The sequence below is a fragment of the Phoca vitulina genome, unplaced genomic scaffold (genome assembly GCF_004348235.1).
Source record: "Phoca vitulina isolate PV1807 unplaced genomic scaffold, GSC_HSeal_1.0 scaffold3, whole genome shotgun sequence".
Classification (NCBI taxonomy): domain Eukaryota; kingdom Metazoa; phylum Chordata; class Mammalia; order Carnivora; family Phocidae; genus Phoca; species Phoca vitulina.
Genome location: NW_022589706.1, coordinates 79,520,937 through 79,655,187, shown reverse-complemented (window position 1 = coordinate 79,655,187; position 134,251 = coordinate 79,520,937). Strand labels below are relative to the sequence as shown.

Here is a 134,251-nt window from a genome sequence, read left to right as displayed (position 1 = left end):
CACCCCATCCCTCCCACCCCACCCCCCACTCCAGCAACCCTCAGTTTGTTTCCTGAGATTAAGAATTCCTCATATCATTGAGGTCATATGATACATGTCTTTCTCTGTTTGACTTATTTCGCTCAGCATAATACCCTCCAGTTCCATCCACGTCGTTGCAAATGGCAAGATCTTATTCCTTTTGATGGCTGCATAATATTCCATTGTATATATATACCACATCTTCTTTATCCATTCATCTGTTGATGGACATCTTGGCTCTTTCCATAGTTTGGCTATTGTGGACATTGCTGCTATGAACATTGGGGTGCATATGGCCCTTCTTTTCACTACACCTGTGTCTTTGGGGTAAATACCCAGTAGTGCAATTGCTGGGTCATAGGGTAGCTCTATTTTTTTATTTTTTGTGGTACCTCCACACTGTTTTCCAAAGTGGCTGTACCAACTTGCATTCCCACCAACAGTGTAAGAGAGTTCCCCTTTCTCCACAGCCTCTCCAACATTTGTTGTTTCTTTCCCTGTCCATTTTTGCCATTCTAACTGGTGTAAGGTGGTATCTCAGTGTGGTTTTAATTTGAATTTCCCTGATGGCTAATGATGATGAACACTTTTTCATGTGTCTGTTAGCCATTTGTATGTCTTCTTTGGAGAAGTGTCTGTTCATGTCTTCTGCTCATGTTTTGACTTGATTATTTGTTTTTTGGGTGTTGAGTTTGAGAAGTTCTTTATAGATCTTGGAAATCAGTGCTTTGTCTGTAGTGTCATTTGCAAATATCTTCTCCCATTCTGTGGGTTGCCTCTTTGTTTTGTTGACTGTTCCCTTTGCTGTGCAGAAGCTTTTATCTTGATGAAGTCCCAAAAGTTATTTTTTGCTTTTCCTTCACTAGCTTTTGGAGATATATCTTGAAAGAAGCTGTTGTGGCCAATGTTGAAGAGGTTACCGCATATGTTCTCCTCTAGGATTTTGATGGATTCCTGTCACACATTGAGGTCTTTCATCCATTTTGAGTTTATCTTTGTTTATGGTGTAAGAGAATGGTCAAGTTTCATTCTTCTGTATATAGCTGTCCAATTTTCCCAGCACCATTTATTGAAGAGACTGTCTTTTTGCCATTGCATATTTTTTCCTGCTTTGTCAAAGATTATTTGACCATAGAATTGAGGGTCCATATCTGGGCTCTCTATTCTGTTCCATTGGTCTATATGTCTGTTTTTGTGCCAGTACCATGCTGTCTTAGTGATCACTTCTTTGTGATATAGCTTGAAATCAGGCAACGTGATGCCCCAGCTTTGTTTTTCTTTTTCAACATTTCCTTGGCAATTCGGGGTCTTTTCTGATTCCATACAAATTTTAGGATTGTTTGTTCCAGCACTTTGAAAAATGTCATTGGAATTTTGATCAGGATGGCATTGAAGGTATAGATTGGTCTGGATAGCATAGACATTTTAACAATGTTTATTCTTCCGATCCATGAGCATGGAATATTTTTCCATCTTTTTGTGTCTTCTTCAATTACTTTCATGAGTGTTCTGTAGTTCTTAGAGTATAGTATATATATTTTTTTATTTATATATTATTTATATTTATATATTATAAATATATATATTTATATACTATGTTTAGATTATATATAAATATATATATTTAGCTAACACTGAGTCCTAAATGTGTGTCAAGCAGAAGATTTATGTGAAATAAATATAGTATCTTCTCAAAAACAATAATCTTAAAAGGCAGGTAACAGTAATGTCTCCTTTATACAGATTAAGAAATTGAAGCAAAAGGAGATTGCAATTTACCCAGAGGTATACAGCTGTGAAAAGTTCAGAAATAAAAGAAGTAAAATCAATGAATTACTGAAATAGTAATTAGTAAAGGTTTATTGGGCACATGCCAAAAAGACAGTTTACAAACCTGGAGCACTCAAACCCAAACATTGGATGAGGCTGGGGCTATAGTGTTGTATATAGTGAGACAACAGTGACTGTTCTTCACAGTGATTTGTTATATATTAGAATTTTCCTAAATGATAAGGAATTGGTCAGGGTTACTTCATATCAACCCTGGGAAACAGTGTAAGCTTTGCTTATGATTTCCAGAGGCATAAGCAAGAAATGACCCAGGTCAAGTTAGTCTTGCAAAATAAACTAAATTAAGCTTTGTATGACTAAACTGGTTTTGTCAACTCAGGGAATTTTCAAGACTGGTCTCCATTTATTTTTTAGTTCAACACACCTAATAAATAAGAATATCAAAATTAGGGGTGCCTAGGTGGCTCAGTTGGTTAAAGGCCTAATTCTTAGTTTCGGCTCAGGTCATGATCTCAAGGTCATGATCTCAGAGTCATGAGATCGAGCCCTAAAACCGGCTTTACACTCAGCACAGTCTGCTTGTCCCACTCCTTCTGCTCCTCCCCCTCCAACTCCCACTGGCATTCTCTCTCTCTCTCTCTCTCTCTCAAATAAATAAATAAATAAATACAATCTTCTAAAATGAATATCAAAATATAACTGATAAGATTATATCAAAGACTTGCACCTCTAAATTATTGTAGAAAAATGCTACTGTTGTTATTTGTTTTCTCAATTTTTAAAAATATTTTATTTATTTATTTGAGAAAGAGAGAGAGCAAGAGCACAAGCAGGAGGAGCAGCAGAGGGAGAGGTAGAAGCAGGCTCCTTGCTGAGCAGGGAGCCCAACTTGGGGCTCAATCCCAGGACTCCAGGATCATGGCCTGAGTGGAAGGCAGGCTTAACCAACTGAGCCACCCAGGCACCCCATCAATGGTCCTTTTTTTTTTTTTAAGATTTTATTTATTTATTTGAGAGAGAGAGAGAGGGAGAGAATGAGTGAAGGGAGGGGCAGAGGGACAAGCAAAATCCCCACTGAGCAGGGAGCCCGATATGGGGCTCCCATGGGGCTCTTATGGGGTTCCGTATGGGACTGGATCCCCACCTGAGATCATGACCTGAGCTGAAATCAGATGTTAACCAACCGAGCCACCCAGGTGCCCTGTTTTCTCAATAGTTTTTCAATCTGTTCCCTACACACTGTTTCCAACACTTTCCAACCACAGCCATTTTCAGAGTTCAGTGCCCAGTGCTTCTCATTCAGATTTACAGTAACCTGTCATCAGCCCTCCTCACTCATCACAACCTCAAAAAATAAAAATAAAAATAAATTGAATTTATAAATATGATAAAAACACTTGCATAAAGATGTTTAGTTCTTTAAAAAAAAGATTTTATTTATGTATTTATTTATTTGAGAGAGAGAGGATGAGTGCACAAGGGCAGGGAGGGAGAGGGACAAGCAGACTCCACGCTGAGTGCAAAGGCTGATGCTGGGCTCAATCTCGTGAACCTGAGATCTTGACCTGAGCTGAAATCAAGAGTCAGATGCTTAAACGACTGCACCATTAGGTGCCCCAAAAAATGTTTAGTTCTAATCTACCAAATGTAATGGCTTTCAAGATTTCATTCATTTCAACAATAATTATTTAAAGAATAAACTATAGCTTTTCATCTTTTAATAATTTAATGCTCAGTTATCTTGGTTCCTGGCTCACATATTTAAAAAACTAATGATTTTATATGGTACAAAAGGGACACAAATCTAATTGCCTAATGACCACATTACCTCTGAACACAACCATTGTTCTATAAAATGGTTAAATATTGTCTTTCTCTTTTATAAATTATACTTTGTTTCTTTTGAAAGAAATAAGTGCAGTAGAGGAGAATATTATTGTCATATTTCATTAGGCAATTCGGAAATAACCATTCTGTGGTGGGTTGTTGTTTTTTGTTTGTTTGTTTTGTTTTTTTGGTTGAATATAGCTGTTGTCATGCTTTATCATATCTCTCCAAAAACTACTGAGTAGTCATTAAATAACGCCTACCTCAAGTCATGCTCCCAAGGAATCAATTTTATGATGAAGTAAATTGAAAATTGTCTGAATATAAGAAATATTTTTAAAAAAAGAAATAATCGTTTTTTAAACAATGTGTTTTTAAAAGAATACCTCTATGTGAATGGAAGAATTAAACAATCATATATTTTTCTTTTTGTGTGCATTTGAGCATCAATTGATCATGGTTGCCTAAATTAAATATTATATTGTGACTACAAAATGATGATTTCTCTAACCATGTCATTCCTTATATATGTATTTGTTGGCATTTTTCTGTAAAGAAAAGTCTTCTGTCCCACACCACTTCTTTTAGTATTAAACTTATGATTTCATTGTATTCAATACAGTGTATGCATTATATTTTTATGCTGATTTGGTGCAATTTGACCATTAGATGCCCCTTCGAGCTGGTTCTCTGTCCTTTTGCTATGATTCTATTAATTTTTTAGCACCTCCTTGCTTTCTCCATAATAAGACTGAATGATTTTATCTTGCACTTTCCCTACCTTAGTTCTGAAAGCTGCTAATTCCCTAATAATTTGTGGTTTCTTTTAGTGGACAACAGTATTTAGAAACCAAGAGTTAACCTCTAGTTGTGCATATTGATAGTGGGATGTCATTGTTTCTAGGCTCCTTCTGTGAGCAGAAGGGAAGTTAAGTCAAGGGTTCACACTAAGTCAAGATACCACCAATTCAAATCCAACATTCTGAGTCTTCCCTATCTCTCTATCATTCAATATTTGTGTCTCCCATCTCCCATTATGAGAACCTTAGTTACAAATATATTTAATACTTATGGATTTTCTCTATCTTACAGTGCCTTTAGAATATAGGTTCATAATTACACAACTAATACCACTTACTAAGAGCAAATCTACTATGTAAAGTTCAAAATTCCCTTGCAGTTCTTTCTGTCCTTATAGTTTATCTCATTAATGGTTTACGGTCAGAGTCCAATACTTTGAATCTTTATTAATATTGATTCAAAGTTATTGGAATGAAACAAAGGGAAAAATTTGATGGAGTGTATTTATTATGGCAGCAAAATCTGGAACATTTAGAACAGATCTCATTTTGCTCATCTCTGAATCTCACCTCAAGCATTTCTATTAATGTGTGAACCCAGTAACCTTCCAAAACAAACAAACCAAAAATTTTGCCTAAGTTAGAAAGAATTGGTTTTGTTGCCATCAAAGAATCTGATTCAATACAAATGAGGTACCCACAGCAGGACTAGTTAATATTCCCTAACCACATACATGCTTTTTTGTTGTCCTGCTCACTTACACTATCCCCTCCATCATAAATTTTTTTCTCCCAGTATCCAGAGAGTTAAATGTATGGTTACTGGAGCCAGACTCCTGAGTTTGGATCCTTCTTCATCCACTTAAATAGCTGCAAGTTATGTCACCTTAACTTCTTTTAAACTGAATTTTTCACCAGCCTGAATTTCACCATTATAAAATGATGATAATAAAAGCACTTAATTTATAAGGTTGTTATGATGATAGTAAGTTAATAAGTGTAATACTATCTGACACATTTATGAATGTCACAAAGTGATTATAAGCAACCTAAATGCACGACTTTCTACTTCTCTGATTCCTATTGTGACTTCTGTTAACATATAATATATTTGGTCTTTTAATATTATATTTCCTAACAGTGCTAGACACAGAGTAGATGTTTCAAAAATACATGTTAAAATGAATTAATTTTACATTTGTTGACATAGTATTTAATTTTACTTCCCATAAGGACAAATTCTGTGCAATACGCATAATCATTTTCAATAATACTTGTTAAATTTAACTTAATAGAGACACAAAAGTGCTATATATCACTCTGGTGAAATAAAACTTTGACCCCATATAAATAGAAAAGGGTCTCATTTAACCAAAATCTGGGAGTAAATTGCTTACGTTATTTAGTCCATTCTAGGCCTGAAAATTTTTACTGTGATAATCAGATAAGTTTCATCCAGTTTGATATCTGATAGACTCTTTTTATGGAAAGGATTAAAAAAAGTACAGTATTTGTTGAGAATTACTGAGCCAAATTATAGTTTTTGAGCTATATATGATCTCTTATATGTGCATATAAAATTATCAGTGGGTTCTAATATACAGCCTTTTTCTAGTCTCAGAAAGAAACAGATAATAACCCACTACCAATATGTCCTTTTCATTCCTAATGTAATCAATATAAAATTATTGAGATATTTTAACTATTTTCATAGTAGGTGCTTGAAGTCTAATGTGTATATTATAGCCACTGCCCATCTTAATTCGGACTGACGATATTTCAAGGGCTCACTCATCACAAGTAACTAGTGGCTACTATGTTGGACATGGAAGACTTAGTGTCTTAACATTTGTTTATGTTCTTGCTCAAAATAAAGCCTTTGCACACTGTTTTTTGTCTGTTTCCTTGTTCTCCCTATTGATATCTACTGAAGTTTTGCTTTAGACTAGGAAACTATCCAATTCAAGATGGTTAACTGCTATTCAGTTCATGAAATCATTTTTGTTCTGCTGAATTTCTCTGTCTTATATCTGTGCTACTCCAGTAGATGTTGTATTCTTGGCAATTGCTTTTTATCTACATGCTTTAAAAAGAAATAATGTAAATAATTTTTAGTGGAAAAAAGAATGGCCCAAATCTGTAATAATCCTATGAAGCACTTCTAAATAACACTATTAAATATCCTCCTAGAAGAAAGTTAAGTGACATTATCTTATAATCACTTCCCAGGAAGAATAAATTTGATGCGATTTGAGCTCATCCAACTCTCCAAAATGTAAATTAATAATTTAGCTTTCTAGAATATTTAAAACAATTAATGTGTACTTCTGACCAGCAGGTTTTGTTACTTACTCAGCCCAATTTGAATAGTCTCTTACTGAAATTGGTCACCATGACCTCTCTCATTTGAGATTAACAGACCCTCTCAAATACTGTTTTTAAACTTTAGAATGGTAGAATTTTTTTAAATAAAATATTTAAAGATAAAATCTAATCTTTGAAGAGAGAAAACAGGACTTCAATTCTCTTTCTCTTATTAATTCCCTCTGAGGCTTCAGAGAAACTCTCTATGGCATCCCCGTGGTGATGCAAAATACAGTGAGAAAATAAATAGTTTAGAGCAGTTAAGAATAAAATCACATTCAAATTTTGAATTAGGTTTCTCTCTTACTTCTTCAATCTTAGAAATTCATGTACACAAAGAGAAAATCTCCATTTTACTCCAAATCCCCCACGAGCAGTTGTAACTACATATGATATCCAAAACCAGATCCTATCCAGTTAAATATAATCTGCAGAGCTATACTTATGTATACTAACTATAATAGGAGCCATCACACAAAATTTTTTTTTAAAAAAATACTGTACAAAGTGGGGAAATAAAGTTGGCTATAACTAATGCCAATAATAACATGCGTTCTGAAATCAAAAACTCTACTTTTAAGAGATTTATTGCTATTAATTTTCTTCACTATTTGATAAATGACTCCCTTCGGTAGAGCTATCCTAGTAAGTTAGTGGAAATATGATTTTGTTCAAAATACTATTTAGTTTCAATTCCATGGATCAAAAAAAAATCTTTAAAGAAATGTCAGATTTGTTAAAAAATAATTCAAATTAGTAAAAGATTTTTATAAATATTCAGTTCATGTTTCTAGGAAAATATTAAAGACTATTTCTTTTTATTCACATTATTATAGGAATGTAAACATACAAAAATACACTTAAAATATAATTTTTCATGTGTTTTTCTATCGTACTTTGAAGCAAAACGTCAGAATACAAAAACTATGTGTAAATAGTTGTTTATATGTACAGGTTTCTTTGAAATTGTTAACTTCTCATAAAAAAGAAAAGCAAAAATTAAAGGGATATACATTAAATGAGGAAAAAATCTGTTTCAGGTAGCAGAGGCTTAATAAATAATTTTTTAAAATGATGAAACATAGAATGATCTTCGTAAGTACTGTTTTGAAATACTGGCCTCTACAATCAATATTTATTTAGTTCTTAACATTGTATGCTGTGTATCTCCTACTGAAGAGGCAAAAAAAAAAAAAAGGTATAAAGCTTATTCTCAGTCCTCAGGAAGATTATAAGCATATTCTTGAATTTATATTTACTTTCATATGGTGGTACTATTGAGGAAGATGTAAAGGGATTCTGAGAACAAAACTAAAAGCAGGCCTTCCTCCCTCCCTGCTTCCTCTCCACTCTATATTTCTCTCTTGAACCAAATGGCTTCTGAGGCTGTCAGAGTGAATGATTCAGGAGTTCTGGTGTCTGTTGGAGTCTCTATTGAGAACAAGTGCACTATTCACTTGTGGGAGAGGGGTGTGTTTGGAGACCACTCTGGGAGAGACACTATATTGCAAAGCCACGATTCACTGTCTGGACATGAATTTATTCCTAGAGATCTGCAGATGCCCTTAGGAATAGAATAATATCAGGCGGTTCAACCATGCCTAGTTTTTCTGACTCTAAAAAGGTAGTTAAGAATTGGAAGGAGTTACTATGTTGTTTCTGCTTCTTAAAATGGAAAGGTAGAAGGAAATAGGTTTTTGCCTAGTACCTCAGTCAGCTGCCAAGGGAGAGATGAGACAGAAGAATATTCAGCAAAGTAGAGCTGATGGAAGAGGCGGAAACTTTAACTTAAAAATGAGGATGATGATGATGATGATGATGACAACGACAGGAACTGAGAAAATTTTCCTGTGGCTTGAAAGTCTTTTTGAATCCAAAACCAACACAAAACAAAAAAACATGATTTGCCAGCTAAACAAGTCAGTGGATGAATTGAATGAGGAGATGGAAACAGTTGTAACTTAAGTTAATGGCTTGGAAAATGAAGTTTAAAAATATCTAAATCACAGAGCAAAATTGTAAAAAAATAAACATAACAAAAAAAAGATGAGGAGATTGGAGAATATATTAATGTCACTTAAAGTACAAATAATAGTAGTTTTAAAAAAGCACAGATGCAAAAGGATGGAAATTAAGCCAAGAATATAAGAAAATGTCCTCAAGATGAAAAGAAACATAGGTTTGAAAATTGAAATGACTCAGGCTGCATTCATGAAAAAAACCCACAACTTGTCCTGTCATTTCTGAATTTTAAAAACTTCGAAACTTAAGAATAAAAAAAAACATACAAGTTTACAAATATAAATAAAAAGCTTATCTATAAACATTAACCCCCCAAGTCAAATTTATATTGGAATTTTCATTTATAATACTAGCAGCTGAAAAATAATAGAATAGTATCTACAGACTACTGTGAAAGTGGAATACAATCCATGAGACCTGATAAGGGAAGAGTAAGAAAAAATAGTGATGACAAATGAATTTTGCAATATATATCAAATATATATCAGATATAAATATTCAAAGATACATAAGATGTATTGAAATTGATAATTAGTTTTCTGAAAACAGCTATATACATCAGGGGATATTAAAATAAAATTAAAGATCCAAATTACTAAACTATTTCATCAAAGAAGTTGAAACAATGCTGAAGAGGGGAGAGTATAGAAAGGGTGCAGAGACAGAGACTGAGTCACACTTACTGCCCCAGTTTGACAGCCATGTAGCTTCTCCATAGCTTCCTAGATGATGGACAAATGATGACAGATACATGAACAAATAATATTACTACATGTTATGAAACATAATAAATACTATGTATATAGTATATATATATTATATATATAGTACTATATATCACATGTAGTTTATCTTATATATTTATATAACCATAAAACATTTTTATATATTTAAAATGTACATACATATAGTTTTGTATACGTGCATTTACTATAAACAGGAAATTGCCTCACAGAAGAGAAAAAATCATTTTATTCTATCATAGGTATGCTTAAATAAAGCAAAATATATGAATATTAATGAATATCTGTCTGCATAGACATAGTCTGATATGAAAGCCAAATTAATTTAAGCCAAGTTATCCCTGTTGTCATGCCATAAATGTTATCTTTGGAAATTGCAAGACAGACAAAAATTTCTCATATGTAAGGTGTGATCTGTTGAATTGTGAAATAATATCATATTTAAGGACTTCTGTCAAAATGGCTATTATTAATGAGGCATTTTTTGTTATTATGGTATTCAAGGCACAATAGGTATTTCATTCTCTAAATGTTTGTCACCTTTGGTACCAAACTCAGAGTGATGATCACTGACTTTAACAAAATTTTAATTCTCCACAGTAATAAAAATTCTCCTACAACATACAGTTAAAGACAAGGAATAAGAGAGATCTAAAATTTCCATTTGATGAACTGATGAAGGAAAAATAAAATGAGGGAAGGGAGAAGGAGATAAGATAAAAGGGGAAAAAGAGGAAAAGGAAAGGTAAAGAAATAGTGGTGAAGTTCAGGAAAGAACCTGAAGCATTCAACATTTAGAGTCCATGAATAAGGAGAAGGTACATATAAAGATATAATGTCTCAAACTCTTAAGCGTACAAAGGTTGTTGTTTACCAAAAAACCTCACACATATGCATAACTTTTGCTGTGATGATATACATTCATTAGGAAAGAGATTAAAAAGTTAATATCTTTCAAAAAAAGTTAACATCCTTCATTTCTGTATATTAGATGGCATTATAATAATGTCATTGCCAAATATTATAGATACCATAGAATACATGTGTTTATTCATTTTTGGGTATCACCATTAAATTTAATAATTATGAGATCATAAGCTTGTTTTTTGGGTTTGTCCTTTTTTTTTAGGGTCATAAAAGCAGTTTATTTCTATATCAGATTTATTCCAAAGAAGCATAAGCCTCATGTTAGACATTGTACATCAAACACAAGTTTGCCTTGAATCAAGTTGTTTATGTCATCTCTATATACAAGTAACACAGGTTGTCTTTGCATCCAATTTATTTTTTTATTATGTTATGTTAATCACCATAAATTACATCATTAGTTTTTGATGTAGTGTTCCATGATTCATTGTTTGCGTATAACACCCAGTGCTCCATGCAGTACATGCCCTCTTTAATATTCATCACCAGGCTAACCCAACCCCCTAACCCCCTCCCCTCTAGAACCCTCAGTTTGTTTCTCAGAGTCCATAGTCTCTCATGGTTTGTCTCTCCCTCCGATTTCCCCCCCTTCATTTTTCCCTTCCTACTATCTTCTTTTTTTTTTTTTTTAACATATAATGTATTATTTGTTTCAGAGGCACAGGCCTGTGATTCAACAGTCTCACACAATTCACAGCGCTCACCATAGCACATACCTTCCCCAATGTCTATCACCCAGCCACCCTATCCTTCCCACCCCTCACCACTCCAGCAACCCTCAGTTTGTTTCCTGAGATTAAGAATTCCTTTTATCAGTGAGGTCATATGACACATGTCTTTCTCTGATTGACTTACTTCGCTCAGCATAATACCCTCCAGTTCCATCCACGTCATTGTGAATGGCAAGATTTCATTCCTTTTGATGGCTGCATAACATTCCACATTGTGTGTGTGTGTGTGTGTGTGTGTGTGTGTGTGTGTGTATACACATATATATATATATACACATATATATATATATATATATATATACACACACCACATCTTCTATATCCATTCATCTGTGGATGGACATCTTGGCTTTTTCCATAGTTTGGCTATTGTGGACATTGCTTCTATAAACATTGGGGCGCACATACCCCTTCAGATCCCTACATTTGTATCTTTGGGGTAAATACACAGTAGTGCAATTGCTGGGTCATAGGGTAGCTCTATTTTCAACTTTTTGAGGAACCTCCATACTGTTTTCCAGAATGGCTGCACCAGCTTGCATTCCCACCAACAGTGTAGGAGGGTTCCCCTTTCTCCTCATCCCTGCCAACATCTGTTGTTTCCTGACTTGTTAATTTTAGCCATTCTGACTGGTGTGAGGTGGTATCTCATTGAGGTTTTGATTTGGATTTCCCTGATGCTGAGTGATGTTGAGCATTTTTTCATGTGTCTATTGGCCATTTGGATGTCTTCTTTGGAAAAATGTCTGTTCATGTCTTCTGCCCATTTCTTGATTGGATCATTTGTTCTTTGGGTGTTGAGTTTAAGAAGTTCTTTATAGATTTTGGATACTAGCCCTTTGTTTTTTTATTATTATTACATTTCAATATCCCAAATAGTGTCTGGCTAATAGCAGTCCCCAACAAATTTTGTGAATAAAAAAAATGAACATATGACATAAAAATTCTCCTGCAAAACTCGTTTTCTGGCCTATTGTGTAAAAACACCAGAGTTACAAAAGAATGAGTAATTGTGATAAACTATTCCCTTATCAGACCAAATTGATTTTAGTGTTTTTGAAATCAAGTGCTTGTTCACTTTTTTCCTTGTATCATAAGGGTCTGTGTGTGAAACAGTAATGACGATGGAGCTATCTTTTAGAAAGTATCAGTATTATCTCCCTTTTTTTTTTCCTTTAGCAGAGCATAATGAAATAAATATTTAAAATACTCCCTTTTGGGGGAATAAGCAGACTGCTCCTTGGAAATTTATATTTATTTTTTAAAATGTATTTTTTTTTATTTCAAAAGAGAGATGTTGTAGTATTTGTAAAGAATGAATTTATGTTCCCTAAACTTGACAAAATGAGACTATTCATTTTTCTATTATTCAGAATAAATATTATGGGTATTAAATATTTACATATATAGAAAATCCCAAACATATGTCATTTAACCAGTAGATTCTTCAAGATATATCTCTGGGGGCACCTGGGTGGCTCAGTCGTTAAGCGTCTGCCTTCGGCTCAGGTCATGATCCCAGGGTCCTGGAATCGAGCCCCGCATCGGGCTCTCTGTTCAGCGGGGAGCCTGCTTCTCCCTCTCCCGCTCTGCTTGCTTGTGTTCCCTCTCTCACTGTCTCTCTCTGTCAAATAAATAAATAAAATCTTTAAAAAAAAAAAAAAAAAAGATATATCTCTGGCACGGACTTTTAAAAAATACCACAACCATGCTACCATCACACATAGTAAAATTAACAATTATTTAATTAGATAATATTAATAATATCCAGCCCTATCCATACCAATTGTCTCAAACATGACTTAATTTCAAGATTCAAACAAGTCCACACATTGCACATGGTTGTTATGCTTCTGAAGTTTCTCTTATTGTCTATTAGTTATTTCATTTCCTTCCCCTCAACCACCTCTTTAATTCACCTGATTGTTGGAGAACTCAAATGACCAAAAGACACAGGAAAAGATGTTCAGCATCACTCATCATCAGGGAAATACACATCAAAACTATAATGAGATACCACCTCGCACCTGTCAGAATGGCTAAAATCAACAACACAAGAAACAAGTGTTGTCAAGGATGTGGAGAAAGGAGAAACCTCTTACACTGTTAGTAGGAATGCAAACTGGTGCAGCCACTTTGGCAAACAGTATGGAGGTTCCTTAAAAAGTTAAAAATAGAACTACTCAAGGATCTAGCAATTGCACTACTAGGTATTTACACAAGGGATACAAATAAACTGATTGTAGGGGTTTTATGCACCCCAATGTTTAGAGCAGCACTATGAACAACAGCCAAAATATGGAAAGAGCCCACATGTCCATTGACTCATGAATGGATAAAAAAGAGGTAGTATACATATACAATGGAATATTACTCAGCCATCTAAAGAATGAAATCTTGCCAGTTGCAGTGACATGGATGGAGTTAGAGTGTATTATGCTAAGCAAAATAAGTCAGTCAGAGAAAGACAAATACCATATGATTTCACCCATGTGGAATTTAAGAAACAAAACAGATGAACATATGGGAAGGGGGGAAAAAAGAGAGTGAGGGAAACAAATCATAGGTGACTCTTTAAGACAGGACAAACTGAGGGTTGATGGAGGGAGGTGGGTAGCGGATGGGTTAAATCATTGTCATGATGAGCAATGGGTGTTGTATGTAAGTGTTGAATTTCTAAATTGCATACCTGAAATTAATATTACACTGTATATTAACTAACTGGAATTTAAATAAAAACTTAAAAAAATAAAAAATAAAAACATACTTAAAAAAGACCCATATTCTAGAACTTTAGCACTAAAAAATATTTTTCTTGTCTAGATTGTTATTTTGTCTAACATCAAAATTATGACACTTAACTTTTATATTTTGTATCATTAATTTTGCATGTGCCTTGTTTATTTCATGGCTTTTGCCTTATTAGACAATCTGAATACTTTTACATTTTAATACATTGAGTTAGAGTCATTTATACTTATTGATATGACCAAATATTTGTTCTCAATTCTGTCACATTGTTTTATTTTATTTAAAGCCTACATCACATGGTATACTTTTTTTTATTTTGTCGTATCTCTTATTATGTAGATAAATTTATATTTTTGTTTTAATTATTGGCTTTATACTACTACTACTAATAATATATAATATTCTAGGTCTTCTCCTTTTGGCATACTATTTTATGATTCCTACTATCCACAATAATTAATTAGGCTAATAAAATCATCCCCTTCTCTCCGTGTTCTCCAGTATCTAATTAAAATCATATTATTTTAATTTTTATTGCCTATAAAATACAACTAGTAAACTTATTTTACTTCCATATACTCTCTCTCTCCTCTGCCAATTTTTGATGCTTCTATTATATCTACGATGTCAAAGCATATACATTTATAATTTTCTCATCATCATCCTAAACACTTAGCTTGGTTGCACAGTTGAATATACTTTATGCTTATCACCATATCTAATAATAAAACTTCTTTATGATTGTTTAGATGCCTGAAGTAATTATCTAGAAGATTATTCATAAATAGTTGATGGGAACCATATTAGTCAATTACTCTCATGTTCGTAATTGTCCGTGACCTTTATATTTTGGCTGGATATAAAATCCTTGCTTCCTTGAATATCTTCAATAAGTTGCTCCACTGTATTCTATTATGAAATATTATGTTCTAGAAGTCTTGTACCTATTTGGTTTTTTCCCCTTATAAGTAAATTAATTTTTTTCCTGGTTTCCAAATGCCTTTTCTTAAAGATATTTCACATTCAGTAATTTTAATAGGTTATATCTTGGTGTTGATCATTCTCAATTGAAAGTCACATATAATATTGAAGTCTCCCAGTACATAGGTTTAAGTATCATTGTATTCCATAAATAGTTTCCTTAATGATAATTATTAGTATTTGTTCTAGTCCATTTCCTTGTTTTTCACTTTGGCGATGCTAATCACAGTATGTTGGATCATCTTTGCATGTCTAATTTTCTCTTGAAGAGTTTTTTTTTTATTTTTTAACTCTTAATTTCATTTTCCTTTAGAGATATTGTTATGAATCATATTTAAAAATCATTTCTTCCCCTGGAATTCATAAATGCAATCCAAGTTCCACACTATAGAATCAGGGACAGAAGGAAAAAAAATATTAGAACTGAGACAGACATTAATGCTATGTGCTTGTACTATCCCTCATTCCCTCTTCTCTATTTTCTGCACAATGTCTTAACAACCTGTCCAATCATGAATCCCCTTTATATTCACATATATTAAGTTTTAACACACATTTATTCAATTTTGCAAGCCTTACTTATAACCTCCCAATGTAGTAAGTAGCTGTTTCAATTGCCCATTCAAGTTTTTAACTTTTGAATATTTTGTGGATGGTAAGATGTGATGTTTCTCAGTGCATTGTTCCACTGCACCTGCAATAAAATGAGTTCCTTCATCAAATGCTATATAAGCAGAAGGTCCAAACTGAAATGTCTCCAGCTCTAGGCATTTAACAGTGTTAGAAGTATTTTCTTCAGTTGATGGATATGTAAATCTAAATTGATAACAAGTGTCTACACTGGTCAAGGCCCTTTGGTATCTACCCAGCTTTATGAATAATATGTCAATGTAATCTATAAACTATGGACCTGCCTAGATCTACTCAAAATGCAACCATGGCTTCTTTTAGTCTCTAATGTTCCTGTTGACAAAAAAGCAAATACTGTAAGCTTCTAAGATAGTAGGACACATAGTTTTTCTATGTCAGTCAGTGTATTTCTTGGTAAACCCCCCCATGCCAACTCATCTCATGTGTCCAAGAGACCACTTTCCAGAACCATCAAGAGTATCTACTGGTTGGTTCCAGCCCCCTTCTGAATTTGAATGGCATTCTCTTGGTGGGTATCAATATGACCCACTTTCATTTCCCCCTCCTAAATCCATAACATTCTCCATAACATAGCACCCACTGAGATTCCTTTTGTCTTCCAATTATCTATGTCTCATTTTCTAGATATATTGCTGGTTCATTAGCTATTGCCCTATAAATGTTAAAAATCTATATCATATTATCAGTCAGTGCAAATGCTTTCCAGATTGTTAACCTTCCACTCTTGAGACATCTGCAAACCATGTTGCATTTTTAGCACCTTCAGATAACTGATCATTGGTAGGGGCCCATTTAGCCAGAATGTTAGGTAATTCCTCAGGAAGATTTAATGTGGGACCCAAAGAATTGCTGCTGTGTGTTCATTTATGTAGCTGGTACCCTCAGTGGTTTCTCCTGTTGTATTTTCTTGAATATTTCCAAGAACCAAGAATATTTCCACTTACACTTGCTGAGGAATGTCTCTGTGCAATTCCCATCCTGCTGGGATGATGATCTGATAGAACAGACCAAAATAGGTATTTCAGGTCTCAAAATAACTACATGCCATTCAACAATAGAAGCTTAAATTAAAACCCAAGAAGTACTTAGCAATTGCTAACTGAGTAATGGCAGTACACTGAGCACCAGTGTCCACTAATCCTAATAAAGTTTCTTCTTACCCCAAGCCATTTTACTTATACAAAAGCAAACGACTTCTCAACTCCTGGTGACTTAATTGCTCTACCTCTAAGGTATTTGAATTAAGTGATCTCTACAGTCCCTCTAACATAAGAGACCTTTGAATACTTAATTTTTCTCTCCTTTTCTTTCTTCTAAGCCCAGGGAGAACAGTTGGGTCTATAAACTTTTGTCTGAAGAGTCAGTTCTATAAATAAACTGCATTTTTCATAAGTTTGCTCTCTAAGATTTCAGAAACACAGTCTTAATTACAGCTCAGTAGGTAATACTTTTTATCATCAACAAATTGTAGCAACCAAAAAAGTACAGTCGTAATCACTGCAAAGGCTAAGATCAGAGTTTCCCCATTTTAAGAACGATTCATTCAGCCATTTTTCCTACCAAAATTATTACACCTGATTTCCCCTAATGCAATAAACCAAGAAAAAGTCAATAAATCTATTAGTTTAGTATTTCTAGAGAAATAATTTTAAATCTTTGGATAAAAGATTCATACCAGCTGAATAGAATGCAAGACATCAGGATTGGATTAAGGGTCTACCACAGAGTGGAAATTATAAGCATAATTTCCTAAGGTTAAAAAAATCTTTGCAGTAACCTTACTTTTCACACTACCACTAGGACTCAGGAAGGTGGCACAAACAAGAGAAAAAAGTGTAGATCTCTGTCGCGCCAGCCTCTTTGTGTCCTCCTACTCTAAGCCAACGGGGGGAAATCCTCCAGAGACCAAAAGCAATGCATCTTCTCTGTGGCTGGAGAATGCAGTGGCAGTGGGAGAAGAGACAGGAAAGGGAAGTATAGCATTAAAATCTTTTATAACAGATTTTCACTAATTAAAAATCAGTGAACACAGGGCATGCATGCATACACGTGATCATTACTGTATAATTTATACCTTTGTTCTACTATACTAATATATTAGGTACATTTTAAAATAAATACCAATAGCATAAAACAGTTAAAGGATAAGATAAAGAATAAAAATCATAAAAGTTCTAATATATCCCCCCACATCTTAATGTATCTTCTCTAGCACTACATGCAGTATATGCACCTCACTTGGACACCAATGGTATAAGGAAGAGATGCTAGGGTTAGAATCATTTATATTCATTTAGATGAAATAATGCCTCCCTTTTAATTGTTTTATAAATGTTATTTCTAGAGAATTTTAAATGTTACTTTCTGTCTTTTCAGATTTTCACACTACTTTATTTTATATAAACAATATATTTTCAAAATCCTATAAAAAATTTGAAAATAAAGATTAAACTACCTTGGAAATTTTGCTTTGCCATAGAAAACAATAAAGATAATAAGATTATGAGGGTTGTTTCTGAAATATATTGTGGGTTCATTTCCACACCACCACAAGAAAGTGAGTATCACAATAAGGGGAGACAAATACATTTTTTGGTTTCCTCGTGTATATAAAAGTTATGTTTACACTACACTGTAGCCTATTAAGTAAGTGTGCAATAGTATTATTTCAAAAAAAAGTGTACACACTTTAAAAATATTTTATTGCTAAAAAGTGCAACAACAATGAGTTGTAATCTTTTGCTGGTGGAATGTCTTGCTTCAGTGTTGATAGCTGCTGACTGATAGGGTGGTGGCTGCTGAAGGTTAGGATGGCTACGACAATTTCCTAAAATAAGACAACAAAAAGTTTGCTGCATCAACTGACTTATTTTCACAAAAAAAAAATTCTCTGTAGCATGCGATGCTGTTTGATAGCATTTCACCTACAGTAGAATTTCTTTCAAAATTCTCAAACTCTGCCACTGCTTTATCAACTAAGGTTATATAATATTCTAAATTCTTTGTTGTCATTTCAACAATTTTCACAGTATCACAGAAGCAGATTCCATCTCAAGAAACTACTTTCTTTGCTCATTCATAAGAAGCAACTCATCTGTTAAAGTGTCATCATAAAATCGCAGTAATTCAGTAACATCTTCAGGCTCTACTTCTAATTCTGGCTCTCTTGCTATTTTCATCACATAGTTACTTCCTCCACTGAAGTCTTGAACCCTTCAAAGTCATCCATGAGAAATGGGATTAAATTCTTCTAAACTCCAGTTCATGTTGATATTTTGACTTCTTCCCATGAATCACGAACTTTGTTAATGGTATGTAGAATGGTGAATCCTTCCTAGAAGGTTTTCAATTTACTTTGCCAAAATCCATCGGAGGAATCATTATCTATGGCAGCTTGATTCATGGATCAAGAAATCATTTCAACACTCAAGTCTTATTGAAAAAATACATTTTATAGCAGCATTATCAACAATAACCAAACTATGGAGAGAGCCCAAATGTCCATCAACTAATGAATGGATAAAGATGTGGTATATGCATACAATGGACTATTACCAGCCATCAAAAGAATGAAATCTTGCCATTTGCAAGGAGATGGATGGAGCTAGAGGGTATTAGGCTAAGCAAAATAAGTCAGTCAAAGACAAATACCATATGATTTCACTCATGTGGAATTTAAAAAACAAAACAGATGAACATCTGGGAAGGAGAAAAAAAGACAGAGGAAAACAAACCATAAGAGACTCTTTAAGACAGAGGACAAACTGAGGGTAGATCGAGGGAGGTGGGTGGGTGATGGGTATTAAGGAGTGCACTTGTGATGAGCACTGGGTGTTAAATGTAAGTGATGAATCACTAAATTCTACTCCTTACACTATATGTTAACTAACTAGAATTTAAATAAAAATTTGGGGGAAAAAAAGAAATTGCAATGATCTGAACTTGACTTTGCAAACACAAAATCTTTAGAAGTTTCTCCAAATTTTTTCCACAAGTGGATTGATTCTGATTTATTCTGCACTGTTTCTGTTGCAAGAACCCTCTGGAGAGGTCTGTCTACCTGTCAGGTAGAGCATTTTGACTCATGAATGAATTCTCCTTCTAGAGCAAGGATAACATTAACAAATAGAAGAAAAACCTTATTGTGAAGAGAAACTTGAATTTCAATTTAAATTAAATTGTAAGAACAGGCAAAAAAAAAAAAACTATCAAGTAAAATGTCCTCATAGGTCCTTTGTCTCTATGAGAAATTGATAAGAACTAATTTCCATTCAAAAAATCCAACCAGTATGGTAATATAAATTAAATATAACCTGAAATATAAATAATTATAAAATACGCTCCCCTTTGCTTTCCCTTTATTTTGTTGACTTTTAAGGAATGCTGATGTATTGTTTTTTTCATTTCACCCTGCGTATTACATTCTGTGTGATGATTTAACATAAAAAAACACATTAGCCTCTTCCAATTATTTTCCAATTAAACTGAGACCAAAGAGTGGTTGATTAAGGCTGTGGGGGTTGCTTTTGAAACATCTGGATTTGAATGCTGGCCCTGTCAGTTAAGTTTCAAATTACTTCTCTGTTAGTTTCCTCACTCATAAAATAGAGATGTTAACAATTCTGGCACTACATTTCTATATACATTTTTGGACTATATACATGTCTATAGTTGACCCTTGAACAATGCATGGCTTAGGGGCACTGACCCCCTACACAATCAAAAATCCAAACTTTTGACTCTCCCAAAACTTAACTTAATAACCTATTGTCTACCAGAAGCCTTACCAATAACAAAAGCAGTCAATTAACACATATTTTGTATGTTACATATATTATGTACTGTATTTCTACAATAAAGTCAGCAAGAGAAAAGAAAATGTTAAGAAAATAATAAGGAAGAGAAAACACATTTACAGTACTGTACTGTATTTATCCAAAATCATCTGCATATAAGTAGACCCATGCAGTTCAAACCCTTGTTGTTCAAAGGTCAACTGTACAATAATGTCTTATAGATGTACCTGAAAGACTTATATTCAGGGAAAATAAATAGTTACATTTTTTTAAAAATCAGTGTATATGGGGAGAAAAGGATCAGGAACATTTCTCAAAATTTATACAGTTTAGTTACAAGAGCACTATCGAAACATACAATCAGTTCTGGGGGAGAGACTTTGGACTATTGAAACAAGCTGGTCAATATGACTGGAGGCAGCCTCAGCAGATATTAAAAATGCACCAACAGGGGGCACATGGGTGGCCAGTCAGCTAAGTGTATGACTCTTAATTTCAGCTCAGGTCATGATCACAGGGTTGTGAGACTGAGCCCCACATCGGACTCTGCTCTAGGCGTGGAGCCTGCTTGGGATTCTCTCTCTCCCTCTCCCTCTGTGCCTGAACCCTCTCTCAAAAAAAAAAAAAAAAAAATGAACCAACTTCCTAAATAGAGTTATCATTCCCTCATTTGTCAACCCCATGCAAACTAGCATCTACAGGTACTTCAGTATGGAGTGTTATATTTTTAATTGTTGGGATACCGAGGAACTCCAAGTGTTCCCAGGAAAGAGGATAAAACTTCCTAAGAAGAAAAAAGGAAAATATGTGTGTTTCAACCAATTAGGAAGTATATCAATACTATAAAAGTTAGGACAGCCATTTCTGGACACACCTGTTGACTCCCAACTGTGTAGGCAGCCATGGAATTAGTGGGGTTGCTAATAACTTCTGTACAGGTTGTGTGAGGGGAGTACCTATGCAACATTAGTAATATCATTTCAAATTAATTACAGGAGAATTTTCATATCGATCACCAAATCTACTTTATGTGAATGAAGATTACATACTGAGATCCTACCTGTATGTTTAAAAACTGTTGTCAATGGCTTCATCTTTCTTTATCATTAATATCTTAAATGTATATAATACATTAATGCAATAATGCAATATATAAAATTTGTGCATAAATACATATATATTGATGCTTTCTTTTCAGCTCTTGATCAACAGCTGAATACTACACTAGTCAGTATATAATAGTACAAAGATTAGAAGGTAATTTGTACCTCAGAGTGTTAGCTATATTTGATTTTTTAATCTAAACCAGATTTAGATTAAACCATATAAAATGCTGGTTTGATTATGGATTATGTTCTTAGAAATCTTCTTAGAACTCTAAGAACATTTTGGAATAAATGTGTATCCAGAAAATTTTGTGCACTATTTTTTTTAAAGATTTTATTTATTTATTTGACAGAGAGAAACACAGCGAGAGAGGGAACACAAGCAGGGGTAGTGGGAGAGGGAGAAGCAGGTTTCCTGCCGAACAGGGAGCCCGAAGTGAGGCTCAATCCCAGGATCCTGAGATCATGACCTGAGCCGAAGGCAGACCGCTTGATGACTGAGCCACCCAGGCGCCCCAATGTTGTGCACTATTATGAACAAATTTTACCTATTTTCTTTTTAATATATTTCCATTCTTGTGGAGTTTATGCAGTGATCATATTTGAAATGAAAAATTATACTAAGCAAAATGAAGCATACATAAATAAAGATATCAGCTTTTCCTATACACACTAATTTCTGATTCCTCCTTTAAATGATAGTAAATGAATATGTAGCACAGAAATTATATACCAATCATGGAATCCTATAATTTTACTGATTAACTTTGATTTAATTAACAGATAGGAGTTCGCCAAGGAGCTCTTAATTTGAGAGCTAGAAAATGCTGAATTATCCAACTACCCCTACTTACACACACATTTAGCAGTTTTTAATCTAGAGTAATAGATACTTTAATGAGTTTTGAAAGATTAATTATTCTCTTAATTATGTCACCTGTATCTTTTGAATCAACATGGGAAATGCCAGTGTTTGTAGATAACCAACAGCTATCTGACCTACTACCCTATACTTACTTGAGTAGAACACTTTCTCCTCTTAGACAAAAAATAAATAAACAAATCTTGATGTTATTAGAATTCTTTTAATGAATTTGTATGAATATGTTTTTGTTTTTTTGGAAATTGTATCCAAATTACTTGAGGGTATAAATGCAGGTGGCAAAATTATCATCACTCTATAATTCTATGGAATTATATTATACATGCCTTTCATATTCTAAAATTCCAATAAATATACTTAGGAAATAAACAAGGAAAGAGGTAGGGAGAAAACAAGGAAGGAGAGAAATAATTTACATTTTCAGGTAATGCTCTCCCCATTTTCTTGATTTAGCATAGTCCCAGTGAGAAGAGGAGATGGGAGAAATGAATCTTCAACTCAGTCATTCTCACCTCTCATTGTGTAAAAGTTCTGCACAAATAAATATGATTCTAGTGTTTAAAATGTGCATTTTGTACCATCTGGACTCTGAATACAATCTAATGCTTTATTTTTCACTAAACTGAAGAAGCAGCAATAGATTCCAGTTTGAAGACTAGCTATTTTGTTCCTTAGGAAATATGGTGTATGCACATATCATACTTTATAGGTGATATGGAGGATTCTCAAGGGCCACTTTGATAATGTGATTTTCTCTTGCATACAAACTGTAGTAGCTTCTCCTCATGTAATCTGTGACTATGTTGTGCACACATATGTTTAGAAACACTGGTAGTGAGGATACTGATCACCTCAAAGTCCTCACTGTGGCTCAGACCCAACTCTGGTCCATGGCTCCAGTCTTAACTGATAGCTACTCCAGTCCACTTTTGTTGGCTGGGTTTTAGTTACAAAGAGATTATCTCTCTGTTTGGTTGCTTGCTTGTTGTTTGGTTTGTTGGAGTATTGTTTGTGTTCTACAAAACACTCAGCAGTGTTATATCTGAGTCCCTGCATGTTTGAAAATGTCTTTCTGTTATCTGTATATTTGAAAAAGGGCTTACTTAATGGGATAAATTTCTTGGAACACATTTTTCTTTCCCGAAGGATTTTTAAGAATTCCTTAACACTCTTCCAGCAGGTAATGTGTAAAATTTCAAGACCAAATTGATTTATTAAACTTACAGGTGATTTGACTATCTTTGCCTGTTGCATATAACATTATCTCCTTATCTATGAGTCCAGGGGTCTGGTAACTTCACTTGAATATGTCTTGACTTGATTTTTTTGTATAAAGCTTGATTGAGGCATGATGAATACTTCTGAATTCTTAGTTCTTTGGTCTTTTTAGGAACTGTTTCCTGTTTTAGGTAAAATTTACATAACACAAATTCCACCATTTTAATCATTTTAAAGTGTACAATTCAATAGCTTTTAGTACATTCACAGTGTTGTGCAACCAACCCTTCTATCTAATTTTAGAACATTTAAAACATGCTCTTCAAATGATAGGATAAAAGCCCATCTTTGAAGATACTAGGATACAGTTTTTGGACATGCCAAAATTATTTTATGTTTATGCCTTTTACATCTTTGATCTCATAATATAACTCCAAAATACATCCTTGTACATAAATTTTTGTCTGAATTTCTGATTACTTCCTTGGATCAAATCACTAGGATTGAAATTATTGGACTTGAAGAGTGAGATTATTATCAAGATTCTTGATATATATACTTTATATCATATCATTTTTTCACTGCCATAGTAATTCATACACTGCATTGAGGGCTATTAACAACACTTAGTATTGAAGGGGGAGGGATTCATGGTTATCTCTACTCATAGCCTCTCTATTCATTGCTTCCTACCCAGCACTTGATTTACAAAATCTATATACAACAGATGAGCTCTCAGTTTCCAATTTAAAACCTTCCTTAAATATGACCCTCACTATTGTGTCCCTCTACTTCCCTCCACCAAATAAATTTAGTTCTTAACTCCCAGTACCTGTGAATATGACCTTATTTGGAAATAGAGTCTTTGCTGATGTAATCAAGTTAAGATGAGGTATACTAGTTTGGGGTTGACCCTAATGCAATGACTGATCTCATTATAAGAAGAGGTTAATTTGAACCCAGAGAAGGTAATGTAAAGACACACAGGAAGAACGTCGTATGATGACAGGGACAGAATTAGAGTGATGCATCTAGAAGCCCAGGAACACCAAAGATCGCCAGGACCAACAGAAACTAGGAAGGAGGCATGGAATAGATTCTCCCTCAGAATCTCCAGAAAGAACCAACCTTGCCCACATCCTGACTTTAGGCGTCTAGCCCCCTAAACTGTGAAAGAATAAATTTCTGTTGTTTTAAGCCACTCAGTTTGTGGTAATTTGTTATGACAACCCTAGGAAACTGATATAAATGTCAAATGCTAATGCTACAGAGAGGTCAAGGGAGTTAAGGACAGAAAATGACAGTTTAATTTAATACGCAGTCAGTTGATAGGACAATGCATTGACAGAAGAGTATTAAATATTTAATACTTAAGAATATTATTGTGAGTGCGGAAGTGAAAATAATGAGTTTAGATATTTTGTTAAAGAAGCTCATGTGGGAATAGAAGGAGAGAGAGAAAAGTGGTAACTAAAAGGGAATGTGGTCAGAAAAGAGTTATTTTAATGTAGATTCTTAGATGTGTTTCAATCCTAAAGACAAAAAAAGAGATGCTGAAGAGAGAGAGAAAAGAGGAGTTGTTGAAAGAACAGGTAGCACAGATAAAAGAATGTTTTAGGAGAAGATAAACCACTTTCATCAAGATGATAACAAATAATGAAAAGATGGATGAAATGCACAGAAATGTGAAATTCATGGCCGATGTTCTTTTTTTTAAGATTTTATTTATTTATTTATAGAGCTGGGGGAAGGGCAGAAGGAGAAGGGGAGAGAGCAGCATCTCAAGCAGACTCCATGCTAAGCCCCAGTGCAGGGCTCCATCTCATGACCCTGAGATCATGACCTGAACCAAAATCAAGAGTTCGTCACTTAACCAACTGAGCCACCCAGGTGCTCCAATTTGGCTGATGTTCTGAATTTTTTTCAGATAAATTGGAAATAACTTGCTGAGCAGAAGAAGGATGATGGAGAAAGAAGAAAGTTGAAGGAAATTTGGGATTTGGGGAAATGGAAACTGATAGATCCACATGAAAAGGGTGTCTGGCAGAAAACAAGTATTTTCAAGGCACTTGTCTACACAATTGAGTGGAGTTGTATCAATTGCGGATTATTGATTGATTGCCAGCAATACTTAGTAGCCTGATTTTGTGGAAATGACGCAATGTAATTGCAAAGCAGTACGATGAAATAACAAAGGAAAAAAGTGCAAAGCAAGAGTCAAAGTGTGGACTATCAGATCTGAAATTCGTAAGAAAGAAAAATAAATCTCAACACAGTGGAAACACTGACCATATCGAAACAAACTGTCAAAGAGAAGTTTGTTGTCAGAGAAATCTGGAATTTTGACAAACTTTTTCTGAAAATAACTCCTCCACTAGCCAGCACCAACACCTGAAATTCTACCCTATTATTTTTAAGAGGACTGTTAAAATAAAAATACAAGTGTGAAATATGCCATATGGTTTCATTGAGTTGTAAGGGAGAAAAAAAAGAGGAGGAGAAGGGGGGGGCAGAGCATGTCATCAGTATCCATTCTATTATTATAAATTGTTAGCAAATTACTGGGGCACATTACCAATATGTATTCTAAGCAAAAATATGGAGGACAAATAAAACTTGAAAGAAGTGTAATCTATATACATAATAAAATAGATAAACTTTTCTTTGTCATTAGGAATAAATAACAAACATTCACATAAAAATCATAATTTGGGGGCCCCTGAGTGGCTCAGTCTGTTAAGTGTCTACCTTCAGCTCAGGTCATGATCCCGGGGTCCTGGATCGAGCCCCACATCAGGTTCCCTGCTCAGTGGGAGTCTGCTTCTCCCTCTCCCTCTGTCCCTCCCCCTATGCTCATGCTCTGTGTCCCACTTTCTCTCTCTCTCAAGTAGATGAATAAAGTCTTTTAAAAAAATCATAATTTGTATTAATATTTATGCAGTCAAACCAAGATTTAATCACTATTCTGTAAAACCTATTAACATCTCCTATGATACCATGCTTGGCTTATTTCCTAGCAGCCTCATGCTTTTGCATAGGTTTTAAATGTGCTCAAACACATTCCCCAGGGTTTTTTTCCTTACTATATTAGTCTCTTTTTCTTTTGGTAATGTCATTGAGTTAACTACTACTTTTGTACGTGATGAAATGTATTAGGAGTCACTTCAAATGTTGGCACCACTATGAGCATGGTCTTTCCCTTTACTTGAACTCAGAATTAAGAGTTTTCGTTCTTGTTTTTTTCTATTCCAGTCCCAGAAGAAGTTTTCACTGTAGAAGTTATCTGTAGGCAGTCTTACACTTTCTAGCAGCAGTCCACAACCAGGCCCTAACTTCTCCAGGACGCTACACAGGATCGACTTAATTATGTATTAAGCTAAGAGACATTCTCTCAAATGAGTTTAAATGCATTTTATCTTTAGCTAACCTACATGATATGTAAAAAAATATGCCTTAAAAACAATGCTTCTGCTCCAAATAAATCAAGGTCAAAATAAATGAAGAGCTCAAGATGACATCAGGCCCATTTGTCTAAGTCCTGGTGTTGTGTGGATGAAGAGCAGCAGCTAGTTATGACAATAGGTGATGCATCCAAAGTAATGGCCAAATTCCTTAACATTTTTCCATTTCTAAACCGTCCTTAAAGAAACTCATATATAGGGTCACACCATTCTCACGGTAGTCCAGCAGAGCAACCATGCCATCTGGATTTGTGTTTTCCCTAAAAAGAACTGGTAATTTTTGAAGTTAGCTAGGATTTCATAGCTTCATTTGTTCTTCAGCTCCTATCATAAAAGATTTTACTCTTTCTGGCCTCTGTTCTTTCAGTTTGCCTTTGATTGATTTCATGTAATCTTTGATGTACTTCTTGTAGGCTTCTTTTGTGAAGCTGGTTTCCTGAAAGTGATGGTCCATGACAATAGCAACATCAGTGATTACCGTGCTTCCAGTACCTTTGCCCTCAGGGACTTCAGTGGAAGCATTTCCACCATTAGTGAATCATCAATGTTACCCTCTGTCCTCCTGACCACCTTCCCCTCCACCTCCAGGCACAGCCCATCTATGATCTCCCAAATCTTATAGATGTCGGAAAACATCTTATCATGGCTGAGGAAGTCCTGGTAGATGATCATGAGGGCAGCTGGAGAGAGACCACTGCGGAGCTAATTTAGCCGGAGCCTAGAGCTCTGAGCTAGTGATACAGCCTGAGCAGCACTGGCGGGCAGGACGGAGTGGGCAGAAAAGCCACACTCCCAAGTTTTAAATGTAAGAGGATAGGATCCTTCTCCAAGAGTCACCTTCTGGTATGTTACCATTTCCTCTGCCTGTCCTCCTTCCCTCGAGAGTCCAAGACTAAGACTTTGGAGTTCTTATAGTAATAGAAAGAGGAATTAGGAAACCAGCAGAGTGGACTCAGATAAGGGCAGGATTCAGATTCTGGAGCTACAATGAGTAAATTATTCACCAAATTCTCTTAGGAAGAAGTCTAAGGAAGCTTCTTTCTTAGCCATTATCTTCTAAACCTTCCCATTTTTCAAGGCATAATCTTCTGACAAGTCTATTTTTTGGCAATTCATTTCATCCTTACAAATAAATTTTTGTTAATTGAAGTAGAGTCAAACATAATGTTACGTTAATTTCAGATGTACAACATAGTGATTCCACAACTCTATATGTTATGCTATGCTCACCACAAGTGTGGCTACCATCTGTCACCCTACTTCACTATTACAATACCACTGACTATATTCCCTATGCTCTACCTTTCATCCCTGTGACTTACTTATTCCATAACTGGAAGCCTGTATTTACCACTCTCCTTCTCCCATTTTGCCCATCCTCCCTTTTCCCGCTGGCAACCATTAGCTTGCTCCCTATATTTATGGGTCTGTTTCTGCTTTTTTTTGTTGTTGTTGGTTTCTTTTGTTTTTTAGATTCCACATATAAGTAAAATCATATGGTGTTTGTCTTTCTCTGACTCATTTCACTTATTATAATATGCTCTAGGTCCAACCATGTTGTCACAAATGGCAAGAGCTCATTTTTTATGGCTGAATAACATTCCATTGTGTGTATATATATATACACACACACTACACCTTCTTTATCCATTCTTCTATCAATGGACACTTAGGTTGCTTCCATATCTTGACAATTGTAAATAAAACTGCAATAAACAGAGAGGTGCATATATCTTTTCCTTACAAAGAAATTATGTGAAGTTGACAGAATCCAGAATCCAGTGAACACAACATCCTCCTGTTCAGTTGATCACTCCCATTTTTCTCTTTACTTTCCTATTCCACCATCCATAATACTTGCTCTAATATCAAAAATATTTCTAGACTGCAGGCTCAGTGAGGACAGGATTCACATCTGGCTTATATCTGTAGTTTCACTGCTCCATCCTAGTACCTGGCACAGCTCCTGGAAGGAAGTATACTCAGTACTGATGGGAGGAATGACTGAAGCAATGAATAAACAATAAATCCTCTACTGGGATACACAGACATTCTCTCTGTGGAAGGCAGATCTAAAAGGAAAGCCATGACCTGGATCCCTCTCTTCCTCTGAAAGGAAAGAACTAACTCATTAAATCCTTTTCACTGGTGGCCTGGGTGGCTTAGTGGGTTGAGCATCTGCCTTCGGCTCTGGTCATGATCCCAGAGTCCTGAGATAGAGTCCGGCATCCGGCTCCCTGCTCAGCGAGGAGTCTGCTTCTCCCTCTGCCCAACCCCCGACCTGCTCTCTCTCTTAAAAAATAAAAATAAAAAATCATTTTTTTAAATATACCCCTTTCATTGTAAGTACTTCTAATTCTATCACTATCACTTTTTTTTCATATCATTTCCACTCAGGGAAAAATCCAATGAAGGCAGAATTACAGACCTGATACTCTATGGATAAGTAAAGCACAGAGTAAACTGAATGGATTTCTACACAACTAGGTAATTTTACAACGTTAAATATTTGATCAAAATATGCATAATTGCCAAGCGACCACATGACTTATTTGATGACTGATGAATGTCGTACAAATTTTTTTTAAAATTCTTCCTTGATTTCCTTATGGAAGAAAGAGATTTTCATTTGCAACTCAAGTAATTTCTAAGTGGTGAATTGTCAGAAAGAAATAATCTGCCTTTCAAAAGAAAATGGTTTAGTTTAGAATTAGTAAACAGGACATGTGGAATCTCATTAAATTCATTTATGATTTATCACATATTTTCACAGGCCTTTCTGAGAAGAAATAGTAAATAATAACTTTTGATAATTATTATTTTCAGCATGCATTTATTTTGAAGCAGGGTTGTATCAATATATTTATTATCAGGTTGCCTCAAAGTTATTTCTATACACTACCTTGTGTGTCATAAAAACTACAAGAAAGAAAACATTATTCATTACCAGACATCCAGGTCTACTTGTAGAATAATCACTGCAGAGTTTTGGAGAAATATATTCTACACCAGGAAACTAAAGAATACAAAATGTTCACAAATCACATGCTACCTTTTCTTGAAGCTAATAAAACTTTCTGTGCCAGTCTATTTTACCTGAAAATGTTTAGATGAAAAAAACAATGATAACAAGAAGAAAGGATGCTAACAAGTATTGAGGTCTCCCTCTTGCCTCCTGTTGTTGAAAGTCTGTTGAAACTACTTGCCCCCTAATTATTCTGTAAATTAGATTTTTTTAATATTCACTTTCAAATGAGGAAACTTGGGTTCAAAGAAGTCAATGTTTTGGGGAGGTTGCTAAAATATGTTTAACTCCAAATCCCGTTATTCCTGCCCCCAAGAAACTAATAAAGAGTTTCCTCTCTAGAACATACTGATAAATTGCCCGTAACATCCATCTCCAGCTTGCACTCCACAAACACTGCTGCTCACCTGCTCCCAGCCAAGCTCAGAAGTCAGACCCTCCGGGTCTGCACAGGAAACAGGTTACTGTCACTCACCCTTATCAGAGTGTCCTCATGGTCAGCCCGAAAACTAAGGCACCAAATGTCCAAAGCCATATACCAAATGAACGTGTTTAGATTGCTTGCAAGATATGTTCACACCAGAGAAATGAAGAGATTCAAGTCTTGTCATCGTATTTCAAAAAAAATCTGCATCTCGGGTTTCTGATTTACCCTCAGTGTGTTATGGCATTCCAACGTGAGCAGAATCCTCCAGGAGAAACCAGAGTCTCTGCCCGGGAGGAAGGCGGAGACTGATTTCTGGTGACAGAGATTAGAAGAGGACAAATGGGTAGACTTCGGAAGTGTGTGAGGAAAAGGGATCTGAGAAGTGAGAACACACACACAAGCAGAAAGTGGAGCGAAATTCCAAAAGCCAGCGACACCTACCAAGTACGCGTCTAGCTGTACCCGCAGCCTGCAGCAGGTTACACACACACACACACACACACACACACACACACACACGCTCTTGACGACAAATCTTCTGGGATCCTGCCTCTGCTTTGGGGGTGAATGGTTTAATTGGTTTAGAAAAGAACAGCCCATAAGAAATGTCTGAGAGCAGGGACCTCAGCAAAATATCTTGAAGTTAAAAAAGGAAAAATCAATCACGTACAGATTTTATTTTATTTTTTAAGATTTTATTTATTCATTTGAGACAGATACGGAGAGAGAGAGCATGAGAGGGGGAGAGGCAGAGGGAGAAGCAGCCTCCCAGCCAAGCCAGGAGCCAGACGTGGGGCTCGATCCCAGGACCCTGGGATCATGACCTGAGCCAAAGACAGACGCCCAACCATCTGAGCCACCCAGGCGCCCCTCATGTACAGATTTTAATTACAACTGAGGAAGTGCAGCCCTTCCTGAGCGTCTCAACCCGCCACGCTCCCGCTGCGTGGCTACAAGTAGCGAATGAATGAAATGCGAAGGGCGCGACGGAGGAAAGGAGCGCAATAGTAGCCCGCGAAGGGGTTCGTCAGCTCCGCGGCCCCCACAACGTCACCAAAGCATGGCACTGTACGAGACTATAAAGCCAGCTGCAGCGCCTGAACCTCAGTGCTCCAGCCAGGGCCCGGGAACCAGAGCAGAGGCAACCCCGGAGTTCTCTGCTGGTGACAGCTCCTAACGTCTCCCTTCCCTCCCATCTCATTCTTCCTGCCTGCTCGAGTCGGAAACTCCTCCGAGAAAGTGACTCCCCTGCTACCCATCACCTGCTGGCTCCAAGCATCTCATAACCAGCAAGGGCTGCGGTAGCTTCTCCACCTTGCTTCCAGGCAGGGCTGAGGTCCGCCCAGCAGCAAAGGGACCGGGAAGCGGAGAATAACTTCGAGGGAGTCGGCTCCGGCTGGCGGCGGTGAGTGGGGAGATCCGGGGCTGCAGACCCGTGGCGATGGGCACTCTCCCCGCAGCCGCCAACTGGACGGACGGTGCGGGCACCGCGGGCGCGGACGCCGGGAACCTGAGTGCGGCGCTCGCGGCAGGGTCGGCTGAGGCTGAGTGGCTGCATCTGCTGGTCCAAGCCGGCAACCTCTCGGCCTCCTCCTCCGCGCCGGGACTGCCTGCGGCCTCCCCCGCACCTACGCAGCCCCGGGCCAACCTCACCAACCAGTTCGTGCAGCCGTCCTGGCGCATCGCCCTCTGGTCCCTAGCATACGGCGTGGTGGTGGCCGTGGCGGTCTTCGGGAATCTCATCGTCATCTGGATCATCCTGGCCCACAAGCGCATGAGGACCGTCACCAACTACTTCCTCGTGAACCTGGCTTTCTCCGACGCCTCCATGGCTGCCTTCAACACCTTAATCAACTTCATCTATGCGCTTCACAGCGAGTGGTACTTCGGCGCCAACTACTGTCGCTTCCAGAACTTCTTCCCTATCACGGCGGTGTTCGCCAGCATCTACTCTATGACGGCCATTGCGGTGGACAGGTGAGGAGAGAATAGGGAGGAATGGGGGGAAAGGGAGAGAGGAGAGCTGGGCAGTGGGATAAGGTTACCAAGGACATGGTGACAAGATGGATTTGATGAAAGGAAAGGGCCTAGGAAAGAGTTCTTGGAGAAAGGAGGTCACTAACACATGGGTAGTGCTCCAACTGGCTGAACCAGTTTCTGCTTCTATGGCCTCCCTCACTCTCCCCAACCCCTGATCCCACTAAGGGCATCTAGAGGGACTGAGAAGACCAATGAGGGAGATGGGGAAAATCTGTCATTCCAAGAGGGACAAACTCAGCTAGAAACAATACTAGCAAGCTTTCCCAAATGGCTTCAAACAATTGCTACAAAACTTATGTTCTCTGTAAAGGGTGCTTTTTGGTCTTCCTTCTCTCTGTTAGTCACTATTCTGTCAGAGAAATGGACGATGAGTCACCCTCCACCCTTCCCCCCCTCTCTCTGGTCTGCTGGTCCTCAACCCCACCCACCCTATTCCCTATCCTTGCTCCAAAGCCAATATTGGCTTGGCCTCCCAGTCATGGAACATCCAATAGAGGTAACGATGTCCCTCCAAAAGACTGCTTTATGCTGAAAGTTTCCACAGTGACTTGGGTTAGATTTCACTTTCAATAATCTGAGGAGGCTATGAGCTGGGTACACCTTGTTCCTGGAAGATTACATTCAGCCAAATGTTTCAGACGATGGGGGGAAAATCCTAAATAATGAGATGTACCACTTTATAGCTATTTAAGATGATGTTTTAGAATGTTCCCCCATCTACAGTGGGGATTCTGAGATTCTTAAAACAATTAAAAGAAGCCTGATAGACTGCCAATATTTGTTCTCATATTTAAGTTTTTAAAATTTCTGTTTGCATTTGCTTTCTCCTATGGAACATTATGAAATATGCATAATTGTGTTAAGACAATGGTAAACCCCTACTTATTACTGAAAGCTGGTTACACTAATTCAGTATTATTCTAAAACCCAACACCACCAGTTGATTCGTGTCTATTCTGTGACTGACAGCTGCATGGGGGATGTAGGGGGGTGATGTGACTTTAACTTCAAGCCTCAATGTTCTTAACCGTGAAAAGAAAAGAGCACTTTTTTTCTATATTAACAACCTGTTTCAAAATGAAATTTTGACTTAATATTCTTACTACATTAGCATTTTTAGAAGGCCTCTAAAACTAATCTTCCCTTTATCTCTGATCTTCCACATGTATCTCTTCCTTCACTTTTGTAGGAACAGGAGTGAGTGCAAAGAAGGAACAAAATCAGCTCCAAGTTGAGGAATAGGTGAAATTGCCTCTAATTTTCTCCACCAAGATAGAAACAAATGTTCCTTTAGCTTGAGCATCTTCCCTTTTGTTTTGTTTTGGTTTCCTTTTCCTTCTTTTTTTAAATTACTTATAAACATGTGATTTTCAATGGGATCAGGAAGGGAATTAGTGTATCGTGTTATAAAATTCTTGCCATCTTCTTGAAATATTAATAATTCCTAATGAGATTTGATGAAATTTTAGTGTTGTGAAATTGGTATTTCAAGTCTGAGGGGCAAAAAGTTATTTTCCAGTTATTTTCTGCCAACAGTTAGACAAAATCTGAAGTGGTCTTGGAGTTATTTTAAGATAATGCTATTTCATCACAGTCACTGATTTGAAATTAATGAATACTTTACTTCTTCTTTACTATTTCTTTAGTAGAAAACATTATTTAATCAGCAAAACAATACAAAATTTATCGAGCATGCAATTTGCAACAAAATTTGAAGCATGCTCAGCTTAGATACTGAAAATCTTTTTAAAAACTGTTATTTAAAGTAATACTTTGTGCACAGAATTGATGAAAAGAAATACAGACATATAGAAAAACCTGTTTAAGATAATTTTTAGAATCAAAGATCATTCAAATATAACAGTTATTAGAATTTTCAATAGTTTACCATCCTGTGGAATCTTTCTGCACTTGTGTGTTATCAAACATGAACTGGAAAAGCTAGTCCTGTGGTATTTGCCATTACTTTATAGATTCAAGTTTGCAAGGTTTACCCTCTCTGAGAAATTTCAGGTGAGTCATGGTGCCTTTGGTTATGGTTGCATGGACTCTCCACCCCATATAGGATATAGGCAATAGTATGTGCTCACAGAAATTATATTTTCCTGTATAATTAATGCTTTATTGAAATAATCATAAAGGTTATTAGTTCCCTAATTAGTTCTTATTGATAAAGGAATACATCATTTAGACTGTGATGTGAATACTTGTCTTATTGAATTGTGTTTTCTATCCTCATTTAATATAAACTGAATTGTATTCTTCCAGCCTAAATAGAAAACATATTTAACTCACTCTGTCCCTCTGCATAAAATCAAAAAGATCCTCTGAGCTTGAAAACTACTTTAGCTTTGACTCAGACACAAATGGCTTTTCTTCAGCTAGAGCAAAATGGTTGCAATCTCCTATGAACTTGGAAATTTTAGACCTGACTATAGATATTCCCTTAATGAACACATGTATTTTACAAATGGAGAACCTCAAGCTAACTGTCACACATTTTGTTTTGTTTTGTTTTTGTATAATTCTAGTAATTCTACCAAATATGTGCATGTGAGGTCACAGGTTCTGGTCTTATCCTGATACGTGTTACCTTTTGTTTTGTTAAAAATTTCTGCAAAACTCTTTTTTATTGGCTCAGAAACCATCTTTCAGTTCTACACAGTTCCCTCTTGCCTGGAAGTCTACTTCAGCATCCCTACCCATCAATACACACACACACACACACACACACACACACACACACACACACACACTGGAATTATTTGCCAATCAGGTCACTGTTTCTCTTCACCATCCTTCCCAAATTTACCATTTTGAACTTTAACATTTAAACATAACATTTATTCAAAAGATGCTAAACTTTCCCAAGATCATGCAGTAGAGCCAAGATTCAAACCACTGTAACCCACTCAAGGGTCTGTGCTATTCTCAGCCTCTATGTTAGTAAAATGGCTCCTAAGGAATTCTGATGGTTGTAGAGTTTAATTAGACAAATTATTACCTTCATTTAAATTAGAATTTAGTGCTTGTTTATACTATATAAACTATATATCTATATATTATATATCTTAAATGTACATTTAACACATCTTACGTATATAGTACCTTTATTGTAATTGAGAATGTAGATAATAGAAAATTATTAATATAATACAAATATTGTCATTTTATTCATTTATGGCCATATACCACTTGATATGTGGGAATATATTAAGAAACAGAAAATATTTTCTTCCGTTTTCTAAGCACATTTTTGAGATTAAGTTAGAAACTCTAGGAAGGGTTTATTAATATATAGTAAAGGAAAATTTCAGAACTCATACTCCAGTATTGATTGTAATATTTAATTAGAGAATTTTTAAAATGACATTCACTCTTTCTTACCTGGAAACCTTAAGGAACCATTTCAGTATGTCTTATTTAATAGTCCTAAAACATTAACAAAGACAGCAAAAAATACTTTATATTCTTCAAATCCAGGGACACACCCCCAGCATGAATAATTGTAAAAGAAGTATTTTATCTAACTGAACTGTTTTATTTTTCATCCAAATAGATAAAAGTTGATCTTATATGCTACTCTTCATTTTTTTTTTAATTTCTTTAGGAAGATCCTTTTTCATAAAGCTGTTATGCAGAGTATTCATAGAACATCTATTTCTTTTGAAGTTTATTATGGACAAATAAAAAATATGTAGTTATAAAAAATCATGAGACCTCGGGGCGCCTGGGTGGCTCAGTCATTAAGCGTCTGCCTTCGGCTCAGGTCATGATCCCAGGGTCCTGGGATCGAGCCCTACATCGGGCTCCCTGTTCCGCAGGAAGCCTGCTTCTCCCTCTCCCACTCCCCCTGCTTGTGTTTCCTCTCTCGCTGTGTCTCTCTCTGTCAAATAAATAAATAAAATCTTAAAAAAAAAATCATGAGGCCTCAATGTGATAAAAATTACCTAAATGTACTGTGGTTACTTTTACATCACTGTTATGAATATTATGGATATAAACACTTCAGTAAATTTTTAAAAACTCCCTCATCAGTCTTTAATTCTGGTGCCCTGAGCCAAACTCCTCATTCCTCTCTATTTTAGGGACAGCTACTATCCATGCAGGTAATATTCTTTATTAGTGTTATGGTAAGACTTGATTCAATATTTAACCCAGATGATGAATTGGATGAGTTTAGCCTAAGATTAATTGCTCTATCTTTGCTTTATTTACAAAATAGTAACTAAAACTATGTTTGGGGAAAGATTGTTTTTAGGGTATTTACTGTGAATCTTCAGCTCTTTCTACAATTTATAGTTGTTATCTAAGGATTTTAAAACATCCCATTTATATCTACTAAAATTACTGCTGTAGTGAGCTGTGAACATTCTGTTAAAATTATAGTGCAAATTCTTATAAAATTAATCATGAGCACATAGTGAAAGCAATAAATATACATTAATTGAATGGGTGAAACATACGATCATTATAGTATAAGATATAATCACAAGTGGCTCTTCTATAGCTAGCAGAACTCTAGTTGATATCAAGGTTACATTCACCACAATGGGAAAGACGATGTTGAAAAAAAGTTTGCAGCATATTTAACAAACCTAGTGTAAAGACAAAACCTTAAAATATAACACATTCTTACACACTAATAAGAAGATACAGCATTAATATAAAAAGAACAAAAGACATAAACAGAGAGTTCATAGAAGAAAAAAATGTCTAACAAACATAAAATTATGGGCTGCTTACATTCCATATCTCCATTTCTTCACCTGCTCTTTGCTCCTCAAGCTACTCAAATCTGAATTCGTCTCCCAAAACTCTTATCTGAAGATAGGTTGTGAAACCCAGTGGGCATTTCACTCCTTAACTTCCTTGATTTTTCAGTAGTATTCCTATCAGGTAGCTCACTGCTTCTTGGCTTCCAACTTCCCAGGTCCCATCCTTCATCCTTGGTCTGTCTTCCATGCTTACATTTCTGATTCTCTGCCTCTATCTAGTGATTAAATACATAGGTTCCTCAATGCTAAATCCTGGGCCTGAGTTTGTCCTAACTTTATTCTCTCTCCCCAAGTAAGCTCATCCAAGCCCATCACCTTATTTTTCACTTTTGAATAAAGAGCTCCCATTTTTTTCTATTATCTAATTGGTTTTCTTCTGGATTATAAAGATACATAACAATCTGTGCAGTAGACAAATATAAATGAATGAAAAATTAAGACTGGAGAAAATACTAAAAAATCAGGGTGAAGTTATAACATAGATATTTAAGGTAAAGAGTTCTAATCATTAATGAAAAGTTGAGCTTCAGATATGTCTGCAACTCTTGATATACATGCAAAAAAACACAATTAGTAATATAGCTTACACCGTCCATAAAAACAATACATACACATTCATTAAGGGCTAAGGAATTTCTGGTATTGAGTTTTAAGAAATTCTTTGTATGGGTAATAAAGAGGACACTGTCCTAACCCACACTGTCACCAATGTTTGTTAAGTGTTCCTCTGGGTGAGCTAAAGGCAGATGCCAAAGCAGAATTCAGTGAATGAAATCCTCAGGGTACCAATTCTCTATTTCAATAGTTTCCAGATGTTCAGGTTTGATGCATTGAAGAAATTACAAGAAGGTATAAAGTACATTTCCCCCAGAAGTATTTCTCTCACCTGAACTTTGGATATAGTTTGAGAAGCAGAGAACTCAAAGTTGTAAGTTATGGCTAAAGCCCTCTAAATCATCTTCCTTCCAGGCCCCAATCCCTGATCCTTATCTATCCTCTATACCAGTCTTTTAGTCCAATGTATTATTTCAATCATTCATTTTAAGAGGCACATATGCACAGTGTAAAAAATACAAAAATATATCTAACAATGAATCATGGATCACTACATCAAAAGCTAATGAAGTACTGTATGGTGACTAACATAACATAATAAAAAAAATAAAAATAAATAAATTTACATATGCTTATCCTACTCCTCACATATAGCCAGCCTATGATCTTCATATTCATATTTCAACTCTCATTTCTGTGATATATTTATATAATCTCACATTATATGTATGACATATATACACATCTCTCGTGCACAGTACATTATATACATGCATAAATACAGATGTCTTTCCTTTAACTACTAAAATAATGTCACATTATTGTCATTTTTAATTTAATAAACTGTTATTAAACTTTTATTGAACAAATTATAAATCTTGGACATTATTTGATATGAGAATATAGAGATTTATCTTGTTCTATAATATTCTTTAAATTTTTAATAGACAATACATATATTTTGTTTAAAACTCAGTAAATGGCTCACAATTTAAAATCCTATATCTAAACCTTCTTCGAGCTCTGGTTATGTATATTCAATTATCTACTTGACATTTCCACTTGGATGTATAAAAAGCCCCTTAAACTCCACCAAATGCATTACCTTACCTCTAAACCTTTTCCTTTTCCAGTGTTCCCCATTTCAACAAACAGTACAAGCATCCATTCAGTTGTTCAAATAGCTCCCAAATCTATTACCTTTTTTCTGTCTCTACCTCAGTTTCCCAAGTCCAAGCTACCATCATGGTCACACAAAGAATGTTGCTTTCAAAATATATGTAAGAACATGATTCTGCACCCCTGCTTAAAACCCCACATGTTTGCTCATTGCTCTTATGAGAAAAAGAATATTCTTTTTTTTTTTTAATTTTTCCTCTCATACCATAACTCAACTGACCTAATCTCTGTTCCGCACGCTCCTATCTTCTTTCAAGTCCCTGAACGTATGATGCTCTATTTTTGCCACAAAGCTTTTTTTTTATGTTATGTTAATCACCATATATTACATCATTAGTTTTTGATGTAGTGTTCCATGACTCATTGTTTGCGTATAACACCCAGTGCTCCATGCATTACGTGCCCTCTTTAATACCCATCACCAGGCTAACCCATCCCCCTACCCCCATCCCCTCTAGAACCCTCAGTTTGTTTCTCAGAGTCCATAGTCTCTTGTGGTTCATCTCCCCCTCCGATTTCCCCCCTTCATTTTTCCCTTCCTACTATCTTCTTCTTTTTTTTAACATATAATGTATTATTTGTTTCAGAGGTACAAGTCTGTGATTCAACAGTTACACAATTCATAGTGCTCACCAAGCACATACCCTCCCCAATGTCTATCACCCAGCCAGCCCATCCCTCCCACCCCCCACCACGCCAGCAACCCTCAGTTTGTTTCCTGAGATTAACAATTTCTCATATCAGTGAGGTCATATGATAAATGTCTTTCTCTGATTGACTTATTTCACTCAGCATAATACCCTACAGTTCCATCCATGTCATTGCAAATGGCAAGATTTCATTCCTTTGATGGCTGCATAATATTCCATAGTATATATATATACCACATCTTCTTTATCCATGCATCTGCCGATGGACATCTTGGCTCTTTCCACAGTTTGGCTATGGTGGACATTGCTGCTGTAAACATCAGGGTGCACGTACCCCTTCCGATCCCTACATTTGTATCTTTGGGGTAAATATCCAGTAGTGCAAATGCTGGATCATACGGTAGCTCATTTTCAACTTTTTGAGGAACCTCCATACTGTTTTCCAGAATGGCTGCACCAGCTTGCATTCCCACCAACAGTGTAGGAGGGTTCCCCTTTCTCTGCATCCCCACCAACATCTGTCCTTTCCTGACTTGTTAATTTTAGCCATTCTGACTGGTGTGAGGTGGTATCTCATTGAGGTTTTGATTTGGATTTCCCTGATGCCGAGTGATGTTGAGCACTTTTTCCTGTGTCTGTTGGCCATTTGGATGTCTTCTTTGGAAAAATGTCTGTTCATGTCTTCTGCCCACTTCTTGATTGGATCATTTGTTCTTTGGGTGTTGAGTTTAAGAAGTTCTTTATAGATTTTGGATACTAGCCCTTTATCTGATATGTCATTTGCAAATATCTTCTCCCATTCTGTCAGTTGTCTTTTGGTTTTGTGGACTGTTTCTTTTGCTGTGCAAAAGCTTTTTATCTTGATGAAGTCCCAATAGTTCATTTTTGCCCTTGCTTCCCTTGCCTTTGGCGATGTTTCTAGGAAGCAGTTGCTGCAGCTGAGGTCAAAGAGGTTGCTGCCTGTGTTCTCCTCTAGGATTTTGATGGACTCCTGTCTCACATTGAGGTCTTTCAACCATTTGGAGTCTATTTTTGTGTGTGGTGTAAGGAAATGGTCCAGTTTCATTCTTCTCCATGTGGCTGTCCAATTTTCCCAACACCATTTGTTGAAGAAACTGTCTTTTTTCCATTGGACATTCTTTCCTGCTTTGTCAAAGATTAGTGGACCATAGAGTTGAGGGTCCACTTCTGGGCTCTCTGTTCTGTTCCATTGATCTATGTGTCTGTTTTTGTGCCAATACCATACTGTCTTGATGATGACAGCTTTGTAATAGAGCTTGAAGTCCGGAATTGTGATGCCACCAGCTTTGCTCTTCTTTTTCAACATTCCTCTGGCTATTCAGGGTCTTTTCTTGTTCCATACAAATTTTAGGATTATTTGTTCCATTTCTTTGAAAAAAGTGGATGGTATTTTGATAGGGATTGCATTGAATGTGTAGATTGCTCTAGGTAGCATTGACATCTTCACAATATTTGTTCTTCCAATCCATGACCATGGAACGTTTTCCCATTTCTTTGTGTCTTCCTCAATTTCTGTCATGAGTATTTTATAGTTTTCTGAGTACAGATCCTTTGCCTCTTTGGTTAGATTTATTCCTAGGTATCTTATGGTTTTGGGTGCAATTGTAAATGGGATCGACTCCTTAATTTCTCTTTCTTCTGTCTTGTTGTTGGTGTATAGGAATGCCACTGACTTCTGTGCATTGATTTTATATCCTGCCACTTTACTGAATTTCTGTATGAGTTCTAGCAGTTTTGGGGTGGAGTCTTTTGGGTTTTCCACATAAAGTATCATATCCTCTGCAAAGAGGGAGAGTTTCACTTCTTCTTTGCCGTTTCAGTGCCTTTTATTTCTTTTTGTTGTCTGATTGCTGTGGCTAGGACTTCTAATACTATGTTGCATAGCAGTGGTGATAGTGGACATCCCTGCTGTGTTTCTGACCTTAGGGGGAAAGCTCTCAGTTTTTCCCCATTGAGAATGATATTCGCTGTGGGTTTTTCATAGATGGTTTTTATGAGATTGAGGTATATACCCTCTATCTCTACACTCTGAAGAGTTTTGATCAAGAAAGGATGCTGTACTTCGTCAAGTGATTTTTCTGCATCTACTGAGAGGATCATATGGTTCTCGTTCTTTCTTTTATTAATGTATTGTATCACACTGATTGATTTGCAGATGTTGAACCAAACTTGCAGCCCAAGAATAAATCCCACTTGGTCGTGGTGAATAATCCTTTTAATGTACTGTTGGATCCTACTGGTTAGTATTTTGGTGAGAATTTTTGCATCCATGTTCATCAGGGATATTGGTCTATAATTCTTTTTGTTGGGGTCTTTGTCTGGTTTTGGGATCAAGGTAATGTGGGCCTCATAGAATGAGTTTGGACGTTTTCCTTCCATTTCTATTTTTTGGAACAGTTTCAGAAGAATAGGTATTAATTCTTCTTTAAAAATTTGTAGAATTCCCCTTGGAAACCATCTGGCCCTGGGCTCTTGTTTGTTGGGATATTTTTGATTACTGCTTCAATTTCCTTAGTGGTTATGGGTCTGTTCAGGTTTTCTATTTCTTCCTGGTTCAGTTTTGATAGTTTATACATCTCTAGGAATGCACCCATTTCTTCCAGATTATCTAATTTGCTGGCATATAGTTGCTCATAATATGTTCTCAGCACATCTCAGTCATGGCATTTCTCATATATTAAATTTCATATTTATACTTAAGAATATTTGATTAATAATTTCCTCTAATAGACTTGTAAATTCCATAAAGACAGGTTCAATTCTGATCTTAGTGCTTTTTGTATCCTTATGCTTATCATAGTGGTTTGCACATGGTAAGGACACAATCCGGACTGCTGAATAAATGAATCATAAGAGTAATTAAACAAATGAAAATTAAAGTAATGAGATACAACTCTTTATTAAAATTGGCAGAAATTGGTAAGTATGTAATGAACAGAGCATTTTTACATATAGTTTTAGATTGAGCCATATGCAATTGCCATTTTTTATAGTTTATTTTTTTAAGACTTTATTTATTTATTTCAGGGAGGGAGCACAAAGGGAGAAGCAGACTCCCTGCTGAGCAGGAAGCCCAATGTGGGGCTCAATCCCAGGACCCTGAGATCATGACCTGAGCTGAAGGCAGATGCTTAACCGACTGAGCCACCCAGGCACCCTGCCATTTTTTATAGTTTAAAATGTCATATTTTATATGGTTTAGCCTAACAGTTGGATATATTTTGTCAAAACCTTTCAGGAGTTCAATTTGCCAATATATTCGGGAATATTTTTCTTTCCTCTTTCTCTCTTTTTTTTCTTTTTTTAGAGAGAAAGAGAGAGAGGTTGTACACAGGAGAGAGCAGGGGGCGGGCAGAGGGAGAGGGAGAAAGAAAATCCTAAGCAGGAGCCCATCACAGGGCTCAATCTCAGGACCCTAAGATTGTGATCTGAGCCAAAATCAAGAGTCAGACCCTTAACCGACTGAGCCGTGTAGGTGCCCCTCAAGGATGTTTTTCAAACCAAAATTAACTGAAAACATTAAAAATCCCTAAAAAAAGCAAATGACCAAATAAATGATGGGGTATCTATGAGGCCAAAATGAAATTTAAAAGTCATATGTTTGAATATATAACATCAGTCCTCTCAAGTCTCCAGGCACACATGTATAAATGTGGTAACATTAGCATAAATATCTAAATTTTTTTAGCTCATAACCTTTACTTATAAACTACTTCTTGCCAGTCTCCAATAATTTCAGAATCCCTAGGGAGGTCTGATAACAGTTCATCAGTAGTCCTCTTTAGCACTTCTAATCTCCCCATCCCGCCCTAGGGGAAAAAGAGAAGAAAAAGCAGTGTCTTCACATTGGTACAGAGCATGACAGTTTCTCTGGAGGAGGAAGCCATGTCCTTCTCCAGATTGTTGTTTGGGGCACATTGCATCCAAATCTGCGAAACTCATAAGTTACAAACTTTATCCTTTGCTTGAAATTTTTGTGATGACTATTTGTGTTGAGAGAGAATTTAGAAGAATGATCTTGTCCCTAATCTTTCTTCCATTAACAATTTCCTAATGACCAATAGTCCTTCATCTTCTACTTGCAACTCTCTCTCCTTGGGGCTCAGCCATAAATGGTATGTCCAGGATAGGGAATTGTCCATACCTCCTCTTCCCCATGCCTCATCACTCTGAGCATAAATCATTTTTATTGAGGCTTGCTCACTTGTACATTAAATAAATGCTGCAAAATAGACAATTGGGGTTTGCAGCCCTACCACTTCATTAGACACAGTCAGAGTCTGAATCCCATTTTAGACTCAGCAGAATCTCTAACACATGAGGGATTTTTAGACTATGGATTTAACAGTCTGATATAATTCCATATGTACAGCAAGGTTGATTTGCTCTGAATGGTGAGACTTTGGGGAATTTTATTTTGTTTTGTACTTTTCTTTTTAAATTATTTACAACATGCACTTCTTTTATATGAAACAAATTATTAATTAATTAAAGTTCTATAGATAGTGGTGAAGGAACGTACATGTGAATGTACGTAATACCTGAACTGTACACTTAAAAATAGTTAAAATGGTAAATTTCATGTATGTTTTACCACAGTACAAATTTTTAAAATATTGAGTATTTTTTAAAGAACCAATAGTGACTGAGGATATATGCCAAACAAGTTGGGACTCCAGAACAGAACAACTTGATTAAGCTTTGTATAGACATTCTTGTGGTAGATGTTTTATGGCAACATTTTTAAACACATTTTCTAGGCTGAATTCAAATTTATGAAGAAATCTCTGGCAAAAGAGTACTGTTAACCTTATAACAGATTATTCTGTAGGCTGTGAAATCTTTTTCCCAAGCATTGTATAATAATATCTCAGATGTGTGGATAATATAAAAGCCTGGCTAAATATACAAGGATAAACTTAGTTTGGTATGTGACATAGGTTTTTAAATATTTGCTTAAATCCCCCATTTTGAGCTTTTATTATCACTTATGAGATTTTTTTCCTTCCTATCTGCCCAACTATCAGGCTTATTTAAAAGTCTTTTTTTTATGCACACCTGTTAGTAAGGAAAATATGTATATGATTTTTTGGGGGGGAGAGAAGATAGTGTCATTTTATTTTATTTTAAAACATTAAAGAAATTTTAATTAAAAAAAATTTTAAGTTCCAGTACAGTTAACATACAGTGTTATATTAGTTTCAGGTGTAGAGTGTAGTGATTCAGCACTTCCATACAACACCCAGAGCTCATCACGACAAGTGCACTCCTTAATCCCCATCGCCTATTTCACCCATCTCCCGACCGACCTCCAAGATAGTATTATTTTAAGCCAGCATTTAAGATCATAGATTAAATAATAAAAGAATAGGAAGGAATGGGAAAGTGGATTGAAAGAAGTCAAAAATCATTAAATAAGTATATGATTATATCACTAAACAAGAGCGGGCTTAGTTTTGTGCTGGAGCTGCTTTATACCGGTTAAAGGGAATCAATCGCACACATTTCTTCCCAACTCTGCATTTAGTGATGTTACTTTGGTAGCCTGAAACCATGGTAGGAGTTTACACCACGAAAATCTGCAAACACTAGAAATCAGAGTTTTGTTTTCAGTTTGGTTTTTTTCTGCAGAGTGCTTGTAGTTAAACATTTACCAGCACACAACTCATTATATTTGTAGTCACTCAACAGGTATTTCGTGAGTACCTTCTAAGTACTAAACATGGTATAGGAATGGTACACATTGGGATAAACGAGGTAGATATGGCTCATACACTAATGAAACCAATTAATATATCTAGCTTGAACCCCTCAACTCTATTCCAGAATCTTAAATCCAACAACTTATTCAACTTTACCATTGAGATGTCTAACAGGCATCTCAGACTTTACTGAGATTGAGGTGTCTCCAGACTTTACTGAGTTCCGATATTCCTCCAAACTTACTCCTCCTGCAGTCTTCTGAGGTCAAAATCTGAGCCTCAGATCAAAACTTTTAGACATATTCTTGACTCATCTCTTCTTTCATATTCCATATCCAACCCATCAGCAAATCTAACACCTCTATTTTCAGAATATATGTAGAACCTAATCACTTCTTAAGGTGTCTACTGTTGCCTCCCTAGTCTTGGTCAATCCATTTCTCACCTCACCTGTTTTCCTACTCCTACTCTTGCTCCTTTTTGATTTGTTCTAAATGAAACCACCAGAGTGATCCTGTTAATAATGAATCTGGTCATTTTCCCCTCAGCAAAGTCTCCAATAGCTCCCCAGTTCTCTCAGGGTAGAAATCAAAGTTCTTACAATGGTCTGTAAGAATCTGTAGTAACTGGTCCTTTGTTACTCTCTGATCTTATCTCCTGCTACTCACCACTCCACCACTCTGCTCCACCATCATTAGTCTCCTCTGTTTCAGCAATATACTAGTCATATTTCCACTTCAGGTTCTTACGTTCTGTGTGAAACATGCTTTCTCCAGATAGCCACATTTCTCATTCCCTGTACTACTTCTGAACCATGACTACTCTACTTAAAATTGCTTAAAAAAAAAATTGCTTTATTCTTTATCACACGTATCACCTTCTGAAATACTATATAATTAGTTCATCTTTATTGCTTATTGTTTTTTGTCTATCTGTCCTACTGAGTTATAAGTTCCATGAGGACCAGACTAGACCTGTATTTCAATTAAATGAATGAAAAATAAAGTTCATGATAACTGTAAGAACACCTAGTAGGGGAAAGCACATGTGGAGTGTTAGAACAGAAAAAGACAGAAATTGTAGAAGCATCTTTAAAGTTCATTGTACAGAGGAATAGAAAATATCTCCTAATAAATTAACTATGAGTAGTTAATATTTAAATAAAAATAAAACATCTTAAATACTCTATTCAGCCTAAAGCATGATTATATTATTCAGCTGAATTATATATAAAGAAAAAGACTTGGAGATTTTCAAAGCATAAGGAACAATTCTGAAAAGGCAAAATACTCATAAAATTGAGTGTTTATGTTGAGTAAGAACTATTAATCACAATTCAGAATTCCCAGATGAATAAACCTATTAAGTTTAAAAGATGGCACAGCACCATGTATATTGATTTTTATACCTTCAAATTGAATAGATATATGTAGGTAGCTTTTTCCAGTAAGCTAACTACATAGTATAAAATAAATTCAAAATTCTTAAACTATGCATCATGTTTTCATTAGCTTAAAATATTTTACTCCTTAAATCAGAATATTTTCAATATCTCAACAGAGACTTACATAATCCTAATTTCATGGTGAAATATTTCAGAATCAAACAAAATGAGGATAATCCAATATTATTGTTTTAAAAAATAATAGATTAAAATATCTTTCCTATACTATACTATATTATTACTGGCAATCTTCATTCACCAGTCACAGAACCATTGCTGATAAATATCTCTAATGAACAGGAATGAAACAGAGAAACATATAAAATGATACCAATTTTATAGCTTTAGCAGCTCACAAACAGAACACCGTATGCTGAAGATTAAATAAATAAATAGATGAATAAATATTTGTGTGAACAGATTGCCAGTTTTATACATGCACTTCTCACTCGGCACAAATTTCAGTTACCAGATTTAGTTATATATCAGTCCTCTCAAGAACATGGCTAAAATTTTAGTTACCAAGTCATATTAACTGTAATGTGGTGGTGAGGTGTGAAGAAAGGGCACGTGTTCTTGATTCCTGTGATTAGGTCTAGTCATTTACTGAGCACATGTCTCTGGCCTGTGAACTTCTGAAGTGTTTTTCTTTTTCTTCCCCCTTAGATGGCACAGGATGCCTAGAGTGGGCTGGGGTGGGATACCTCCCTTCTACTTGGAAGGCCATCCGGGGCTGGATTTGGCTATAACTTTCCCCCAGGACAGTTAGACTCTGGTAATACCCTATCTGATTAGGCTCTGGCTAACTAGTTCCCCTGCAGGCAGACCTTATTAAGAACAGTCTTTGATGTGTTTCACTTGGTTCCTCTTCCTCTCTCCTTGCCAGAGCATGAGGGGCTGTTTCTCCTGATAGTTACCATGGTAACATGGTCAAGTTCCTGGAGATAAATCTGATAATATTGTGGGGGCTCCGTTATGATTGGGTCTCCCTGAAGTCTTTAACGCTCAGATATGTCCACTCGGAGCCTCCAGCAATTCACATACTACAGCTCAGGTACCAGTTCTGATGAAATTTTTGCTTGTGAGCCTCTGCTCAGATATTTGCCTGTCTGCCTAATCTTAGGTGCAGTGGTTTTCCCTGCATCCTACCCTGTCTTCCAGATCTGAGAAAAGTTGTTGATTTTTCAGTCTGTGCAACTTTTTACTTGTTAGGATGGAGTAGCAACTTCCAAGCTCCCTACATGCACAACCAGAAACCAGAAGTCCCATGATACTTTCTTTTACAAAAAAAAAAACAACACTTATTTTTTAACATTTCTAATGTTTAAAATTACACTGTATGAAATATTAGTTTTACTATTTTTTCATTTCCTTATGTATACATAACTGAAAGTAAGATTTTTAAAATTTTTGACAGATTTTTAAAGGTCCCAGAAAATCTGTCATTTGTCTCATTGATTTTTTTTTAAAGATTTTATTTATTTATTTGACAGAGAGAGACAGCGAGAGAGGGAACACAAGCAAGGGGAGTGGGAGAGGGAGAAGCTGGCTCTCCGCTGAGCAGGGAGCCCGATGCGGGGCTCAATCCCAGGACCCTGGGATCATGACCTGAGCCGAAGGCAGACACTTAATGACTGAGCCACCCAGGCGCCCTTCTCATTGATTATTAAGATTATTTTGCACAGTTTCAACTTACATGGTCATTTTGATGTTCCCATAATACTTGGCAAAGTGAGAACTGCTGGCATGGCAAGTATCACAACCTAATTGCCTAAGTTTGGTAATAAATAAATACTTTTGTCTCAGGCATTTACACACTATATAGATAGTACATATAGACCATTCTATTCGCCAAACATAATTATCATATTATTCAAGAATAAATCTTGCCATTTGCAATGATGTGGATGGAGCTAGAAAGTATAATAATTAGCAAAATAAATCAGTCAGAGAAAGACAAATACCATATGATTTCACTCATATGTGGAATTTAAGAAATAAAACAAATATGCAAAGGGGAAATAAAGAAGGGGGGGGCAAACCAAGAAACAGACTCTTAACTATAGACAACAAACTGATGGTTACCAAAGGAGAAGTGAGGGGGGCGATGGGTGAAACAGGTGATGGGGTTAAGGAGGGCACTTGTGATGAGCACCGGGTGATGTATGGAAGTGTTGAATCACTATATTGTACACCTGAAACTAATATTACACTGTATGTTAACTAACTGGAATTTAAATAAAAACTAAAGGGGATAGTAAAAAGGGAAAAATGAAGGGGGGGAAATCAGAGGGGGAGACGAACCATGAGAGACTATGGACTCTGAGAAACAAACTGAGGGTTCTAGAGGGGAGGGGGTGGGGGGATGGGTTAGCCCGGTGATGGGTATTAAGGAGGGTACATATTGCATGGAGGACTGGGTGTTATACGCAAACAATGAATCATGGAACACTACATCAAAAACTAATGATGTAATGTATGGTGACTAACATAATAAAATAAAATTATTTAATAAAAAAATAAAAATAAAATAAATAAAAACTAAAAAAAAGTACCTTTGTCAGAGATACAAATTATATAGCTGTGCAAAGAGAATTTAAAAGGAAAATGAGAGAAAGGAAGGATCCAGTAGGAAAGACAACCCAGAGAAATAGAAATTGGCTGAATACCAGAAACTATTAATATATATTGTCAAAAATAAGCAAATGATCATCTAAATGAATTTTGAAATGCATCCAAGATAACTCAATACACATTCCTAACAGAATTCTTGGTGAATTACAATATATGGTACTTTCTTAACATGATAAACAAATATTTATCCCCAAACACAATATGTGAGAACTATATGAAATAAACTTTACACACACACACACACACACACACACACACACACACACACAGGCTTGAAAATGAAGACATATAGTAAAAAAACTAAACCGTAAAAATGTAATCGTTGTCTTAAGGCTCAATGTAATTCTAGTAAAACCACAGTGGAAGTTGAATAGAATCTAAAATAGTCTACTACAGTTTTTCTGACAGTAAGTTGGTGGGACTAACCAAGAAATGTTTGTTAATAATAAAAATAATAATAAAGGGAATTGCTAATGAGAATGAGAAAGTATTATAAGTTATAATAAATGAAAAAATTTGGAACTGTTGAACAAGAACCAAGTCAGGTTGATAATATATGTAATGAAATTCCTACACGTATGAGATTATACAAAGAAAATATCACAAGCCAATAAAAGCATAATTAGTCAAAATAAGAAATTTGGAATTTATCTAATTATTTTGGAAAAACACAAGTAAGTTAGAGTCTCACTTTACACCATGTGCTAATAGAAATATCAGATAGACTAAATAGTTAAAATATAACAATTAAACCATGAAGAATAAAATAGAAAAACTTATTAAATAATCTTAGGTGGGAAAAAAATTTCTAAGCATCAGGACAGCAAAAGAATACAGAGAAAGCTATTAGTTGATTTGACTGTAAGAAACTATATAACCAAAACTTTATATAGTTTAACCACAAAATCAAAAGTATTAAAGCATAATTAAATAGCAAGCAAACTGTTTTAGTTATTTTCAATGTAAGTGATAGACACAAGGTTAATAACTTTAACTTATAATGAGCTCCTATAAATCAATAAGAAAATATTAATGCAAAAATGCAAAATGACAGTTTTTAAAGGAATAAAACTACTACATAAATAAATGAAAAAATATTTATCTTAACAATAACCAAAGAAATATACATTCATTTAAAAATATTTTATGTTAATACAGTGCTAATGAAAGTTAGGAAAGCAGGCATTCTAATTTTTTGCTGGTGGAAACAAATCAGAACATTTTGAGAAATCAATTTGGTAATGTATATATTAAAATTGCTCATTCCATTAGACACAGCAATTCTAACTCCAGGTATCTATCCATAAAAAATAAGGTTGCAAAGAATGACTTTATTGGGGGCCTGGGTGGCTCAGTTGGTTAAGCGACTGCCTTCGGCTCAGGTCATGATCCTGGAGTCCCTGGATTGAGTCCCGCATCGGGCTCGCTGCTCGGCAGGGGCTCTGCTTCTCCCTCTGACCCTCCCCCCTCTGATGTGCTCTCTCTCATTTCTCTCTCTCTCAAATAAATAAATAAAATCTTAAAAAAAAAAAAGAATGACTTTATTGTTTGCAGTTTTTTCACATCATAAAAGGTCAGAAATAGACATTCTTATGCACGTTTTAGGATATTATGTAGTAATTAAGAATAGTATTTTGATAATATTTATATTCAAAGAGCATGCAATCAAATATTAATTATAGAGAATGTAGATAATTATAAACAGGTACAAGATATAATTATATAATGATACATGCATAAGTATGCATATGCATAAATAAAATAGTAAAAAGGAAATGAAAAATGAACCAAGATATATAGCAATATTGTCCCTTAGTGGCGGGATTATGGGGAATTTGTATTTTCTTTTTTTTAATTTTATTTATTTATTTGAGAGAGAGAGAGAGAGAGCAAGGGAGAGAGAGAGAAAGAGAATGAGCACAGGGAGGGGCAGAGGGAGAGGGAGAAGCGGGCTCCCCACTCAGGGAAGGATTCCAGGACCCTGGGATCATGACCTGAGCTGAAGGCAGACGTTTAACCAACTGATCGACCCAGAAGCCCGTGCATTTTCTTAATATACCCTAGTATCCTCGGTTTAATAATCTGAGGGCAAAATGTAACTTTCTATAAAGCGGGATAAGATTATTTTTCCACAATTTCATTTTGTAGAAAGACCTGAATGTTCATATGCTTTCTCATTACTCTGTTACTTTGCTAGAAGCCTGGACAATGGTTTTGCCTTTGCTGTAACCTGTTCCTTAGAACTCATCCTGAGGTTCTTTACATGTACCTGTGCCCGCAAAGCTCTGGAGTTATATAATAGGGGATATTTAATGACCCTTTGTACAATATTTTCCATTCATCTGCTATTTGGATATGGTTCCAGCATTTGTTAATTTTTAGGGAAAATCACTCTGATAGGTTGTTTTAAAAAATCCTACAAGCACCACATATATAAAGTTTCAAAATAAATCAAGAGAAGTGTTGACATTGTCTGATGTGATGAACTCTCCTGAGTACATCAAGTTCATTAATCATGTTCACATCTTCATCTTTTCTAGGTTTTGTTATTGTTGTTTTGCTTTCTGTTCTATCAGTTACTGAGAGAATTATGTGATAGTCCAACTGTGATTGGAATGTATTTTTTATTTTAGTTCTGTCCATTTTGTTTTGCATATTTTAAAGCAGTGTTAATACAAATCTAGGATTTGTTATGCTTTCCTGTTGAACTTACTCTTTTTATCATTATGAAATGTCCATCTTTATATTTAGTATCACTTCATGCCTTCAAGTCTAAAGTTTGTGAAACATATGGTCAATCTTTTTTTTCTTTTTTTAAAGATTTTATTTATTTGACGGAGCACAAGCAGAGGGAGAGAGAGGGAGAAGCAGGCTCCCTGCTGAGCAAGGAGCCCGATGTGGGACTCGATCCCAGGACCCTGGGATCATGACCCGGGCCAAAGGCAGCTGCTTAAATGACTTAGCCACCCAGGCGTCCCTTATATAGTCAATCTTTTGGGGGAGGGGGAGTTAGTGTTTACATGATAACCCTTTTCACACAAATATTTTAATACCAAGAATATTTAATATGATTAGAAATCACAAATTTGATTTCAATGATGTGTGAAAATCTAAATTCCAATTATACAACTTTATTTTAAAATTAACAGACAGTAAAATTGATTTTAATTGATGTACAAATGCAGGACTTTTAATGCATGAATAGATTTACTTAACAGCCACCACAATCAGAACACAAAATAATTTTTTTCCTTTATGCTATACCTTTTGTAAGAATGATTTGTGTATTTTAGACACAAGTCCTTTATTAGACGTATTATTTGCAAATATTTTCTCCCTGTCTTTGGCTTGTATTTTTACTTTCTTCATGGTGAATTGGAAGAGCAAAATGTTTAATTTTGATGAAGTACAATATATCATTTTTTCCCCTTCATTGTTTGTGCTTTTGTGGTCAATCTAAGAAATCATTAGTTACCTTAAGGTAGAGAAGATTCAGCTCTATGTTTTTTTCCCAGTCGTTTTATAGGTTTAGATCTTACATTTATATATGATCCATTTGGAGATAATTTTTGTGTATGGTGTGAGGTGTGGGGTAACAATTCATCTTTCTGTGTTTGGCTATCCAATTGTTCCAGTACTGTTTGTTGAAAAGACTACCCCTCACTAAATTGCTTTGGCATATTTGTCAAAAATCAACCAATAAGGGGCGCCTGGGTGGCTCAGTCCTTAAGTGTCTGCCTTCGGCTCAGGTCATGATCTCAGGGTCCTGGGATTGAGCCCCACATTGAGCCCCACATCGGGCTCCCTGCTCAGCGGGAAGCCTGCTTCCCCCTCCCTCACTCCCCCTGCTTGTGTTCCCTCTCTCGCTGTTTCTATCAAATAAATAAAATCTTAAAAAAACAATAAAAAAAAAATCAACCAATAAATGTAAGTGTTTATTTCTGAACACTTGCTATTTCTAGATCATTGATCTATATGTCTATTTTTCTGCCAGTACTATACTATCTTGATTACTGTGGGCTCATAATAGGTTTTGAAATATGGAAGTGTAAGTCTTTCAACTTTGTCCTTATTTTTCAAAATTGTTTTGACTATTCCAGGAGACATTTCCAGATTATTTTTAGGATCAGCTTTTTAAATTTTGAAATTAGAATAAGGATTTTTTTAAGGATTGTGTTGAACCTTTCAATCAACTTGGGAAGTAATGTCACCTTAATGAGACTTCCCATCCATGGACAGTCCCTCCTTTTATTGAGGTATTCCTTAATTTCTTTAATATCTTTTGGCAATGTTTTGTAGTTTTCAATGTACAAGTCTTTCATTAAATTTATTCCTAATATTTTATCCTTTTTGGTGCTGCTGAATGGAATTTTAAATTTTTATTTTTATTTAAATTCTAGTTAGTTAACATACAGTGCTATATTGGTTTCAGGAATGGAATTCAGTGATTCATCACTTACATACAGCACCCAGTGCTCGTCTCAACAAGTGCCCTCCTTAATACCCATCACCCATCTAGCCATCACACACCACCCTCCCTCCATGAACCCTCAGTTTGTTCTCCATCTTTAAGAGTTTTTTATGGTTTGTTTCCCTCTCTCTTTTATTTCCCCCTCCCATATGTTCATCTATTTTGTTTCTCAAATTCCTCATTGCTGAATGGAATTTTTAAAGTTCATTTTCAGATTGTTCATAGCTATTATGTAGAAATGCAGTTGATTGAACTTGTATCCCTGTGACCTTGATGCACTTTTTATTAATTTTAATGGGTTTTGGCTTTTGTGCATTCCTTAAAATATTCAGTATGGAGGATCATGTCACTTGCTAATAAAGCACATTACTTTCTTCTTTTCAATTTGATGCCTTTTATTTCTTTTTTTCTTTTCTTTTATATTTTATTTTTGTTTGTTTGTTTTTTGCCTGATTGATTAACCTGGCTAGAACTTCCAGTACAATTTTTATTGGAAGTGATGAAATTGGACATCTTTGCCTTGCTCCAGATTATAGGGAGAAAGAACTAAATTTTTCACAATTAAGTATGATGTTAATTGTAGATTTTTCATCAATGTACTTTATCAGGTTGAAGAAGTTCCTTTATATTCCCAGTGTGTGGAGAGTTTTTATTCTGAAAAACTTTTGGATTCTGGATAATTATTTTCTGCCTCTGTTAATATGACCACATGGTCTTTGTTCTTTATCCTATTACTATGGTATATTATATTAACTGACTTTCAGATCAACCTTGAATTTCTGAAATAATTCCCACTTTTCCATGATGGATAATACTTTTTGTATGTTTCTGAAATAATTGACATATTATATTATATTATATTAGTTTTGCATACACAAAATAATTTGATATTTGTGTATATTATAAAATTATCACCACAATAAGTCTAGCTAACATACATCACCACACAGCTACAATTTTTTTCTTGTGATGAGTACTTTTAAGATCTATTCTCTTAGCAACTTTCAACTATACAATACAGTATAAACTATAGGAGCTATGCTGTGCACTACATCCCCATGACAGGTAATATTATTTCATTAAATGTTTAAGCAGATTCACCACTGAAATGATTTAAACCTGATTTTTCTTTGTGGGAATATTTTCGATTTCTAATTTTATATCTGTATTTGTTATATGTAAATTCAGATTTTCTATTTTTGTTGAGTGAATTTCAGTCTTTTATTTCCTTTTAGGAATTCTTCAATTTTACTTAAGTTTTCTAATTGGTTGGCATATTGTTGTTCAGGAAAGCATGGAAGAGTTATGGCCCACAAAGAAGAAAAGTTATTAAAATAAAATTATCTTATATTTATAGTTGTGTTGTAAGAGGACAAAAAAGCAACTCTTACAAAGAAATGAATAGATACCTTTCATTTTCTCAGCGTATATCATATGTGAACTGAGTGATCACCATCTAAATAGTAGACTCATGTTATTTTCTATCCACATATTGTGCTTTGTTTTTCTTCATAATATTTACTATTATCTATTTTGTTTACTACTATATTCATAACATCTAGGATAATGACTACATATATTTGGCATTCAATACATATTTCTTGCATGACTGAGTGAATGGAAGAAATTTTTAAAATTGTTTTCCTATCATTTCCTATCATTGAATAATTTGAGCACAAATTACCTTAAAAAGATATAATGAAAACATAATTAGAAAGAAAATAAGATATGAAAAAGCTTTCATTTTCCATCTTTATAATCCAAGTTTAAAGGTTATCTATTACCTGTTTTCTTCCATTTGCACAGTTAAAGAAGCCTTTACATCATCACAACTTAAATACCCAAAGATTTAGAAATCCTCCTGCTTTATGAGTGTCATCATCTCTATGAGTTTAAAGATAATCTAGTGGAGCTGCTACATGCCACTATTTATTTCAGAAAGGAGTTTGATATGGTGTAGATCCACATTAAACAAAATTGATTCCTAGTATACACAAAGAATTTTAAAAATCTCCAAACGTAACACTGAATAATTCCATTTAATCATTGAATCATTGAGCATTAGATGTCCTTATTAAAGTTGCATAGAAATTTCATTACTCCCTATATAGAAAATTGTTTCAGATGGAGAGATTTAGAAGAGAAATACCTATACTGTTGCTACCCTTATAGGATAAGTTTGTGTTGAAGAACTAGGGACAATATCAAAAGATGTTTTTTCAATCCTTAGATTAGAATTTGGACATAAACTTGTTTTTCTTTCCATGCCAATCACAAGTTCTAAGAACCATGTTAAATTGTTTTGCTTGTTTTTGTCTCAAACTTACCACTTTAGCTGTTTTGTTTTTGTTTTTGTCCTAAATGTTAATTTCATCTTATTCAACATAGTTGGGAATGTTTTAGATTGAGTGTCTACTGTGCCTGACATTAGCTGAGTCTCTTTGAATATACTGTGTTATTTAATGTTCTTTTAACCTTATAATCATACTCTATATTATGTTTATCATTCCCATTTAGCAAAGTTAAGAAAGCTATTCCTTTAAAAATTGTATACATGCTGAAGTCTCCATTTGTAATCAATTATTCACTCCATCCAAATATTCAACAACTATAGAAGTATTCAAGTATTCAACGTCCAAATATGTAATAACCATTTGCAGTCACTATTAAACTATCATGTCGACTACTATAGATACTTTGTTAGGTGCTACAAAACACAGAGAAGAATAAATCAGTAATTCCAATGATCTAAAATCAAAATATGAGCATAAGGCTGTTGGAGCACTGAGAAAGTTAAAAACTAACTCTGGACAGAGAGAAGGGAAGGAATCCACGGTGATCTTTCTGTAACCTGAGTGGAAACTGAAGGATGCCTAAAAGTTTAGCAGTTGTAGAACTTTAGAGTAAGGTATGAGCAAGAGAAATCATTCCAGCAAAGAAACTACCAGGTAAGAAACATGAAATTATTAAAGGCTATGTGAGCTGGACAATTTCCATTTCTCAGTTCACATTTACTCTCTACTTAGTCTACTCCATTTTTCTGCCCCTTCCCCACCAGGCTGACCATATCTGTGGACTAAATGCATGTATAGGGTCCCTTGCTCCCTGCTCTCTTCTTGGCTTTGCCTAATGGGAGACACTTGGAGGAAATGGGAGGAAGAGAGGAGAGCAACTTTGGGTTGTATCTACTACCACTCCTTCCATTCAGGATTGCTGCAAATTGGCTAAGCCCCCAACATATCTCTTGTCAAGTGCTCCTCCCCTAAGGGTTCATCTCCTCACTTCAGATTATAGCATTCTTTCATCCTTCAGACCTGGCCAGGGGGGGCACCCACTCCTCCCACTCCTTGCTATTGCTAGTCCTAGGAATGTTCATTTCAAGTTGATTTCCTATTACACTTTTGTAAAATGGGTTTGTAAATGGCTTATCTATTTAATTTTATAAATGACCTCTTTATTAAACTCTCTAGTTTTCCCGGGGCGCCTGGGTAGCTCAGCCGTTAAGTGTCTGCCTTCAGCTCAGGTCATGATCCCAGGGTCCTGGGATCGAGCCCCACATTGGGCTCCCTGCTCGGCGGGAAGCCTGCTTCTCCCTCTCCCACTCCCCCAGCTTGTGTTCCTGCTCTCGCTAATTCTCTATCAAATAAATAAATAAAATCTTAAAAAAAAAAAAAAAAACTCTCTAGTTTTCCCCCGCAGGTGTGCCATCTGTTTCTCCTGGAGCTCTGACTGATACAATGTAGTAAGTTTGAGTGAAAGGTAAGATATTTAGTGCCACTGTACTAAAGGGTGTGCAGAATTGCAGTTAATCCTGTCAAAAGTGAAGAGACAGTGAAATAATTTAGAAAGATAACTTTAAAGACATTGTGAAGAAAGAGTAGCATCAGGGAAACCCATTTTGGTGATGTTCCAATAGTTCAGGAATTGAGAGTTGGAAGGGAGGACAGAATAGATTTGATGGTGTCAGAAGCTGAACTGATAAGGTTTATGATTATGCAAAGGAAATGAGAAAAATAAAGGGGTTCAGAGTAACTCATATGTACATATGAATAATACTTACAATGAGCACACTCAAAAAAGTATTCATTTTCCCAAAATGTAAAACCTATTATTGAAATATAAACATATTTTCATATATACATAGTAATATTCATGTTTTTTCTGAAGTCATTCACCCTGTCAAAGAGTAGATATAAAATGTTTCCATCCACTCTCATAATTCTCTTAATGTTGCTGTTAGTTAAGAAAAATGTCTGCCAAAATTATTGACTTGTAGTGCCAATTATAATATGTAGCTTTTACTTAATCAATGCATATAAAAGTCATATAAAAAGAGAAGTCAAATAATTATAAGGGGAAGCTAATAGAGGGGAAGTGAATTTTGGCTCAATACTATTGGATATATGAGTCATACTTGTAGTACTCTGCAAATTACACAAAGTAGTAAGTTACTTCACTCAGTTGTCCCAGTAATCTGCTTCCTGTTATAATTCTGATGATGAGGGCCTGGAACTATAATTAGTTTTCAGACAACCTCCCTCTGATGAAAATTAGAATCTCAAAGTTGTGTGGGAGACTACTTTTATCTATTTCAACAATTCACCTTACATTTATAATCCTTTAATTCACTCAGTAAATGGTGACTCATTTTATTCCTGATTCCTGAGTGCCTCAACAACAGAGAGAGAGAGAGAGAAGAAAAAGAGACTTATTACCACTGGAGACACTCTATTGTCCCCTAGGGAGTTGTGATTCATCTTTCTCCAGAAACTGTCGTCTGAGCTCTACCTCTTATAGTGATCTAAAACTGCTCTACTATCTACACTACAGCTCTTTATACATTTGACTAAAGCTAGCAAGTGTCCTGAGTCTTCTTCTCTTCTTAAGAAATTTCACTTCCTTTATCCGTGAATTATAATTTGACATGTCTATTGCTCCCACCTGGGAGTTTCTTTAGCTCTTACTCTAATTCCTCCACTTTGGGGCAACCTTTTGAATTGTCCCTTCATCTAAAAACTCTTTTCCTTATAAAATGAAATTAAACTGGATTGAATATCTTTTCTTATTGTTCTGAAAAGAGGTTTTGTATGCATTTTAGGAAGCATATTACCTTATAGTATAAATAGAATATCATGTATAATTATACTATACACAATTACGTATAGTGTTTTGTGTTATCTCTATTAAAATACTGAATACTAAAAATATTATAGGTCAATTTTAACTTCAGATATATTTTAATGAAGGCATTGCTTCCAGGAAAATAATCTGCCAAGAGTTCAAAAGTATTTTCAAGAGGAATTAGTTTCTTAGCAAAGAAACTAATTAACTTTTTAGTACATGATTGATAACATAAAGGTGACTTTGTGAAAGCAGTACTTTTGAAGTGATATATAGAAGTGGTGATGTATGTTCCCATTATTTTTCTGAAACAATATAGAAATGACACAAAATGTTAGTAAATTGGACTTTAAAAAAAGTGATTTAGAGTTTTATAGTATCTCATGGATGAAATAACCTATTATGTTCTGATTTTTGAACTATTTATCATCAGAGGTAGTATAAATAACATAAGATAATCATTAGCAGTAAGTTTTATATTGTCAATTTAGAAAACCACTTCTAAATTCGTGTCCGATTTTGAGGAGAAATTGTTTTACGTCATACTCACTAATGAGGTAGCATTTTGTTATAACTCATTTTGTAATTACTACAAATAGAATTTAAAGATTAAATGATTTATACATAAAGCTCTTAGAATAGCATCTGGTACAGGTGTTAGCAATTATTGCTTTTATTGTCAAGAAAGAAAATCTAAATATATATTGGATATATAATATCAGTGAAGTCATGATTAATACCTACATCTCCAGCCTCATTTGACACCTCTGCTTTTCCCTCCTCTGTGCTGTAGAGAAGCTGGCTTTTTTAGTTTCTCAAATACCTTATGCTTTCTCTAACCTCAGGACTTGCTATTACTTTCTCTTCCAAATCCACCTTCATTCTAATTAACTCCTGTTTATCATTCTAAACTGATGTTGCTTCCTCAGGGAAGCCATGCCTATTAATATCTCTACCATCATTTCAACCTATACCTCAGACTAGGTCAAATTGCTTGTTTTATGCTTTATAATTACTAGTACATGTCTTCATAACATCATGGTGTACACAAGGGAGACAATTTTATTTTGCAGACTTCCCAAAGGATTATGCTAGACAGATTAGCCTATTGACAGTACAGGGAACTGGGCTAAACTGCTCAAGGCATTGTACATGATAGGGTCACCCATGTTACATGGAGAGTTTTTTTAAATTACAGAAATAAAGTGAGTATAACAAAGAGAGGAAAAGTCGAGTTTAGAATCAGGACAAAGAGTGCCAGTATATTCTCCCCTCCCCTAAACTCTTAAATCCAATTAAATTTTAAAATCTGAAATGCTTTATATAATTGGATTTGTTGTGGAAATCATCAGTACAATTTCACAGCCAGGTTCACAATGGGTGAGATGAATGTATTTCATATAGATTCAAGAACAGAAACAGAGGGTACCAAATAGGACAGATTGGATTTCACTTAGAAGTCATGGGGGAGGGTGCTGAACTTGCGCAGGCCATTACAATAAAGCTCCAAGGAAAGTTTAACTAAATATCCCAGAGGCAATGTTTCCTAAGCAACATTTAGGTAGTAATTTCTTAACGTATTTTGTGACTATCTGAATAATGTATATCTTCTGTGTTAGACTCTGAACTCCAGAAGAGTAGGAACTATATCTATTTCATTTACCAATATGGCCAAAGATTGTAATACAATCTTGAAAAAAAGCATTCAAGAAATAGTTGAAAACAAATAGCTGATATTCAGTTAATAAATGAATAGATAGACCTAATTGCTAAATTTAAATTGAAAGTATATATAGTGAGGGTCAAGTACTTTCACTATTTGGAAACTTTATTTTTTAAATATAATCTCCCTCAAATGCCTGTTTATAAATTTTATTTATAAAAATCAAAAAACTTGGGATGCCTGAGTGGCTCAGTCCGTTAAGTGTCTGCCTTCGGCTCAGGTCATGATTCTGGGGTCCTGGGATTGAGTTACGCGTTGGGCTCCTTGCTTCTCCCTCTGCCTGCCGCTCTCCCTGCTTGTGCTCTCTCTCTCTGACAAATAAATAAATAAAATCTTTAAAAAAATAAAAAAAACTTGATTAAGTAGCGATCTGTTTCTCGCTTGATAATATTTTAAAGTTCCTATTATATGTGTACATGTATTTGAATATATGTACATATGTTCATTTTAATAAATACTTGTTCCTTTCAAAATTCACTAAGACAATATAACAGATTAATTGGCTCACTCTTGCTTCTTTAAAACACTTATGAAAAAGCACAAAATAAAATTGTCTACAAAATGCAATTTCAGAAAAGATTATATTTCTCTCTAGTGACTTTTCAAAGCAGAAAATGCCTTAGCACCAAAGGTCAGAAGTTGAAATTTTATGTGTCATGAACACGTATTGCAACTAATTTTTACTTTGCACAGACAGTAGCTAGATAGCATTTTATATATGGGCTTTACAGACTAAGACATTGTCTACTGTGGCCAGAAGCAAATTGGAAAACAGCCAAACCCATGTCATTTCGCAAATATTCTTTGCATTGTTAATATAATCAAGTGCCCATCTGAAGAGTGCGCTCTGTCTTCATACCAAAATTTTAAAATTTGCAGAAGCACAAAAAGATCCAGAAACAGAGCTTAATAAAAATGTTAACAAAAAGAAGAATTATACCGGACAGATATCAAGAAGAATTGCAAAATGGAAAAGGCTTACTTATTGAAAAAGTTATGTCAAAATATTCTATTTTAGACATCAAAGGACCAGAAAAGACCCTTCAATTATATCAGAAAAAAGTAAGTGGTAAAGGAATTCATTAGAATGAAAAGGAAAATTGATAAAATATGGCATTAAAAATATGAGATTTCAGTGGATGCTTCTGAAAATTTCAGACTCAAACGATAATAAAAAGTGATTTTAAACTTGTTTAAGTGACATGCTAATTGGAAGAGTGAAGAATCCAATCTTAGCTATTACATACGAAATAATCAGACCAAGGAGACTAACATATTTGAGAATCTGTTTAGTGAGGGAAGAATGGTAGTGAGAAGCTCAGACAAAAACCTAGGAACAGCTAATGTGATCACATCAAAGATACAATTTTCTTGAAAGGAGAAATAAAAGTACTGACAATCATTTAGGTGATAATATAACTCAGATTGGATCATTTCTTCTCAGGGTTCAGATGATATTCATGTGGATGAGCCCAAGGATCCTTTTATTTTTTATGCCTACTTTTGAGCAAATTATTATTGCTGGAGAGAGTCACAGAATAGGAAATACTGATGCCACAAAGAATTCTTAATTACCAATTTCAAATTGGTCTTGTCAGCAGTGCCCGGCAATTGTACCCACTTCTTTGGCCAACTGGCTCTCCCTTTCTACAATGTTTCAACATTTCTTTATTTTCCTCAAACCATTAACATAATTCAATCTCCCAGCTAACACCCTACTCGAAGCAGCAATCCTCTCATCGAAACCAAAACATAGCCAAGTTACTTACTCCCCTGCTTCCATTCTTTTCCTTCCTTCAGTCCATTCTCCATACTAAAATCTGATTATTCTCCTCTGACTGATCACCTCAACTACTTGCCATAGGACAAAAGACCTACCCCTGCTGTACAACTCCATCTCAAACCACTTCCCCCATTCACTTTCTATGTTTCTGTTACAGTAGTCTTTAATTACTCAAGTGCCCAATGCTTCCCCCTCCTTACCCATTGCTTTGGTTTCCTGGGGCTGTTGTAACAAAGTAACACAAATGGAGTGACTTAAAACAACAGAATTTTACAGTCTTAACAGTTCTGGAAGCTTGAAGTCTGAAATCAAGGGGTTGACAAGGGCCAAGCTCCCTCAGAAACCTGTAAGGAAATCCTTGCCTCCTCCTAGCTTTTTGTGGTTTGCTGGCAATCTTTGGCAGTCCTTGGCTTTTATTTATTTTTTTAATTTAAATTCAATTAGCCAACATCATTAGTTTTTTAGGGTTTTTTTGTTTGTTTGTTTGTTTTTATTATGTTATGTTAATCACCATACATTGCATCATTAGTTTTTGATGTAGTGTTCAATGATTCATTAGTCGCGTATAATACCCAGTGCTCATCACATCACATGCCCTTCTTAATGCCCATCACCCATTACCCTATCCCCCCACCCACATCCCCTTCCGCAACCCTCAGTTTGTTTCCCAGAGTCAAGAGTCTCTCATGGTTTGTCTCCCCTTCTGATTTCTTTAGATGCATCATTCAGTCCTCCATCTTTGTATGGCATTCTCCATATGTTTCTCTCTCTTCCCAAATTTCTCCTTTAAATCAGTCATATTGGATTAGGGCCCACACTAATGACCTCATTTTGACTCAGTTGCCTTTATAAAAACTCGATTTCCAACTAGGGTCACATTCTGTGGTACAGAGGTTTAGGACTTAAACATATCTTTTTTAGAGACACACAATTGAACCAATAAAAACCCATTAACACAGAAGTTTTTCACACGTCCTTTGCTCTTCCACAAATCTTCTGGCAATCCTTATTCTTCTGCCACCTTGCCTAGTCACCTCTCCAAACTTCAAGCCAGAATGACTTTTCTTAGGGAGGACTGAGTCACAATCTAAATATGTTTTTCCCAGTAAAAGCATTCACATGGCTATATGTTGCTTGCCTTTGTAACACTTGTCATATTTGTAATTTTATGTTTATTTTACATTATTTGGTTAGTATCTATCTACTTCACTGGACTGTGAGCTCTGTGAGGTCATTTCTCCTCAGTGTTGTATCACTGTAGTGTTTAGAATACCACAGTAGGCATTCAATGAATGTTTGGTTGAATGAATAATGGATCAAACCAGAAATGATAAAAATGTCAACTTGAAGTTCCTAAATTTCTATTTTCACTAAAGTGTTAGTTAATGAGAATATAAATTGATTGTTTTCATATAATTCATATAAGACAATATTCTCCCTGTCAGGAAATAATTCTGTAATATAGAGTAAGTCACCAAAACAATCAATAAGCAAATTGCACCTTTTTTTGAATTATTTGTGTTGTAGTAACTGTAGAAAACTCTAACCCTGCTCATGTCACTCAAATTCTCTTTTTAGTCTCAAAAAATCAACTGTCTAAACATCCAAACTGCATTCATATACTTCCAGGGCAAGCAAAAAAGCCAAAGATTATGAGAGAGTTGGGAAATATTCAGTTCAGTACAACAAAATTTATTGGTAAGTGCCGTGCTTGGCTCTAGAAACGTCCATTAAGCAACAAGTCAATATAATGAGAGAAATGCTGTGGTGAATCATAATCAGCAGCAGTGGAAACAGAAATGCCCAACTACAAATATTACCTTTCTATGCTTGACTTTTGTCGTTAACATTGCACATGAACGCTTTTGCATTCCAAGGCAAAATGTGATTCTTTGGATGGCATCTACCTTATATATTTTTCTTTCTCTTCCACAATTCCTTACATAAGCAGTCATATTCAAAGCCACAGTCTGTAAACATATGGACTTTGAAGACTGGCAGAACTGGTTTAGAATTCTAAGCCCTTACCATCTGGGTCATTTTGAACAATTTGCTTAATGTCTTTAAGCTTCAGTTTTCTGTAAAATAGAGATAATAATATTATTTGGTTGACTAGATTGTTCTAGATATTAAATATATATAGTGTATATAATAAATTTCTTGCTCATGGTTGGCAATCAGTAAATGTTGCTATTATTCACCAACATAAGCACAAGAGGTACATTTTCAGTTTTAAACATATGCATCTTATTTTCTTGTGTGGTTTACTTAATTTTCTGAAACTATGGTACTGTTTTTATGATTTTTTTTCATACCTAACATTCACTTATACCTATTAGCTGTCACACATAATAAACTAAGGATATTTCCTTTAAGTAAATTTCAACTAAAGTTAATATTATTAGTAGTATATAGATAAGTTCCAATATATCTATTAAAGGTCCAATTCTGCCTAATAGTTATGAAACAAAGAGCAATAAGCAAATTAATAAATGATCCTTATCTTGAAACATTTATTCTTAAGATTAAAATGTTTGGGGTTTAAGTAACACTCATTCTTTGATTAAATTGTTGCCTTTGGAAATTTTGCATAAATCAAAATATATTTGAAAAACACAAAATGGTCAACAGTAAAATAATTTAAATAATGTTTTATTGATAGAAGTACAGAAATATAATTGATTTTATGTATAATTTGTAATTAACTTTCTGCTCTATTAGCCAGAATTTGGCAGTGAGACATATTATCCAATTTAAAACTTTAATTGATTCTCCCAGACATAGTTACTATTTTACCAAGTGAAATAACTTCTGTTACCATATTCAGAGAGTTTCCAATTTCCTAGAAAGTTGCACTACAAAAACCATATGTAAGTGTGTTTTTAAGAGTCTCAAATATATTTTTCCTATAACTATTATGTTATACAGAGTTACATAGATACTGTGAAGATTTTCATGATAAACCATGAATTCAATTTTAGAGGTAACAGCAAGGCACGGCCTCAGTCAGACTTGACTTACTCATTATTACCTGAATCCTGAACTTGTATCTTGATGTTTTTAAATGAAGTTGTTGATGATATCTTTGTAGGGGTTCCTCATCTTTGTCCATCATATCCATATTAGTTCTCTAGAATTTTCTTGCAAACAGGTAAACATACAGAAGAAAAATGGAGGTCTCGAGGTACAGAACTCATATTTTTAAGCCCTTACTACACACTTTTCCAATCCCATTCAGCAGACCTTTATGAATTCTGATAATGTGCTAGGCACAGCACCAAATAATCAATACCTTTCACTTACATTATTTCTATTAATCTTGACTTCACCCCCTACGAGGTGGGTGTTCTTATTTCTATTTTTAAAATAATGAAGCTGAGGTTCAAAAAGGTTAAATAAGTGACAGAATAGGATTTGAAACTTAATCTGCCTGATTCCTAGGACTATGACGGGATTATCATTCTATGCTAACTCTACGTAAGCAAAATCCTCATTAACTTGCTTACCGGAGAGATAGCTCCTTTGAAACTCCATTTGTAACTCTGTAGCAAGAGATACAACAGAATGGTTTTGTTTGTTTTTATATAGGTATATGGCCATTATTGATCCCTTGAAACCCAGACTGTCTGCCACAGCAACCAAGATCGTCATTGGAAGTATTTGGATTCTAGCATTCCTACTTGCCTTCCCTCAGTGTCTTTACTCCAGAATTAAAGTCATGCCAGGCCGTACTCTTTGCTATGTGCAATGGCCAGAAGGTCCTAAACAACATTTCACGTAAGTTAATTCTCCATTGCAGTTTTCAATTCAATTTATTGAACACTTGGGAAACTACAGGTTGGGAGAAACAATTAAGCAAATAAGACATAAGCATTTCCTCCCAAGGGTTCACACATTACTTGGGAAAATAGACATATTAAAATATTATAATACATGGAGAGCCTGGCTGGCTCAGTTGGTAGAGCAACTCTTGATCTCAGGGTTGTGAGTTCGAGCCCCATATTGGGTGTAGAGATTACTTAAAACTAAAATCTTTTTTTAAAAAAAAAGGTTTAAAATACTGCAATATGATATGATCAATAAATTTTATAAGTTACAAAGGTTTCTAATAGGAAAAATTTGATGACATTTATATGGGGTAGAGCTAGAGAGTTTCCTGGAGAAAGTGATAAGATCCCTGGAGATGAAAGCATTACACAAACAAAAGCAGGGTTATTATTGATTGAGAAAAAAATGAGAAAAGAAGAACTGAAGCCCAAAGGTGTTGACTGCCCTTTTAAAATTCTGGCCAGGGAAAGGCAGTTCTAGTAGGCTCTTAGTTGTGTTCCTTTCTTTTAGCATTAAAAAAACATAAACACTAGGTTAGAATGGAAATACGAATTCTATATGACAGAATTTGATATTTCATATTTTGGACCCATCTTTTAAAAAGAAAAAAAAACATAACTGGGCAACTGTTTGCATTTTTTAAAGATTTATTTATTTGAGACAAAGAGAGAGAGAGACCGGGGGAGGGGCAGAGGGAGAGAGAGAGAGAGAATCCCAAGCAGACTCTGTCCTTCCAAACATGGGCTTGATCCCAGGACACTGAGATCGCGACCTGAGCCGAAGTCAAGAGTTGGCAGCTTAACTGACTGAGCCTCCCAGATGTCCCTGTTTGCATTTTTTATTGTGATCATTTAAATTTTAATTCAGTAAAATCTTATGTAGTGTCCTATTTTTCCCTTTAACAATAACAAGAATACAAATATAATGGTCATCTTTTAAAGCAGCTGTTTTATCAAACTGGTCTATACCCAATGTCCAGATTTTTTTTTTATTTTAAGTTTTTATTTTAATTCCAGTTAGTTAACATGCAGTGTAATGTTAGTTTCAACTGTACAATATAGTGGTTCAACAATTCCATGTAATACCCGGTGCTCATCACAAGTATACTCCTCAATCCCCATCACTTATTTAATCCATCCTTCCACCACCCTTCCCTCTGGTGACCATCAGTTTGTTCTCTATTGTTAACAGTGTTTCTTAATTTGTTTCTCTCTCTTTTTCTTTTCTTTGCTCATTTGTTTTGTTTCTTAAATTCCACATATGATTGTAATCATATGGTATTTGTCTTTCTCTGACTGCCCAGAGTCCAGATTTTTAAATAAAAATATTAAGAAGTATTTATTGAAGGAAAAGAAGGCAGTGGTTATTAAACCGAGTACTGTTATTCTATCTGATATTAATAAATCTTAGCTGTATAACAAAATAAAAGTAACCATGATAATAAAATTAAATTATTTGTTGACTGAATTGCTTCCCACTGACGGTAATTCAATATTTAATAAGCCATCAGGAAACGGGAAGGCAAGGAGATTTAAGATTCTCTTTACAAAGAAACAGATACTGAGAAGACTAGTGTTCCAAGTTCTTTAATTACTTTAAAGCCTTCCTAAGACAGTGGAAATTACGCAAAACTTCTACAAATTCTAATTGTGTGGTTATATTATCAGTTGCCCTCCTATTCCTCCCCAACTGCATCCTTATAATTTTGATTGAAAGCTATGAAGTCCTAGAATTTAGTTTGCTAAATAGTATCATGACACTGGTGTGACTAAAACATCTGAATATTATTTACCAAATTAATAATGCTATCAGATGTGTCATGATGTTGGAAAAATGCATGTAAATGTCATTACCTGATTTTCTTAAATTACAGTCATATAGCTTGTGGATCCAAAGTGGCTTAGAGTATCTAGTTACATTTTTTATTCAGATAGAAAACAATTTATTTCAAATATGACTGTTGTTGCAGAGATATATAGAATAATTTTACATATGAGAAAATATCTGTCAGTTGATTCGTTTATTCTGTCTTATCTCTTTCTCTCTGATGATAAATTTAATTAGATTAACTGAACAATTACCAAGCAGAGAAATGGCATTCATCCTGAATCTCTGGGCAGGAAGAACATGGATAGTTTAAATCAGGACTGCAATGCAGCTATAGTTTTTGCATATGAATCAGAGATTGACAAAGATCAACTGGTAGCATTTGGATACCTGTAGTAGACAATAACATGATATCTTGATGGATTTGGGAAATGAGGACTTGGAGAAAATGTGGAAATAATCTTTGGAATTTTCAATTATTATTTAAAAGGGAATGAATTCAAAGTTCCACATATTGCATCTCGATATGCTCTTCAGCATGTGGTTTTTTTTTTTTTCATTTCTTGCAGTTACCATATTATTGTCATTATACTGGTGTACTGCTTCCCATTGCTCGTCATGGGTGTCACATACACCATTGTTGGAATTACTCTCTGGGGAGGAGAGATCCCAGGAGATACCTGTGACAAGTATCATGAGCAGCTAAAGGCTAAAAGAAAGGTACTGTTCCATTATCATTTTACCTAGCATTTGTGTTAGTGGCCCATCAGAGAGGGGAAAACCTAGTCATGGCATTTTAATATAACACGATTGGATGCTTTACTCTTATTTTTTTTGTCTTGTTTTCATTCTTTCTATCAATTTTTTCTTTTAATTTCTTTATGTCTTCTATAAGCACTGTCTATGTACAGTATCAGTCTGGAATACAATCAGTTTCTTATAGCAGGACTTGCACTACCTTTTGCAGAGTGTTCTCAATTACTCCATCTGAAACTTCTGAAATTTCACTTGAAGTTCCAGTGATTATATTTCTGCGGCTATAGCTACCTTTGTCCTTTATTGAACCGAATGCCTCTGATGTCCTCTAATCTTCCAGCAGCTTCTTTTATCCCAGGAATCTCTCCTAGTAGGTGCTATAATTTCCAAATATCCATCTACCCATCCTTCTCCCCCTACACATGCCTCCCCTACTCCCCCAGCCCCATCTGGTTTCTAGCCAGCCATCATGTAAGCCTGATTAAAAGATGCGAGCTGCACTAATGCTCTTCTATGACTTACTGGGTGGCAAGAAAAAGCTTATTTTTGAACAATTCACATGAAACAAAAAGCCTCTAAAAATTATTATATTGACATTTTATTAGGATTTTTTTAATGAAGATTTTTTTTCTACCATCCTGTGACTCAAGTGAGATTTTTAAAAAATTTGTGGAGTTGAAAAGAATCCTAGAGTCATCAATTCCATCTTCCTCTCTCCAGTCAATGTGTTCCTAATACAAATCAGAGAGGTTTTCCCGAAGATGAAAGAGTCATACTGATTATGCCAATTATTATTTATTCCATTTACTATTCATTTATTTATTTATTTATTTGAGAGAGAGAGAGAGAGAGAATGAGAGAGAGAGAGCATGAGAGGGGGGAGGGTCAGAGGGAGAAGCAGACTCCCCGCTGAGCAGGGAGCCCTATGTGGGACTCGATCCCGGGACTCCAGGATCATGACCTGAGCCGAAGGCAGTCGCCTTACCAACTGAGCCACCCAGGTGACCACGATTCATTTATTTATGTAGAACTACTAATTATTACATGGACACTTCCCTTAAAAAAAACACTCAACAATTTAAAAACCACTTACCTACAAATTCTCACTTAACAAAGATCAATCAGTTTTAAAATCTAATGTAGCAAATTGATTCCATTTTAGTACTGTTATGTTTTTCCTGTTATCATTAAATAATGGCAGATAAGATTTATGTTCAGTTCACATTTTATCATGGTCTCTAGTATTTGAAAACAAAAAGTAGCATGAACTTCTGCACATTAATTTAGTCATTTCAGCCTATAATATGGATAAAGTTATAGATTTATTTCTCTTTCAAAGAAACTTACCTTAAAAATGAAGTGCACAATTAAACTATGCCTTTAGCACAAAACAACAACAACAACAAAAAACCTAAATCTAGAAGAACAACAATAACACACATCTTAAATGAACAGTTTCTCTTTCTACTTTGTAGTTTCAGCTCATTTTCCAACATCTTGCTCATATTGCAGAATACTTTTGAGAGTAATATTTTTTTAGCTATGTTTTAGGGGTCATCACATTAAGTAACTGATAGCTATTTCAGAATAATGTCTGTGTCTATAGTACCCACTTAGTTTCCCATCTTTTATTTCTTTCTTTTGGTTTAGGCATCTCTTTTTTTTTAACATTTTTTTTTCTTGTTCACTCCTAAACAAATTAAAATAAGCCCAGTAATTGTTGATGATTGTTCTCTTTTTCTCATATTCATGTAATATTGTCTAGCAAGAAATGAAAAGTTAATGTGAGTGTTCCGTTTTATTTTTTGTTTGAGTCCCAGAGGGAAGAAAAGCAAGAGGGAATATTTTTGTTTTTGCCCTTCTATAACTGATGAGAACAAGGCATAAATATTTACTTTTTATTTCATTACTCTACAATTTCAAAGTATAAATACCAGTTCAAACTGAGAGAGTGACCCTTCTAGAACATTTCAAAAAAGTAAGACATTTAAGAGTTCCAGTCCGTATTTCTGTCATATTGTGTTCTGGGCTAAAATAAGACAAAATGATATCCATGACATGGACTTCTCATAATAAATCACCTTGCCCTTGGATTTCTTTCGCAGGCATGTATTTGAATGATCATCGGTATCTCAGAAGTAACACTCATTTTGTCTAAAATTTTTAAATTTCAAAATAGAGCTGGCTTTTCTCTTAATTTCTTTATTTGTACCTAAAATTAAAATATTGTCTGATATGGTCTGGGATACAGTTACTTATCTAGTAATCATATGTTTTTTATATTTTAATATGACAACTTAGTTTAAAGATGTAAATCCTACTCTGGATGAGCACTTTAATTATATGCTATCATTTAAAGAATACATCCTTGATAATACAGACTGGACTTCAGAGATTAAATAAGAGGGCATCAGTTATTGGGCGCCTGGGTGGCTCAGTTGGTTAAGCGACTGCCTTCGGCTCAGGTCATGATCCTGGAGTCCCGGGATCGAGTCCCACATCGGGCTCCCTGCTCAGCAGGGAGTCTGCTTCTCCCTCTGACCCTCCTCCCTCTCATGCTCTCTGTCTCTCATTCTCTCTCTCGCAAATAAATAAAATCTTAAAAAAAAAAAAAAGAGGGCATCAGTTATGACAGTACAAATTCATGATGACTGTGGGGAAAGAAAAAACTCCATAAACAACTCTGAGTCAGCCTCCTAGTAATAAGAGAGTAGTGGAGCCCCCAAAAACACATGAACAAGAATAAATGAAATTTAGGCAAGTCACTGAGATCTCAGCCACCACTGAGAAGCATTACTTCCATTTCTCTTTCTCCCACAATCTGCAAGAATTATGCTCAATTTAAAATATTATACATTAAATTCTCTGAAGAACAGCCAGTAAAATAAATTGCTATGTCTAAGCCATAATGAATTTAGCAACCTAAAAATTAAACTAATATGAAACTTTCAGATAATTAAGGATTAACTTCCCCACTCAATCTTTACATATGACCTGCCTAAGTATATATATAGTTTGAAAATAATACCAGTAGTTCTAGCCAGCACCAGGTAAAAAAAAACAAAACTAAACTAAATTATTAGTCTTGAGAAATAAGTTAATACCTCTAGAAATATTTCCTCATCATTAAAATTGGAGTGTTGAAACTGAAAATCAGTATTAAAATTCGATGGCTCTAAACAGCTCACTAAACTCTAGGAGGTAATAGGTAGGATTGTCTGACATTTGAGTCACATATATAGAACCAGTCTTCCAAAAATATGTTAGCAATCACATTAATAAACTCTTATGTAAGTGTATTTTACAACTTCACAGCACTTTGTTTACCTCATAGCACAATCAGGTATCCTTAATTTATAGTAAATGTGCTAGATTTTAAAATATTGTATGTTATATACCCATTGGCTTTCAATATAAGTCTATTTAAATATGCATATTGAAATAATAATGTACCTTTAATGTAATAAAGTGGTTAACTTAAGAATCCAGGCACTTTAAATAAGATTATCTTCAAATAGTAGCAAAATATAAAGTTTCAATTATATCACAGAATCCCCAGAGTCTTAGCTCTCACTGGTTCTATTTTTTTTTTTTTTTTTTGGTAGTAATTGGTTAATATTCTTGCCAAAGCTCTCCTTCAGGAAATGTGCATTATTTTGTACACTGCTATAATATTCAAATTGAAAATTGAAATTATAATATTTTTATAAATTTTTAAGAGAATGCTTTTCTAACATTATCCTGTTTGCTGAGCTTGTTATACTAATGCTTACATTCCAGTGTAAGAATAATTTAGTGTCCAGAAGAAAAAGCTGATCCTGTTTATTCTACTTACTGGTGGATATAGTCACAGATTTTGGCTACCTGTGGTTGAAACGCTATGCATGAAAGCAATCTACTTGAAGTCATAACAATTATATGACAAAATTTGAAACTGTATCTCTTTATGTTGGCATATAAAAAGTCAGATTTTAAATATCTAGTGGTCAACTCACAGGCTGATTTTAAAATACATTTGCAGTTTAAAAAATGTATTCTAGAATGACAGATCTGATCAGAACCTAAAATTTCATGAATCCCTTGCTTACTGCTATTATGGATTAAAATCAAATGCAGTATAAGGAAGAAATGAGTACGGGGTGCTAACATCTCATATTTAGGATGTTTTGGTAAAAAAAAAAAAAATCAAGTATGTTCTTTGATGTTTTTTCAGTCCTGTCAAATATTGTTCCATTTCCTTAAGTATCTAGAAATAAGAAAACTATAGATACTGTCTCAGAAGCCATTGTAATGCTTGTTTGAGTTAGGATCTTATCTACAACTAAATCTACACAGCTACAATTTGAAAGCTACACTTTGGAAACAGAGAAGAGTTGCTATCCATCTCTCCCACTTAGTATTCTCATATACTGACTACTTTCTTGGCAATGTGGGTGAAAAAAAAGTAGTGACATTCTCCTATAAATAATATTAAATTCTTGGCGATGACAAAATATATCCCAAAATATATGTGTGAGTCTGCTGACATCTTGGAGTAACTATGTAGAACATAAATTCCAGAAGACCAGTGATAAGCAAGATGGAAAGAAAATAAATTATGTTTATTAATAGGTATATGAGTTGGACATAAAACATAGCTTAATACTTTAAATAATTATAATTATTAAATTCATCTATCAGAAAAATAAATGGTGGCTAGATAGAGAATGAAAACAATGGTAAGAACTGTATCAGATCAACTTTAACTCATTCATCAAAGGTGATATATTAAAAGTTCCTATTGTAGAAATACCACTGACAAAGTTTGTCTGATATCAGAAAAAAAATTGCTATCTTGTAATATTCTTATAAACCAGATAAAGAAAAATGGCCTTGTTGCAAATCATATTAGTATTGATTGAATTTGGACACTCCATGTGTGCTGATGAAAAGAATGATGTCAGTCTAAACAGAGGCTTTGAGGGGCATGCCACAGAGCTCTATCCTCAGTACTACCTCATTCAAAACTGATCAATAACAAGAATATCAACTCTGTGGCCATGATAAATAAATCTACGTATAGAGACAGAATCTTAGATGACTGAATTAAGATCTAGGAAGGCCTAGAACACAGTGCCATGTGCATGATAGGTTGTGCACGCTGTATGGTCTTGATCCATTGACTGACCAGAAAGGGTGGGGTCTTGGATGTCAATGATCTCTATTCTTTTTTTTTTTTATTTAAAGATATTTATTTATTTAGACAGCAGGGGGAGGAACAGAAGGAGATAGAGAATCTCAAGCAGACTCCATGCTGAGTGCAGAGCCCGACCTGGGGCTCGTTCTCATGACCCTGAGATCATGACTTGAGCTGAAACCAAGAGTTAGGTGCTTAACCAACTGAGCCACCAGATGCCCCACCAACTGATCTCTATTCTAGTTACTGTCCTATCAGTGTGATCTTAGACACATCTCTTTAACTTTCAGAGTCCCTGTTTACTTAAGACTGTGGAGGCTTGAGAAAGGACCTTTTGTATTAAAATTCGGTGGTTCTAATGCCCAGCATCATGCCTTTTACAAAGCAGGCACTTAGTTCCTGTTGATATTTCCCTCTTCTTGAGCCATTTTCTACCTTTTTCAATATGGAGAACATAAAACTGAATGCAGAACTCATGCCCAAACATTTATATCTGACCCTCACTTTACTCCTTTTAATAAATCAATGATTTGTATTTAAGATGGCTGTAGATTTTATCAAGACTTACAGTTGAGATAAATTACATTAAAGATAAAATCCATTTCCAAGCGGCCTAGAGTTGTTTTTTTTTTCTATGCATTAACTTAACAAAAAATATAAATGGAAAATTTCCTGTGACTACATTTAACCAAAGTAACAACAACAGCTCAACCACAAGGGGAGAAAGAGTTACTTTCAATGTTTCAGATTTAGCCTATAAGCCTCTTAGTCTTGGAAAATATCCATTAAAGCAAGGTGAATCAATAATTCGATAGCACATTTCCTTTTCTGTGTTTTAATATTTACATCACATTTTATGCTATTAATGTGATTTTTTTTCCCTAGCAATTGTCTTCCTTTAGCTACCCAGCTGTAGCAAATAACGTAACACAGCATGTGCATATTTTTCTAAAAGAGAGCTCACTGTGCAATGTCAGCAGTGGAAGGCGTTCAGATTAATTGGGAATCTGCTGAAATGCTGGCTTTGTGAATAAACTAGAAGTTTTGTGTCTGACTCTTTCCCCATAACCAGTTGTTCTATCTTTATGTACTTCACTTTGTTGCAGTAAAAAAAAAACTTGATATTATCTATATGATTTAGACTTCAAATGCTAATACATTATGTAAATGTACAAGCAAGTATATAATTCAGTGTGATTTTCCTATCTTTGTGTCCCTTCCTCATTTCTGTGTCTCCATGACACATTTCCACTTATTTCCATGCATCTTTCCCCAATAATTTGGCATAATAATATTATTATAAATATTGTTAATCATAAAACCATATATCCCTTTTAAAATCTCTATATTTTAAGAAATACATATCTTCTCATGTCTTCTTTCCTTTAAAATGTATACATTTTAGGTATAGGTATACATATATATATATATATATATAAACCTAAAGTTTATACAGGTATAAAACCAATATTTTAGTAGTAGATTTTCTAGGGAAATGAAAATAAAGAACTATAAAATATCTTTTTTAAGTTTTTGTCATGTATCACAAAATATCTCCCCCACAAAGAAAAATAAATATTGTAAGCACTTTTATATAGAAGTTCATGATAATTTATCAACTATTTTTCATTCATATATTTTGAGAACGGTTTGTGTTTTGGCTGATGAATCAATGAGCATCATTAGAACATATCTCCTTTTTTTATTTTGAAAATTATATAAATACTTTATTCCATCAGGATATGATGAAAATTTATATGAATTGGGTCTTTAAAAACCTTGATGTCTTCAAGGAAAAGAACTAAGATCAAAACAAGTCAAAAAATACCTGAAATTTATGATAGATAGGAATAATATTACCACGAAATACTTCTAATTGAAATAGTGAAGCTTAAAGAAACTAATAGCTGCTCTGTCTCATTAACTTCTACCCCACCGGGGACTACAACCCACAATTAGGAGTGCCTCCTACACCTGAGCTTTGCATTGACTGCAGATGCCACTTAGTTGCAATCTTCTCCCCGCTCTCTATGGGTGGCAGTGGATGGCAATCATTTTGAAAAACCTAGAAAAGTTTCTGTGTATTTCTTTCCGGTTTTCCAGAGGTACTCAAGAAGAGGAGGGGTTTACTCCTTTTTGAAAAGATAGCACTTGTGGAGGAAATGTCTGCAGCCCTTCAGTGCTTGGCAATTACTTGAAAAGATTTCTCCATGGATTACCCATTAATAGTTTTCATTCTGCAATCAGAGGTGCAGAGAAGATTGGGACCAGGTTCAGAAATCGTGGAATTCTCACAGGAAAATTAAGCTTAGCAGATGAAATCTATAACAAGTGCTACAAAATCAATATGCAGGAATCTGTTGCATTTCTATACACTGATAACAAACTATCAGAAAGAGAAATAAACAAAACAATCCCATTTACAACTGCATCAAAAAGAAGAAAATACCAGGAATAAATTTAACCAAGGAGGTGAAAGGCCTGTACCCTGAAACATTGATGAGAGAAATTGAAGACAACATAAATAAATGGAAAGATACTCCATGCTCATGTATTGGAAGAATTAATATGTTAAAATGCCCATACTACCCAAAGCAACCTACAGATTCAATGCAATTCCTATCAAAATTCCAACAGTACTTTTTACAGAAAAAGAACAAACAATCCTAAAATGTGTATGGAACCACACATACACACACACACACACACACACACACACACACACAAAACCCAAATAGCCAAAGCAATCTTGAGAAAGAAAAACATAGCTGGAAGGATCATACTTCTGATTTCAAACTATATTACAAAGCTATAGTAATTAAAACAGTATGGTATTAGCATAAAAAACAGACACATCAATCAATGGACCAGAAATGACAGCCTAGAAATAAACTTACATATTATTTTACAAGAAAGGAGCCAAGAATATAAAATGAGAAAAGGACAGCCTGTTCAATAAACGATGTTGGGAAAACTAGACAGCTATATAGGAAAGAATGAAACTGGACCACTGTCTTAAAATTCTCAATACTTCAGGACACACAAACACACAATGCACACACAAGAATGGTATCAATTATTATAGGTTTTACAAAATCACCATATGGATAGATGAGATTGAATCAAACTCTTCTACTGGTTTTTGTGTGTTTGTTATTTAAAACTTAGATCTATCTGAAGTTTATATAAGTTGTAGAATGAGAAAACAGTTTTATTTTCTAGATGCTCTTCTGTTGTACCTGCCATTATTTACTGCATAAGCCATCTTTTCCAACACTAACTTAAAATGTCACAATTATCATATCCTAAATTCTTAAATGTGTTTGAGACCCAGGAGACTTTCTATTCTCTTCTGTCTGGCTGTTCGTGCATTATCACCATATAGGTTAAATTAATGAAACTTAATGTATTTTAGTATCTGACAGGGTGACTCTCCACTCCATTTATCTTTTTTCTTTCCAGAATTTTCCTAGCTATTCTTACATGTTTATTTTTACATAAAAATGTTATAAAATCATTTTGTCTAGTTAAAAATGATTTTTGATTTTGAAATTAGATAACATTTATTAACTTTGAGAGAACTGGACCATAAATATTTAGTAAGGGAAAAAATGGAATGGGTTGATGAATGGCTAAACCAATGGTATTCTTTTACATTACTTGAGACAATTGAATGTAATGACTGGGAACAGAGACTCTTAGTGTGCCAAGTTCAAATGTTGATTCTGGCACCTATCTTGGGCTATATAACCTATCTGAGCCTCAGAGAGGTTACAACCCTAATAAAATGAAGGAAAAATAATAATAATGCATATACATGTGACTGTATAGAGATTAAATGAGGCAATGAATGTTAAGTACTCCAAAGAGTGGCTAGCACATAGAACTGTTCTCAGTAAATGGTACTTGTTAATGCCAGTACTTTACGGTGAATATATATGCCAGTATTGTAGAGATCAGAAAGCATCATGTGATAGCAAAGTAAAGAGGTATAAAATTGGCCATTTATCTTTTTAAATATATTGACCTACATTGTGTTTGTGTGTGCTCTTAATCCCCTTCACTTATTTCATCCATCCCCCTACCCACCTACACTGACTTCCCTTCCACATATATATTACTTAATTCTCACAATATCTATGTGACTTTTTCTTGCTTTACAGAAAAATGAAACTGAGTCTCAAACTTATAAAATTAATAGGTGGCAGAGCTTGGACTTGAATCCTGGACAGAAGTTTTTAAGGCTGTGTTCTTTTAGAGAACTACTTAGTTCAAATAACCAGTTTTCAGGATGGTACTTTATGTCTGAGTATTATTTGTATTATACAAGGTGCATTTTTTTTAAAGATTTTATTTATTTATCTGACAGAGAGAGACACAGCGAGAGAGGGAACACAAGCAGGGGGAGTGGGAGAGGGAGAAGCAGGCTTCCCGCGGAGCAGGGAGCCCGATGCAGGGCTCGATCCCAGGACTCTGGGATCATGACCTGAGCTGAAGGCAGACGTTTAACGGACTGAGCCACCCAGGCGCCCCTACAAGGGACATTCTTATATACTGTCTGTACTGAGCTTCATAATTTCCCTGAGGAAGTATGCCTGTTGGAAGGTGTTTTCTTTCACTAACAAACTGAAGCTCCTGGAAGGTGAAAGTGTCCCAAACTTACACAGCTGGTAATTGTATACGTGGAGTCCATTCAGTACTATGGAATGCAAGATGACCATTTCTTCCGTTATATTCAACTGCAAAGAATTGGCAGCTACCTTTAGCCAGTCTTTTGTGCATTAAAAATTTCTTCCTGGTCATTCCATTACACATCCTGATTTACTCTAGACTAGTGCTGTCCAATAGAAATTTCTGCAATGATGGAAATGTTCTGTATCTCGACCGTCCAGTGGGATAGTCATTAGCCACATGCACCCAATGAATGAACACCAAGTACAGCCATGATAACAAGAAATGAAAATTAATTTACTTTATTTTATTAATGTACATTGAAATTTAAATGCCACATCTGGGTAGTGACTACCATATTCTTATCAGTGCTACTCTAAAAAGGCATAAAAACAATAAACCAACTAGTTATTTTACAACTAATGTTTACTCTCATTTACTGTGATAATGTAGTAAGAATTGGAGAAAATTAAAAATTCTACCACGAGGTTCATAAAAAACTAAGATTCCTTTACTTTAACATTTTGCTCGTAGAATTCTGGTATTTGAAATATTTTTTCTCTATTCTTGATTCTTATTATGTGTTATCTGTATTTTAACTATATTGTGTCACATATATACACTTATTTTGGCTACTAAGTTTCTTGAGCCATAAGTAAAGATTTCTTTGTAAGAAAAGGGCCATCATGACTTCCTTACATTTCTGACATCATGCCTAACACAAATACATGTAACATATTTGTACAGTGTTAATGGGGAAAAAACAAAACAAAACATGAACTGTGGAGTCCGATAGGCTGGTTTGATTCCTGGATTATTGGCTACTGGTTCTCTCACCCTTAATCTCTCACCCTCCATTTCTCATTTATAAAATACCAAAATACTATTTCTTTTCTTGAAACTTTTTGATGAGGGCTAATCAAGATAATGTATGTATTAAAGTGTCTGGTACCTAATGCTCATAAATATGCAATTCTAGTCTACACTTACTTTCATCTATTCATGAGACAAAAATAAACCTAATTATGATCACTAATAAAAATAATGCTTATGATAGCTTTATAAAAGCAACAGCATTTATTATTCTTGTTATGTGCCAGACACTTGATTTAGGTGCTTTAAATAGATGAGCCAATTGAATTCTGACAACCACATGAGGAAAGTACTATTATTATTTCATTTTACGGATGAAGAAGCAGTCAATAGATGGGGTAAGGAATTGCCTAGTCTACTGAATGATAAAGTCAGGATTTGAACCCAGCAAATCTGATTCTAGAGAATGTGTTCCTTTTTTTTAAGATTTATTGATTTATTTTAGAGAGAGGGTGCACGCGCGCATGGGGGGGAGAGGCAGAGGAAGAGAGAGAATCTCAAGCAGACTCCCCTGCTGAGTGAAGAGTCTGATGCAGGGCTTGATCTCAGGACGCTGAGATCATGACCTGAGCCAAAGTCAAGAGTCAGATGCTTACCCGACTGAGCCACCCAGGCACCCCTAGAGAACATGTTCTTAACCTCTCTATTATACTGATCATTTCCATACTTTGCTCCAAGTATGCGGGGGGGGGGGGGGGAGTAAATAAGATAAAAGAATTCTTCACTTATTTTTCAATTTATTTAATTACCAGTAATACAATTGAATTATATTATTGTATTATTTATTGACATATTCTGAATTAAAAGGCTTTTGAAGATTAAACTAACCAAAATACATAACATTGTTTTTAAAGAATAATTATTTCCCAGTACTAGCAGTCAACTTAAAATTTATTTCCAGTATCAGCAATCAACTTAAAAATTAATTGTTAGGAAACAATCCATCAGTAAACTAAGACTGCATGTATTTACCAAACTGAAGAGGCGTCTATTTTAGATATGCAAAAATGTGCACTAAAAATGTGTTACTGATCATTAAAAATTGTAAGTCAGCTCAATATATAGTATTATTTTGTTTTTTGTTCAGATCAATTTTTAACGTTCTAAAGCTCCTTTTAATACCTAAGAAATAAAACAACAAGCCCCCCCAACAAACTGCCCTTAGTTACTATAACATCCTAAAGCATACTGATATTAATTAATGGTTTTGCAGTAACTAAAGCAATTTCACAATAATTACACTGCCATTGCCAAATATCAGTAGACAGGTATAAATACAACTGTTTCTTATATTTGGAGAAAATCTAGATTTGTAAAGCCAAATAAGCACAACATTTTGTGTGTGCCAGACAGCAAGATGAAAAGAGAGGGATTAAGGGAAGGAAAGAAAACTAGGAAGGAGAGTGATACACATGATCTGTAACAAAAAAGATGAAAGGTTTTATAACACAGTGGAAGGAAAACTGGGATTCAGGACAGCTGAGTGCTGGTATATTTCAGCATTCTCTTGTTTGAATCACCACTTTTCTCTGGGCTCATTGTCTTATTTGTAAAATGAGAAGATTGAGATATATCATCTCTAAGTTCTCTTCCAACTATAAATATCCATGATTGAGATTCATGAATTATTTATTCAACATCGAGTGTATACTAGGCATTGTGCACAAGTGATTTTATTTAACCTTACAAAATCCTATAAAAGAGGCTATATTTCAGGTCAGAAATATTAGTGGCCCAAGCTCACTGGAAATTTTCTAATGGGTTCTGTGCAGTTGATTTTGCTTACACACCAAAGTGTTTCCTCCTATCTCTGACCTCACTCAAGCAACCAAAGTCACACATATTATATTAATGTCTGCAAGTGATGTATCAGGCAGGAATACAGATGGGAAGACCCACACTTAAGGTCGGTTCAGCATGGAGTCCCCTCCACTCAAAAATAAAATTTATTCTTCTAATTTGTAACACTTCAGTCCCTACATTTTTTTCTCTCTGATCTCAGCCACCCCTCCACCTCCACCTCCTACCCCCAGCCCTATCTAGTTGAGGGGAAGAAAAATTATGTGCTTTGACATATGCTTAGACAAGTGTTTCATAGGAACACTAATGGGACAGAAAACAGGAAGGAAAATCGCAGGAAACATTAATACTTAGAGTATCAACTTATGCTTATAGTGTAAGGCGGTGTTGTTTATATGCAGTAGTTCTGTGTCCATTACTTATATAAATATGTATTCATATAAAATATACATAATGTTTTTCTATGCACTGCAGCAGTGCACTAGATGATGAGGTAAGGAAGCAATAATGGAGTCTGAAACTAGCTCAGAATCTATGATGAAAAAATTTTCCAATTCCATAACCCTTATGACACACAATCTCGACATTATTTTAGAATTTACGCTCACAATAATGCTCCAGGATAGATAGGAAAGGTTTCATCTTACTTTAGAGATACATAAGCAAGAGAGTCAACATTAGAGAAGGTAAAGGTGAAATAGAAAGAGATCAATGTGAAAAACTTAAAATAATCATCAGAGTTTGGTGACTGATTAGATATGAAGACTGAGAGAGAGGAAATTAAAAGTTCTATTTAAAGACTCAATTGCTGAGAAAATTGAGATGCTTGTGACAAGAAATTTGCCTGTGAGCAAATCCAGCAATTTGGAGTGAAGATGAGTTCACTTTTAGAAGAACCCAGCGAGGTGGAAATGGTCCACATGCAACTGGAGGTGTGTTCCAGCAGAGGGAACGCTTACTCGTGCTAGGGAAGATGACAGCTCATATTACAACTGCAGAAAATGTCTCACACTTCTGTAATCTAACACCACAAGTTTCAATCTATCTATTCTGTACTGTGATTAGAAATTTTCATAAGAAGAACATTCTACCCCACCCTCTGAAGGACATAATAATTGTGAATATAGGTGCACCACCTACTGAGTATCAGGAACACAAATTCCTCTACTCATGTCCTCTGCTCATGTCCCTTCCTTCCTCCCATTCTCCACACCATCAACCTCCCGAAGCCCAAGTCAGAGGAGCAGAGAAAAATTCTTTTGCCAGAACTACCTGCTTCTATTTATATTTATTTCATTATTTCTATTTTTTCTTATTTCCAATTCTGTTAAAAAAGATCTTTCAACCCATGCAGAAATTTCCATTGATAGAATCGTTCCTCTTTACTAGAGGTAACCAGTTAATAATAGGTTAGTAAAATATTCTTTGAAACAGATGAATGGCTAACTGACCATTTATGCAGCTATTCTTGTGCTCTCAAAAGTAAGAGAGTGAATATCACCTGTCTTCTTCTATTCCTATTTAATTTTGCATCATCATCATACAGCCTGTTTTAATAATAATGTGTAGTCTTCTGCTTGTGAAGTCACCTGATGTGACTTGGTAAAAGTCAAAATCATGAAAGGGGGGAACAAGTTCTGGAATTTAGACTTCCTGAGTTCTACCCTGGAACTCTGCTCCTTGTCCCGACACACACAGGAAAGATTTTAGTCTAAATCTGTGGAATAAAGTGAATGTCTTCAGGACTATATTAAAATCCTCAGCACTAGAAATGAAGTCTACTGATCTATTGCTGAATGAGTTAAACTGCTCTTGAAAAGTTTCCACATTTCATTAAATAAAAATATTTCTTAGCCCTGCCACAAGTAAAATAATATATGGGACTTTCCCTATTGTATAGATGCGTGATACAGTATTCCAGTAAGCTAAAAAGTCTAGCCAGTAAAAGGAGTTTATATGCATGCATATAATATTCATTATACAATTCCAAATTCCTTTAACACCAAACTATGCTGAAAAAAAAAAAGCCTCCTTTCTTTCATAAAGGAGAAAAATACTTCAGTGTTATGCAGGACTAACTTTATCAATATCAAACATAAATTGCCTGACCATGTACAATAATTAACAGACAGTTTCAGCTAACAGAATGATGGATAGCAGAGGGTATACTCTTAGGCTTACGTATTGCCTGTCCCCATAGCAGGTTTGCCATCCTAGCAAACATTTCCACAAACCTCCCATTCCGCCCATGCCCTCAGCTGGTAACGTTAGTCGCGAAGCTTTTTCTAAAAAGAAAACTGCCTTCCAAAAACCCAAAGAATACATGAAGAACAGCCTTTCTTTCTTAGTGTCCTTTTGGTTGACAACTAGGACACAGGAGTTGACAGAATCAAGGGCTCTCTCCGCTGGAGGTAACCAGTAAGAGATACCAGATTAAATTAGCCATTTCAGCCCCAGGAGCAGCTATGTGAACGGCACATGTATCAGCTTTACTGTGGATCTATCTAGGTCAGGTGACAGAATACAAATATCAGTTATATTTCATAACACCTGCCACAGGTGATTTAGAAGTGGTAAGGGGATGTGAGGAAGAAAGGTGGAAAGAAAATGTATGAGTTTGTTAGAGAAGCCATAGCAAACAACCACAGACTAAGGGACTTAAAAACAGAAATTTATTTTCCCGAAGTTCTGGAGGCTTAGAAGATCAAGGGCTCGGAGCACCTGGGTGGCTCAGTCGTTAAGCGTCTGCCTTCGGCTCAGGTCATGATCCCGGGGTCCTGGGATGGAGCCCCGCATCAGGCTCCCTGATTGGCTGGAAGCCTGCTTCTCCCTCTCCCACTCCCCCTGCTTGTGTTCCTTCTCTCGCTTTGTCTCTCTCTGTCAAATAAATAAATAATCTTAAAAAAAAAAAAATAGAAGATCAAGGGGTCATCAGGGTTGGTTTCTTTAAGGTCTCTTTCCCTGGCTTGTAGATGACCATCTTCCTCCAGTGTCTTCATGTGACTTCCCTCTGTATATAAGGGCACCAGTCATATTAAATTAGGGTCCATCCATAGGACCTTCACTGTACCTTATTTAGCTTTTTAAAGGCCCTGTTTCCAAATACAGTCCTACTCGGGGGTACTGGGGGTTAGAATTTTAACATATGAATTTGAGAGGGGGACACAACTCAGCCCATAACAAAGATGTCATTCCTAATTTTTAGAAAGGAACCCTCTGATTAAGTCACTTCAGGGTTCTGGCTGCTTGCTGTCACCAAGGAGTATTTCTGCTCTGTTATGAAGAGGCAAATCCTTAACAAGGGAGAGAGAGTGCACTAAATGAGGGCTAGGGTAGTGCTCCTCTCCACTTCATTCCAACAGGCTTATCTTCAGCTGAAAGAAAATTGAAACCATTTTTCTGTTTGTTTGACTTGAACGTTTTATTCTTTTTCATCCCTAGTTGGCAGTTTGCTTGTGAGAGCCCTTTGCACTTCACCGTTCTCCTCCAGTCCTCTTTTTTCATTCCTGCCCTCAAAGAAACTGTTCCTTTTGAAACGATTTCACCTTCCCATCATTATGTAATCTCTGCAGTCCTGTTAAAGTGCCTGGCATGATGCCCGAGGCCCCCAGCACAGCGCTCTGTGAGTGACTCTTACTCCCCGCATGTTTAATGACAGCCCGTTCCCAGGACTCTCCGTATTCATTTATCATTCGTTATGTGACCTGGTTTTTAACTCACTTCATACATATCACTTTTTTCATATGTCCTGAATGAAAAATGTAAACTCTCTCGAGGACTTTGTAGATTAGTCGAAAGAGAGAATTTGCCTCTCAAAACATAAAACTCCTTTAGCATGTCTTCTCAAGTCAACAACCAGGTAATTATGTCAGTCTCTTTCCCTCTTCACCTTCTCCCTCCCCACCTTTCCTTCCTGCAGCCCCTCCTTGATCCATTTCTCTGTTCCACAAAGACCCTGCACCCACAACTTTCAAGGACAAATTTAGTACTGTTCCTAGAGTTCCAACTATAGTACTGTTCCGATAATTCAAATAGTTCCAAACTTGCAAATTCTCATCTATATCCATTACCCTTCTCAGCAAACAATATATCCTCCCTATACTCGATTTCTCTCTCTTTTCCATGTCAGGAGAGTATTACAAATTGAAAAATAATGTTGTTGTTGTTGTTGTCGACATTGTTGTTTTCTGTCACACTATGTTGACAGACCCTTTATGTATGTGATTCTAATTATTTGCTCTAAGTCTTTTTCAGGTGTCTTTGTGCTCCTGTTTTTATTTTATTTCATTTCTGAAAAGATTTCAGAGAGACTTTCCTCTCCTACTTTGCTTAGGTGGTCAATCCTAAAGGACTATGATTCTCGGTACTTCTATATGCTTTCCTCAGTGTATTTCCAAATTTATGTATTTTTCAAATCATTTATATTCCTTCCAAACCTATCTTTAATCTGTTTTTATTTGGAAATATTTAGAACTGGAGAAATAATACATTGTGAATTCTTCTTACATTTTCATTCTTAGGTATTATCCTCAGATTATTTCTGCCTCATTATTTCATCATTCTCCAACATGATCTGGCAGCATTATACAAATCTCTGAAATAGGAATTTCTAAAGCCTTTTGCCACAGGCATCTAAGCCCAGATGAGAAGAATGGTTTTCACTGACACCTTAAAGGAACACATACATGCTTCACATATTAAATCTGTAAAGGAAAAGATCATCTTAAAAGAACTGAAAACAATGGATAGAATAGTAGTTGCATACCAAAAAGGAATTCAGTATTAATTAGAATAAACAACAGGTCCTTCAGCGTTATCCATGCTGATTAAAAGGCAGAAGATCAAGTATGAGATAATAATTTCCTTTATATTAACAGTGCCTCACCGGAAATTGAAAACGCATGACTGATGGCCATAAGCTCATATACCACATTAATCCAGCTTGAACATCACAGACCAGTTTATTTTAAAACAAGGCTTCATGGAGAACTAGAAGACACTACTTCATTCACTTGACTGAGAAAACAAACCAGGTCTCCATCATCACAACCCCAGTCTAACTTCTAGCCAGGAGATTTCATGGGACATCTCATAGAACATTTCATTACCAGACCAGGGATTTTACTAGCAAGGACTCTGTACAGAGAGCTCTAACTCCAGGGCTGGGAGACAATTAATAAATCAACTTGCATTTACTTGGGGATCACCTGTAATACGTTGAGTGGGAGACCACAGACCTTACAACTCGGTTTCTGTTGTTCTCCTATCTTCCTATAAGACATCTTAGAATTTAGGCAGCTTTGAGAAAATGATTCATATGTGAAGATTTTTACCCACACCTTCCTCAAGTCCCATGGCCCAAAAGGGAAGCATGGTCAGGAATGTTTTGCTATAGTGATTTCATTTTTTAATACATATATGACATACAAATGGCTGTTCTATTATATTCTGTGATGACAAACCAAAAAAATATTTTGCCGTAAGCAAAAGGAACTATTTTCCAGCACATGAAATTGTTAATATTTTTTAAACTTTTGTAGGAAAGTCACAGAATCCATGTCTTTGGGTGATTGAACAACATAGATCAGATTCTCATCTCTCTGAAATGTGTTGCTTCACACATAATCATTCTTTTCTCATCCAGCTACAGTACCAAGTTATATTAGTTGGCTGGGAAAAAAAAAAAAAAAGCTTCTAGTTGTTTTTTTAGCTTCTAGTTTTGTTTATATTAATTTTAAGGAGAAAAGGATGAATCTATTTTGAATCCTTTTTCTAAAACAGTCGTAGTAGGTATATTCCAATTTGAGGACAAGTAGATCCAGCAAATGACCTTACAGCATTCCCATTGATTTCTGTCCTCCAATTCATTCTGATTCAAACTTCACTACGCATTTATTTTAATTCTGGGAAGTGTGGTTCCTTAAAGCTGGTGAATGCCCTTCCCCAGTGGCCTTAACAATGGTTGTCACTCCTGGGTCTTCTTGCTCCATGCAACTGAGTTCCATGACTCCACAGCAACCCATCTGTTCTGCAGGACAGAACTATATATAGTTACATAATATATTAATGTTTCTTATATTGGAAACATCTTTATAATACATCCTGCCCTTTATCTTTGATTGTACCTTTTGTGCTGTGTAGTGACCCACAAACTGGTACTAATGTTTCACTTCATATTCTTTAATATCCCACCTTGGAGTTTCCTCTAACACAAGTCATTAATTTCTGACATTACTGATCTGAGTCCATATAATTTAATTTTCTAAATCACTTCCAATTTTCCTGACACATTATGGGGAAGAAGAATTTGCTGTTTTAAAATATATTTCTGGAATCGTTAGAGCAGAGGATATCAGTCTTTCCCAGAAATTACTCATGCATCTAAAGGAGTAGATAGATAGGTTTTCTTTTTTCTCAGATGAACTTCACAAGCCAATTGAGATCTTAAAAACTAATAGAAAAAATCCTGAGATTGTAAGCCTTGGATTAATTTTATGCTCTACATATTACAATTAAAAATTAAATGGCCATGACAGTCTAAGTGTTCTTTAACTTTTTAAAAACTTTTCTGGTCTTTTTATTGTTCAATTAATATTTTATTAACTAAGTTTCACATTGCTAATTTTCCAGTGGTAAAGCTAAAAGAAATATCAAAAACAAAACATTTATTATTCTTTTTCTTCCTGGTAATATAATAGTTTTCTTACATAGGAAAGTTTTTTAAGGAATACCTGTTATCCTGTTGTTTTATAGAAATATGCCATGTTGGAGAAATGACAAAGCCACTCTAAGTATATAATAATTGGCCTTGTTGTTTTTTTTTGTTTTGTTTTGTTTTTGTTTTGTTTTTTAATTTTATTTATTTATTTGAGACAGAGAGAATGAGAGAGAGAGAGCACATGAGAGAGGTGAGGGTCATAGGGAGAAGCAGGCTCCCTGCCGAGCAGGGAGCCCGATGCGGGACTCGATCCAGGGACTCCAGGATCATGACCTGAGCCGAAGGCAGTCGCTTAACCAACTGAGCCACCCAGGCGCCCGGCCTTGTTGTTTTTTTATTCTGTAATGGAAAACGTGGATTTGATGTTACTTCTACTTTCTATTACCCTCTGTCTCACTATCTCTGTCTCTATCATTCACAATCACAGACACACACATTCACACAAAGATAGTAGGACTATGATTGAAAAAGAGCCATTCTTAAAATTCCTATTGTCTGCACAATTTCTGTTACAAAATTTGACAAAATTTCTTGGCTTTCTAGTACTCAATTTGCATTTTACCCATTGTCCCCCAGCCTGCCACCATAGTCTTTCTTTGCCTTTACAAAAGGCATGTTTGCAATCAATTTACATGGTACCAACAATTTAAAATTTGCTTATAAATTAGTCAGATTGGGGAATGAAGTGAAAATGAATATCTCAGGATGCCCAGAGTATCTGATGAGCCTGGCATCCACACTTCCATTTAATCTTCACAGTCCCTACGTGAAAAGTGTTCTTGTCTTCTCTTCACTAATAACACTATTGATATGAAGAAAGATGAAGTAATTTTCCTAAGGTCACGTAGCTGTTTGTGAACAGGCTTAGATTTAAATCAAAGTCTTAGAATCTAGTGCTCTTGACACTGCAGTACATTGCCGTGCAATGAAGCCTTCAAGTCTTCTAACTATTCCAGAGAGTGTATGCTTAAAAACACACCACTGGGCAGCCATGTGATGAGCCATTACAATTTTTTTTTGCCTCAACACTAAATAGAACCGAGTTAATAATGCCTTAAAATATCAGGGAAAGAATTCCTCTCAACAACTCTTTAAAAAAGTTGTGTGTCTCTCCAAATTTGGACATCATTCTTCCTAGGCCGAACAGTGAATCACAGTATATTAATATAAATATTAAAACTAATATCAAAAGAAAAACATTACTTTCTAGAAAGCACAATAGATAATTGGCAACTCAAAGGAAAAGTCTAGGAAATAAAGGAACTAAACACATCCTAAAATGAGCACTTGAAAATATATTATCCTACATTTATCATTGCTAAGGACAAATTGTGTCCCCCCAAAATTCAGATTTTTGGAGCTCTAAACCCTAATATGATTGTATTTGAAGGTAGGGCCTATAGGGAGATAATTAGGGTTAAATGGGGTCATATGGATAGGGCCCTGGTCTAATAGGAACAATGTTCTTATAAGAAGAGACACCAGAGAGCTCACTCTCTCTCTTTGTGAGCACACAAAGAAGAGGTCCTGTGAGCACACAGTAAGATGGTGACTGACTACAAACCAGGAAGTGGACCCTCACCAGAAACTGACCATGCTGGCACCCTGATCTTAGACTTCCAGGCTTCAGAACTGTGAGAAAATAAATGTCTGTTATTTAAGCCATCTAGTCTATGATATTTTGTTATAGCTGTCTGAGCTAAGACAGATATTATTTTATTATTAGCTATTAAAATATAATAGTAGCTTTGGGAGTTTTCCCCAATAAGATGCTTAAAAGCATTATTTGAAATAATCTTCCTGCCAATCCTATGTAAGGTTAGTCTCATTTCACATTTGAGAAAGCCTAGAGTTCTACCTTCTCGTCTACAACTTGCTAATTCGCCTGAGTGAAGCAGCAACTGAGATAGGACAGTGGGCCAAGCTCAGAGGGGTGTGTGAAGCCCAGGGGTGCTGCAACCCAGGAAACAAAGGCCCAGGGTTTTACGCATCAACCTCACCATTCCTGAGACTGTGAGAATGCTAATGTTCCCACTAGGTCCACGTGGGGCAGACAGCTTTTTACATCCTCCAAGAACACACAAGCAGATTTGCTGCTTGAAGAGAACACTTTCAGTTTATCTTTATAAGCAAGGATGAACAGGGCCTGGAGTTGGACAAAAGAAATAAAAGCAGGGGCCCCTGGCTGACTCAGTCAGTAGAGCATGCAAATCTTGATCTCAAGGTTGTGAGTTCAAGCCTCATGTTGGCTGTAGAGATTACTTTAATTTTTTTTTAAATCTTTAAAAAAAAAAAGAGGGCGCCTGGGTGGCTTAGTCGTTAAGCGTCTGCCTTAGGCTCAGGGGGATCGAGCCCCACTTCGGGCTCCCTGCTCAGCAGGAAGCCTGCTTCTCCCTCTCCCACTCCCCCTGCTTGTGTTCCCTCTCTCGCTGTCTCTCTCTCTCTCTGTCAAATAAATAAATAAAATATTTAAAAAAAATAAAGAAATAAAAAGAAAAAAGAAAGAAAGAAAGAAAAGCAAACCTCAGGGAACCCAGCTGCTAGAAACAAGACAAAGAAGCAGAGCACCTAGAATAAGCTGTACTTCATGAACTAAAACACAAAAGATAAGATCACTTAATTATGGTAGAAAAATTATGAGACTAAATACATGATTTTTAAATGTAAAACTCCAGTAGTTAAAAAGATGTCACCATTGCGAAGTGAAGAAATATATCAAAACACAAATATACAAAATGCTTAAGGATCATGAGGGAACAAGTAACAGAAGTTTAGAGGAGGAGTCTAGGTTAGCGATATGAATTCATTCACTTGAAAAACGAAGAACTCACTGTATAGAAGAATGTTTTATTTACCTTTATGTCCAGAATCAGCCTTTTCTACTTCTTGACAACACTCCTTGTTAGAAAAGAAATGCATGTCTAGTTAACTGTAACTGAAACACAGTAGGGCACCTCCAATATGTACCAAGTGCATCAGTTAGAGCGAGGTAACACACAGAATACATGTAGCGCAGTCCTTTGCATAGAACAGGTCCTCAACAAATTTTAGTTTCCCTTCAACTTATTTGTCCTTTACTTTTTGAAGTATTTATTTATTTATTATCCTCTTTCTTATATTTATATTCTTATATTCTTATAAAACCAAATGCACCTACATGTTAGTACCGCATTCTGAGTTAATTTCTTACAATAAAAAGTCATTTCTTTCTTTATACCATTGCTGCTATTAAGAGAAGAAAGTACAAGCTTTTAGAATATATATCTTGACTTATATTTGCCTTAGGGTGTAAATAAATCTATACTGACACAGGATCACACTCTACAAAAAGAAGTTTGTGTGTGGAAATAGTTTCTGTAGCCACCATTGAAATAAAGGACAATGTACAACACAGACATGTATCTAACCTGCCTTTTATTCTTCTGTCTGTACATCCTCTAGGTTTCAGCTTAAATAGTGCTTCCTCAAACAGACCTTCCATTGTATTCTACAAATCTACGAGTGATTATCTTTATCTATAGAATTTACCATAATTTGTAATTTCGTATGTTTTCTATACTTATTATTTAACAAATGTCTCCTTGAGAGGATATAAATGCTATGAAAATAGATAACATTTTTTCTTTTTTAATTTAGCACTGTATCTCTAGAGTCTGGAGCCTTGGTTTCTTTAGAAAAATGGCATTATTGTAAAACAGTTGTTACATAAGTGTAAAATAAATTAAGTATGCAATAATAATTGACTTCCTTCTTAAGCCTAAGCCATCACATGGTTCAAATATTCTTTTCAAACTTTGTGCTAAACACAAAAGTCAATGGCAATAATAATTATCTTAATTTAGATATAAGATATTTAAATATATTTTTGTTTTATTCACTTAAATAATATTTTTGAAACAGAATCAGACCTATAAATATACAGAACAAACTGATGGTTGCCAGAGGGGAAGAGGGTAGGGGTTTGGACAAAATGGTTGAAGGGGAGTGGGAGATACAGGCTTCCAGTTATGGCCTGAATAAGTCATGGAAATAAAAGTCACAGCATAAGGGAGTAGGGGGAGAAGGAAAAAAAGAAAAAGAAATTCTGCCTTCCTAATTCAAAAATGCATATTTTTTAAATTTTATTATGTGCATGATAGGGCAAAACACTGGTAAGACAAAGATAAATGATGCTTCTTGCAATTAAAGTGTTCATAAAATGAGTGAGAAAATTCAATACCTTCAGTCAACAGTAATTTATTCAATGTCAAGAACTATGCTAGGTTCTGGAGACACAAAAACGAATAATGCATATGCCCATATTTGGAAGGAAACAGAAACATGCTTGACTATAACATGTATCTGTGTTACAAGATGTAAGCATGATTTGCTAAATCTCATTAGGAATTATCTAACAATACCTGCAGTAAGAAATGAGGGAAGCTACTGAGAGAGGTGAACTTGAGGTGACCTCCCGAAAGATGCATAGAGAATTTTGCAGGGAAAGATATCAGATCGGGGCATTCCAGAGTGATAAGCATGTGCGAATCACATAGGTTTATTTCAAGGTAACTACAAATCAGGACAATAACATTATTTATAATCCACGCCTTATCAGATTGTCATATATCATAGAGAAAAATATTAATATTCAGTGGCTGATCTTATTTTCTACCAAATTTAGTGTAGTAAAACATATTTTTAAGTATTCTAGATTTATGCTGTTTCAAAAAGCAATTAAGGTATACACACCTTTAAGACAAAAAGCCAACTGCAAAAGTACTTTAAGACACTGGCTTACTTAATATTTCAGACCGCAGTATATTAATAACAGTGTATTTTTTAAAGGACAAGTTATGTCAACATAGAGCAAGACATAAAATCTCTTGGTCGGGCAAATGATGTCAGCCTAGCCTTTCTCACCTGGCCAGGCACACTCCCGAGATACCAGATCTCCCCCAGCAACTCGGGGAACAGAAAAGGAAGAGCTGACGCCATGCCATGTTGCCAGCAGGCTGGCAGCTGATTGCAGCTGTTGGCTCTTTCGCACTCACTTCCCCACGAAGGTAATTGAGGCAGAAATTCTCTTCGCTCACTCCCCTTTTGTGAATGTCAAAGGATCTTAAATCCCAACAGTAACTATTTATTTGGGACTAAAGTAATCCTTTTCCGCAGACCTGCTTTATGGCTACTAGATAAAAAGAATATAGGAGATTGTCAAGAATTTATGCTTCTTGTCCATCTGTCTTTAAAAATGTTCAACATAAATGAAGTCTGTGGAAGTAAGTGAGCCCATAAAATATCTGAAGTTCTGAGTCCCTATTTCATAGTTTCAATGCAGATAAATCTGCCCATATTCCCATAGCAATAGATAAACCAGATTCCAACTTTAAGTTCCCAGCCCACTCCACCATTCCAACTTCTTTTCTCACTCTTTGATCTTCCAGCTTTAGGAAAAGATCCCATCTTACATGAAGCTCAAATGGGCAATTCCTTGGCAAAATAAGGTTGTCTGACTACCCTTCACTTAACCATCCCCTGAGTATGTTAAATGAGGAAAGAAGCCAGGACTACTTCTAAAGGTCTTGAGAAGGAGAATGTATGCAAAATGAGCCTGAGCTAATGAAGAATTAAGAGATCCAGGAATCCTAGCTCTGAACCTACCTTTGGGATGCTGAGAAAGCACCCCACCTCCTGGGTTTTAAGTCTTACACCCATAAAATGGAGAAGCTATATGGTCAAAGGTTTGTCATGAAGGTCAGAGAAGTTCATACATTGGAAAGATTATTTTTCAATGATTATAAAAAGCACTAAGCTTGTTACTAAAGTCAAAAGTGAATACCACGCCACTGAGTCATCCGTCAGTATCACCCTCAAATGCACCTGCTGGCCTTGCCTCACTCAAAGGACAATGTTGCTATCAGCATGCTTTTCCTTTGCTGAGCCTCAAAATGAGTGTTAGAACTACCGTCCGGATGCATAGAGCGCAGGACCTGGGCTGAACGTTGCATTCTGTAGCAGAGTCCGTGGCACCAGAAACAAGCGCAGGAAGGTAATGAGGGAAAAGGTAAGGGAATAGAAGCTTTGGAAGGGAGGATGAAATAAGTAGAGCAGAGGATAAATTTGAAAACACTGCTGTACCTTCTAGAGTTTATAAAGGAGAAATCTGAAATGCAGAGTCAGGAATGGGCTCTTCACCGCACTCCAGTTAAAATGTAACAACCCAGCCCCTCTCCCTAAGAGCACAAATACTGATCAAAGAATTTCAAACTTCATTCCCATTACCAGACCACTATCTCGTAGTCCATTATGAATTAGTATTATGTTTTGTCAACATGTTGTGAATTGTATTCTTGTATTACATTTTTGTGTTAATTTGCTAAACATACACTTTAAAGTAATCCACGCTTTTTAACCATACTCTGACATTCCTTTCCATTCTAATAAAACAGAAGCCTCAAAAACATGACTTTGTCCCAGTATTCACAATATGTGACAATTCCTTTTCAAAAACTCATTAAAATTACTCTTGATTGTTTGGACACCCATGAAATGCTGGTAAATAAATCTACTTCTACTGTTTTTGTAAACCGTAGAAATTGTTTTCTGGCTATTTTCTATTTTAATTTTCTTCCTCTAACCTAACAAGCCATAACAGCTCTGCTCCTTCAGAGGTGAACACCTAAGTGTGATAACAAAGAAGTCTTTTGCTTTAATCAAGGGGACCACTCTTCAGTCTAAGCTCGAGTGACAGATTCAATTGGATTTTTGAATTGTATAACAACCAAGAAAAATCCATCATCTCATTTAGCAAGCAAGCTTTCTATATGCAGTGTCATTATTTCCGCTGCAAAGGAATTAACCATGGAAAACAGTGCTCCTGAGGAAGACCGTATATAACCTAAGTGAGGCTCATCTGATGCAAATGGAGATCCTGGTCTATTTCTGATATTGCTAAAAGCAATTCTACCGGCAATCCAAACCCCTCTGGAAATCTCCATTTTCTGGGACCCTGTAGGGTATTTGCGTCCTATTTTGCTGGGCATGAAGCCATATCATCTAGTGCCCTCAGCATTTCAAACCCTGTTGCTGACTTTTCAGGCTGCCATAAGAACATACAATAGACTGGTGGTTTAAACCACAGACATTTATTTTCTCGCTGTTCTGGAGGCCAGCCATCTGAGTTGAAGGTGTCGTCGGAGCTGGTTTTCTCTACGGCTTCTCTGCTTGGTTTGCAGGTGGCTGCAAACCTCTGTCTTTCCACGGTCTTCCCTCTGTGTGTCAGTGTTCTAATCCCTTCTTCTTTCAACAACACCGGTCATACTGATTGAGGCCTCCTCCTAATGAATTCATTCTAACTTAATTACCTCTTTCAACACCCCATCTCCAAATTCAGTCTCATGCTGAGGTACTGGGGATTAGGACACCAACATGAATTTTGAAGACTGACATCAGCAAGACGACAAAATAAGACATCTCTTGTCATCTCCCTGATAACAATGTGGCATGCATCCACAGGCAGAAGTGCCTTTGTAGGAGCTGAAGGATCCAGATGGATCTGGTGCAGTCCAAGAAAGAGGAGAGTCATTTTGAGGAGGCAGGCCTGCATCCAGGAGGCTAAAACCAGGTCCCAGCTGTAGACCCAGAAACAGCTCTATACCCTGGAGGATTTGGCTCTTGCCTCATTTGGCTTTAGCTCTTTCACCAGCACCAAACACCAAAGGATCCAGGAGGAATCTCACCCACCGTGAGTCGGGTAATGGACCTCCATGCAGCTCTGGACCCTACCGTGGCACAGGAACCAGCTCTAGCTCCTCTCAGCTACAGTCCAGGAGCCCTGGACAAACTGATTTAGATAATCACCCATGGGCCAGAGAGCCATGTGGAAGTCCAGGAGTCTAGCCGAGAAGTTCCAGCACAGCACTAGAGAAAAGAAAAAATGTGATGCAGATGCCCTGGAGAGGGTAAGAAGACAGTTTGACTGCCCCCACGTCACCTCTCCCTGAAAGTGACACAGCTCAGAGCCAAGAGGGTCTTCTCAGAGGTGATTTCTCCCAAGGGGGGAAATGAAAGTATGTGAGTGAGTGAGTACCCACTGCCCCAGCTCTGCAGGGTGCTGCCAAAAAGGCCCATTTCTCTCTCCCTCCATCCAGAGAACTGAGTCAGGAGCTGCTGAACTAGGAGGCAGGTGAGTGGCTGGGAAAACAGCAAGCAGGGTAAATGGAACCTAGCAGAAGGACTTGGATTCTACTAACCAGTCATGGACTCTACAGGAGGCCAGTCCACAAGCAGCTGGGGATGCCTCTCCTGCAGGTCTCCCACTGGCCCAGTTATAAGATGAATACAGTCTGAGGATCTGATGTGAAGGACAGGGACTATAGTTAACTATACTGGATTATATATTGGAAAGTTGCTAGTAAATTTTCAATGTACTTACCACACACACACACATGCACAAACCAAAAACAGTAATTATGTGTAAGCTTATTGTGTTAATCATCTCACAATACATACATGTATCAAATCATCACATTGTGCACTTTAAATGTACACATTAGATATCAATTATATCTCAATAAAGCTATAAATAAATAAATAAACAAGGTTTGTAAACTTAAAAAAAATGGGGGAACACAATTTGGTCCATAAGAAGACTCCATACATTTTTGTCTCCAACCATGATCCCATAACATCAGACCTTATTCATCTTGCTTTAATGTACTTCCTTTTCTAATTTCATCTCATCTTCCCTTTTGTGGCTGCTTTGCTTTCTTTGGCTTTAGACCATCATAAGCCTAAAATTTTATGATGCTTTCAAAGTCTAAGTTTTCAATGGAAAAAATGAAAATACACTAAAAACGAAACATGTAAAGAAGTAGAGTCCAAATACAACACTGCACACACACACACACACACACACACACACACACACAGAAATGTTTTCCACACTTGCACTTACACACACATATAGGTTTTTTTCGTTTGCTTGGACTTGACATAATTTCTTACAGGCATTACTCTAACGTTAAATGTGGGCATGTGTTACTTGGAATCGGCACCAGTGTCACCTTTCTTGGATGACACTGACACAGTGCGCCCGTATTCTCATCTAATTCTAAAATCACTAGTAAAATTCAACTCGGCTTCTGGACCCTGGTGCCCTTTTTTTCACAACTATTATTACTGAGTTCTTATGTTCTCACTCAAAACTGAAATTTTTAAGCCTACTGAATGTAACTGAAGCAACAAAAGCTCAACCTAAATAGCCCATGAAATGGTACTTTACATTTTGATGCTTTTTTTTTTTAATATTTTATTTATTTATTTGACAGAGAGAGAGACAGCAAGAGCAGAAACACAAGCAGGGGGAGAGGGAGAGGGAGAAGCAGGCTTCCCGCCGAGCAGAGAGCCCGATGAGGGGCTCCATCCCAGAACCCCGGGATCAACGACTGAGCCACCCAGGCGCCCCTACATTTTGATGCTTTTATGGAAATTTTTCCCGCATCCTACTCTAGAGGATTTTATCTTAATTTGCTAATGTGTGGTTAACATAAGCAGGCCTGCAATTTTGACTTAAATATAAATCCATTTAAGAATGTTTGTACAGACCAAAGGCGTGGTGAGGTGGTAAGATGTGACCCATGGGACGGTCCTCCAGAACAGACGTTCTGAAGAGGTTCTAATCATAGCAAGAAGCCTCCTGTCACATGACGTTGAAAACTTCCGGGTCAGACGTTTAGGAAGAATAAATCCTACACTGAAGAATATAATCTTAGGCATTTTTTATGGTTGGCACCATTTTATTGCATTTCCTAGACTTACTTTTTTTCTCTTTTATGACCTAAACTTCAAAATCATTCCTCCTACACTAATTTAATATGAAAGATAAGAACAGCTGCAGGCATTCCAGTCTAACCGCTATAGGATACAAAAATCAAGGATTTTTTTTTTCCCTTTGATACACAAACAAAAGGTTCCCAAAGCTTATTTTCACTTACCAGGACATGCATTTCAATCCTGCCTATGTGAGTAAAGTGGATTCTTAACTACTAAAGCACACAGTAGAACCGTATGAGCTACATCACTTCTGTCCCACCTCCCTTCTTCCTCCTGCTGGTAAGTGTCTGTGCCAAAGACAGTGGGCAGCCACGACTGTCCTTGTTGCCATGGAAAATGGAAAATAAATCCCATTGCCTCAGAAGTGGGATGCATCTCAGATTTATGAAATACCCAACATCAATCAATCTTTAAATCAAGTTGTAACACAGTTTGTTAAGACATGGTGAGAGATTTGAATTGTCTCTATCCCAGTCTCTAATCTTGCCTAAAAATTTCAGGATTTTCAGGAAGTCTACCAAACTAAATCCTTTCCTGCTTGGTATTTATGTGCTAGTGCCATTGCCCAGCCGTGAGACACGGGGGAACTGTTCACGGCTTTTGCGCATCTATCATTGCTCAAGGTTTGTGCTTCAAAGTGCTCTTTTCCTTAGCAATTTAAAGCATAGGATTACAATTTCATGATTTTGGCACTTCACAGAGCAATGCAATTTCTCCCACCTACGACCCTGCTTTTGCATTTACATGACACCTGGGGTCCTGAAAGTTGGATATCTGAAATAATTCCACAAGATTTTGTGAGCAGAGACTAAAGCTAACAGTTAAAATGTATTTTATAGAAATAAAAAAGTGAAGTATATTATAACCATGTTTCACTGTAAAAGATATTTTCTTTGAGTCTTTTAGAGTTTTCCTTATTTTCAAATAAGTTTCTAAATGTTTTATAACAAGGTCCACAAGGCCCTATATCTGTGAATTAGAAGTTATCTGAAACTTCTGTTCCAGAGGCATTTTCATTTAATTTAATTCTCCACATGCACTTTAATTTTTCCACATTATTGATGGTTGGAATTCACTTAAAAGATTCGGATAGCCTTTGTAGGTCTTTAACTACTATTGTTGGAAAACAACTTCATGCACAGGGAGTTTGTGGACAGCCTGCAAAAAAGCATTCAGAGAAGCTTTTATGCATATTTGCTGATACTGTATTTATCACAGTAGCCTCTACCATGTTCACACTGTCATAGATTTTTTTTTTTGCCCTTAACATTTATTCAGAATAAAATTTAATGTTTTCATGCACCTAAAATAATATATTGGTTATATTGTTTGTACACTCATACTCTTTTGAATTTGTTTGCCTAGAAAAATGAAATAGCAATAAAACATCAGGCTCATTTTATACATGCATGTCCATTTTAAACTTGGAGGACAAATGATACCAGTAATTAATGACCAAGTAAAATTGGGGACATCTCTTAACCACCTATATGACTCTTCATTTCTTTTTTTATTCACTTCCATGTATTTATTTAAAAAAAATTTTGAGCACTGATTATGTATGAAGTCCAATCTATGTGCCTGAATCCATCAGCAGAAAAACAAAGCAAGCAGAAGATTCTTGCGCTCTTATATTCTAACATGAGGAGACAGAAAGTAAAGAATAAACATAACAAACTGAAAATAAAGAGCAAGCTAAGGAGTTTGGTGCTGGAAGGGCAGACTGCAATTTTAAACAGGCTGGTCAGAATGGGAGTCACAGAGAAAGTGACAGTTGTGCAAAGGCGTGAAGAACATGAGGGTGGTACCCTGTGGGAATAATTGGGGGAAGAGTGTTCTGGAGGGCAAATAATTTGGGGCAGGAGCTTGCCTGTTGTATTCAAGGAATAGTATGATGTTCGTATATTCAAAATAAAAAGGCAATAAAACTTGTTTCATTCAGTCTTCTATCCCTGGGCTACAGTTACCATGCACCAAATCATTCTTGCTTATAATAAACTAGTAAGTTCTCATAAATATTATTTCAATTTTATATGCACTTGTTTATATTCACCACATTTCCATGCATTTTTTATTTACATTTTTTCATTATATTGTAAGCTTCTTCAGGATAAGAAATGGGTCCTCTACTCATTATTTTTCTCTATTCTGTTTTCTAGACCCAAGAGACATTCAACAAATGTTATTAACTGTAGACAGGAAGAAAAAAGATTTAAGAATCTTAGTTTTAAAACTCCAGCCATGGGGCGCCTGGGTGGCTCAGTTGGTTGAATGTCTGCCTTCGGTTTGGGTCATGATCTCGGGGTCCTGGGATCGAGCCCTATGTCGGGCTCTCTGCTCGGCGAGGAGTCTGCTTATCCCGCTGTGCTTTCCCTCTCTCTCTCAAATAAATAAAATCTTAAAAAAAAAAAAAAAAAAACTGCGGCCTTGTTTCATGAATCACAGTGGTCAAATCTTTTGGTCTTTGCCTTAGTTTCCTAAAGCACAATTGAAAACCAACTAATAAGTTGTTAAATACATGAAACATTGTATAAATGTGAATTAAAATATGGTTCTCACTTATATTCCACAAATATATGAATAAGAAATCACAGAGATAAATGCAGAAATCTGAATACAGCTTTTCAGGAAAAAAAAAAAAATCAGCTTAAAGAGCATGGAGAAAAAAATGCTTTAGATGGTGTGGCCAGTGATGACATTCTGTGACCTATTGACCTAGATCTTCAGCTCTGATGAAGCTCAATACTAGTTACCTCGATGGTACGGTGATTAGGCCCTTGGGAAAGCTTTGCCTTCCACATTGATCCACTTCATGCTTTGCCTTGTTCTAGAATCATGTCTCTCCTGACTCTTAACCTTGCCAACTTTTCATCTGAATCCCAAACTTGCAGTGAAATGATGAGTACAGTCCATAAATATTGTATTTTCTTAGTTCTAAGATGCCTCATAGATCACTGATGTCGGGACTCTCTCTGATTTGTGTGCTGATCTGACTAGGGATAAACCCCAAAATTATTTTATTTAACATATATCATTCTAAACATTTTACTATTTCCAAATTGCCAAAAGAAGTATGGACAAATTTAGTAGACAGATTGCTGGTGAGAAATATTAAATGAGGTCATCATAGAATATTATTATTTCCTTTTCCACACAAAGCCAAGCTGCTTTGAGCCTACCTTTCTTATAGTCACAGACAATGGACAGATTTTATTTCATTTAGGGACACATAAAACATCCTCCCATTTAACCTACTATTGCAAATTGTACATTGTCATTCATTATTCATTCATTCCATATCTAATTTATTTTCAGCTATATACTTTGGATTGTGCTAGATGCTGGGAATATTAAGATAATTAAGACAGTCTCTCTGCCTTTTAGGAACTTAAGGCCTAGTGGTGGAGAAATAAAGGTTGATAGGCTACTTTGGCCAGGGCTTTCTAGAATATTTTGTTTCAAAGGTGTGGAAACCAAGGAAATGATCCATGCTTACCAAATTCATAAGACCTAATGTATAAACCAGTTGATTGCCTATTTACAAATTTAAAGTTAATGATATTTCCTCAGACTAATGTGAATACTCATAATCACTATCCAGAGAAACCTTTCCCAATACCAGATTACAAGAGAAACCAAGTTGATATTCAGAAGGTTGCCTGGTGAGCATGGTATTAGAGTAAAGAAATCTGAATGGTCTTAAGCTATAGTCAGGCTATGGTAAATACTGAGGAACCAGCCCAACCCTTACAGCCTAAATTACCCCCACCATGACTCAACAGTCAGTTTCTCTAGATATAATATCTCTGCTATTTTACTGTTCAGGCTAGCACAGCCAAATCTTGCTCCTCTCTCCCCTAAGCTCGTTGGATTTTTGTAAACACTTATTTTCTTCAGGCCAATTAATATATATTTGTTTCTGTTTTGAGTTAGTGCCATCCATTCACTTGGGGTAGGCAATGAAGGAATGGTGACATCAGCATGCTTTCTTGAGACTTATCTTAGGCAGCTGTCCCTGGCTTACCTCCCACTTTTTAATACTAATCCTTAGGCATGCTATATGTATTTAACTATATTGGCAGAAGAATATGATTTGCAGTAAGCTACTGCAACTAATACATTTAATGACTTTTAAATTTTCCAAAACTGACCTCTTTCCTTCTTTCCTTCTAGGTTGTAAAAATGATGATAATTGTTGTGGTGACATTTGCCATCTGCTGGCTGCCTTATCATATTTACTTCATCCTCACTGCAGTCTATCAACAGCTAAATAGGTGGAAATACATCCAGCAGGTCTACTTGGCCAGCTTTTGGCTGGCAATGAGCTCAACCATGTACAACCCCATCATCTACTGCTGTCTGAATAAAAGGTAGAAACAAAATTACCAAGCCCAAGTTTCTTGTCACTCCTGGCTTAGCTGAAAGCATATCATTTTGTTCCAGCTTCTTAGTGCAAATTAAAAATGCAAACGGAAGGAAAAATTTAAAAATTCACTGAGAGGATTACAGAGCTTGATTTTTTTCTAGACTTCCTCCTACTTAATGAAATAAAAATCCCACGTTAACAATTACGTCCTCAAAACAGAACTTAGAAGCTCTAACTGGGAAATTTTTATATGGCCTAAATTCTCCCTCCAGACCCTTCAGAATTTTGTCAGCTAAGAAAAAAAAAAATCCATCATGATTGAAGGAGGTGAGTTGAATATGTGCTCAAGTCCTCAAAGAAATGAAGACACTTCATAAAAATATACAGATAATTTTTATAAGATGGGGAGAAATGATGGCATATGTGAGTGGACTCTATTAACAAGGATGTCTTGTAAATAGACTTCAAAATAGCAGATGTTGCTGTGAGGGTTATAGAATCAACAGTAAGGTGAGGAGAATTCCAATCCTCCTGCCTATACAATGAGGTCAGTGAGTAAGACAGGGTGCAGTCTCCATGGAAATGGGCTGTGAAGAAATTAAAGTGGTCAGGGCAAAGCTACTTTTATAGTAAAGTTTTTAAAAGGCAGTATTTGACTATCGTCAAATTTAAGACTGGAAAGGAAGGTAAAATGTTTCCAGATAAAAACACCTTGATTGTATGTATAAAACACACGGAGGGGCAGGGTTAAATTTCATAAGATTGGTAATTCCCTGAAGAAACCAATGTGTTTTGAGCACAACTAGAAATAGAACTTCATGTAAGTAACTGTAAGCCAAATCCTAAACTCTCTTTCCAGATGGGCCTCCACTACACTGTGCCTAAGTTTGTTAAACACTTAATTCTTCCTTCTTTTTTTCATTAATTGCATAAGCCATATATCAATTCAAGCCACCCCACAAGCAGTACATCTGTTTTTAATCAACTTCACTTAATGGTTTACAAAGCAAAGGATTTTGTGCTTTCACATATAATTAGACAAAAACCATCAAGATTAGTAATTAATTCTAACATTAAATGAGACTTTAATGTATAAATGTGTAATCATTTCCGAAAGAAGCTATTTTGAAATATGTCATTTTTTAGTGCCTTAACCACCAAGCCTAATTCAATCACACTTCTGCAAACGTATAAAATTACTGAAGAAATGTACACTGTTTCTTTGGCATAAGGATTACCTGACGCTGTGCTTTTACTCTTCGATGACTTGCTTCTCATTGATAGGAAACTAAAATTCGAACAAGAAAACTTAAAAGACTAGTACCAATACTGTGGCATACATTTAAGAGTTGGAAATCAAATTCAAAACTCGATTTTGCTTAATTGCCTTAAGTAGGGCTTTCTGTGGCAATTGAAGGAAATTTCCACTTAAAAACATGACTTTTCCTTTCTGTGGCCTGCTTCTCTTCAGATTTCGAGCTGGCTTCAAGAGAGCATTTCGCTGGTGTCCTTTCATTGAAGTTTCTAGCTCCGATGAGCTGGAGCTCAAGACCACCAGGTTTCACCCCACTCGGCAAAGCAGCTTGTACACGGTGACCAGGATGGAGTCCATGACAGTGGTGTTTGAGCCCAGTGATGCAGACAACACCAAATCCAGTCAGAAGAAGAGAGCGACTCCAAGAGATCCAAGCTTCAGCGGCTGCTCCCGCAGGAATTCCAAATCTGCCTCCACCACTTCAAGTTTTATGAATTCGCCCTATACCTCTGTGGATGAATATTCCTAAATTCATTTCCTGAAGTGAGAGAGTCGTGTGAGGGCATCATGGTGTCAGCATAAGCCCCTATTCTCGTGTTTAGCAGTCCTGTCCTACCTACTCTCTGGAAACAGAGGGCAATTTTGGGCAGCTGTGCTTCAACTGAGGAAGGTAGAATAGAAATGTAACAAAGGCACTATTAAGATATTTGTCCCCTCAAAAATAAAATGGGCTTTGCATTTATTCTTTGAAAACTCTAAATTATTACATGCAACAAACCAACAATAGATCTGAAAAATACTTCTAAGGTGTTACACTTTTCTCATCTAAAAGTTGCAATTATACATTTATGACACTAAAGTAACATATGATTTTTCCAAGAGATTAAAGAAACTTTAAAAACATAACGTTGTAAGTGAATAAAAACAAAATCTATATAAATGAAACATTTTCATCTGTAGCTATAAAACAGAAAAAAAAAAATAAATGACTCATTTTCCCATTGGAATGAAGGAAAATTGCCTCAACGAGTAGGAATTAATGAAAATCTTTGCTCAAATGAACTTACTTTGTAGAATGAAAAATTTTAAAGATTTAAAGGTTTTCTCCATGAAATGTAACTGGAAAGGAAATCTAGCAAAATTATTAGACAGCTGTACATGTCATTCTCTTTATTATTTTCTCTGAGAAAATGGCTTCAAAAGAAAAAATAACCCTTTACTTTTTGACCGTTATATAAAGTACCAAGCTAAGAAATAGTCAAAGTTAGGACCTTAAAAGGACAAAGCAAATTATTTTTCACAGATATTTAAAAATTTTTAGCAAACAGGCAGATTATAAAACATTAAAGATGCCTTCTAATGAGAAGGGAAGAACCCCATTTGTCTCTGAAACTGGCTACCAATTTTTAGGCAAGAATTAAAGATCGTAATTCATAATTCTGATGGCAGGCAGGAACATCTACCAGCTCCAAAGGAAGAAGTGTTTCTCCCCATAACTCAAGGAAAAAGCTTAAGATGGACATCGACTTTATCAATTGTATAGTGTCCTTCTCCTATCCTCTCCCTGCATTGAAAAAAAAGTAAGGACTAGGGGAGGTATCAGAAAATATACTCAAATGCAAATCCTTAGAAAAGTAAGTCTACGTACCACCTATATGTACTAATAAACATGTGTAGAAAGGTGAATCAACTTTTAGAATAGAAAGCAGAACAAGAGTGGATACATGTGAGCTAATACCAGGCAGACAAGAGTATAATACACACCTTTCCACAGAGAGCTTTCCTTTTGTCTATTTAAATAATTCAGACATCCCCCAGAAAGAAATGAGCTAATGGTCCTAAAGAAGCATCTGTTTACTATAAAAAAATTTACTGTCATATTTCTAAGAGCCATAACACAAAAAAAGTACACTTTAAGTGTAGAATTCAGTGCTATAATCATCTTTCTTTGAATAAAAATACTGTCAATTTTGCTCAAAAAAGCAGAAACCTGAGAATGTGTATGTACAATACAAACTTTTCAAGAAGTTTAAAATATTCAGTTAGATTTTTTTAAAGCTACCCAGCTAAACTAATTACCTGTAATGCTTTACTGGATTGTTATGCCTCCATCAACATAGAACCAACTATTGTTTTGAAGAACAAGATAAAAGCAATTATTCAAAAGCAAATCATGGTCCATTGCTGCCACTACATTAAATTTTCCAATCCTCTTTCCTATTTTGGGCCCAAAGCCAGAAATATCTAATTATTACAAAGTGCTAAAAAAAAAAAAAGTCTATACAATTCCACCATGTGTTTAAGCTGATTTCTTCTGATTGTACCAATAAACAGACACACATATATACACTCACAGGTGTGTAAATACAATCATTCTAATGTATGTAACAGCTTCAAAGAATTAAATTCAAAATTGAATGCTAAAATAGTAAGTGGTTATTACAGAGTTGCCACAAAAAGATCAACAAATTCTATGAAGCTTGTGTGCATGCTTTGGATAAGCAAATTTATCATTATTTATCATTATTTAGTATTTAATTGTTGAATATAATTTTTTAAATGTTCATTCCAAAACATGTAAATGCTTATCATATAATGTTAAAGTGTCGAGAAAAAGTCTAATATTTTAAAGGAAAAATTATCTTCTTAAATTTACAAATGATTATGAGAGTAGCATTAGCATTCTAGATACATGGGGCCATATTCAGCTGCAGAACGTGAATGTGAAGTTTGGCCCTCAGGTTCACTGTAGTCAGCCACCACCAGATACAGTTTGAAAAACCTAATTCCTGGCCTTCATATGTTAGGAAAATTTAGTATAATTTGCTAGGACATCTATGGAAAAACATTGCTTCAATCCGCTGTTTGGTTTGGTTTATTTTGGTTTTTGTTTTATTGGGGTTTTCCAGTAGATTTGTTGTTGCTGTGCTTACCAAGTTTCATCTTTCGAGTGTGACAGAAACACCTTACTTAGGTCCAGAGGGCACCAGGAAAACTGACATCATTAACTCAATATTTATGACCTTAAATGAAAACTTATGAAGCAGAATTTTTAAGGTCAAAAGTTTAAAAAATAATATTAAAATCAGAACAATGTGAAAGAGAGAAGATTTTAGTCCTTTAGTCTGAATTTTGACACAGAATTATAGAATAACACACATGAAATCATTTTCAATAGAGGTCACTTTAAATAAAGCTATGCTGATATGTTCACATTTGTCAGGGCTTGGAATAATTTACCTCCAAAATTCACCCTACTCTCTGATGTTAAAGTTTACTCCAAATCTTTTCCATTATTTGAAGGTAAAAACTGACTAGAAATACTAGGCAGATGGTTAAAACATCCTAGGATATTTTGGATTTAAGCCAGCAACAGAAAAATACAAAATCTTTTGAGAAAAATCTGAGAGAATCAAAAAGACTTGCATCATTTTAAATATTTTTTTAAAAGACCAAAGTAAATAAATAATGAATGTTGCATTTTCATTATTTTGCATCTGGAAAAAGTGTTTTTGAAATTACCTGCATAGGAAAAAATTAAAGCAAACATGATTATTGTAGAATCTTATCTGACATCTTTTATTTTTTAGCAAGCTCAGTATGCTGCTGCAGTTTTCCATCTCCCAACTTCATGATGGTGACATTTCTGACCCAGCAGCCAAATTCGTATTCTTCTCCAGATCCTGCCAATCTCTCATCAACAGAGATCCGACCAACTTCAAAGTGACCTCCATGCTTACAAAGCACAAAAAAGAATGCCAAGAAGCTTAGCATCAAACCTCAGAAGTACAAAATAAATGTGAAAAATCAATGCTAGCCAGCTCAGATTTGAACTTGAATTTTGTTAATGCAGAATTTCATCAAAAAACTTCTGATTAGTGTCTGGTAAATTATTCCATCAAATGCAGTCAGGAGAGTTACAATTTCTCACACTTTTAACAGTAACAAATTGAGATCCCACTTGTTGCTGATAGCATTCTTACAGTTAAGGAAATGAAGCATGACACTGGCCATGTAGAATAATGTTGTAATAATTTCCCTTAGGGCTAAGCAGGAATGAAGAATAAAGTACAATAGCTCTGTACAAGGTCAGTGATTGTGTGTTATAAAATAGCTTGGCAAAAATTCTGTGTATATAAGAAATAAATGAATATAAAGTTTGTAGCTAGTGAATAAAGTATTTTTAAGTTGTTCTAGTTATACTGAATAGTTTAATACATTCATACCCTTTGTATATGTGGTAATATGTGACAGATTTGAATTTGCTTTTTTCTTTAAAAATATTAAAAATAATATTAAAAACAAAAGCAGTCCTAATATTTTCCTCCTGGCTAGCAAAAAAAGGTCCTAAGTTGTCTGAACACACTCACCCTCAGAACTATATTGTGCTTTGCTTTCTTCCTTAGTTTTCCTCATTGAAAATATCTAGTTTTCCTTAGTTACCTTGATGCAGGAGAAAAACATCTATGGAAAGAAAAGTTATCAAAATGTAGAAAATATCCTGTGTGGAGAGCACATGAATTGGAATATAGAGTATAGAGCATAGCATTTTAGAGCTACAGCATCAGGTCTCTAACAAATGACAGACGAGTTTAAAGCTAAGCCTCACCAACTGAGAGCTGGGGAACCTGGGGCAAGTGATTCTGCTCTGAGCCTCATTTTAACTCATCAATAAAAAAAGAGAAAATAATAATTTCTTCAAAATGCCGATGTGAGAATTGAATGAGCTTATGCATGAATAGCACAGGGCCAAACATTAAACACATGTTCAAAACTTCATTAGTATCATTGTGTGCATGGGGAGAATATTAAAGAAACCTTTTCATGCCTCTATCAATCTGCCCCCAACCAAAGCTCTTTGAGGCATTAGTAGCCATATAGCCTCCTAAGCCTTAGTTAGCCCTGGGCTATTTTCAGAGTCTGCGCAAGATCTCATGGATTATGTATGCGTTTTCTGGGAATGTGCTCTCTGGCCCTGGGCCCCCATGCAGGGGAAAGCTGTATAGGTGAAGGGTTAGAAATGGCCAATTAATAGAAGTGGCTTTGGACATGTGAAGTTAAACTCACTTCTCAAGAAAGATGCAGCCATTTTAGGTTGAAGAATAAGAATATTCAAAATAAAATAGATAAGGAAGAGAATGCAGAAATTTTCTTTTCAGGGCTCCTGGGCAGCTCCACAGACTGCTTTCTTGGTGTTCCTCCATGTGTGTGAGAAGAATGCCCAGAGACAATTCCACGTCAGGTGTCAGCAATGACCCTCATTGCCTATCCATTTCCAACAGCTGTAAAGACATCTTCCTTGATCTACTTCCTCAACCCCACTCAGATACAAGCCAAGTATCCTCTACCCTATCTTACCAACTTATCAATAAAGGGAAGAGAAAAAAGAAGCAGGATATCTCCACCGGCCCACCACACATCCAAAGCATCGGGACAGCCTCTAGCTCTTAAAATATACCCAAGGTTCAACTGATACACACCATGTCAACCGCTACAAACCTGGTCCAAGCACCATCATCTCCTACCTGGCTTATTGCAAAAGTCTCTACCCCATGCCTTCCCAAAAATTGATTCTCAATAAAGCAATCAGAGTGATTCTTTTAAAATAACTTCACATCATTTCACTCCTTTGCTCACAATCCTCTCAGGGCTTCCCACTTCACCTAGAAAAAAATATTTTCTTCAACCACAGTGGAATGAAACTAGAACTCAATAACAACAACAACAACAAAAAGTAGAAAATTCATAAATATCTGGAAATTAAACAACATGCTCTTAACTAATCAAAAGATCAAAGAATAAATCACAAGGGAGATTAGAAAACACTTGAGATGAATGAAAACAAAAATACAGGGCACTTGGGTGACTCAGTCATTTAAGCGTCTGTCTTCTGCTCCCTCATCAGGCTCCGCAGGGAGCCTGCTTCTCCCTCTCCCTCTGCTGCTCTCCCTGCTTGTGCTCTCTCCCTCTCTCTGCCAAATAAATAAATAAAATATTAAAAAAAAAAAAAGAAATATGTATTTGGCCCTAGGTCCCATTTCTAACACAAAGCTCTTAAAACTCTTGGAATTTCCTAAATTCTGAGAGCAATAATGAGTTGTTATGTTAATGAGGTGACTTTTGGACCCTGCCTAAGGATTAGGATTGGTTGCCAGGAGAACTAACCCTGTGATGAAAGGGTTGGAACTTTCAGTCCCACCCCTTTACTTCTAGAGAGGGGTCATGGAATGAAGTTGAATCAATTGCCAATGGCAGTGATTTAATCCATCATGCTTGTCTATGTAAGGAAATCTCCATAAAAACACAAAAGCACTGGGTTCAGGGAACTTCTGGGTTGGTGAACACATGGAGGTACTAGGAGAATGGCGCACCTGGAGAGGGCATGGATGCTCCACACACTTTCCCCACACCTCGCCCTGAGCATCTCTTCCATCTGGGTGTTCCTGAGTTATATCCTTTTATCATAAGCTGGTGATCTAGTAAGTGAAATATTTCTTTGAGTTCTGTGAGCTACTCAAGCAAATTAAGTGAACCCCAATAGGAGGTGATGAGAACCTCTGATCTATAGCCAGTTGGTCAGAGGTACAGGTAAACAACCTGGACTTGCAATTGGCATCCTGAATCGGAGAGGGTTGTTGGAACTTCCCATCTGTAACCAAAGGGTAAGAAACACAGATTAACAACCCTGGCTTCAGACTGGCATATGAATTGGAGGTAGGCGGGGAAGCAGTCTTATAGGATCAAGCCTTTAACCTGCGGATTCTGAGACTGACCGAATTGAGTTGAATTCTCAGACACCCTGCTCGTGTCTGAGAATTGCTTGATGTGTGGGAAGACCCCCTGCCCGACTCCCCCCCCCCCCATACACACACATACACACGCGTTGCAATTTGGTCCAGGAACCCAAAAGACCCTGAAAGGGAACATAAGAATGTTTTTCAGAAAACCCTAGCCCAGGGGTAGAATTTACCCTAGACTCAGAAGCATGTTGCAATAGGATTCCAATCATATAACAAAAAGTAATCCGCTGATTCAGTGTTTCTGGTTACAAGCAATAGAAATGAACTCAGGTACTCTTCGAAAGAATTTTATAATACACGTTAGGTATCTAACGAACTCTGAGAACTGGAAGAACAAGCCTGGGGCAATGCAGTCACTGGAGACAGACAAAAGAACATCTCAGAGCCACGAAAGTAGCAATACTGCCACCAGAACTGCTGGGCGCAATCACGGTTCTTCACAAAATTTTCATCCCCCAAAGCAGGCAGCCAGCACGGCTGAAGAAGCGCTGCGGCCCTAGCCTCTGGAAATTGCACGTCGGAGCCGCTGCTGCACCGCCTTCGCTGGACTGAGTCTTCCTGCGTCTCCGCTGCTTTGCTCACCCGCTTCCGATCCAAAGCCCACGGCGGCTGCATCCGATTGGGGTAGCCTACGCTGGGTGCACGCCCTCAGCTCCAGGCCCAGTTGAAAATGAGGATTAGATTTCCTGCTTCTAAAATGGGAGCCAGGCTCTGCCTCGTAGGTGGAAATTCCCCAAACACACATGCTACATATTCAGTAAGGATGGCAGATGTTTGTAACAGGTGCCTTGGGGAAAGGAAATATATTTAAAAGTTATGTAAATACCTTTAGTTAGTAGAAGCACAGTTTACAGTTTTCCTTTTATTTTTGTTTTAACCATATTTTCCTTAACAAGCAAATACTGTATAAGTTATAAAAATTTTCAAGAGCATTATTCTGCAGAAAAAAAGTGAAGCTTTCAATTTTAATTGAATTCATAAGAAATGTGTCCACTTTTTTTCAAGGTTATTGTTACCGTGGCTTGCGAACATGAAAAACAATTGCTACGGTTTTTGGAGGTTAGACTATTTGGCTACTGATTGGCAGATGACATCGCTGTTAGGAGAAATGAACATAATTACTCCCTAAATATAATGTCCCATTCATAAACACATGTATAAATTAAAGTAACTGCTGTGACTCTGACAAGCCAAACAAGGAATGATGAATGATGACCCCATCTCCTCCTCAGGACCTTGAAATTGCCCAGTCTGAGATTTCAGGAGGACAAGGTGAAGACCTCTTTTGATTAATTTATATTTTATTAGCAATAAAATGGTCTTTTCAATTTATAACAAGACACACGTAGTTCCTTTTAAAGTATATTGGAAAAGCTATAGAAAAAGATCCTAGCGTATGAATGAAAAGACATCAGAATATGGTCCTGTGTGCTAAATCAGAATTCTCATTTGCACCAGAGGTCTCAAATGTTGGGTTCCATCTTCCTCCAACCTCCGAATAACCTGAGAGTGGATCTGTATGGGCAGTCCTAGGTGGCCTGAGAGGACAAATATATAACAAATATATTCCCTGAGCATATGCTTATGCACCAGGCTAAAGAAAGCACAAAAACATGTAAAGCTTCAACTTTGTGTTTCTAAAAGGCAGACCCCAAAAGTACATGACTCTTTAACACTGCACCATTAAGTCTTAGATAAGCAAGTGTAGTGGGTGGAGAGAGTTTGCGGGATGCACGGTTGAACTAATTGATTTCAAAATAAGCAATCACAATAGCAACAAATTCTGAGCACCCAAGAAGCTACCGAGAACCTGAACTAGGCAAAGAGAGACCAAGTGAAACTGCCCTAGTGGGCAGTACAGTGGGGACCCTGGATCAGTGAAGAGTTGTCTGATGGTTTTAAGCAAGAGAAACTGACTCAGAAATGTTCAGTACTAGGAGAAGAACCCAGACATCTCAAACAATTTTGCATAGTTAAATATATGTTTGTATATTCGTAGAATTCATGCTAAAATGACAATCTTGACAAATATGGCTCATTACTAAAAAATGAAGGAATTTGGCTGAAATTAAACTTTCTCTGCTTATATGATAAAGGTACAAGTGATCAAGAGCATAAATTTCCTAGACAACACTCTTCACCCTTTCATTTCAAGGCCTCATGAGTATAGGTCAGAATAACATTGTTTCTTTACTTAAGAATAGTCATCCAGGGGTGCCTGGGTGGCGCAGTTGGTTGAGCGACTGCCTTCGGCTCAGGTCATGATCCTGGAGTGCCTGGATCGAGTCCCACATCGGGCTCCCTGCTCGGCAGGGAATCTGCTTCTCCCTCTGACCCTCCCCCCTCTCATGTGCTCTCTCTCTCATTCTCTCTCTCTCAAATAAATAAATTAAAAAAAAAAAAAAAAAAAAAGAATAGTCATCCAGACTAAATGGTCCAAAAAATTGTGAAATTTAATAGCTGTCATATCTGAAAACACATGAACCACAAATATATGTATAGATTCAAATGGAAAAATGAGATATCATTAGCCTTCTTTAATATTGACTATGGATGTTAAAACATGAAATAAGTAAAAATACTCCTTATATGAAAATAATCACACAAAATAATTAATCATTACACTGATACTGATTTTTCCCCAATTACACAGAAGTTTTTCCTAATATCCTGGTCTATAGTTCAATTGCTTGCTCTTATATCCTGACAGGTGCTGTATATTCTTAGGTGATTAACAAATATTTCAATGGGCCGTGTATGGACACTGAAGAATGGACCTTTTAATATAGAAGATTTAAATATTTTAGAAAAAAATTGTTTTCAATTTTGTAAGTATGCATGCAAAGATTTTATAGGAAGTATCCTTCTTTGTTCTTGGCTTATGGGAAACCTTCTTTCAGACTTGGAGATCCAAGTTCCTGGTGAACCAAAATCAAGCAACCTCTTTGCAAGATCTTTTGACTCTGACTATGACAGCCGAAGGATACATGCTAGCTGTTCACTTCAGGCTGAAAAACCTACCACCTTAAGTTTAGAGATGGCTGCTTCCTCTCCTGGCTGAACCTCTCTTAAACTTCACCCCCTGATTTCTCCCAGAAATGAAAGGAACTTCTGCAACCATGAATCAGCCATTTCCCTTTTATGGTGGTCGGAGTCCATGGAGATGATGGTGAAATATAAAATGTAGTTCCCACCTACCTCATATGATAACAGAAAAGCAGCCTATTAAGGACAGCCCTTTTCAGATAAAGATGAAAGCAACTAAAACGATCTACACATTATGTAACTGCATTGCTAATATTCTTCAGTGATTACATGACATTTTATTGTTCAGAATGGGGTAGAGACAATAGTAAAGTTTCAATTTATTGTTATGATCATCCTCAGAGAATATAGTGAGTATATAGACTATTAGGGCATACACCATTCACAATAGTCCATAATATTTTACCAAGGACACAAGGATCTCCTTTCCACATAGACTTAGAGAATGTTCAGTTTATTCCTCTTATTTTGTCTGTTTTGAAAAGCAAATATTTGTGCGAAGGCAAGAGGATTTAGTAGATTTCTTTTTAAGTTAGCATGTTTATTTCAGCAAATAAAGTTCATCACCATCTTCAATCAGCCTCACCCTCCTTATTACCAATTAGAGCACTTAGTCTATACTTTTAAAGTCATAGGTGGCTTATTAATTTTTCACACAACTTTATAAAGTAATAAAGAAATTAATTTAATAAAGAAATTAAAACAGAGATTTTAAGTATCTTGCCCAAATCATAGGCTTGCTACTGGTGAAACTTAACTTTTTAAAAAAAATTTTTTTAAAGATTTATTTCTTTGAAGGAGAGAATGTGTATGCATGAATGGGGGGGCAAAGGGAGAGAGAATCTCAAGCAGACTCCCCACTGAGCACAGAGTCCAACACAGGGCTTGATCTCACAACCCTGAGATCATGACCTGAGCTGGAATTGACAGTCGAACACTCAACTGACTGAGCCACTCAGGCACCCCTGGTGAAACTTAACTTTGAACCCAGGAAGCTTGACTCCAGAAACTATCTATGCCTTTGACTAGTAGTCTGAGATCTAGCCACATGGACTTGGTGAAGTAAAGGCTGTATATGTCTGTCTCTGATAATAATCTTAGGAAACAAACAACCCTGACACTTTCTGATATTTTAATCTTTAAAGTATGAATGTTATGCATTTAAGGTGGTAATTTTGAAGTAGATGAACTACTATTTCCAAATGTCTCAAAACATGTAATGTTTTCAGAGAAGATGCTGGTCAGTAAGATGCTAAGACATTTCATGAGGTCTAGTTATCCTGATGAATAAACTTCAGTCCTGGTTCTTATTCTAAGCCTGAGGGTATCTCAGGGTTGATTCCAAATCAGGAGAGTTAAGTTATTTTAGCAAAACCGACAGGAAACTGGAGAAAATACCAGAATGTTGGCTAACTAGCACACTAACATCCTACATGGAAAAACAATTATTCAGGAAACTGAGGAACATGGAATCACAACAAGGGTTATTATATAGTCATTTTCTTTTATTAGTTTTCTCTACTTTTTTTCCTTGGACTACAATTCTTATCTGTGACTAAGACACTGTTGATAAATATAGCATCTATCCTTGTTGAATCTATCTTGTTGAATCTTCAAAATGTTAAGCTCAGTTGCATTTATGAACAATAATTTCACTACAACATGGGGCGCCTGGGTGGCTCAGTCATTAAGCATCTGCCGTCGGCTCAGGTCATGATCCCAGGGTCCTGGGATCCAGCCCCGCATCAGGTTCCTTGCTCGGCAAGGAGCCTGCTTCTCCCTCTCCCATTCCCCCTACTTGTGTTCCCTCTCTAGCTGTCTCTCTCTCTGTCAAATAAATAAAATCTTTAAAAAATAATAATAATAATAATTTCACTACAACATAATAAATGATTAAGAGATTTACAGTAAGGCGGCATGGGAACAGACTGGGGAGAGCACCTCTGCCTCCCTGGAAAAATTGCAAGGAAAGAAATGCATAGAGAATAATTTTCACAGATGATGTTTGAGCTGAATCCTGAAGGATAAATAGGAATTCTTCAAAGAGAAGAAAAGTCAATCACAGAGAACAGAGTGCACAGAGGCAAGAAGGCCTAAATAATCCACAAGTTTTTTTTTTTCACTAGCTGTTAAATTACTTTCAAAGTTAAGAGTAAAGAAAGCCAATACTAAAATTGTCTTGAGGTTTGAATATGCCAAATAATGGATTACTTCTGCCAGCTTTTATAATACCAATTTAGATTCACACAACCAAAGAAGCGCTCACATCCCCTCACATTCTCTTAGGTTCTTTCAGCCGTGCATCAAAGTCATATGAATGACACTAATCTGATTACAAATGACCAAGGCCTTTCCTGTCTGTAACATTTCACATTAAACTCGGTGTGCAGAGAATTTCCTGAATCATTGCAAGCAATGAAAAGAATTTTTTATTATTCTACGCTATTGGTTCAAGCTGTTGGATTTATTGGGTACATAACATTTTATTTTGACCCAGAAACATTAATGCAATCATTTTTTTTATTTCAGGAAGACTTTAATATGAAATATTCAGCTTTGTTTTATTATCATACTGTTTAAAATAGACATGTTCACTCCATGTCTGAGACCGACCTCTTAAGGTCAGGGATGAAATGAAGGAAAAGATGAGGGTCAAGTGTGAGTGGAGAGATAAATGGCTTAGGGTGGAAGAAAGAAATATATAGAGGTCAGAATGGAGTGACATCAAGTTCCGAGTGAGTCATGGCTGGAGTGAAGATCATGTATGAAGTAACTCTGAGGCATTACTTAATTTTTAACAAAATCTTCCCATATTTGTCATATGTTAATATTTAAGAGATGTATGCAATATAAGAATAACAACATAGATGATAGATCGATCAATCGGTAGATAGAATTATTTTGCTACAGAACTCTATATTAACTAGTGTGTCCCTCCTTAGAATTATTATTATTATTTAAGTCAATATGACAGTTCAAACTTCGAATAGATTTTTTTAAGAGTGAAGTTGAACACAGAAACTTATAAGTTCAGTAATACTAATATTTTTTAAAAACTATTCCAATGAGCTATCCTAGGCATAAGATAAAATGAAAAAAACAGTTGAAATTGGTTTTGTTTTTATCCTTACTGTTAAACGGATCCCTTCTACTTCCACTTATGACTGAGAAGAGAACAATCCAAGTATTTACTGTTCATTCACACTATACAAAGCCTTGTGCCAAACACTAGAAATATCATTAAGAACAAAATAGAGGGGCACCTGGGTGGCTCAGTTGGTTAAGCGGCTGCCTTCAGCTCAGGACATGATCCCAGGGTCCTGGGATCGAGCCCCATATAGGGCTCCCTGCTCAGTGGGGAGCCTGCTTCTCCCTCTCCCTCTGCCTGCTGCTCTGCCTTGTTGTGCTCTCTCAATCTCTCTGTCAAATAAATAAATAAAATCTTTAAAAAAAGAACAAAATAGAGATCAGGATGTCTTAGAACTTATGGTCAAGTAAAGAGATAGTACTCAAATAATTACCTGGATATGCATTTAATTATGATCATCAGAATTGTAAAGGAAAAATCCACAATGAGAATACATAGCAAGGAAACATAACCTAACCTGAGAGGTCAGGGAGGTTTTCCTGAGAAACAGACATTTAAACAGTACCTAGGATGATCCTGATTATACAGAAGAAAATGGGAGATTGTTTTTTCAGGCACAGATGAAAGCACATGCAAATATTCTGAAGCAAGAACTTGTTTTGTTTGTGAAAACTAAAAGGCTAGCCAAGCTTCAGCATAGGTATTGAGGGAGTGTGACTTTACAGAAGGCAGGGCCATGTGGTAGGTGCGTATATCTCTGCCTGTTGCAATTTCTCAGGGGATAAGTACTTACCCTATTAGATAAGAAACACCCCACAAATTGTGACATTGGCCTTTGAAAGACAGATAAGGCTAACTTCCTATGGAAAAAGAATGAATGCTTCTTTTTTTGTTTTAAAAACTTATCTATTTATTTTATAAAAAGTGTGGGGTGGGGGTTGGGGGGCAGAGGGAGAGGGAGAGAAGCAGACTCCCCACTGAGCACAGAGTTCAGGGCTCAATCTCAGGACCCTGAGATCATGACCTGGGCCTAAACCAAGATTCTAATGCCCAACCGACTGAGCCACCCAGGTGCCCCTGAATATTTATTTTCTATATCTACATGCCTTAGATTCCATAGGGGATTTTGTTGTCAAAATCACACAATAACTAAACGCTAGAGACCAGTAGACACCACTGGTTTCAATGAACTATAAATGGGGACCAGCAAAAAATATCCAATTTCCTCTCCATTTCCCACAACTCCACAAATACCCTCTGCTCAAGGTTATCAGGTTGTAAATCCAAAGATTACTTATCTTACAAGACAACTCAGGAGTATTTGTCACATATGATCACTTCCTTCTTGAAATGTTTCTCTTGGATCATGATACTTTATCTCCTGGTGTTCTCCCTATCTCACCAGCTACTCTTCCTAGTCTCTTTGATACTTCTCTCAAAGTGGAAATATATCCAAAGCTAAGTCTTGAGCCCTTTTCTCTTCTGTATCTATGTACTCTCCCATCCAGGACTATGACTTGATATATCAATAGCTCCTAAATCATCACCTCCAATTCTGACTCCTCACAGTTCTAGATGTGTATATCCAACTTGACAACTCCATGTGAATGGAATCTTCACACAAACATCTATCTCACATGTAACATAGCCAAAAGAACTCCAAGTCCCCTCTGTATTATAAGATTTAGAATTTCAAGTGCTGCCCTGACATCTTTGAGCCTCACAGGGCCCCAAATTCTAGCTGTGAGTTCCTCTGCTCTTGCCAGAAATGCTCCTACCCAGTGGGAAAGTTTCCCCATCTGACTACTTCCCCTAATCAGCTGGACCAGTGGCACCCACCCCCAAACTGATCCTCAACCTAACAGATTCACCTCCCTGCTAACCCACAAAATTATTTAATCATATCCTCCTGCAGAAACCAATGGGCACTGCACCCTCCTGTTACTATAAGGCCTGCCTCCCCACAGCCCTTCTGGTTAACCCAGCTTCCAAGTGCAACACCTATATGGCCTACCATAGCATGCAGTGTCCTCTCCCCCTGCGCTGAGAATGCATGACTAATAAACTGCTGTCAATCTCATCTATCCAGTATCAGGTGTTGTATGTTTGGCCATCTCCTATAGTTTAGGGCACAGGATCCTTCCTTCACCAATGGAATGAATAGGAGGTGGTCATAACATCGTCTGATCTGCATCTCAATACATAGTGCTACCATCCAACAAGTTGTTTAAGCCAGTAAGCTATCTTCGATTCTTTTCTTTCCTCCTATGCAATCTAATCAGTTTAAAAGTCCCGTCAACTCTGCCTTAAAAACTGTTTCTTTCCATCTGCATTACCTCCTATGTTTAGCTAACATTATCTCTCACCTATATCACTACAGTGACCCCCTCAAGCTGGACCCTTTGCCTTTACTCTTATCATAAACAATTCATTATTCACACAACAGCCAGTTTAAAAATCTCCAGTGGGTTTCCATCACACTTAGAATATAAATTCTTTTGCTAGTTTACAAAGTCTTAAATGATTTTATTCTGCCTGCCTCCTTGATTCATCTTGCCTTCTGCTTCACATCACCCACTCTGCTTCAACCACATTAACCTTCTTCTGTCCCTAGAACTAGATTCTTGCCTTTGGGCTTTTACATTAGTTGTTCTTTCTGCCTGGAAAGAGTTCCTTCTGATCTTGTCATGGCTGGCTAATTATTGTCAATCAGATCTCAGTTAAAATCAGTTAAAATGGTATCTCCTCTTAGATATATTCCCTGATCTCTCAGTCTCTATCATATCACCTTCTTTTAATTTCCTTCATACATTACCACCATCTGATATCTTTCTTGCTTATTTATTTGCTCATTTGCTTTATAACCGTCTCGGCTACCAGACTGAAAGCTGATGAGAGCAGGAATCATGGTTGTCTTATTTACAATCTCAGTATCCAGGGCCATGATTGACATATAATAAGAAATTAATGGCTAAAAGAACAAATGAATAAAACAAAGGAATGCAATTGTTAAAGCATAAAGTTTGGATTCATACAGGCCATTGTTCAAATCCCAGTGTATGATCACTCTGAATCTTAGCATTCTTCTGTTTCAAAAGTGGTTGCAGTCATTTATACTCCTGTTTCCAGTTGTTCCACATCCTCAACAACTTTTGGATTATCTGTCTTTTTCACATTAGCTGTCCTGGCAGTGGTGCATTAAGTTAGATTATTGTTTTAATTCTTTACTTATGACCAACGAACAAAGTTGAGCACCTTTTTAAAAATATACTGGTCAGGGGCACTTGGGTGGCTCAGTCAGTTAAGTGTCTGCCTTCGGCTCGGGTCATGATCTCAGGGTCCTGAGATCGAGCCCCACATCGGCTCTCTGTTCAGCAGGGAGCCTGCTTCTCCCTCTCCCTCTGCCTGTTGCTCTGCCTACTCGTGCTCTCTCTCTCTATCAAATAAATAAAATCTTTAAAAAAATGTACTGGTCATATTAATCTATTCTATTATGAAGTGCTTGCTTGAGTCTCTCGCTCAATTTTTTATTGGATTATTTGTTTCTTCTAATTGACTCGTAGGATATCTATGCATTTTAAATATGAGTGCCTTGTCAGATATGTACATTTAAATATATTCTTCTACTGTGTAGCTTGAATTTTCTAACATTTGATTAATATCTTTTTATGAATAATAGTTCTTAATTTTAATATATTACTATTCACCAATCTTTCCCTTTATAGTTAGTGCTTTCTGTGTCCTTAAAGAAATGGTTGTCTACCTTAAATTTAGGAACATAATCTCCTTGGATTTCTTTCAGAATCTTTTTTGTTTTACTTTTGACATTTAGATTTGCAATCTGTATGGAATGATTTCTGTGTATGATGTGAAGTAGGTGTCAAGATTTTTTTTTTTCTTACATATATCTAATTGCTTCAGCACCACTTTATTGAAAAGACCATCTTTCTCCCACCTCACTAAATTGAAATGCCACTTTTTGGCAGTATGAATATGTGTAGCTATTTTTCTGGATCCCATCCTATTCCATTGGTCTGTTTGTTTATCTCTCTGTGTGACTCTCTTAATACTATAGCTTTTACTAAGTTGGTATGTGTAGGTGAAACCCCTCCAATTCTTTTCTTCCTTTTCTTCAAGACTGTCTTGGTTATTCTAGGTTCTTTGAAGTTTTGCATTAGCTTGTCATTTTTAACAAGAAAATCTGTTCATCTTCAAATGAGATTGTAAATATAAGAATAAATGAGAGGAAAATTAATATCTAAACAACATGGAGTTTTTAATTTATGAACATATATACTTGCATTCCTTTAGGTATATTTTATTTTTCTCAATAACTAGTAAGCTTCTGCTTAGAAATCATTGGAATTATTCATAAATACCAGATGTTTTAAGATACTATATTAATGGTATCAATTTTTCACTTGATCTTAGCCAAAAGGCCGAGAAGCGATTAATGGTATCAATTTTTAATTTTGTCTTATACCTATATGCTTCTGGTACAGAAAAAACTTATTGTTTTTAATAAGATTCTTGTGATTACATTGGGCCCACTGAGCTAATTAATGAATGGATGAATAGAAGAATGATGGATGGATTGACTATCATCCCCCAAAAAAGATTTTATAAATTCCAGGCACAACTCAGAAAGGTTTCTAACTACAGAGAAATGTTGACACAACAATTTCATCCAGAAAAAAAAAAATTCTTTTTGTTTATTTTTTTAAAAGATATGGCCAAATTCAAGAAGGCAAATGATTCATTTTACAATTGTGATTAGCACCAGATCACAGGGATATAAAAAACCCTCGCCTTTGTGGTAGGAGTAGGGACAGTTGGAAGAAAGTAAGCAAAGGAAACAGTTGTTGAAACTTTTATCACTATTCTGTTCAAACATACACTAGAACTATGTTGGAAGTTGTTAATTTTCCATTTAAACCTATAATATTCCAGTCCTAGCTATATACCTGAGAAATCTACACATGTGTGTACCAAGAAATGCATTCAAGAATGTTTATACCAGTACTATTCATAATTGCCCCAAGCTAGAAACAACCCAAATGCCCACTAGCAGTAGAATGGATAAATAAATTGTGGTATATTCATTCAACAAAGTACTGCAATAGCAATTTTGCAAACAGCAACAAAAATGAACAAACTATTGAGAGAGAGAGAGAGAAAGAGAGAGATGCCTAAGGACTCCCAGCTGTTTCAGACCTCAGCTGTTTGAATCTCCCCAGACTAGGCCCCAAACACAAGAGTGAATAAGCCTTTGAGATGACTCTAGCCCTAGCCACTATCTGGACACATCAGCATGAGAAACCTTGAGTGAAACAGCCTAGGTGGGCCCAGCCAAGCCCCACATTCATAAGCAAAATAAACTATTGTGGGGAGCCTATCTGGCTCAGTTGCTTAAGCATCCAACTCTTGATTTTGACTCAGGTCATGATCTCAGGGTCATGAGATGGAGCCCCATGTTGGACTCTGGGCTGGGTGGGTGTGGAGCCTGCTTAAGATTCTCTCTCCCTCTCCTCTGCCTCTCCCGGTCTTTTTCTCTAAAAACTAAATAAATAAACTATTTTGACTATTAAAAAAACAACAACAATAACAAACTGGGCAAGAGAGTACTAAGGGGAGTACTCAGTGGATTGCTTGGTAGCCATATTCTTCCTGCCCTCACTGTGTAATTATGTCCATACCCTCTCCTAATGATAAGAATCAATTACCTCTGCCAGGTTGGTGACTCCTCTTTCTTCGGGATGGTTGATGAGCACAAGGAGGACAAAATGCACAAGTAGAATTTGTAGCTTTTAATTCAATAACCCGGAATTCTAGAAACCAGGCACCCAAATTTCTCCAATCTGGTCAATTGGAATAATGGCAAGTGATGGTCCTGCTTATACGCCCTTGTTTTCCAGATCCACATACTATCCTTTTGAGGACCAGAACCATACAAAAGTTTTTTACTCATGGTGTATACTGAGGCCTAGAGAATGATTCCCAACGCTACTGAAATACTGCCTTGAAACAGAACTTCACCTGGGCCTTCAGCAATCCATTCTAATTCTCTATTAGGCAGCAGCTTCTGGGTGGTGCAAAATGTCATATGATCAGTGAATTCCATGTTCATGGGTCCATTTCCATGCATTGTTGCTATAAAGTGGATCTCTTCAGCTGATAATATTTTTTCTGAGAATTCCATGAGAGTGGATCAAAACAAATACGTGTAGTGTCTAATGTTTACAACAATCCTTTGCAGTTTTCAAAGCATTTTTATAAAAACAATTATTTTGTCTCTTCATAATAATCATATGTAATAGGTATTAGTGTCTATATTTTACATTTAAGCAAGTCAGAGTTCATGAAGGTTAAGTTCTTTGAAATGTACAAATAGATACTAATGAATATTTAAAATACACTTTAAAGATACGATCCAGAGGGGCGCCTGGGTGGCTCAGTTGGTTAAGCGACTGCCTTCGGCTCAGGTCATGATCCTGGAGTCCCAGGATCGAGTCCCGCATCGGGCTCCCTGCTCGGCAGGGAGTCTGCTTCTCCCTCTGACCCTCCTCCCTCTCATGCTCTCTGTCTCTCATTCTCTCTCTCTCAAATAAATAAATAAAATCTTAAAAAAAAAAAAGATACGATCCAGAGAAGGACTTGGCATTTAAGAAGTATAGATGTGATGCCTATCTTATATGTAGATTGAGAGTAAACAGTTGACCAGGATTAGGAGCAGACAGTTATCAGAAGTATGATTTCTTAAAAAAATCATGTGGAAAAAAAATAATATAAGCCACTATATTTGTCAGGGTTCTACTGAAAAAACATAAATTTGCTCTACCTAGTTTGAGCAAAAAGCAATTTAATTCCTTGAACTTTCTAAATCATTAGAATGCCTTGAGAGGTAGGCCCTGGGCAAGCTTCCAGGAATGACTCCAGGAAGGGCATCAGAGACACCACCTGCCCAGGATGCCACCTGCTCTGTCTTTCCAAAGTCACAGAGGCCAGATGATTCTTCTTCATTACCCAGTCAGAGTTCAAGATTAGTTGTAATCTTTGGGAAGACTTTGCAGAAACCCCCCAAATTTATGGCACCTCTGTAACTTATATGATATTAGAACAATGCAGTTTCCATTTGCATTCCATTCCATTTGTTTCAATGTGCACTTCTCCTTCTAAACTCAGTTCTTAAGGATGTGTTCTCTTTTTAGCTATATCCCAAATTGTTTATCACAGGCCCTGAATTATAGTAGGCCCTCAATAAATTTTATTAAATACTTATTTCATATCATGAATTAATTTATTTGATATTCAAAATTTCCTTGTGAGGAAGGTCCAGTTATTATCCTCATTTAAACCTAGGCAGTCCAGATCCAGAGCTCACATCCTAACCACCATGCTACCTTTCATCGTTGTAAAGGTAATGTCTCCCAAAGAAAGCAGTTTCGGGAGATTAGACGAGAAGCAGTTTAAAAAAAAAAAAAAAAAAAGGAATATTGGTGAATAAAAGAAACACTGAAGCTCCACAGATTCAATCAAGTTATAGAGACTTTGAATTAATTTAATGGAACTTTAATGAAAAGCTTTTTGAAAGCCATCTATATTGGAATAAATAATCTATCACAGTTTATTGCTTTTTGCAATTAAAAAAAAGTAAAGCTAGAACCTGTTTATAAAGGATTTAAATGTGACGTTCTATGAAAGAATTCAGATATGGTAGATGATGACTTAAGAAAGAGCTCACCACTCCCTGATCTGAAGCTTGGCGGGATAAAGTGCATTGTAGATGGAGAGCTTTGTGACGAGAGTTTTAGAGGAACGTGACTAAAAAGCACAGTGTGGGAAGAAAGGGCTAATGTATTTTAAGAACCCTTAGTTTTTCAGTAAATGTTGGATATTAAGTCTCCAATTTTCTCTTTCTCCATTGAAAGCATTATTTCAAGAATATATATCTGAAAAGGCATGCAGCATAATAAAGAAGGCAATGTGAAGATCCTGGACAACCTGGAAATTGGATAATCAGGCCCTTGGAGGTCTATAAAACAGAACTACTGCTTTGCAGTAATTTATATTAATTGTTCATTTCAATGGCTTTTTGGGGAATAGTGCAATATTCCTATAATCCATTCTTTATCTACTGAAGGAAAGGTGGGTTAGATGACTCAAGACTGCCCATAGCAAGACAGTGGCAGCTCTGAGACCATTCTTTCATGCCCATGTGTCAGCTCTCTACTATGTCTGGGGAGAATTCTTTCCCTCTTAAAGGAACAAACACCACACATAACAACTGCTTAACATTCCAAAACCCAAATTAAAATATTGTGAAAAGAATAACTACTTCCTGAAGCTTTTTCTAAGCCAATTCTCATAAATATTTAATCTGTTTCTGTTCAAGATAATTGCATTGGTCTTTAGCCACTAGTAGAAAAAAAAAACGATAAACTGTATCAAGTCTTTGTTCATTGGCCATCTCTGCCACCAAATATACCTTTATTAAGATACAATCTTAAATATTTTTCTTCATAAGACTATCAACATAATTTGTGTTTAATATAACACATTTAGATATAACCAAAATAATAATAACATTGATAATAAGTTATTGGGCTAAAGATTCATTCTCATACTTCTGATCTTTTGTTTTCATAAAGGGCATGCACCTGTCTTGTATGTTGAGAATTGTTGTGAAACCTATGTATAGTCAAGAGAATATACTAATAATAACTACATATAATTTAGGGCCAGATAATGCTTTTCAATTCCATTGTATATAAAATAGATTCAACTATGTCAAAATGGATGTATAGAAGTAACTTAGTTACTGAGTGAGCCAACCAAAATTTCAGTATTCAAATCTCATCATTGCTTAAATGTTGCTATTTATCATACAAATTCAGCAACCCTCAGAAATTTAAACTTTACTGAGTATTAATGTGTGAAATGTATAAGCTACAGAAATATTCACAAATTTAGAAATCCACCAAGCTCCAGAACATGTGTTTCGAAGATAAGATGACTTTATGTTCTGGTTCCCCTAGGACACAGTTTTTGCATCTCTTGGCTCTGCGTAAGAATAGTAGCACCCCTTTCAGTCTTGGTGGGCTCTGTTTAGATGACAGATCAAATGGTTTCCCTGCTCACTGATGACAAAACTCTATTGTATTACCAAATTTTGATAAGAAATATTTATCAAAATGTTCATGGGCAATATTGGCAAAAACAAATAACAAAGATATATAAAGTGGTTTTGACTTTGTCTCTCAATTATTTTAATAAAGACTAAGATGTTCTCATTTTATTAAAGTTCCATCACTAAGACACCTAAGAATCTGAACCTTTAGTTATATTTTCCTATATTTCTCCTTCCATCCAACCTGTCAGTGACCTGTCACAGCCTAATACGGCAGCTCTCAATGTATGGCAGTGGATACGTGACTATTTTCAAAATAGACTTTTCACTCCCTTTCTTCATAAATGTATGGTAGAGTTTTCCAGAGACTATATGATGTATGATGACATCATCACTCTGGTAGTTAATGGAAAGCATGCTTGTGTATTCTGTCATGTTCTAGATTTTTCTAAAGTAGGGTTTAGGGGATAAAAGTGTACATGTTCGGATTTAACTCATTTTTTTCTCAGTACCTCTACTGTATTGTTACTATGGTCTTTCGTTATACTCGTTACAATCTCTATAACTTCATAATCACACAGTGAATCATTACTTTAAAATCTCTAAATTTTTCTTATTTACTTATCACCTCCTACATAGAAATAAAAAAGGTAAGTTTACTACATAATTTTGTTTTGTAAAAATAGTTTATAATTTTTTGGAAACATTTCTAAATTTTACATTTTATCTGGAGCTGCCATTGTTTTAGGATTTAAAAATGTTTAATTCTAAAATTAAAGAAAAAAAACTTTTTCATATGGATCATTAGTTTTATTTTTTTTTTTTAATTATTTTTTACAGAGAGAGAGTGTGAACTGGGTGAGGAGTAGAGAGCGAGGGATAGAGAGAATCCCCAGCAGAACCCGCACTGCAAGTAGAGCCCAACTTGGGCTCGATCTCATGACCCTGAGATCACAACCTGAACTAAAACCAAGAGTCAGACACCCAACCAACTGAGCCACCCAGGTGCCTGGATTATTAGTTTTAAAAGAGAGGGGCTCCCTCCAAAGAAACTGGGCAAAACTATAAATAACAACACAAAAATATGATGAAAGTTACTTTTCCCTTAGTTGTATAGATATTAATAATTTACCTTCTTTTTTTTTTTTTTTTTTTTTTTTTAGATTTTATTTATTTATTTGACAGAGAGAGACACAGCGAGAGCAGGAACACAAGCAGGGGGAGTGGGAGAGGGAGAAGCAGGCTCCCCGCGGAGCAGGGAGCCCGATGCGGGGCTCAATCCCAGGACTCTGGGATCATGACCTGAGCCGAAGGCAGGCGCTTAACGACTGAGCCACCCAGGCGCCCCAATAATTTACCTTCTTATGTGTCATTTTATTCAGTAAAACATTTTTAATAATATTATATTGGCTAAGTTGAAGTGTCATTTTGAGACTGTGTAGTTTTTGGTTTCTTCTACTTTGCAAAATGCATTTAAAGTTTATCCATATTGTTGCAGAATCAATAGTTCATTTCATTTTATTGCTGAATAGAGAACTCCATTGTATGGATGTACCACAGTTTTTGTTTGTTTGCTTTTACTTTGTTTTGTTTATTTGTTTGTTTTTATGCATTCACCTGTTAAAGGACATCTTGGTTATTTGCAGCTTGGGCAATTAGGATAAAGCAGCCATAAGCATTTGTGTACAGGGTTTTGTGGGAACATAAATTTTCAATTCACTTGAGGAAATGCCTAGGTATGAAATTTCAGATTGTAGGTAAGATAAAAGTTTGTTTACCTCTATAAGAAACTGTCAAAGTGTTTTCCAAAGTCACTGTATAAGTTTACATTTCCACTGGTAGTGAATGAGAATTCTTATTGCTCCATATTGGCTTTTAAACAAGTTAAAATTCCTTTTTTTTATTATGTTCAGTTAGCCACTGTATAAGTACATCACTAATTTTTGATGTAGTGCTCAATGTTTCATTAGTTACGTGTAACACCCAGTGCTCATCACAACACGTGCCTGCCTCAATACCCATCACCCTGTTACCCCCTCCCCTCACCCCCCTGCCCTCTGAAACCCCCAGATTGTTGCCCAGAGTCCACAGTCTCTCATGGTTCGTCTCCCTCTCTTATTTCTCCCCCTTCAGATTTCCCTCCATTCCCCTATGGTCCTCCGTGCTATTGCTTTTGTTCCACATATGAGTGAAACCATATGATAATTGTCTTTTTCTGCTTGACTGACTTCACTTAGCATAATCCCCTCCAGTCCCATCCATGTCGATGCAAATGGTGGGTATTCATCCTTTCTGATGACTGAGTAGTATTCCATTGTATATGTGTGCCACATCTTCTTTAAAATTCCTTTTATTTTAAACTGAAGTCTGGACTAACCTGGAAATCACGAATGTTCCACAGCTATACTGCTTGCAGCTCAAGGAACCCACTTCTGGAAAGCTGTTTCCTTCTAATCTCATCCCACTGCCAGCATAGTCCTCATTGACATAATTCTCTTATTCTTGCGAGGTCCTGGTTGTCAGGGTATGACTGGTACAGAGAAAAAAATCCAAGTAAATGAGGATATGCATGAGTTTTAGCCACTCTGGAAAACAGTTTGCAGCTAGCTTCTCATAAAGTTAAAACAAACATACTAATCTCACTCCTGGCTATTTATACAAGAGAAATAAACTTATGTGCACACACACGAAATAGTCAAAATCTCATCCCAAATGGATGCAGACATCAGTTTCCTGTACTCCTAATTGGGGCCCACTGCCCAGTGTAGTCATGCTCATAGGACACCAGGAAGACCAGAATAGAAATATTATAAGTCTGATGACAGTTAAAGAGAAAATAAGAGTGGCTTTTTTAGTTCATTTTAAGTCTTAAGAGAATGAAAAACAGCTAATGTTCTCAAATGGATTTTAAATCAGATTTGCTTTAGAAATTGACCCTAGTGAAGTGTTCCCCTACAAAACAAACCCTGTTAGGATAGAACAGACTATTAGCTTGCTCCAGTTTCCTAGGGAGATCACACCCAGAGTTTGATTTTTTAGCCTCTCTGAGTACATTAATCTCTTGGGTTTGTAGGAGAATTCTATAAAACTCAACCTTGTAGAATAAAAGATAGAAAAAGATAGAAAGGATTTAAAGATAATTAAAATAATATCTCAATGCCTTTAAAAGATTATATAACCTAATCCTTGATTCTTAGACATTTATCCAGTTCTGTGACATTTTATTCAGGCAGAGTGATAGGCTTAGTTTTAAATTTGGTTTGTTTTGCCTTAGTGTGAGTTTGTCTTCTAATCTAGCTTTGACCTTCTTTTCCAGTTTTTCTCTTTGTGAATTATTTACACTTAAATAAAATGAAGTGAAAATTAAGCATGTTTATATATTTAGAGGATAAGGAGGAACAGATTTACAATTGAAGTGCATTAATATATAGAATAGGCCTTTTTCTGCTATCTCAAAATTTCAGTTAATGCCTAAAGCTGGAGAAAATGGATGATACATTCTGAGAAGCACACTGGACTTAATAGGAGCTATGCAAACAGCTCCTTTGACAACTTCAAGCTAGATGAAAATGAAAGAAATCCATAAAAGTAGAGAGCATTATGGTGGTTCCCCTCTTGAGGGAGAGTGGAGGGGTGCTTAGCCTCCTCTTCAAGATAGGTTGGAGAAGGGAAAGGAACTCATGGAATCTGCAATTGTCTGCAGTGGAAGAGACTAGAATCTTAGATTTGTGAGGTCTTCTCTTCACTCTCACTCGTGGAAGCATGGAAGCCAGGTGAGTGATGCTTTTATCCCAAGCACACTGACCTCCAGGGTTCCCACTTGATGCCAACTGATGGTAGTGTTGCAGCTGGATGATGGAGCATTAATGATCTAAAGCTCGGAAACCAAAAGTACATACTTCTAAAATGGAAATATAAATACTTATTTACCTCGCTCTATTCATTATATCTCAAATATAAACCCCAGGTAGTCAGCATTGTGTAGTGAATTACAGCCCAAACTTTTTCATCAATTACACTTCCATTTTCATCCTTTCCTTACCAGTTATGTAAACTTAGGTGAGTTATACAACCTCTTTAAGCTTCAGCTTTCTCACTGGCAAAATATCAATATATTATATAATATATACGTGTGTGTGTAATTTAAGTTTCTGATTGTTGTACAAATTGAATAATATATGAAAACACTAAGCACAACATAATGCATAGTCATTCTTCCATAGGTATTGTTGTTGTTGCTGTTATTATTTCTTTAAGGACAAGGTTCATATCAGTATAATAGTATCTACTTACATATTCACAAGTATTTGATGATTAAATTACTTTTTCTAATTAATGTCTAGTACACATATACATTATCTCAATGGAAGAAAATATTTGAGAAGAAAATTAATGTCTATTGATGAAGACTGTCTTAGTAACAATTATGATCTACAAAATATCTAAACCACACTTTCAAATGTTCCAAGACAAGGATTCTAAGAAGCTTCCTAATGACCACCTCCAGTCTCACTGAGCACATTTTTTGATAAATTTTCTAACATGTATTACCCCCAAAATTGCTTTTATAAACAGGATACAAACTGTTACAGTCAAGCATTGGCTGACCACCTGGTTTGTCATTTATGGCAAAGCATAAAGGTGAGGGTGATTTGCAGAGGAAATAATGCATCATCAGTGGTGTCCTCTGGCAAATACAACAGAATTTCTCAGAGACCAACTTGAGGGAAGGTTTAATCACCCCACTAGATGACTCATTGAAAGGTGGGAGGTCAATACTGGTAATCTGAAGGCAAACTTCTATTCTTGACTTTGTAAGTGTTCTGTGGCATTCTTACATGCCCAGGAAAAGAAGGTTACTTGAATATATACTTACCCTGTTTTTCTGTGAAAATAGCTTCCAGAAATTTTAGCAGGCTTGGGAACTTTTCTCTGAGTAATCATGTCTCCAAAGCTATTTCAAGTTGTTTTTCCCTGCCCTTGGTTAAGGAACCGTCTACTTCTGAAAAGTCAGTCCTTAGAGAAATGACAGAAAAGATTTATAAGCTATTGTCAAAACGAAAATTCCAGCAGAGTTAAACAAGTAAGGAAGACTTTAGTCAAGTTTATTTTAATAAGGAAGAGAGATTAGAAGTCAGTCTGTGCTCAACTCCCTAAAACAAAAGGTGGGATCATTTTCAGCATTGAGGTGAGATGGAACACATTGTCCATCTGTGTCTGCTCATTGGCCTCATCCAAAGAAAAAGCAAATTTTCTCTTATCTTCATGGCAAGAGATAGTTTTATAACTTGGAACAAGATACCCACTGAAATTAGGCACCTATGCTCCCACAGAGACTAGGAGATAGGGGCATTATCTTCTGTAATGTTTACATTTCAAAGAGACGGCTCTCAGATCCTTGAAAAAGATAGTTCTGGTACTGTCAAAACTGGCAAAAGGCATTTAAAAAGATTTACATCTCCTTAGGCAAGGGAAAGATAAGCAAAAATCAGCTATTGGGACTACACCAAAATAAACGCTTTTGCACAGCATGGGAAACAGAGGCAACCTACTGAATGGAAGAACATATTTGCAAATGATATATCTGATAAAGGGTTAATATCCAAAATATATAAAGAACTTACACAAATCAACACCAAAAAAACAACAATCCAATTTAAAAATGGGCAAAGGAACTGAACAGACATATTTCCAAAGAAGACATACAGATGGCCAATAGACACATGAAAAAATGCTCAACATCGCTAATCATCAGGGGAATACAAATCAAAACTACAGTGAGAATAACTTCACACTAGTCAGAATGGCTAGTATCAAAAAATATATAAAAAAATAACAAGTGTTGGAGCACCTGGGTGGCCCAGTCATTAAGCGTCTGCCTTCGGCTCAGGTCATGATCCCAGCGTCCTGGGATCGAGCCCTGCATCGGGCTCCCTGCTCCGCGGGAAACCTGCTTCTCCCTCTCCCACTCCCCCTGCTTGTGTTCCCTCTCTCGCTCTCTCTCTGTCAAATAAATAAATAAAATCTTAAAAAAAATAACAAGTGTTGATGAGGATGTGGAGGAAAGGGAACCCTCATGCACTGTTGGTGGGAATGTAAATATAAACGTAAAGCCACTGTGGAAAACAGTATGGAAGTTCCTTAAAAAATTAAAAATAGAACTACCATATGATCCAGTAAGTCCACTACTGGGTATTTACCTGAAGAAAATGAAAACACTAATTCTAAAAGATAGATGCACCCCTATGTTTATTGCAGCATTATTTATGATAGCCAAGATGTGGAAGCAACTATATCTTGAATGGATAAAGAAAATGTTTTATATATATATGTGTGTGTGTGTGTGTGTGTAATATTATAAATTAGTAATATTATAAATATTACTCAACCATAAAAAGAGTGAGATCTTGCCATTTGCCACAACATGGATGGTCCTAGAGGGTATTAATGTAAGTAAAGTAAGTCAGACAGAGAAAGACAAATACCATATGATTTCATTTATATGTGGAATCTAAAAAAAAACAAAACAAATAGGCAAACAAACAAAAAACAGAAACAGGGTGCTTGGGTGGCTCAGTTGGTTGAGCGACTGCCTTCGGCTCAGGTCATGATCCCGGAATCCTGGGATCGAGCCCCACATTGGGCTCCCGGCTCAGCGGGGAGCCTGCTTCTCCCTCTGACCCTCTCCCCTCTCATGCTGTTTCTCTCTCTCTCTCTCTCTCAAATAAAATAAATAAAATCTTTAAAAAAAATAGAAACAGACTCATAAATGTAGAGAACAAATTGGTGTTTGCCAGAGAAGAAGGGGGTAGAGGATGGACAAAATAGGTGAAGCAGATTAAGAGGTACAATTGTCCAGTTATAAAATAAGTCACAGAGATGGAAAGTACAGCACAGGGAATATCATCAATAATATTGTAATAACACTGGATGGTGACAGATAGTAACTACACTTACTGTGGTGAGCCCTGAGTAATATATAAAGTAGTTGAATCACTATATTGTACACCTGAAACTAATATAACACTGTACATTAACTATACCTCAATAGTAAAAATGTTTTAAAAAGTAAAAAATAATAATAACAAAGATTTACATCTCAAAGGGGCAGAGGAAGAATTTACAATTGCAAGTGTTCTAAATTGAATACTCTAAGGGAGGGGAAGGACCTCTAGGGTATAGATTCTGTAAGGACCAGGATGAAAGTGAGGGACCTGAAGACAGAAAGAGGCCTGTCTAAATTTTAGACAAACTGAGGAAAATATTAAGGCCATCTTGATCACTGCAAAGTTGATAAGTAACACAAATGATAAATTTATAAAATAAAGAGATTGTATTATTTTCCTCATTATCCCCTCAAAATTACCATGCCCTTTTATTTTATTCCACTTAAATTTTAATTTGCATTTTTATACAAGTTTTTTTCTCACTCTGGTATTCCTTGAGATTATATTACAATCCGCCTCTTGTTCTTGGCTCCCAGGGATGCTTGGATCCAGATATGCAGCAACAACAATACAACTTGCCATCAAAGCCCCAGCTGGAACCCTGAGGCTAGTTACTTTCAAGTATGTCCCATCTTCCTCTGTATTCCCTGCCTTTCTAGTGCCCTTGATCTATAACTCACATTGCAAACCTTCCATCTAATTTATATCTTCTCTTTCTCAGAGCTATCATTCTCTTTCTGATTCTACTTCTACCTCCTTTTACTGAAACTACATAGAATCCCATCCTATTTCAAAGAAACTTCTCTATGATACACAAGACCTTGACAGTTCCCTCTACCTCTTGGCCCTAACTATAACCTGGCTCTCCTCTAATGATATGATTTTACTCAATAAGTCCTCAAAAGAAACTAATTCTCCTTGCATTTTATAGTGAGGAGGTATGTACATCTTTCTCCTCACTATTCTTTCTCATTACATTTCATTCTCACTACATTTGATACTCATCCAAAAACCCCTCCTCACGTGAGTCCCTGAAAATTCAACTATACCCTGTGTTACTCATCTTCATCATTGTCATCAACTGACCTCCACCTCCTTATGCAACATTTATTGAGGACTTTGGGATCTGGATGATAGTCTTTCCACAGAGTCCAGTCATCATTCTGAAAACGCCCATGTGGACAGCCATCTAACAAAATTCACTCTCACTGCCCTCTGACAAAACACTCTTAAAGTTTCTATTCCAGACCTCATCATTTTCCCAAATTCATTTTCTGATCTGAGATTTGCAAATATAATTTGCACACCTGTCTTTACACCTCTACCACTATTTCTTCTCACTAAATATCCATGAGACCTTCTTTAGTCAATTAACCTTAGGAACCCGCACCTCAAGGATGGGGGGAGAGGTAAGGAAGGATGGAGTTCAAGGTGCTGGTGAAGGTATGAATCAGATTCCTGGACTTTCTGATATTACTGGAATGTGGAAATTCATTACTCTTCTCTTTCCAACTGCCTCCTTGACATAACCA

General features: G+C 35.9%; 1 protein-coding gene and 1 pseudogene across 1 annotated transcript; one reads left to right on the top strand and one right to left on the bottom strand.

The window, feature by feature from the left end:
• Positions 1 to 27,224: 27,224 nt before the first annotated feature.
• On the bottom strand, positions 27,225 to 27,745 carry LOC116628497 (annotated as a pseudogene).
• A 3,768-nt stretch (positions 27,746 to 31,513) lies between these two features.
• TACR3 (tachykinin receptor 3) lies at positions 31,514 to 104,586 on the top strand. Its single transcript, XM_032400931.1, has 5 exons — positions 31,514 to 32,502; positions 66,215 to 66,403; positions 68,851 to 69,001; positions 102,265 to 102,461; positions 103,929 to 104,586. The coding sequence occupies exons 1-5, from the start codon at positions 31,967 to 31,969 to the stop codon at positions 104,239 to 104,241; spliced, it is 1,386 nt and encodes a 461-aa protein (XP_032256822.1). The 5' UTR covers positions 31,514 to 31,966; the 3' UTR covers positions 104,242 to 104,586.
• The last annotated feature ends 29,665 nt before the right edge of the window (positions 104,587 to 134,251 follow it).

Coding starts and splice junctions, on each gene's coding strand:
- TACR3 (XM_032400931.1), top strand. CDS start 31,967: ATGGGCACTCTCCCCGCAGCCGCCAACTGGACGGACGGTGCGGGCACC. Junction 66,404..68,850: donor GGTCCTAAACAACATTTCAC/GTAAGTTAATTC, acceptor CATTTCTTGCAG/TTACCATATTATTGTCATTA. Junction 102,462..103,928: donor TACTGCTGTCTGAATAAAAG/GTAGAAACAAAA, acceptor GCTTCTCTTCAG/ATTTCGAGCTGGCTTCAAGA.